Below are 117257 nucleotides of genomic sequence, written 5' to 3' on the forward strand. Positions count from 1 at the left end.
TGACATGACATCACAGTAGGAAACCTCCCTTGTAGGGGCCCCATGTCATTCGCGTAGCACTTGCGCTCTTCGAAAGTGAACGTTACTCCCAGCGTCAATACCAAAATATGTCAGCGAAGGAAAAAGGAGGAGGAGTTATCCCTTGGGAGCAGAAAAAAGTAGAGCAGAAAAGCTACTAATTAAGCAGATAACTGAATGCTGTTTAGTATAGCCATAATCGGTGAGATACTTTTATAACTCTTCAGCTAGCTAGCAACGGTGTCACTTTTTTTTTGTTAGTTAACCTAGCTAGCTAGCAGTAAAGGAAAGGAACACTCAATTAGCATTTTCTCATGTTTCTCAAATTTCAGGGAAAGTGATCTTGCCGCCTCTCAAACTGATGCTAGAGAGATGACAGAAAACAGAAAAGATAACAGAAAAAAAAGAGATTGACAGGACATTCCCTGAAAAAGACAGCGGAAAACAAACCGGCAGATCCAGTAGAAGAAACGCAATCCACTCCCGATGAGCAGTTTAAGAAAGGTTTTTTTCTCCCCCTAGTGGACACAGCCCTTAACAGCTTGAATGACAGATTTTCAAAACTGGAAGATGTTTATGGCCTTTATGGTTTTCTGTTCTCAAAAGAAAATATGTCAAACGCTATTCAGTTGCAAACTTGCAGACAACTGTAAGAACCTGGAAAAACCACTACATGATGTAGATTGTGAGGATTTGATTCTGGAGATCAGGGCTGCTTTCCATACCTTTCCTGAAAATGTATCTTCCTCCCCAAGAGAGATTCTTGATTACATTTACAAGGAACAGCTTCTGGATCTCTGTGGAAACCTCAGCATTGCCCTTTGTCTGCTATTAACTCTTCCAGTCACTGTTGCCTCTGGAGAGAGAAGCTTCTCAGCTTTAAAACTCGTAAAAATCTACCTCAGGTCAACCATGTCCCAGGAGAGACTTTCAGGACTGGCTCTTATTTCAATAGAGCGCAATGTGCGAAGGGCTTTGGATCTGGAAGACATAGTGACAGCCTTTGCACTAGCCAAGGCCCGTAAGCAGCATTTTTAGTCTCTTTATACTCAGCTCCTTAGAGGACAAAAATGCCGTTAAATGTCCCTATGAGGGTTAAAGGTGGTTGTTGAGCTTAGACTGTGGGATTATATATTTTGGAGATATATTTTGTCATATTTTGTTATATGTTTATATTGTTTTTATTTTAAGTTATTTACTGTGTTTTATTGTTCTATATGTGTATATTGTGCCAACTTATTTCTTATTTTCTTTTGATGTGAGTGGCAGCATTTGCACTAGCCTTATAATTTATATATTTATAGTGTGACAATGTTCTGGTTTTTATTGTTCTTTATATTTTGAAAGTTACATTATGTGCACATTTGGAATCAAAAAAAGTTTATATTTCGTATATTTTTTGTTGGTGTCAACTTATTTAAACTATAATGGACTGTAGCAGCAGGTATTACATTATTGGTTGCTACAGGCCCCAACACACCCTAGCACACCACTGTTGGTAGATAATTCCTTTCGTCTCGCATTTTCTTTCGAGGGGGCATGAATCATTCACACGGCAGTTGCAGTTGGGCGAGTCTGGTTATGATGAAGGTGTCATTGATTTGTTGATGATTCTTGTGTTGTGGGACGATATTATTTGTTGAATGTAAGGCATGCAGCTATAACTAATTTTGATAGTGTTCCTGTTGAATCTCTTCCTCAGTTGATGGTCCAGGGTAAAGCACTTATCCAAAAGTTCAAAAAACTGCTTACCAATGTTTGTGGCCATGGTATCACGTTTGTTGATTTGCTAGCAGTCAGTATTTAATGGTGGGGTTTTTTTTAGCTTAAACTTGTAGCCGCACTTTTGTAATGCATCTTGGTATGGGGGTGTAGCTTCATTGAAGATGGACTCATTAGAAGATAATTTTGAGAGTCTTCTGGGATGTTCTTCAAGATAGAGGGTGGGTGGTTGCTTTATCTTGCTTTAACATACTGCAGCGTGTTGTTGGGCTTAATGTACGGCTTGTATGTGCCATTCCTAAGGTCCATTGAGATGTCCAGAAAGTCCATTTGTTTTTTGTTTGCATCAATTGTGATTTTTAGCCCATTGTTTGAGAATGTTTTGCATATTGTTTTCTTAATTTGCTCAACCTCTCTTGGTGTTTTGCTACAAATTGCAAGCCCTATAGAGTCCAACATTGATGTCTAGGTCTTGTAATTGAGATAACAAATATAGTCCAATTATACATATATATATATATATATATATATATATATATATATATATATATATATATATCCTATCTCTCTCTCTCTCTCTCTCTCTCTCTCTCTCTCTCTCTCTCTCTCTATATATATATATATATATATATATATATATATATATATATATTAGAGGGACAGCTAAAGTTGGACGGTTTGGAGACAAAGCAAGAGAGGCAAGATTGAGATGGCTTGGACATATACACTCACTGGCCACTTTATTAGGTACACCTTGCTAGTACCGGGTTGGACCCCCTTTTGCCTTCAGAACTGCCTTAATCCTTCGTGGCATAGATTCAACAAGGTACTGGAAACATTCCTCAAAGAGTTTGGTCCATATTGACATGATAGCATCACGCAGTTGCTGCAGATTTGTTGGCTGCATATCCATGATGCGAATCTCCCGGTCCACCACATCTCAAAGGTGCTCTATTGGATTGAGATCTAGTGACTGTGGAGGCCATTTGAGTACATTGAACTCATTGTCATGTTCAAGAAACCAGTCTGAGATGATTCGAGCTTTATGACATGGCGCGTTATCCTGCTGGAAGTAGCCATCAGAAGATGGGAACACTGTGGTCATAAAGGGATGGACATGGTCAGCAACAATACTCAGGTAGGCTGCGGCGTTGACACGATGCTCAATTGGTACTAAGGGGCCCAAAGTGTGCCAAGAAAATATCCCCCACACCATTACACCACCACCACCAGCCTGAACCGTTGATACAAGGCAGGATGGATCCATGCTTCATGTTGCTGACGCCAAATTCTGACCCTACCATCCAAATGTCGCAGCAGAAATCGAGACTCATCAGACCAGGCAACGTTTTTCCAATCTTCTATTGTCCAATTTTGGTGAGCCTGTGCGAATTGTAGCCTCAGTTTCCTGTTCTTAGCTGACAGGAGTGGCACCCGGTGTGGTCTTCTGCTGCTGTAGCCCATCTGCCTCAAGGTTCGACGTGCTGTGCGTTCAGAGATGCTCTTCTGCATACCTCGGTTGTAATGAGTGGTTATTTGAGTTACTGTTGCCTTTCTATCAGCTCGAACCAGTCTGGCCATTCTCCTCTGACCTCTGGCATCAACAAGGCATTTTCACCCACAGAACTGCCGCTCACTGGATATTTTCTCTTTTTCGCACCATTCTCTGTAAACTCTAGAGATGGTTGTGCGTGAAAATCCCAGTAGATCAGCAGTTTCTGAAATACTCAGACCAGCCCGTCTGGCACCAACAACCATGCCACGTTCAAAGTCACTTAAATCACCTTTCTTCCCCATTCTGATGCTCGGTTTGAACTGCAGCAGATCGTCTTGACCATGTCTACATGCCTAAATGCATTGAGTTGCTGCCATGTGATTGGCTGATTAGAAATTAGCGTTAACAAGCAGTTGGACAGGTGTGCCTAATAAAGTGGCCGGTGAGTGTATGTGGAGGAGAGACTACATATACTGTATACTATACATACATTTAGGCAGTAATTTTACATATTGCTACAGACAATATACTTTATATATCACTACATATAGACAGTAGACTTTACATGTCTCTACATATAGATAGTATACTGTAAATATCACTACATATACACAGTAGTCTATATATATATATATACACTGAAGAAACTAGACTGTATATATCAGTACATATAGACACTATGTATTATAGTCTACTGACGCGAATGTGTTGTATACTACAGTACTGACACCTCCAAGGCCTCCACACCTCTTCATCCACTCCCTTTTTTTTAATCCTTTTTCTAAATGTGAGCGGGCGAACACGGCACCAGAAAAGCGAGTGCTTACAGTTAAAGCGCTCGATAATGCACTCGGCTCTGTCACTTCCACAAAACACACGCACACGCAAACATGCCCGCACGCACACACGCGTATCCACACACACACACACACACACACACACACACACACACACACACACACAAAGCTGTCACCTTTAGACTTTTGTTTGTGGACACCAAGGCTGCAACGTCTCAGAGGGCGGTAACTCATTTCAAGGCGTTCATCTTAGCCCTGACAGAGAAAGTCATACGTTATCCCCCCACCACCACCACCACACATAATCCTGGCCCGGCACCCGGAAGCTTTGCGTCAATCACCCCCCCCCCCTTCCCTGACCGCGGGCCGTCAGTTCCGTCACGTCCGGCCCAGCGGATGGTCTGTCAGCAGGCGGTCATCCGTTTGGATGCGTACCCTCTGTTATTACCCTCACGTCCCAGGCCCGGCTGAATTACAATTACACTGGCGGTGTGAAAGAGCAAGGGAACTGAAAGAGCTGAGCCCGAGTAACGAGCTCTGGGGTGTTTAATTAATGCCTCCATTTCCCTTGCGTTTATGTGGGGAGGGTGGCATTGATCGGAGGAGGTATCAGGCTGGAGGGATGCAAGCCGGCAGGTCCACGGGGAGGGAGAATAGGAAGCGAAACAGAGAGAGAATGTGTGTGTGTTTTCGCTTATCTGCACTCGTGCAGATCAGTTCTCCTCATAGGTGTGTTGTAATGGCACTATTTTATAAGAGCGCAGAGCGCATTGATATTGTAGCGAATTAGAGGGGCAGCCCAGGAACTGCCACAGCTGGGACGCGAACCCGTATCTCCTGCACCGCGGGCGACAACATTAACCAGTCGACTAAAGGGCCCGACCCGTTAGCCAAGGGCTAACGTGTCTACTTATTCATGTATGTTACATTACCCCCCTCTTTCGGGAAGCGCGTATCCCACTTCTGACACCAAAGTAGCGAATTAGGGGGGCAGCCCGGGAACCGCCACAGCCGGGATGCGAACCCGTATCTCCTGCACCGCGGGCGACAACGTTAACCAGTCGACTAAAGGGTCCAAGCCCCTACTTACTCATGTACGCTACAATATGTTGTGTGACGTTCCAAGTAAGGTGTTTCAGTCAAGGGAGGGGTAACAGTTTCTTATTCAGTTTGAAGCTCCATGTTGATGCGCCGGATTAGTCAATAAATTCTCCTCAGACAACGGATGTTTATTTGTGTTCGTAACACTACATGGTGTCAGAAGTTAAAAGACGATGGTGAAGTTTCCACCTCCTGAAAACTTGGATTTCTCTCGCCCACAACTTTGGCCAGAATGGCGCCAACAATTCCAACGCTACAGAATCGCAACGAAGTTGAACAAGAAGGAAGGGGAGGTACAGGTCTGTACACTGTGCTATTCTCTGGGGAAGGAATCTGAACAAGTTTTCAAGACCTTTAAGGGTGTCTCTCCGCCTGCCACCCAGTGACTGCTGGGATAGGCGCCAGCATCCCCGCAACCCTGAGAGCAGGATAAGCGGTTTGGATAATGGATGGATGGATGGATAGTTTTGCTGAAGGGGAGGATGAGGAAAATAATGAGACTGAGTTAGCCAGATTGGACAATTACTTTGTACCAAAAGTTAACGTCATCCACGAACGAGCCCGTTTTCACCAGCGACTTCAAAAGCCCGGTGTGAGCGCAGAGGGGTATATCAGAAGCCTGCACGAGCTGTCGGATACATGCTCCTTTGAACGAAAACGTCCTCGACCAGTTAGTAATTGGCATACTAGATAAAGAACTGTCTGAGAAGCTCCAGCTAACATCTGATTTAACTCTTGACAAAGCGGCAGAGTTAGTGTGGCAGTCCGAACAAGTTAAGAGACATGTCAGCGAGCAAGGAGCACATGCTAACAGTAGCACACAGCTCAACGAAGTTGCCAAGCGTGTGCAGCATGCAGCGAAGCCAGAGCGCAGCTATGTTCAGCGGAACTGGAGCGATGTGAAACCAGCACAACCCTGGAAAGGAAAAGGAAAGAAATGTTACAGATGCGGAAAACCACATGTAAAAAGAAACAGAGCCCTGCGAGGAATGCTTGATGCCACACCTGTAAAAAGGTGGGACACTTTGCTGCAGTGTGCCGTTCACACATCGTGAATGAGGTCAGTGCGCGGACAGACGGTGACCAGCAGAGCCAGGCTCCATTTCTCGGAGAAATAACTCAGGTGAATGATTCCAATGATGCATGGACAGTAAAACTGCCAATAAATGGTATCCTTGTGAACTTTAAAATTGATACAGGGGCAGATACAAGTGCTATATCAGAAAAGAATGTTAGCTTGATGGGAAATAAGCCAGTACTGAAGAAAGTTGGGGCAAAACTTGATAGTCTGAGCTGTTTAGGTTATTTAATAGCCAAAACCCAGAGAAACCAGAGACAATTCAGGTTCAAAGTAAATGTAATTCGTGGGGACGGCAGTCACCTCCTGGGGAGAAATGTAGCCGTGGCAATGGGCCAAGTTAGGTGCATTGAAGAAATAAAAAACTCAGAGCAAAGCAACATTTCCTGTCCAGCAGAAATAAGAGTTTTGAAGATAAAACCTATAAAAATAGCACTTAAGGAAGGCGCGGTCCCATACAGTGTTGACGGCTAGACATGTGTCAGTGCCCATGCTCTCTAAAGTAATAGAAGAACTAGATCGCATGGTAGCTAGTGGCATAATCACTGAAATTAAAGAGCCTACAGAGTGGTGTGCGTCAATGGAACCCGTACCAAAGAAAAATAAGGAACAGCCTAGAATATGCGTAGATTTGAAGAATCTAAACAAAGCAGTGAAGAGAGAGAAATATATGCTGCCTACGATAGATGATATTTTACCTAAGCTGGCTCATGCAAAAGTGTTTTCTCTGCTGGATGCAGCTAGTGGTTGCTAGCAGATACCATTAGACAAAGAGAGCGCTAAATTGACCACATTTATTACACCAGTTGGAAGATATTTTTTCAATAGACTTCCATTTGGGATCGCGAGTGCCCCGGAAATCTTCCAGCGGGAGATGACAGAGCTTTTAAAGTACCTAGAGGGTGTGGCCATATACATGGATGATATCTTGATCTACTCCCGAGACTGCCCAACAGCATGAGGTGAGGCTTCAGAACACCCTGGAAACATTGAGGAAAGCAGGGTTAAAGCTAAACCACGACAAGTGCTTGTTACGTCAGCGGCGGCTCAACTACTTGGGCCATTGCATCGACGAGCATGGACTCCTCCCAGATGACACCGAAGTCCAAGCCATCACTCAGCTACAACACAAAACAACGTACATGAGCTCAGAAGAATCATGGGCATGATTCACTACATAAGCAGGTAGCTCCCACACCTGTCTGACATCACAAAGCCCTTGACTGACCTGCTGAGACTGAAGTAATGTGGACTTGGGGTGCAGCGCAGGAGGAGGCCTTTAAGAAAGTAAAACGGCTCGTTACAGAGGCCCCTGTGTGAGCATTCTTTGTTGTTAAAAAAAACACTGTTTTCAGGGCTGATGCGAGTAGCTATGGGCTGGAGAGATTATTTTCTGTTACAGGTACCGGCTGGTACCCGTGGAGACAGAATATAATCTCTGTTTTAAACAGATAAAGGTAGAGAGACAGGAGAAGTTAGTGTTTGCATCAATCAGGCTGTTCTCTGTCTTTATTAAATATTTTTGTTTAATAATATAAACAACCGTTTATAATTATAATGGAACCAGCCTACTGATTTAAAACAACATCAAAACACAGTAATAGAAGAATTACAGGTACGTAACCACAGGCAAATACTTTAAATTCACATTCTCAGTTCAGACATAGTACCCCCATAAAATCACCCTTCTGAACGTGGCTATTGTGAATCGGTCAAGTGTAAATAAAGGTCACTGAACTGAATCTGATGACATGTAAGCTAATAAACATTCAAAAACTTCGTTTTTTTTATATTTACACATTATGTTTTCCAAGTGTATGTAACATAACTTATTTTCCACTGTTTTCTCAAAATAAAAGGTGTCAAGAAGCCATCAAAATAAAAGGAAATACAGACGGCGCGAGCGCCATTGTCTCGCTGGCCTACTGTCTTTCAGGCTAGCTTACATCCATATTGAACGGAGGGAAACGTCGATGTCTGCTACATCAGTAAACACTTATTTTTTTCCAACTCAATACGACATCAAATTCGAGATTAATACAGTTAAACATGTTAAATCTACATTTAGTGCACTGGATGAGAGTAATACACACTACTAACCTGTTTCAAACAGATAAAAGTAGAGAGGCAGGAGACGTTAGCGTTTGCGTCCATGAGGCTGTTCTCTGTCTGAAGAACGGAAGCCTGGCTGGCCCAACTTTACGAACTGGCACTCCCGTTTACTCAGAGCTCCCCCTTGTGGCGGACGTATGAAGAATAGTTTCACAGTTATACAGTGAATCCGGTGCACACAAACAAAAACACATTACTAATTTTAAACACAAAATGTGACCATACATTTGTGTGTGTCACATTCACACCGAGATCACCTGACAATATCACAAGAGCTAGTGTTGTACAACAACAGGATTGTGGTGCCCCAGAGCATGAGAACTGAGAAATTGGAACGTATACATGACGGCCACCAAGGTATTGTTAGTGCCGTGGGAGAGCAAAGTGTGTTGTATGGTGGCGAATAAGCAAAAATATTCAAGGAATAGTCAGCACTTGCAGAGAGTGCCAGGAGATTAAGCCGACTCAGAGGAGAGAACCTCTCATCTGTACACCACTTCTTAGCCACCCGTGGGAGAGGGTAGCAGCAGACATTTGCCAGTTAAACAAAAAGAACTATTTAGTAGTTGTGGTGTAGAGCCGAAGGAACGGAGAAGACCGTAGGTTCACACTTTAGCCGTGTAGGCAACTTTCTTTAATCCACGGTAAATCAGCGAGACAAACAAAACCCACAGCTCGACTGAGCGGAGGTGGCAAGAATAACCAGAAAACTGGCTGGACAACCATAACTTAACCCTGCGTTAACCTGCCAGGGCAACCATGACTTAACCCTTAGTTCCTGGGTTGAATTCTGTCCCCAATACGTGTCCACCACAGTGGACTATTTTTCAAGATACCGTAGCGAATTCAAGGGGGCAGCCGGAGCCCCGTCGCCGCAGCCGGGACGCAAACCCGTATCTCCCTCACCGCGGGCGACAACGTTAACCAGTCGACTAAAGTGTCAGTTAGCCAAGGGCTAACGTGTCTACTTATTCGTGTACTTGCACTACCCCCCTCCTTCGGGAAGCGCGCCCCGCGCATCAGCTTATCAGTTCCCTCACGCATCTGGGCGCACGCGCTTCCGATGACCTCACGGTCACACCATCCCACTTCTGACACCAATATAGCGAATTCAGGGGCAACCACAGGAACCGCCACAACCGGGACGCTATTCCGTACCTGCAGGGTACGACCCATTAGCCAAAGGCTACCAAGCCTACCCATCCGTGATCGTTACATTACCCCCCTCCTCCTTCGGGAAGCGCATCCGATGGAGGGAACCACCACAGCCGGGACGCGAACCTGTGTTCCCCACACCGCAAGCGACAACGTTAACCAGTCGACTAAAGGGTCCGACTCGTTAGCTAAGGGCTAACGTGTCTACTTATTCGTGTACGTTACACTACCCCCTCCCCGACTAACGATGTCTCCCGCGGTGCGGGAGATACGGGTTCGCGTCCTGGCTGCGGTGGTTCCTCTGGTTGCCCCCCGAATTCGCTACATTGGTCTCAGAAGTGGGATGCGCGCGGACACGCTTCCTGAAGGAGGGGGGTAGTGTAGCGTGCATGGATAAGTAGACACGTTAGCCGTTTGCTAACGGCTCGGACACTTTAGTCGAGTGGTTAACGTAGTCGCCCGCGGTGTAGGAGCCCCAGGTTCGCGTAGTGGCTGTGGCGATTCACGGGGACGCGAATCCCGAAGAAAGGGGGCAACGTAACGATCACGGATGAATAGGGTCGCTTAGGCCTTGGAAAACGGGTCAGACCCTTTAGTCGAGCGGTTAGCGATGTCTCCTACGGTGCGGAAGAAATGGGTTCGCGTCCTGGCAGCGGTGGTTTTTGTGGTTACCTCTCGAATTCGCTAAAATACGTAGAAATATCTGTCTTCACTAATGTGTCTGCACATATAACTATAGCTAGTCTGTAGAACATCTTTGCCAGGTTTTTTTTTGGAATGGAGGTTGGTTCCGTTTTGGAATTGAGGTTAGTGGTTATGGTTGGGGTTGGAGTACATGTTTGGGTTAGGATTAGGTCAAAGTTAGTGTAAGGGTTAAGGTTAGGGTTAAGGGCTAAGGAATGAATGTAGTCAATGGTGTATCTGATATACCCGTGCTGGCGTCGTTCCTACGACGTCATAATCAATCAGTCACCATCATTGCAACTGACCAATCGCATTGTCGTGCCTTTGTGACTCAGGGGGGAAAGGTTGTGGGAATAGGTTGTGGGTTAGTGCAGACTATCGGTTAAGGTTAGGGTAAGGTAAGTGTTAGGGTTGGGTTGAGGTTATGTTAGGTTAGGTTAGCTTTGGTATGTCTCTTTTTTTTTTTTTTTGGTCGCAAAGTCACATCAAAACAACGTGATTGGTCCGTTGCAATGATGGTCCTGGAGCAACACTAATTATGATGTCATGGGAACAACGCCAACATGGCGGTATCCCAGGTAGCATCCGGATGTGGGCCACTTCAGGTAATGATGCGGCACTGATGGCCTTCTTCTGGCCCTGACAAAATGGATGTGAGCCTGAAGTGGCCCACATGTATAATAGCAAATATGGCCCAAATATGCCAAGTCAAATGTGGGCCTTTTTCGGGACAGATGCGGTGCTCTCTGCAACATGTAATCTGGATGTGACCCTGAAGTGGCCCATGTGGTAAATGGTGAATATGACCCAAATATCACAAAACAAATATGGGCCACCTTTGGCAAATATGTGGCACATGCGGCATTGTTATGGCTTGGATCTGGCCCAGATCTGGCAATCAGGAGTGGACCGGCCAAGTGCCATCATTCCACGCAGGATGTGGGCTGGATGAACATGTCGGGTGTGGGACGGGTCCGGGCCACAGCAATTTTGCTATCTGGAATCAGATCGTGATTAGTCAAGGAGGGTCCTCACAGAGACACGCGTGTGTGTGTGTGTGTGAGTGAGAGAGATGCCGGCCTGACATAGTTCAGCCCTTTCCAGACTGTCAGAGGGCCTGCAGCTCTAAACTACGCACAAAACCAATCAAAAATGAATTTGTCGAGTCGAAGATTGCATTCCATGGATGCTGTATACGACACATCGGTGATACACAAAAGCATCATCGCTGCCTCGACACAACCCAATTTAACCTGACACGAAATAAAGAATTCACTTTTACAGTGGACGGGCAAACACACCACGCTAGACTGCAGAAGGAAGAAGACAAAGTGTCACCACAAGACAAATTTTACGTCTCCGTCCAGACAATACTGGTGCGTTAAGCACTAAAATAGCGAGGGAGCCGCAGAAATCTGAAACAACATCGTCCGCAATTCACTTTCCTGCGCCCTTAGGGACTTAGTCAACACATATTAAAGCACGCCGTGCAATAAAGTAAGCCGGGAGCCACACGGGAGTAAGTGGAGTGACCACGGCAGAGACCATCGCTCTTACTGCCATGTCTTTAGCCGTAGTCTCCCTGACTCTGTCTCTGTTTGCCTGGGAGGCCCGGCCTGGCCCCGCTGACAATAAAACAAACGGACAGGCCCCATTTATATAGTCAGGTGTCATGACAAGGGATAAACAGCCGACCGCTGCGGGGCCTCTTGAGGGACAGCCTGCATTAATAGTAGCGCTATCGCCCTCATCCTCAGCCCCACCATCATCATCATCATCACCATCGAGAGCATCTTCAGCGGTGTTGGCAGAGCCTCCTATAGTGCCGAGGCGACTGCCGGGGGACTGCCGAGTAGTAGTGACTCAGATTGGACAGGACTTAAGGGCCGAACTGTTTACTCGGCCAAGCCTTATTCATTCGTGTCACTGAATTAATCAGCTCAAAACCCCAAAAAAAAACTAGAAAATAAAAAAAAAACATTGGCGTGGAGGACGAGAGAGAGCGAGAGAGAGAGAGAGAGAGCAAACACACTCAAGTAGCGGAAGGAGGCCGCAGCTAATGCGGGGAGAATGACAACGCCGGGGCCGTCACTGCGACGGATGAAAAACAGCACCTCTCAAAACGAAGCGAGGGTATGGCTGGCTCTTACGCCGCCAAGGAAAAGCGGGGGGGGGGTTGTTGCGGTGAGCCACAAACGCAATTATCTTCACGCCAGCTTTGTTGTTTGTCAGAAGAACTGCGGCACATTTAGAGACTCGGGTGTGCTGATTATTCGACACCCGCCGAGCCTGCGGGGTGGACAAGAGGCAGCAAGCCGGGAGTCATTACCCTAGCCAAATAGACTTCTCATTTGTTTTTCTGTCGAGGCAAAGCATCCTGGGAATAAATCACAGGCCAACCTTCTGAATATTCTATCAGTCAGGGCACGTGCCTCAATTTGCGGGTGGTTCTCTCTCTCTCTCTCTCTCTCTGTGAGGATCGGCTCGCATAACGCCCTGTCCTCAAATCATATGAAATGACACATCATATGGGGGGATGTGAGCGAATCCGGACGCTTGTCAAGACACCCTCAGAACAGCGTAGTGATCTAATCTGGTGTCTGGGCGCCAGATCACACGTGGCCGCATGACAGATGGCATAACGTGGGCAAAAGGGGGTTATTCTCGGACGGTGTGAAAATCCGCCAAAAACCGCCAGCTGGTATTTTTCATCACACCCTGTTTCATTTAGGTTTCGTTAAAAAAAAAAAAGCCCTGTTTTTCTTCATTTTTGTAACGCCTGCCTCGGTGTCACCATCCTGCCCCCGGGTGTGGGGCAGAGAGAGAAAATATTGTGGAAAGCTAGTGTGCATAATAGCAGCCATTCTGACCACACCTGTTGACAACCCGCAATCTGTGTGCCAAAGGTATCCGATTAGTCCTACTGCCAGCACGCTGTCTGGCCTTCTGGTGCAACGCCAAGGTCACACGTTTAACAACAGGCTTGGAAAGATGGGTCAGTAGACGGGGGAACCACGGTTGCCCCACCCCCACCGCACCAGATGCTGAAGTTTTACATGTCCAATTCCGTAAAACAAAACTGTCAAATTTGGGTGTCACTCTGGGATTTGAGTGTGATTTAAACATTGAGACACGTATGGAATGGAGCCAAAATGGCATTTTAACACGTTCAGTGCCTCTTCAAGTTAAAGATGTTAAAGAAGTTAAAAGCGTTTCTCTCTCCCCCTGCAGGCATTGGGAAAACTCACGCATGCGTTCATCCCTAGCAGATTGGATTACTGCAGTGCACTGCTCTCTGCTCTTGGGCCCTCCCAAAAACTGCAGATGGTCCGCTACGACTCGAGTCTTAACTGGCACCAAAACACGAGGCTCAAATTACTTCTGTTCCTTGCACTAATTACATGTCAGATTTAGGATTTGTTTTGAGACTCTTTTTCCTTTTTCTTTTTTTTGACTTTTTCTCAAATCCTTTCGCATACTTGCTCCTGAAAACACCAATGAGATGCTATCAAAGTGTATTTCTTGTAGAGCTGTCAGCTCCGCAGACTCCCTTCACTGAAAGTCGGACCAAAATCAGTAATTTAACTTTTCATGTCTAAAACCCCTCAAGAAGGCATAATAAAACATGCAGGGAAATATTTTATCTTTCAGTGACTAATAAGGAGTGTTTTTTTAACCTTAATCCATAACTGTTCTCAAATGTGAGCGGTCTCACAAGTGTGGGTTAGCTGTAAAGGTGGGCGGGGTTTCATAATTTGAGGATTTGATCTGATTGGCCTGCTTGGTGGTTCACTCTTTCCGGGTTGGGGATGAGTTGTTGCCTCAAGTGGAGCCGTTCAAGTATCTTGGGGTGTTGTTCACGAGTGAGGGTAGGATGGAGCGGGAGACTGACAGGCGGATTGGTGCAGCATCAGCAGTAATGCGGACGGTGTACCAGACCGTTGTGGTGAAGAGGGAGCTGAGCCGGAAGGCAAAGCTCTCAATTTACCAGTCAATCTTCATTCCAACCCTCACCTATGGTCATGAGCTTTGGGTAGTGACCGAAAGGGTGAGATCGCGGATACAAGCGGCTGAAATGAGTTTCCTCCGTAGGGTGTCTGGGCTCAGCCTTAGAGATAGGGTGAGGAGCTCGGACATCCGGAGGGAGCTCGGAGTAGAGCCGCTGCTCCTTCGCATCGAAAGGAGCCGGTTGAGGTGGTTCGGGCATCTGATTAGGATGCCTCCTGGGCGCCTTCCTTTGGAGGGTTTCCGGGCACGTCCAACTGGGGGGAGACCCCGGGGTAGACCCGGAACTTGCTGGAGAGACTACATGTCCAATCTGGCCTGGAAACGTCTTGGGATCTCCCAGGAGGAGCTGGAGGGCGTTGCGTCTGGAGCGGAACGTCTGGAGTGCCCTACTTAGCCTGGTGCCACCGCGACCCTTCCCGGAGTAGTGACTGGCGATGAGATGAGATGAGAGGAGAGGAGAGGAGAGGAGAGGAGAGGAGAGGAGAGGAGAGGAGAGGAGAGGAGAGGAGAGGAGAGGAGAGGAGATGAGATGAGATCCGATTGGTTGTATACAAATAAGTGTCTGGTGACATAAAGAGTATCAGGAAAAAGGGATCGGCTGAAAGAAGTCGAACTTGGAGCTCTTTTAAAAAGAGAAAACTATACAGACTGAATTCTGCTACTAACCTTTTCGGCTTTGTTTTTACTGAGAGATCAAAGTGCATTTCGGCGCTATGGCAATTTATATCATTATTGTTTCTTGTTGTGACCGCAAACACCCAAAATACACCCACTTAGTCATTCACTCCTCCCTTATCTGAACCAGGGTGCTAAAATCAGACCCCGTTACTGCCCCCCAGACTCTCACCTGGATCGGTAATGTAATGTACTGCCCAGTAATGTACCCACACACTCATTATGTACAGACGCATACACACTTGCACTTGGCTCTCACCTATTCACCGTATATGCATTTTCTATGCATATTTTCTCACTCTATGCATATTTAATATTCTCTTGACCAGTTCTCACTTAGAGAGCATTGCATTGAGCCTTTACATGTGGAAGGTGCTGTTTAAGGTTTGGTTGATTGCTGATTGATCGAACTTCTTACCTAGAAAGGTAGCATGAGGATCCACTATCCGTAAAAAAAGACGACTTTGGCGTCCGGGTGGCTACCAACACGGGGGTCGCCGGTTCGAATCCCCGTGTGTTGCCTCTGGCTTGGTCGGGCGTCTCTAAAGACACAATTGGCCGTGTCTGCGGGTGGGAAGCCGGATGTGGGTGTGTGTCCTGGTCGTTGCACTAGCGCCTCCTCTGGTCGGTCGGGGTGCCTGTTCGGGGGGGAGGGGGAACTGGGGGGAATAGCGTGATCCTCCCACGCTCCATGTCCCCCTGGTGAAAGGCCTCACTGTCAGGTGAAAAGAAGCGGCTGGCGACTCCACGTGTATCGGAGGAGGCACGTGGCAGTTTGCAGCCCTCCCCGGATCGGCAGAGGGGGTGGAGCAGCTCGGAAGAATGGGGTAATTGGCCAAGTACAATTGGGGGGGGGTCCAGAAAAAAAGACGACTAACAACTTTTGCAGAGAGTTCAGAGATAAACTGTGATGAACAGATTGACTATACACCCTCCTGAGCACATGTGAAAAAGACCCAGCTTGAAACATCAGCTGTTCCCAGACAAAACATGTCTACCTTGGGAAAGCCACGTTATATGGGGTTCCAGCAGAGTATTTAGAGTTCACCCAGCTCCCAAACTACAGCAATGAGTGGAGCTCATTGTAGCTTGATGATAATAAAAAAATGTTTTTCAATTCTCCATACAAAATAATCTACACAGTAAACTTGGACGTTAAGGGGCATTATGGACCACAGGCTGTTGTCACGCCTTGGCCTGAATAAATCTAACTCTTGTCAGTGGACAAAGGCAGAGAAAATTACACCACTTATGAGTCATTTTGTCCCTGTAACGCATTTTGGGTATACTGACTCATGGCTTAAAAAAAAGGCTATATATTTATCATAAGCTGTGGGCCTATTCATAATCATGTTTCATTTTGACAAGTTCTGTTTGTCAGCCACGTTAGCAGCGCCGGCTTCTTAGTTAATACAAGAGATTGTGCGGCAAAACAAAACGTCACATTGAGGCTGTGCGTTTTCTCATGGCATCTACTCTGCTCCGTATAACCAGCCAGGTGCGGTCCTGCGGCTCTTCAAACAGTACCTTCGCAAGGCGTTTGGGATCCACAGCTGCAGCCGGGGAGGACTATTTTTAACAGCCTATCGCCCGCCTTCTCGCCTCGCGCTCAGACGCAAGCGCGTCTCCGTCGGACGCTTTAACGCCGCTGAAGAGCCGAGGCCTCTCTCCTCCCCGAGACCGAGAAAACGATTTGCATACTGAGACCCGTCCCCCGTGTATATGTAAATCACTGCTTTAACTCCTAAAGCGCGCCTCCGGAAAACCCTCGCTGCGCCTTATCGCCGCACCGTTCACCGGCGTTTGTCCCATATGACCAACGGACACATGCGGGTGCCCTTATCGACCGCGCGGGGCCTTCAATGACAACGCAATCCCGCCGCTTCATCTACCGGCAGACGCGCCGCAAGAAAAGGCCGGGCTCATTTCCCTTTATCCGGATCCCATTTCTATTCCATCTGCTAACTAGTCACCTGTGAAAGTAGTTTTTAACCATGGCTTGAAAGTGTAAAGCCTTTCGATGTCTACCCATCGCCTTTATTAGTGTTCGCTCCCAACCATAAAAACCACTGGAGAGAGGCGCGCGCGCGCGCACAGACACACGCACGCACTCCGCAGATCGTTACGTTGTAACGCATCACGTGGCACCAACATCCGCTGCTGAGAGAGCCAAGTGTGTGCAGGAGGAATTAAAAAAGAAATTTCCCCTTCCATTAAAAAAATAAAAATAAATATATATATGCGTTTTAACATGAATGGAGGAAACAACATTGCATATGAGAAGAAAATGCACCGTTACAGCGCCGGGGGAACAATTAACGATGCCGGTGCCATGCAATTAAATAGTGGTATTTGGACAGTGTTAGTTCACACTAATAAAGGCTGGACATATAGAGGAGACAAACGAGACTTAGCCTCTGCATCCTAACAGCTGGGGGAACAGGTGACTTGAATATAAACAACAAACCAGAGCAAAAGAACTACATCAAAGTGTGTTGAGGAAGTCAGAAAACCCATATGCATGTGGAAGTACACCCCGGTAATCTGATGTACAAGAATTAATATTAAGGCGAATTTGAGCATGCAAATAAAAAGACAGATAACATTCCTCTTGGAAAAAGAACATCAGGTTTTATTGAGGAGGAGGACACAGATTTTTCAGGTTATGAATCCAAGTGAAACGTATGTAGGCCAGACACCTCACTACTCCCACACTGCACTGAGGCATGTCTGAATCATCGGGCCCCTTACGTGAGTGAGACTGCACCCCCTCAAATCCACCTCTGTGTGGGGTATCCTGTGAAGCTTTCAACTGCTAACAGCTCAAATATGTAATGGTTACTGAGTGTGTATACATGTGTGTATATACATAAAAAAACATAATCAATCAGCCCCCTCCTACATGTCAGAATGTGTTTAATATTGACTAACAGAGGAACAACCTAGATCCCCTCATTTACCCAACCGCTCTACTTCCTGAGACTACACCTGATCCTTGTACTGCTGGTGCAGCATGAGCACATCCTCCTGGGATACCCTGGTCCAGCCCTGGCTGTGGACGTGGTACAAGTTGACCTGCCCTCCGCTGTAGGCGTCTCTGTAGGTGGCCTGGTAAATGGCACGGCGGCCTAGTTCACAGGCTTCCTCGACGGTCAGGTCGTGCCGCAGGCCACTGTCCATCACTCCGTAAGCGTACATGGAGCCAGAGCCCACAGCAAACAGGTCGCCGCACACTCTGTTCCCCTCTGAGTCCACGTAGTACAGTCCTGAGAGAGAGAGAGAGAGAGAGAGAGAGAGAGAGAGAGAGAGAGAGACAGTCCATTTTATTTGTATAGCCCATTACCACAAATTAGCATCAGTGGGCTTTAAATCAATACAACATCCTGTCATTAGACCCCCCTTAGAGAGAGAGACAGACAGACAGAGAGAGAGAAAGACAGACAGAGGGGCCAGGCAGTCAGGACCATATGGGTGTTGGGGGGGTGGGGGGAACAAAGTAGGAGGACATGTGTTTTGATGCAAAAGCTTTCTCTGTCCTCCTCACTCAGGTGTTGAGCTGCGTCAGGAAAATTGAGAGGGTACATTTAACACCCTGACTGTCATGCAAACACACACACACACACACACACACACACACACACACACACACACACACACACACACACACACACACACACACACACACACACACACACACACACATGGTGTGGCCTCCAGAGAGGTTATGAACAGCTGCATCCTGTCCAAGTGAAACAGGGCCAGCAGACATCAACAGCTGCCTCCGATCTGAGTAAACCGAGGCAGGCAGCAGAACCTGCTGATGAGGCGTGGGGCCACAGTACCATCCGCCCCAGGGCCCTGCCCCAGGCCTGATTGATCCCTGTGAACGCACCAAAAATTAACTATCGACCCATAATCTGAGGCTGTGCAGGTGACCCCACCTCACACTTTCAAAAGGAGGAGGATGGCAAACAAGGCAAGGCACTCTCAGTTGTTTGTCCATGACGGATGATTACAGACGCACATAAATATATCCCCCTTTGGCAGGAGCACATACACTCCCTCGCATCTACGTCAGCATTCCCCTCATCTCCGTGCGAACACAGATGCGACGTATGCAAACCACAAAAACAAACAAACAAACACACACGCAGAGTTTCGGTGCCCTGAGTATTGCAGATTCATGCGCGTTGCTCTGATGGACCTGTGAGAGACAGTTTGCTCTGAGCTGTGGTTAGACGGACACATGCATGACGCTTTGTTCCAGTCCGTGAACACACTCGTGAGGCCTTTTCACCGAGTGACACGGATCGGGTGAATGACACCAACTGGTGAGCTCGCCCACAGCCAATCCCACAGATGGCACACAAAAAAAAGGCTGCCTGCAAAAAACTGTGTTTTTATAACCGTGTTAACAGGCAAAACCAGTGGAAATGAGACCAAAATAGGAAAAGTACTTGGACAGTCAGTCCTGAGTGTGCACACAAAGATGGCAGATATTCACATCCCCTTTTCTCCAACCTAATTTATTTTTTCCTTTAAATCTAGATATTCTCACTTTGTACATCATTATTCAAACAGCTCCCCAACAAAAGCAACGACATGGTCTATTAGAGATAGAGGGGCACGCTTTCCTTTAAAAAGGTTGGTAGTAGCTCATAACCACTTTCAACTAGCAAATTGCAGCTTCCTCAGTCTGCGGCTCGCTCACCGTGATAATCAGTGGGTGCTTGCCGGCACATGGGGGTAATTTGCCGTTTTAAGGCCCGTCTATGCCTCTTGAAAATTGTCAGGGATTCGTTTAAAAAAAACATAATCAGCAGCGAAGACATAGCGAGAGAGAGTTTGCAAGTCCTTGTAATGAGTGGCATGGTTGAGAGAGGGGGGATAAGGACTCTCTAAAAAAAGGCCCGTGAATGAAGGCACGTCAGCACCAAACACACTTCCCAGAGCCAGTCCACAACAACACACCTGGGGCCTTTATGGGGCCCGATGGGGCACCGCTCGGCAGTCTATGCATCACAAACGGCAACGGGAGACATACACTGGAAAGAGAGCAGGATGTCGAGGGCTCACCAGACAGGAGGAAGACGAAATTCATGAGATGCACGTTTGAGCGCTGCCAAGACAACCAAGTATTCTGAGAGTGGTGGGCAAGAGATGCTTTCCATTTTATCAATCAAATGACAGGTGATTTTTCCTTTTTTTTTCTGCCCACCACATCATCCACACCAAGGTGTGCTGTATTGACAGCTTTCAGAGGTGGGTGAGAGGCAGGAGGTAAAGGCTGGCTGGACTCCAACAGGCAAGCTTCTCTTTTCTTTAATACAAGACTGGCCCCATCATGTGTGGAGAGAAGCGGTTGTCGAGGGGAAAGGAAACTAAATAAATAAATAAACATCACATCAAGATGCCTGCCTGCCTAGCTGGTGAACCTTTATTCCCTCACAGCGGAACAGCAGTAAATCTGTGGCTGTTGGCAGGGTTTTTCTTTGCTGTGGTCCAGTGTATCGGCGAGTCAACCAGCATAACACCCAACACCGCTCTACCTCTTTTGTATTGAAGCTGCCCTCTTTTTTGGGCCAGTGGTAATCACATCAGACCTCATCATAAACCTGTCTCTGCCACGAGCAGCAGGAGGCACTGTGCAGCAGGTGAAGAGCGCACAGCCCTCTCCCCCACAATCAACCTGCCAGGCAATAACCATGGCCTGATTAGCACCATAATATTGAACGTTATTGCATACAGAAATATTTTCAAGCTCCTCAACATTCTTTTTTTTTTCCAGTAGATTCATTGGTGATCCCCTTAAAGCTAGAGTGCGGGACTTTTACATATAAATGAATGTCCATGACATTCAAGCCCTTGGGAAAACGAGCTAACACAACGATGATTAAGCCTATCACCGCCAGGTAAATCTCTCTGTATTTCTCAGCATAACGACGTTTTAAATCTGGTGTCTGGAGGGGTGACATTCCCACGCTGCATTCCCACGCTGGTGCACTGGAAGTGATGCATAGCGATGCATTTTACGTCAACCTGCAATGATCGCTTTGCCAGAGCTGAACTTCCGTGTGACGAAAGCGTTCGCATGCCTCCGATTGGCTTGCCTTCAGCCTTCATGGCTTTCTGACAGAAAGCTTCCGTGCTTGGAAGCTATGGCGGAAAAACCTAAGAAACATCCAAGAAAAGTTTCTGATGCTCCAGAGAAAAAAGAAACTCGGCATTCAGGGGAAGGCTTAGTCAAAAAAAAAAGAAAGAAAAAAAAGAAAAAAAAGCGATCAACAGGGAGGACAAACACAGATAACCATAGGTGTAGCTCAGCGGTGGCTAACCATGTGCCATGGAGAGCCATGTGTACGCAGGTTTTCATTCCAGCCAGACTCCATACCAGGTGATTTCACTGATACATTCTTCCTCTTTTGTTGAATCGGTGAAATCACCTGGTGTGGAGTCCAGCTGGAATGAAAACCTGCGTACACGTGGCTCTCCATGGCACAGGGTTAGCCACCCCTGGTGTAGCTTTTTCATGTTGGAGAGAGCTGAAGGATGAGAAGTAATTACCCTCACTGCCAGAAGGGGTAGACAAAACTTAGGCACTGCAGGTTTAAATACTCCATCAGTGGAAAAAAAGCGCTCTTGACATATGAGCAGGATAATGAGCTTCCTTCCTAATCGCGATTGATTTCATTTACATGACATTTACCTCTCCATTCCATCAACGGCCTTTGTTTAAGCCAAGGTGGGCCTCCGCTCCTACTGAAATTATACAAGAATCATTATTTCTCCAATTGATTGCCCAGTATTTATTTACATTGGCTGGCATACTTGGGGCCGTCATTGCTCACACAGACCTCGCTGCTGTGTGGACAAAGCTGCCATCGATCACGGCGGGGGTACCACCATTATGCATGCGACCCAATTGTTCAGGGCTGAGACCCTGCGTCCATCACGGTGCCACTCTCTCGGCGGCCGGCGGCCCCAGTCTCATCGATTTCCCATTACTGTGTCATTGTGGCAGCCTCTTTAAGCACATCGCCTATAATGTACAGCCTCTCGCCACACCCCAACAAAATAAAAACAACAACAAAGCTCAGGGACACACACAAAGTTATGCTCGCGTGAAGAGTTTGCTGTGTGAGAGGCTGCAGTACCATCTAGTGGTATCATCTAGTACCAACTACTACAGGTCTGCTTATACTTGCCCGTGCTGGTGCATACAATGTGAGGGGGGAAATTCTGCTCTGAAAACAAGGATGGGGATATTTATAGCTGCCTGGAATGAAACAAAACATTATTTGATATGAAAACTAGCCAAATTAGAATAGTTGAATATCTCACATACTGACACAGGGGACACTAACACCAAATTTGGACCATAGAGTAAAAAACATGCTTGAGGATATGAACTAACAATTCCTGCTTATTTACAACTACAGGAATATCATTTCACCTCACAAATGAGCGAATGTTTTTTGGGTGATTGTTACCATTAGAAATTATCAGAATAATAAGATCTGTGCAGTTGAGAAGAAAAAATTACCCGTTTCCACCATTAACCGACAAAACATTTGCTCAAAGGATGAATGTGAATTAAAATTAATTGTGGAAGTTCATTTAAAGTTAATTTTGTTCATTTATCCATTAAGAAAAAATCTCACCTCCTTCAAAAGGAAGTCAGAGTGCCTTGTCAGCTATAAAGCCGAGTCACTGGAACTTGTAGGGAATCAGTTCAATCACTTCTACAGTGTGGATGCCTGTACAAAAGTCCTGCTCCCTGTACCACCTTGTGTTGACCATTATACTGTATGATTTAATTTTATGCTTCCCATAAAAGAAAAAAAGGGCAAAGTCAAGATCTAAGAAGGAGTGACTAATGTAAGATGCAGGCGATGTGCATAAATCAGACATTAGTTAAACGTTTGAAAATCAACCTTAGTGTTTTAAGCGAGATGAATGGGGTTTACCGTTTCAAATTACAAAAAAAATACAACAATCTAGGAAGTTGTTTACATCAGAATAGTCTAAATTGACTTTAACCACGGATGTAAAACTGAAATCTGAATCAGACTTGCACTATGGACTACTGCAAACTGCATAAGGCTTTATTTAGCTCCTGTGAAGGAATTCAGTTTAAGTTAGGTTAAGCTAGTTCTATAAACAAGGTATTATGATGGCTTGTAGAGTTTCTGGGTATAGTGGTTATGAACATTTGGATGGAATCATGAATTTCATACCTTGTAGACTTGATGCTGGTGCTTCCCATTATGTTTTTGGGGGAAGGGGGTAAAATTTTACTGAAAGGATGCATCTGCAATCATTCAGTAAAAAACAAATTACATATCTATGGTCAAATCCTTTCATTTGTTGACCACAATTTATATTGTTCAGCTGAATGAGGCAATCTTAACCTACCTGCCACTAAAGAAGGTTAAAGCTAGCCATTAAAAAAATGACTATACACTAATGGACCCTGGTCAAGATCAAATTACAAAAACTTAATGTTATTCATTGGGAAATTGATTTTTCTTATCACATAATAATAGGATGCAGTCAGGAAACACACAGGTCATACATAGAAAGGGAGGAAAGTGTATGGGTGGCATGTCTGGCTGCCTCATTTACCTGGGCCTCTCTTATCCCAGCCACACACCATTGTTCCCATGCTGAGCCCCATTCCCTTGTACTGGTACACCATGTTAGCCAGCAGTTTGGAGGCTGCTGCCACTGAAATGCGCTCCTTGTTGCGAAGCTCATAGATGCGACATTGGCGGGCCAACAAACGCTCCCAAAAGCTACAGTCTGCAGCTCCTCCAGCCATCGTGCCCAGCAAGTAGGGGTTGATCTCAATGACTTTCTTCACTGTCTGAGAGGCGATGTAGGAGCCGGCAGTGGCTCTGGAGTCGACAGCAACAATGACGCCATGGTCAAACTGGAAGAGAGAAGGGAATTGGGAAATAGAAAAATACAATTATTGAGATAGTTTCTTTTGAGTTCACAGAGAGGAAGTTTTACTTAACTTTTCCAGATCTAGATTTGTCAGCTAAGCACATTTGCAAATAGGTCTTCCGACCAACATGACAGTATGATGAAAATTGTAGAAGTGGCTTTGAGAGATGATGTTGGTAATACATTAATTACACCTTACCTGCCAAATTCAAAGCATAAAAACTCACATAAAGAGAAGTCAGATAGATGAATTAGGTTGCATAAGGCTAGTGCTTGGGCTGTCTTGAAGTTAACGGTTTAAAATGGAACAATTATAGATAGTTGTGGATTGGAACCACCTGCTATGAGATAGCAATTTGTTGTACTGGGCTGTCTGTGAGTATCCTAATGAAAAGCTAGATACGAATTTACATTTACTCGTTTGGTAGACACTTTTTACCCAAAGTGACTTACAAAAAAAAGAGTCAACAATTAGCAGATACATTTGAGTATTACCAAGTCCAGCTGGCATCACAGGGTGCTACACAGTAATCATAACGGTATTATATGTAGTAGCAGTAAATTTTGGCACATTGTAATCATATTATATTAGCAATACATGAAGTAGTAGTTGAAGCCTACATTTGCGATGTAGTGATCATAGTCAAGTGTTCGTGTCATGTCGAGAGCATTTGTGTAAGAGCACCTTAGATCATAAAGGGGTTAAAAAGCAAAGTACACATTAGATTCACATTGCCACATAATAGTATAACGGACATATCCCCGCTGTAAGAACATAAAATGTCAAGTGCACGTAGAAGGAGGGACAACGGTAGACACCGACAATAAGGGCGTTTAAGTAATTATGGGCGCAATAGCAATAGCCGACACCAATGGCAGTATTGGCAGATTCATGGCCCCGAAGAGGCAAGTTTTTAGTCCTTGACACAGCAAGTAACAGTTGATCAAATAACCAATTTAACAAATATGAAAGGTGATAATTTTCTGTTGTGTAATTACTCACTTTGAATGCTAAGGTTGTTGTTCCATGGAGAAATTCTATTTTCCTCTCGGGGCCTTCCTCGTCCACGGTAATTAGTGATGGCGTAACAGAAAAACTCAGGCCGTCTCCCGGTGTAGGTCCAATTCCCAGATCAGCCTCTCTGACACCACAACCAAAAGCAAAAGTTTTGCGAGTATCAAATGAAAAATCCGCAGAATCGCTGTGTAACACACTAGCGAGCGCCATCTTTGAAACGGTCTGATGAGTAAGCGACTTCCGCCGTTTGCTGCCACAAATGAGCTTGTCGTGATGAAAAAAAAGACAGCGCCCCCCAGCGTTACGGAAGACGATGATCGAGTAAAACAAAACCGACTTGGACTCCAGTTTGACTTCGTCCATTTTTTTCTAAAACCGAAATCCGTAATTTCCCTTATCTGTCCATTCCTCTCGCTGCGAGAACTACAAACAAGTTGTAGCAACCATTGTGGCTGGTGTGCCACCGCATGGCCACACGAGGGTGACAGTGTGCATCTCTTGTCCATGTACTGATCTGTCTATTGTCTCTGACATACCGCTGATTGCCACTTGTCTGTGAGTTTGTGTCTGATCTGGGTAGATTGTGGAACTGAATTGCCCTTCTGGGACAAATAAAGTTGTCTGAATCTGAATCTGAAGAGTCCTCGCCTTTGTAAAAATGACATCCTCGGACCAAAGCTAACACAGACAATCTAATGTATAATAAACTACATCAAACTATATGGGAACACTTTTCTGCTATAATATTGATTATATAATTAGCGGATTACCTTTCCAACAGGAACATCCCAACATCATCATGTTTCCAGTCTGATTCCTGTTTGAGTAGGAACGTGTTTGCAGCTGCACCGGTGTTTGTTCTAACCGGTCAAAATTGGAGAGTATTGGAGAGTATCTCCAACTGTGGTAAAGATGCCAGTTAGTATAAGGTTACCTGATTCCATGGTCCACATGGATAAATTAATGATTTATTTATGAAAATTTTGACAAAATCCCAGATTTCAGTATTATTCTTTACCCAAAACCACTTGGTTTACATTCAACAAATCACAAATAAAGGTTTTACTAAATCCACACCCTCCAATTCAAAGGAAATTGTGTATGTATGCATGCATGTATGTATGTATGTATGTATGTATGTATGTATGTATGTATGTGTATATATATATATATATATATATATATAAAGATATGTTATATTTTAATTATTTCTTTTTTAGTTTTCTCCTATTTTCATCATAATTTGGCACATACAATTCCCTGTTCTCCCAAGGTCACATCATTGCACAGTCCCTAATGGTTGGGGAGGGCAGAGAAATCCATATTTTCTGACATGTGAGTCACATAGCACAAGCATAGATCATGAAACATTAGCCCCCTGGGCATGGACACCTAAAAGTGCCCCCCCACACACACACACACCGCAGTACATGTTCACTCAATTAAAGCAAATAGCACAACAGCAAATTACACTTCTCTCAACCCGAAATGTGAGATCAGTTAAATCCACATTAACAAAGACATATCCTAAAATTTAAAAAAAAACTGTTATTGACACGAATGAATGAGTACTTCAGCTCTGCAGGTGCAAATGAAAAGTTAATAACATAACAGCGACTTCATGCAGAGGCTCTGGCTCACTGGGGCTGTGCCTGCAGTCAGCCCATACCGTGATTAATCCACGAGTGCAAGAAACTATGGAGAAGGTGATAATGGTAACTGGCAATCTTTCACTCGTCTTTCTTTCACTATCTTTGCTATCCTCTGCATTTCTCTGTGATATTCATCTTTGAGGTTCTCCCTCTTTCTGCGGGTCCATCCTTGGGCAGTAATATGGAAAAGGTCCACATTGTTTCCCGAGTATGCATCCCTGTGAGTGGCTCTGAACACAGCCTCTCTGGCCAAAGAGATGGCCTCCTCTTTACTCAGGCTCCACCTCAGCTCTGCATCCAGAATTGCATAAGCATAAGGAGACCCTGAGCCAACGGAAAAGACGTCTCCCTGCAACCGGGTGCCATCACTACACACATATATCAGCTTCGGACCACCCAAAGGGGAAGATGGGGAAGTAATATCAGTTACTCCTTGGTAGGCAACTGCAGCAAAGGAGGAATTGTCAGCTGTAAGTAACTTTACTGCTTGATTTGGTTCAACGTTAGTTGTGTTTGATGACTCCACCACCTGGTCTGCTTTCTGATCTTGTACTGCATCCCAACCACACAGCGTGAGAGCCACACACACATCTGTCCCTTTGAAAGGATGCAACATGAAGGAGAGGAGCTTGGCAGCGCCGCTTATGGACAGGCGGTGTTTATGGCGTAATTGGTAGAGTCGGATCTCTCTTGCCAAAAGACGCTCCCATAGCATGCAGTCTGCGCCACTGCCAGAGGAAGTGACGACTAAATGGGAGTGAATAGGAGTGATTTTACAGACAGCTGGACAGGCAACAAGCCCTCCGGCGCTGGCGCGGCTGTCTGCAGCTGCAATTACACCCCCTTGGAAGATGAACCCCAGGGTTGTGGTGCCATGAGACAGAGGGAAAGGTCTTTGGACCCTCGTTGATCCAGCGGATGGAGACAGAAGGGCTGAGGTTGGCAAAGTTGGCATAAAAAAGTGTAGTGGGACCCCACCGTCTCTCTCAGATAATGTTGACCTCCTCCATCTAACACTGTGGTGGTCAGTCATGTTGAAGGCCGAGCTGGTGTCTTCCGAAGGCAGGTAGAAGGAGGCAGCAGTTAGCCAGCTATGAGGCACACGAGTGTCCTTGAAAGTACAAATGTCTTCTAATGCCATAGTGGTGCAAAATACTGTTACTTGGATCACAAGACTAAATGTGCCACAAAGATAAACTGCATCCTCCAAGCATTTAGAATAGACACACAATAGATCATCTGAAAGGTGAGTAAAATAAAACCACGAGCATTGAAATCTCCAACAGTCTCTCGGAAGTTTCACTGAAGTCTTACACACAAAAACTTAACAGTGCCGCGTGTTCTCTGAAACCCTCAAATTGCAACCCCTTATATAGTCCTCCTAGACATCAGCACCACACATAGAGGCGTGCACACACAACGCATTTGTCCACATATGAGTGAAACTGATACTTGGAGAAGCCAAACAGTTCTGCCGGAACAGTTTGACAGCTGTAAGCGACGCATGTTTTGGTGAACGCATCAGTTTTACATTGATAGTTGGAAGAGCACATGTCAACCATTACCCGAATATTTCTGCTGCCCCCCCACCCTTCGGGTGTTCACGGTTAAGAAAAAAAAAGATTCAACTATATTTCTCAAGTCACATTATATCAAAATGGAGACAATATAGAAACTATATATAACTTTGTTAAAAGAAACACTCAATGATAGGGAAAGTGCGCAACAAATAAGAAGGAAAATAATCCAGTGAGTTTACTTGACTCGGCTTGGATTATCTATCTATCTATCTATCTATCTATCTATCTATCTATCTATCTATCTATCTATCTATCTATCTATCTATCTATCTATCTATCTATCTATCTATCTATCTATCTATAAAGCTATTTGTCAAGAACAGTACTCCACACCATAGCAAACCGGTAATTCTGAATTTTTCTGATGTAATTCTAATTCTTAATCACTTGTAAACTACCATTTAATGATATCTTCAGTGTTCTGCTTATGAATGTTTTGATTTGACTCTCTTTATGTAGCCTAAGCACCTTGAGCTGTATTTCAAAAGCATCATATAGTTTATCATTATCATTATTGGAGAGATTAGATCTCTCCATTCCATTCTTCCACGCAGGCTCACCACATTATTATTATTATTATTATTATTATAAGTAGTAGTAACAGTAGTGGTATAATTTATTTCTTTAAGTTATTTGTGGCGTAGGCGTGGCCCATTGTGCTTGAATAACTTCCATGGTTTGTCTTCTTGTAGCCGGCTACAGGTGAAAGTATCGTGATAAACGACGGGAGGTGCAACCAGATTACGTCCGACGCCATTTTGGGTCTAACTCTCAACCCCGGGAACGAGACGGTTCCCCGGCCGTCTCCCCGCCCGTCATTCACGGTTAAATCATGGCGTCCGCCAGCACAGGGAGCAGAGTGTCCTGCGGGAGAGATTTGAATTGTGTGCCGGAAGTCGCCGATACGTTAGCTGCGGTCGCTAAACTCGGGTGAGAAAAGTGCTGCAGTTTGTATATGAGGTTTTTTCCTCAGACCGTGTTTGGCCCGCTGTAGTTATCTCGACACGTGACGCTCGCTAGCCTAGCCGGTGAATTAACCATCACGTGCACCATCTCAATGATCTTAATTGGGATTTTTCAGACGTGACGTTGGCTCCGCCGTTTAGGTCTGCTCAATCAGTCTTTAAACTCTTACAAACTTGTTATTGTAGTCTGTCGTCTCTCTCTCTTCCTCAGATTCGACTTCCTGTGCATGCCTCTGTTCCACCCGCGGTTCAGGAGAGAGTTTGAGGTGGACCCTGCTAAGACCCGTCCCGGAGCCCAGACCCGCTCAGACCTGCTGCTCTGTGGGAGAGGTTCGTGTTCTGCATTCCGCAATATGTCGACAGACAGATGATTATGTACTGGTTCAAACCACTGGTATGCATATTGTCCCAGGAATCAACCGACACGCGTTTGGTCGAAAAAGCTGTCGCAATGTCTATTATTCATGTTTAGTCCATTATTATTATTATTACTACAAACGTGTTGGTACTTTGTGGACATCACCCCTGATTTGCAGTGTATAGTAACAAAATTGATTCCTTCTATTAAAGGGGTAGTAAACCCTTTTTTTAATTACACATGTTTTAAGCTGAAAACATGTTGATGTGAGCCTTGGGTGGCTGATGTTATTGCCGTTAGATTTATCAAAACACAGACACGAATTCATCACATCAGAATGTAAGTTCGCTTTCATACATACTTGCATACATACGTATATCTCCACACAGTTAGACACAGTTAGACAGGTGCTAATACATACTACATACAAATGTGCATGAAATGGACAAGGACAACTGGGGGAAATGCATGTTATAGTCAACCCCCTCTGAATTGCCAGTCTTGAGTATGGAGTCATCAAAGACATCAATACCCACGTGATGTAGGCGAAACACGTGGGGTCCAGCTTGTTGGACAAATAAAACATGAGGCGAGTAGAAAGACGAGACGCCACAGTGGTTGCCAACTAAACTCTGGGTAGACTTGTGAGAAGCTGGGGCGAGATGCTCTACTACAACACTGATACCTTCAGTCTAACCCACACCACCATCACTGTCCTCAACATCTACACCCCTTTATATCCTTTATACATAGAGACCACCATGACTGTCCTCTACATCTATACCCCTTTTTTATAAATGTCAGGAGACGGAGACAGGCTTCTTTCTCTTTAATCTTCCCTATGGGTCATTACTGTCACTAAATAAAAGCTTAAGAATAAGTGTCAAGTTGCTGTAGATTTGTATAGTTCTTATAAATATTGACAGCATGAATGTGGGTTGCTCTGGAGCAGTTTGATTTACAACTAAGTTAACCTTCTGCATGTAAAGTCTAAACTGACACATGTATTGAGCAGTTCTTTAACACATCCAGTGTCACCCACCACCCTTATGTTAAACATCTAATTCAGATTCACACATCCTACAAAGCACAGTAGTCTTCCAAGTTACTTTAGATGATCTGTGTTGGTAAATTTTCAGTCCCAGGCCTTTTTTTTTCGTGCCTTGCTTGTAGAAAACAAGACCACCAACAAAGACTTACTGATTCTTTTTTCTCTTTTTTTTGCTGTGATGCTACATGAGCAAAAGGTTGATTAATTGTGAAATGGCAGTGGATGACCCCCAACTGATAAAGCCATTGTGTCTTCCTCAGACTGGAATACTCTTATTGTTGGAAAGCTTTCACCATGGATCGAGGCAGACTCCGAAATCGAGACAGAACGGAGGAACTCAGAGGCTGTAAGCTGCATATTACTCTCACTCCCTTTCAGCCCCCCCCCCCCCCAATTTTTATTTCAGCTTTTATAGACTAGATTCAACTGATTTGTACAATGTCAGTAATTCTTCCATCTCTACTTTTCATCCATCTTAATGTTCTCCCCGTTATCCTTTTTTAATACCTTGTGTTGAATCGCAGGCTCTGGTGCAGGAGCTGAACTTCTCAGCCTACCTCGGTCTTCCTGCCCTCATGATCCCTCTTAAAGGCCCTAATTGCGCCAATCTGGCCCGTCTGCTGCTCAACCACATCCAGACCGGACATCACACTTCCAATGTAACAACCAAAGCACTCAACAAAACTCACATCTTAAATCGTGCCCCAACACATTGGCTGATTTGACAGTCATTGCAAGGTCGCAAACTCTTCAGCTCTCCGAAGACTACTTCAGTCATTATCTAACTGCTGTTTTATCTTTTTTTTTCTTTTTCTGTCCAGTTCTGGATACGCGTCCCACTGATGGCCCCGGAGGACATTCGAGAAGAACTCATAGAGAATGAGCCAAACCAATGCACTGATGATGCCAATGTTGATGAGAAGACCTGGGGCTGGTCAGTCTAATGCCAGTATACGTCATTATACTGGACACAGCGGAAGACTTCTGCTTAAAAAATGAAATCAATGTTGATATTGATTTCCCTCTTAAAACCCCCCCCCCCTTTTCTTTTTTTTTAATCCGTCTCCCTTCTCTTATCTCTTGTAGGTGGCACTCGTTCAGAACTCTCTGTGACTACAACAAGCGGGTTTGCCTTGGTGAGATATCGCACTGTGAAACACTCGCCTGGCCATTTTCCAAGAAACTTTCACAAATTGTGGTTGTTTTAATTCTGAAGAGTTCACTTTTGTATTCCCAAAGCTATCGAAGTGGGCGCAGACATGCCCTCAGACTCTGTGATTGACAAGTGGCTCGGTGAGCCAATAAAAGCAGCCATACTTCCCACCAGTATCTTCCTAACCAATAAGAAGGGCTTTCCTGTCCTGTCTAAACCACATCAGCGAATAATCTTCCGTCTCTTCAAGGTATAGCACGGCAAATCCAAGTCACATGATTTGACACAGCTAAATGCACAATGAGGGCTTTTTTTTTCCTTAGAAATGAAATGACCAATATATAAATGTCCTTTTCCAGCTGGAGTCCCAGTTCATCTTTACAGGCACCAGTCGCCACAGTGAAAAGGACTTCCGCTCTTATCTGCAGTACCTGGAATACCTCAACCAAAACCGGCCTGCGCCCAATTCTTATGAGCTCTTTGCTAAGGGCTATGAAGACTACCTGCAGTCCCCACTTCAGGTGTGTGTGTGTGTGTGTGTGTGTGTGTGTGTGTGTGTGTGTGTGTGTGTGTGTCTCAGCTCTATTTTTCTGTGTTACTGACTTTTCTCCCACTCCTCTTAGCCTCTCATGGACAACTTGGAGTCTCAGACTTATGAAGTGTTTGAGAAGGACCCTATTAAATACTCACAGTACCAACAGGTGAGATGGTCCGGTGTGAACTGACCAAAGCCATTGCTAAAACATATTTCAGAGCATTAGTAGAGACTCAATCTTAATCAGCTCCCATGTGTGTGGTGTGTCAGTGCATTGTGTGTATGGTTTTTTTTTTTGGGGGGGGGGTAGTGAAAATTACTGAAATATCCTTGAGCAAGTTTTTTTTTTTGGGGGGGGGGGGGTTGGGACTAGCCAGTTTATGATGGTGCCACAGAAGCCGGTAATTCTGCTCCTAAGAGGCTTAAGCTTTTTATTACTCTAAAAATTCCCTTAGAGGTTTAGCAAAGAATATCAGAAATATTACTTTGTAACAATGCTACTAATCTAACCTGACCATACTAGTCTTTATGCCACTTGATAGAAGCACTTGTACAAAGTACATTACATAACGGGTTTTTTTTTTAACTTGTGCTGCTGAGCTACATAGAACTTGGACCACATTGATTGTCATTGTTATCTGTATACAGGCCCTGCAGTATGTCTGTGTAAGATTTTGTTCTTACAGTGTTAACCAGACTGTCTTGTCTTGTGTCTGCAGGCCGTCTATAAGTGTCTACTAGACAGAGTTCCTGAGGAACAGAAGGACACTAACGTACAGTGAGTACCTCTGCTCAAGCGTCAGTGTTTGCACTTGATTTCTAAATGGCTTGTCTGTAGCAGGAAATAGTTTACTTTCAGATTCTGTTATAAATTGTTTTTATGCAATATTTTATATTGTTATACTGTGTGTAATGTATAATGAATGAGTTTGATTTACAGAACAGTTGATGTTTTTTTTCTTCATAATGATGCTTATCAAATACAGATTAAGGTAAATAATGTTGTCCTGTACCTATGCCACAGGGTGTTGATGGTGTTGGGGGCAGGTCGAGGTCCACTGGTTAATGGATCCCTGCGTGCTGCCAGGCAGGCAGATAGGAAGGTGAAGGTCTACGCTGTGGAGAAAAATCCTAATGCTGTTGTGACGTGAGTGGAGCATGGCTGTTTGCTCGTGCACACACTGGCATATCAATACACATTTTCCAGTTGGTGCCTTTTACATGTGATCTAACGCTAACCACTGGGCTTAGTGGCGCAGTGGTTAGCGCTGTTGCCTCACAGCAAGAAGGCGCTGGGTTTGAACCCCGGGGTTGTCCAACCTTGGGGGTCATCCCAGGTCGTCCTATGTGTAGAGTTTGCATGTTCTCCCCATGTCTGTGGTGGGTTTTCTCCGGTCGCTCAAGTTTCCCCCACCATCAGAAAGACATGCATGTTAGGGTTAATACTCCTGTCTGTGCCCCTGACTGAGGCATGGCAAGACGAACTGGAGTTGGTCCCTGGGCGCTGCACAGCGGCTTCCCACTGCCCCTAGCTACACAGCTGGGATGGGTTAAATGCAGAGCATGAATTTCCCCATGGGGATTAATAAAGTATATCAAAGTCAAATCAAAACATGTAGGGATTTGCGGGCAGCTACACACACAAAGTGTTGGTTATCTGGTCCTCCAAAGGGCTTTTTTTTTAAATTACCATATGTGTTTAAAAAAAAAAAACACCCCAAAGGAAACTAAAAAAATTAAACTCTGTTGCATAGATTTGTTGATTGCTGAGCACTCTGCATAATCTTTACTGGAGCACAGGAGGTGACGTAATTTATGTATTTACAGACTAATGTGCACGTTATATTTGTGGCTGTGGCTCAGGAAGTAGAGCAGGTCATCTGGTAACTGGAGTGTTGCCAGTTCAGTCCTCTGCTTCTCCTGGAAAAATGTGGAGGTGTCCCTGAGCAAGACACCCAACCTCTGAGTGCTTCTGACCTTGCATGTTTGACCCTGCTGTGTGTGTGTGTGTGTGTGTGTGTGTGTGTGTGTGTGTGTGTGTGTGTGTGTGTGTGTGTGTGTGTGTGTGTGTGTGTGTGTGTGGTCAATGTTTGAAATTGTGGCCAATTTGTTACAGGGATACTCAGTGATATTAAATGTTCACCTGCAATTTTCTGTAGTGGTCTGAGTAATATTTGCTGTTAAAGCGTACTGAAGTAGCATATCCCATGACATGGTTAAGTTACATTTAAGTAAAAAAAAAAAAAAACCTATAAATGCAGTTGCAAGAACAATACTTTTCACTCATATCTTCAAAGTTCAACATTGTTTTTGGTTTTTTTTTCACTTGCCCAATCAGGCAAGTGGGTCAGAAATCTACTTGCCCAAAGTCAATTTTTGCCCCTATACAATTTTTTAAAATTTATTAGCAGTTAACAAATAACAAGAAAGACTATAGTTAATTGTCATGTTAAATCTTTAAGTAAATGAAACATATGACCCTTCCCGCCCTGTCCATCCCTCTCCCCACAGACTGACTTATTAACTGTGAATGATTGAGCTTAATTGTGTGTGAGTGAATGAAAGAACAGGTTCTCATCTAAAAACCCAATGAAACCATACAAATACAAATCTTAATTACACTGACGTGCTCTCTGCCTTACTGACAGCCATCTTTGTACAACACACTCCGCATCGAAATCAACTGCTGGTCCCTCAATACTAATGTATAGCAGTTTCCACAATATTTCAACTGAAAAGTTGCCCGGCCAATCTGTTTTAATGCGCTTCATGGCACTTAAGCCACACTCACAGGCAACAGTGGATAGTGGGAGCACAAAGATCAACTCAACCATCATCAGCAGGTTGGGGAAGCGCTGCAGCCTATCAGGCTCTGTTTAAAAGTCTGCCCATACCTTGCTGTATTAGACATGGGGCAGCACTTTGATCACCACTTTTGTGCTTGGCCACTCCTGGTGCCTTGCCTGACCCCTGCTACAGCCCACCCTATCCAGTATGTCAGCAAAGTGGCCTGTGATAACACGGAGAAGGTCTGCGCCGTAATTGGCCAGGTCGGCCTCCTCTGCGGGCCACTCCCTCGGGTCCAACAACCTCACAGCTGCCTGAAGAATCTTGCCATGCTCCAGATCCTTGAAACAGCTCCTCATACTTCTGATGACTGCATCAAGGAGTTGGCTCTTCAATCTATCAACATATATCAAAAAAAATTCCGGTCTGTCACTCACAACACTTAAATCTAAATTCATTCAGACGCCTTTGTTTTTAAATCGTAGCCATACATTAATAGTACAGAAGTTGACCAGACCTAAGCCCCCCCCCCCTCTACACACATACACACACACTTCATAAACCTTACACTCACAATTCATTTTCTATGGACAAAATACAGAATCAACTTTTTCTGAGTTTTAATAATTTATGTGAGTACCATGTATATATGGTGTTGTTAACTGCCCATTACATTTTCATGGTTGTGATGTGGTCGAATGATAAGCTATTCATTACACCAGTTGTAAAATAATCAGTTTGATCATTAACAAATATTTTTCTGGAAAATACAAAATGCTAAACCCATAGAAAATGAACTGTGAGTGCAAGTGTAGTGAATTCAGGGGGCAGCCGGGAACCCCCGCAGCCGGGACGCGAACCCGGATCTCCTGCACCACGGACAACTAAAGGGTCTGACCCGTTAGCCAACGGGCTAGCGAGTCTAGTCATTCGTGATCGTTACACTACCCCCCCCCCCTGTTTCGACCAGCTCCCTCACGCCTCTGGGCGCACACGCTTCCAATGGCCTCACCATGCCACTTCTGACACCAACGTAGCGAATTCAGGGACAGCCGGAACCGAACCCGGATAGCTCGCACCACGGGCAACTGCGCTAGCCAGTCAACTTAAGGGTCCGACCCGTTAGCCAACGGGCTAGCGAGTCTAGTCATTCGTGATCGTTACACAAGGTTTGACTGACAGAATGATAAATAGTGTAACAGTAGGTAGATACTTGCTTTCGACAGGCCACGTCGGTGACCCAGGTCATCCTATTCTGCTGTTGAAGAGAATCACACAGGAGTACGCAGTGAACGGCTGTGTGTTTTTAACACATGATACGCTGTGGTGACCAGTTTAGCGATTACCTGACTTGCCTCAGCGTTCATGTTTTGTACAAGCACTGGCAAGGCCTCTTAGCTGCCATGCAGGCCAGGTGCTGTCGGCTCTTGTCATAGCACTCCGGCGATGTTTTTCGGGAACTTGGCGTGCCTTTGAAAAACGACCTCGTTTTAATCACCTTGCTCTCAATCTTCCAGCATACTGTGCAATACATAGTTGGAGTTTAGCCCACATCCTCTAATGCAGCGTTTCCCAACCCAGTCCTCAAGGAACCCCTGTCCTGCAGACTTTCATTGTAACCCTGCATAGGTAGCCCTGCTTGTACTTACTCAACCAATCATCTCATTGCACTTAATTATGCAAGGTGTGCAACAGCTGATTGGTTGAATAACTACAAACGGGTACCTATTCAGGGTTGCAAAGAAAATTTGCAGGATAGGTGTTCCTTGAGGACTGGGTTGGGAAACACTGCTCTAATGCAACCCAGCTAAACTCCAGTTTCCAGGATAATTGAAATACTCCCTTGCACTTCCGTTCATAAATTTTGTCTTTGTCCGCCGCCATTTACTGGTAAGTCTTCTTCTGGATTAATGGCGAATTGCAACCAGATGGAGCATTATCGCCACCTGCTGTTGCATTAAAGACTCCTTAATGTATAGCCTCTCCGCTGTCCAGTATCCCTGAGAAAGGCGAAGATACATCCAAGGACTTAATTTCCAGCGTTCCCGGCGAAAATTGATTTCAGGTCCATGTGCACAATTCCTTTTTTTCCCAACATAGCTTTCAGTATGATTCTCTCTCTTATATATGTTGGGCAAATAAAGAATACACGTTCCACTGACTCTGGTTGGTGGCAGACATCACAGTCCCAGTCTGATGTTTCCCGATGAGTTATAATGAAGAATTTAGTCTAGTATGCCCTAATCGTAAATCTGACAGCCACGCATCACATGACTAGCCTACTCAATTCTTGATTGGCCAATGGTGCAATATTCTCCGATGCGTGCGGGGAGGGGGGCTATACTGTGTGCCAATGAACGAGAACATAATTTATGATATAATGGTGATCGGAAAAAATTAAACATTTTTTATTTAGTTTAATTCTCGGCGCCTCCTGGCAAAAATGACAGTGTCCCTAAGCAAGACCCTGAACTCCTCAATGCTCCCAATGAGTACTTGTTATCTTGTATAGTTGACATGCCGTGTGTGTGTGTGTGTGTGTGTGTGAATTATTTAATTGTAAAGTGCTTTGCGTGGCTGTTGCAGCTAGAAAAGCGCTATATAAAATGCAACTTGACTGACTGATTGATTGATCTTTTTTTTTTAACCACTACTAGCCCAACGTTGCATTTTACTTGCCACAGGCAATCCTTATTGTTGAACCCTGAGGTGTTTGATTTGAAACAGAACTTAATTTAATTTTAATATAACTATCCTTAATTATCTGTTAACTCCCCCTCTTTCACCTGTTTCTAGCGACAGATGTCTCGTTCTCCTCTTTCGTCTGTTTCTAGTTGCAGATGTCTTGTTTTTCTAAGACTCACTCTGTAGTGACAGGCAAAGACACAAAGATTGGATTGCAGCTGCTGATGGGACCATGAATTGTGCATCACTTGCTACCGCTATCTGTCCCATCTCAAGGTCCAATTCACAAAAGATATTGCCTTAATGATATTACAGCGCAAACACACCCATGGGCGGCACGGTGGCACTGTGGTTAGCACTGTTGCCTCACAGCAAGAAGGTCCTGAGCTTGAACCCCAGGCTGTCCCAAGTCCTTTCTGTGTGGGGTTTACATGTTCTCCCGTGTCTGCGTGGGTTTCCTTTGGGCATGCTCCGGTTCCCTCCCACCATCAAAAAGACATGCATGTTAGGGTTAATACTCCTGTCTGTGCCCCTGAGCAAGGCAATGGAAAGAAGAACTGGAGTTGAGCCCCGGGCGCTGCAGCTGCCCGCTGCTCCAAATAATAGGATGGGTTAAAATGCAGAGAATAATTTCATTGTAAGAACACAGTGTCAAATAAAGTGGCTTTCATTCATTCATTCATTCATTCATTCATTCATTCATTCATAAAGTTTTTCAGCTGAGTGCAATTTGCCCTTGTTTTCCATCTGATTGCAATTATCCATGTGGCAAAGTATAAATGGTGGCTTTTGGCAGCGTGTTAGGGGTGCATTTCACCCTAAGCGGGTGCTTTGGGATTACACAGTTTCTTTTTGTCGTATTTGTGCAGCTTTAGCAGCCACAAAAGCCACACAACCCTTTTGTGAAATCGCCAGTGAGTGTTTTGTCAGAGCAGTTGTTATTTGGGGTGCTGTTTGGTTTCCCTGACGTGCAATTCATGGCAGTCCTCCCGACACTTAACAGCGTACACCATATTGCTCTGTTTGTGCCAGGGGACCCAATCCTTGGGGTGGACCAATTTCTGGCACTGCTGTTGTCCAGGGAACCAAACAGACTCTGGCAAAGCGGATGGCACCACACAAAAGAGCTACCTCATCAGGGCAGGACTCCGCAGTCTACACCCACCTACAGGCCAGCGGCCACTCTTTTAAGGATGAGGATGTGCACATCCTTGATAGGGAGAAACGCTGTTTTGAACGGGGAGTCAAAGAGGCCATCTATGTGAAGAGGGAATGACCATCCCTAAATTTTGGGGGGGGCAAGAGTACATCTGTCACCATCTTACAATGCTGTGATTGCACATATTCCCCAATCCTCCGAATCATACACGTGGCCATTGTAACTAATTGAGGGTCACAGCAATTTACATATTAAACTGATCGCTGGTTTCGGTTGTTATGCAACTGTGCTGTTGATAAGGTTGGGGATACCTGCAGTCAGCTGAGACTGACGAAGTCACTTAGATGAGTGATGAAACATTTCTTCCACTAAACTGTCCAGATGAACTGATTCAACTTTCTGGGGTCATTGTGATTTGGATTAAAACTGGTGAAGAGTAGAGTTCATCAGTGATTTCTCCTTTTTCAACCTCTTTTTCTGTGGAACTTTGAAATTATAGTTATTTGGTGATCACATAAATTGAGCAGGACTTTCACTGACGCAGGTTTTCACTATGTCACAGGTTGGAAAACTGGCGCTTCGAGGAGTGGGGTGATCAGGTCACGGTGGTGTCATGTGACATGCGGGATTGGGTGGCGCCAGAGAAGGCTGACATCATTGTCAGTGAGCTGCTTGGGTCTTTTGGAGACAATGAACTTTCCCCTGAGTGCTTAGACGGCGCGCAGCACTTTCTCAAAGGTGCGTGGGAGTTGTGTTCAAAGTGCTCTCTTGTGTTTGTTACTGATGTTTTTTGAAGAATCACAACACATGCATACACTAGCTGTGTAGTTTAACACACAACAAGCTAGGTGAAAATAAATCTTGTTATGCTCCATTATCTTCCATGCTTCTTTGCGTTTCACACCTACTTGACACAGGCTTTCTCTTTCCCTTTTATTTATTCTCAAATGTCCTTTTTGCAGATGATGGCGTGAGCATTCCCTGTTCCTACACATCTTTCCTTGCTCCCCTGTCCTCCTCAAAGCTTTACAACGAGGTGCGAGGATGTCGGGAACGTGACAAAGACCCCGAGTGCCATTTTGAGACGCCCTACGTAGTGCGCCTACACAACTTCCACCAGTTGGCAGAGCCCAAGGCATGCTTCACCTTCACTCACCCCACCACAGGTATACAAACAGTACATACCTATACAGATCTTAAAACTGCCTTACGATACATCTTGAGGTGATGCATGAAAGTTTTGCCCTTGTCATTGCAGATATGAACAATAACCGGTATCAGTGCCTAAGATTCTCAGTGGGTTGTAACTCAGTGCTCCATGGCTTTGCCGGCTATTTTGAGACCACGCTCTACAAAGATGTCACACTCAGTAAGTCTGCCAAAGAAAGGATTGATACTTGGATTGTATGTTACTGTTCATGTCTATAATCTTCATGTTTGTGTTGCATTGCAGGTATCAAGCCAGATACGCATTCTCCTGGAATGTTCTCCTGGTTCCCCATCCTGTTCCCCCTCAAAGTAAGTTCAACAATCATCACCCTTGAAAGGATGTGTTTATACTGGACTTTTTTTTAATTTAATTTAATTTTTTTGCACTTAAAAACCTAAAAACTAAATTCTGTTAGAATTGTTACTAAGTTTTGGGAAACACAAAATTGCATTCATTGATTTACCTGCTCTTCCCATCTGACAGCAACCCATCCCCCTTACGCGTAATGACGATGTCACGGTGCGGTTCTGGCGTTGCAACAATGGGAAGAAAGTGTGGTATGAGTGGGCTGTGACCGAGCCCTCCTGCTCAGCCATCCACAACTCAGCAGGACGCTCCTACACCATCGGCCTGTGATGATGCACATAGCAATACACCCACCCACACACTTACTCGCACACATTTCTACAGACTCTTAGTGGAAAATTTAAGTGGATGTTGTCTGGCTCATTTTTACAAATTGAGTTACCCTGGACTCTTGCTATGAGGCCTCAAGCCTCCACTGACTCTGAGTGGGAACCACCAAAGTGCGTTCTTTTGAATTTGTCATGTAGGCGTTAATTGGATAAACATGATTGGAGTCCAGTTGTGTGTGAATTTGACCAAGGAATTAAGTCCAGCAGATAAGAACTACCATTGGATTATCATTCATTAACAAAGTTAACTTTAATCAAATAAGTCAAAATGAGACTAGCTCATCAAGATTGGGTTTAATTGGTCACTGTCACTGTAAATGGATTGCCCCATCCCTGGTTCATCATGCTTTTTTTTAAGGGTATTTTGTTTTGGTTGGTTTTTTAGTTGTTTTTGGGTTTTTTTTTTTTACTGTTTTTCATCAGGCACTAACTACTGCAGCCACACACTCAAACAGGACCTCTGCTTTATTGAGCACACATTCCACATTCTCCAGTAAAACACTTTCCATCAAACATGATTGGGAAGGATGAAAGTTAGGCACGTCCAACCACGAACCTTGATTTTACTTTTGACTTTGCGTTCTGTTAGTCTGTTTCTCAATGTCTGAATCATGTCAATAAAGGAAAAAAACTGAAAGGTACCTATTACGTTCTGCCGTATTATTTAGGGGCCAATAGTGTTCTCTGGGTTTCTTTTGGATTGTCGTATTGATAAGATAACCTTTTTATTCATCCCCCTGGGGGAAATTCAGGCATAGATAGTCCAGCCATCCATTATCCAATCCGCTTATCCTGCTCTCAGGGTCGCGGGGATACTGGAGCCTATCCCAGCAGTCATTGGGCGGCAGGCGGGGAGACAGCCTGGACAGGCCGCCAGGCCATCACGCAGGGTCGACATACACATAGACACACACACACCTACGGGCAATTTAGTATGGCCGATTCACCTGACCTACATGTCTTTGGATTATGGGAGGAAACCGGAGCACCCGGAGGAAACCCACGCAGAGGACGACCCGGGACGACCCCCAAGGTTGGACTACCCTGGGGCTCGAACCCAGGACCTTCTTGCTGTGAGGCGATCGTGCTAACCACTGCGCTGGCGTGGATAGTTGTAAAGCAAAAAGAGTCATCAACATCACATCAACCATGGCCGACTGGAAAAACAACAATCGGTAAATTGGGCATACATATAATATAAGTAATAATAACTTTTATTTATATAGCACTTTTATAAAACAATGTTACAAAGTGCAGTAGATATGAGATATGGGCTGTAGATTGTCGGGGTAGGTATTGTATAAATATTGCTCAAAGGTTTGTAAGGTTTTTCAGAATGTCTGAGCAGTACTTCCAATTCCATCCATCCATTATCCAAACCGCTTATCAGGCTCGCGGGATGATGTAGCCTACTTCCAATTCCCTACCCTAAAATTGTTATTTAAGATGCAATTCGTGATTTACCCAGTAGATGTCCCCCAACAGACCTGGTCAAAAGTAAGCTAGATCAGCCGTTTCTCTGCAGACTGCATGTAGTCAACAACAAGAAAATAACTTGCATATATTTATAAAAGACTTGGTAGATAACTTGCAAGCCCAGGTATTTAGGTCTTAGTTTTTTCTCTCACAGCTCGAAAGACATTTCTTACAACAATGACCACAAGTCTTTCTGAATACAAAAAGAAATCACATTCACCAAATGCATGTTCAGACCCATTTCTAAATTGCAGTTACTATTCTTAATGGACATTTTCTGGCATTTCTGCAGCCTAACACACTGAACCTCCCAGGACATACGTTTCTAACAGGGATAGCAACCCTTATTGTGTTCATTCTCTAGAAAACTTTGCAAAGGGGAGAAAGCAATCATCACACTTGTATTATCAATACAACACATACGCCTCTAATAGCGGAAGATGACGCCCCACAAGTGTTTCTATGTATGGATGTGTGTGTGTGTGTGTGTGTGGGGGGGGCGGGGGGGGCGGGGCGGGGGTTAGTAGTAGCCTACATATAATGATGAGCCAAAACATTATGACCACCTACCTGATGCTATTCCTCCACATGCCGCCCCACCAAGGCATGGATCCCACAAGAACCCTGAAGGTGCCCTGTGGCAACAAAATATCAGCAGCAGATCCTTCAAGTCCAGTAAGTTGCAAGGTGGGACCTCCATGGATCGGACTTGTTGGTCCAGTACATCTTACAGATGCTTGATCAGATTGAGATCTGGAGAATTTGGAGGCCAGGGCAACAACACCTTAAACACTTCATCATGTTCCTCAAACCATTCTTGAACAATAGTTGTAATGTGGCAGGGTGCATTAGCCTGCTGAAAGAGGGCACTGCCATCAGGGAATGCTATTGCCATGACAGGGTCTACCTGGTCTGCAACGGTCTTTAGGTAGGTGGCGCATCTGCATGGGCTAGCAGTTAGCTTAGCCTGCCCCGCGTCCACATCCTGTCAGACTGCCCTTGGTGTTTCCTGTTACGGCACAGCTCCAGGCAGGGCCGTAGTCCTTGGGCCCACAGGATACAGCAGACCAAGCTTCCCAGCCGATCCAGTGCCAGCTCTCCCAGCCATCAAACGAAGACACAAACTTAGATGTAAACGTGGACAAGAACACTGCATGGACCGCACTGGGTTAGCTCGCCGCAAATGTAAGTTCGCGCAGCCATCTTCCCCTTCCCACACCAGTACAGGGTGAAGCTGCTGAAAACGTGAATTTGCGCCGCCATTTTCCCCACACCGGAAGTGGAAGTTATATATATATATATATATATATATATATATATATATATATATATATATATATATATGTGTGTGTGTGTGTGTGTGTGTGTGTATATATATATATATATAAATCTCCCTCTCACCCTTTTGGATGGTGTTTGTCTTCCTCAAGCTCAGGTCCGCTACCAGAGGCCTGGGAGTTTGAGGGTTCTGCACAGTATCTTAGCTGTTCTGAGGACTGCACTCCTCTGGACAGAGACCTCAGATGTTGTTCCTGGAATCTGCTGGAGCCACTCTCCCCATTTGGGGGTCACAGCCCCTAGTGCTCCTATCATCATTGGGACTATTGTGGACTTCCCCTTCCACATCCGATTTAGTTCTTCCCTCGGCCCTTGGTATTTCTCTAGCTTCTCATGTTCTTTCCTCTTGATGTTGCCATCACTCGGGATTGCTACATCGATAACTACTGCTGTCTTCTATTCCTTGTCGACCAACACAATGTCTGGTTGGTTAACCAGCACCTGCTTGTCAGTCTGGAACTTGAGGTCCCACAGGATCTTAGCGCTGCCATTCTCTACCATGTTTAGCGGTGTCTCCAATTTCGACTTGGGGACTTCCAGTCTGTACTCAAAGCTATCCCAGCCACTTGGTTATGCCTTTCAGTGTACACTTTCGCAGCTAGCATTTTATACACACTGCTTGTGTGTGAGAATGTTTATGAATCCACAGGTGTGGCAGCAATCACTTCAGGATGTTGGGTTAGGACACTATTTTGTCCAAAGGAGTTGAATCAAGTTGAATCAAGTGCAACTGGACTTTGGATAACCATGACCTGGATGAATGAGAACATTCACAGACACTATTTTGGTGTTCGGATGAGAGTGTGAAAAAAGGAGTAAAGAATCCAGGTCCAGAGTTTAGGCTCTTTATCTATCTCAAGGGGAGGTCGATACATAAAAAGGGGGGGGGGGTTATTACATGGACGCAAACGTTAAACTAAATGTCCATCGGATATCACCATAATCTGAGGTAAGTGAGCTCTTGCCGTCATCTGCATGTCTGACTAACTGTTGTGTTAGTGGGCACAGTTCACATGCACAGAGCATCATCAGGCAAGGGGATACGGGGAAAACACTCACAGAGGCATAGCCATTTTTACAACTGCCCCCAGATTTGGTGTGCAAATTTGACATCATGGAAACCTCCTCTATGTCCTGGTAGCATTCTGGGGTAGAGCAGGCACTCTGATGAGTCATGCTACTGGGCGAGTGTAGGTCCGGTCTTTCACTTTGATGACCACAGTCCTCACTCGGCCATCTGCCTCCAGGTATGATGGTCTTCACTGTTCCCACTTGCCAGAGAGCTCTTGGAGTCTGCTGATCGACAATGAGGACTACAGCTCTGACGATGATGTTGGTTTTCTCAGTATTCCATTTCTGCCATGCTTGCAAGGTGGGCAGGAAGTGCTGTAAGAAGTGCCTCAGAAATGATCAGCCAAGACTTGAGTATGTCTCTGTCTGCACCTCTTGCGACTGAGCAGTTTTGATTTGGGGTAGACCACTTTTGGTAGGGAGCAGTCTGGCCACCCCGTCAGCAAGGAGTTGGGTGTGACAGGATCCAGGTCTGCGATGTCAGTGGACACATAACCCAGAGGCCTGGAGTTGAAGATACTCTCTACTTCAATCAAGATGATCCTCAGCACCTCCTCCAACACAGTCTGAGCTCCTAATGTAGTTTGGAGGGCTGTCTTCACTGATTGAATGCTTCATGCAGTTCTCTACTTCCTCCTTTGAAGTTGGTGCCTTGATTGGATAAAAGCTTGAAGGGCTTTCCCCTATGAGTGATGAAGCGTCTGAGTGACATCAGAAAGGAATCAGCATCCATATTAACTAGCAGGTCTAGGTGGACTGCCCGATTTGTAAGACACTTGTACAGGATGCCCCACCTCTTCTCAGATCGTCGTCCCACTTTGACAGGCATAGGGCCAAAGCAGTCCATCCTGGTTGAATAGAAGGCAGGTCAGAAGAGTCTCAGGCTTGAAGGGGACAAATCTGCCATTCTTGGAACCTCAGGTTGGCCTTTCCACTTCCTGCACTCAGGACAGTTGTGTTGGTGCTTCCTCACTGCTTCTCTACCCTTGAATTTCCAGTACTTTCTGCGCAGCTCAGCAAAGACACGTTCAACTCCAGGGTGATGCAACTGGTTGTCACAGTGCTGGATTAGGAGCGTCATGACTGGGTGAGAGGGGGCTAGAAGTACTGGGCGCAGAACTTCCTGGCTCAAATTGTTACACCTGCAGAGTCTTCCTCCTACTTGGATCAGGTCAGAAGACTCATCATACTCAGGAGGAAGGGTAAGTAATCTGCTACTGGCTGGGATAGCCTTTGCTGATTTGATTAGCACGTACTCCTCAAGAAAGCTCTGAACATGTGTCAGGAAGGCCAACTCTGCTCTACGGAAGTCATCAGCAATGGGTGAGCAGTGCTTTCGCCCGTCCCGTGCAGAGACTGTGTGGTAACTTTCAGGAGTTCCTGATATGTGCTGAACTGTTGGACGTTAGGTATTGCCAGGCTGGTTGACTCTGTCAGCAGGCCACAAAATGCTGTCTTCCTCAGCTTCTGTTCCACTTCTGTAGGTTTTCCAGCTGGTGCCTTTGGCCAGTGACTCATCAGCTGTTTCGTGCGCGATGCACTGATGCGCGACGCACGAAACAGGCCTGTACTGCACTGCATTAAAACTTTTTTGGTAACGCTTTAGTATGGGGAACATAAAAAAAACTTAATTACTAGTGAATTAGTAATGATCAAGATGTCACTTTAGTATGGGGAACATATTCTAAGTAACAAAAACTCAATTTACAGTAATTTAACACTATTAACACTTGTAGTTTTGTGTTTTGTTTTGTAAGAACAGACCATATTCATTAAGTGTTAGTAAGGGAGAATAACTCTTTTTGTGGTACTACCACCTTATAAAGTCCATACTAAGCAAAGCATATTGAGATGGTACTACTAATAAGCAATAATTCTGAGGTTATAGAGGGAAATCTCATAGTTAATGGCTTACTGGTTGCATAATAAGGCCATGCAGAATAAGGCATCAATGAGTACGTAATAATGACCAATTAAGAGCCAATATGTTGCTAATTTGCATGCTAATAAGCACCTAATTAATGGTGACTACGTTCCCCATACTAAAGTGTTACCCTTTTTTTCCCTGTAGCTGTGTTGATATTCCGCTCCTCATTAGTCGAGCACTTATAACACCATTGACGGTTTCGTAAAAAACGCTATACACACACATATATATAGCGTGTGTGTATATACACTACCGTTCAAAAGTTTGGGATCACCCAAACAATTTCGTGTTTTCCATGAAAAGTCACACTTATTCACCACCATATGTTGTGAAATGAATAGAAAATAGAGTCAAGACATTGACAAGGTTAGAAATAATGATTTGTATTTGAAATAAGATTTTTTTTACATCAAACTTTGCTTTCGTCAAAGAATCCTCCATTTGCAGCAATTACAGCATTGCAGACCTTTGGCATTCTAGCTGTTAATTTGTTGAGGGAATCTGGAGAAATTGCACCCCACGCTTCCAGAAGCAGCTCCCACAAGTTGGATTGGTTGGATGGGCACTTCTTTGAGCAGATTGAGTTTCTGGAGCATCACTTTTGTGGGGTCAATTAAACGCTCAAAATGGCCAGAAAAAGAGAACTTTCATCTGAAACTCGACAGTCTATTCTTGTTCTTAGAAATGAAGGCTATTCCATGCGAGAAATTGCTAAGAAATTGAAGATTTCCTACACCGGTGTGTACTACTCCCTTCAGAGGACAGCACAAACAGGCTCTAACAGGTACTATTTAATGAAGATGCCAGTTGGGGACCTGTGAGGCGTCTGTTTCTCAAACTAGAGACTCTAATGTACTTATCTTCTTGCTCAGTTGTGCAACGCGGCCTCCCACTTCTTTTTCTACTCTGGTTAGAGCCTGTTTGTGCTGTCCTCTGAAGGGAGTAGTACACACCGGTGTAGGAAATCTTCAATTTCTTAGCAATTTCTCGCATGGAATAGCCTTCATTTCTAAGAACAAGAATAGACTGTCGAGTTTCAGATGAAAGTTCTCTTTTTCTGGCCATTTTGAGCGTTTAATTGACCCCACAAATGTGATGCTCCAGAAACTCAATCTGCTCAAAGAAGTGCCCATCCAACCAATCCAACTTGTGGGAGCTGCTTCTGGAAGCGTGGGGTGCAATTTCTCCAGATTACCTCAACAAATTAACAGCTAGAATGCCAAAGGTCTGCAATGCTGTAATTGCTGCAAATGGAGGATTCTTTGACGAAAGCAAAGTTTGATGTAAAAAAAATCTTATTTCAAATACAAATCATTATTTCTAACCTTGTCAATGTCTTGACTCTATTTTCTATTCATTTCACAACATATGGTGGTGAATAAGTGTGACTTTTCATGGAAAACACAAAATTGTTTGGGTGATCCCAAACTTTTGAACGGTAGTGTATAACGTATATATTGTAGCAAATTCGGGAGGCAATCACAGGAACTGCCGCAGGCGGTACGCGAACCCGTATTGTCTACACCGCTGGAGACATCGCTGACCGCCCGACTAAAGGGTCAGATCTGTTAGCCAGCGACCAACGTGTCTACTTATCCATGCACGTTACACTACCCCCCTTCTTCGGGAAGTGCGTCCCCGCGCTTAAGCATATCAGCTCCTTCACACCTCTGGGCGCATACGATTCCGATGGCCTTACTGTCGCTCCATCCCACTTCTGACACCAATGTAACGAATTCGGGGGCAACTACAGGAACTGCCGCGGCCGGGACGCGAACCCGTGGTTTGCCACACCGCAAGCGACCACGTTAACCAGGTTAAGGACCAACGTGTCTACTTATCCATGCACGTTACTATATGTATATATATGTACATATGTGTATATATGTGTATATATATAAACTACTAATAAGACACGTTAGTCCCTAGCTAACGGGTCTGACCCTTTAGCCGAGCAGTTAGTGATGTCGCCTTGTGGTGCAGTACACCTCGTATCGAATCCCGCACCGGGCAAGAAAATAACCGGTTACGTTGGTGGCAGCGGTGGGATCCGGAAGTGTGCAGAGCCTCAGAAGTCTCTTCGGAGCGCGGGAATAACAAAGCGCGAGGGCGCGCTTCCGGGGAGGGTGACGACTGTAAAGTACTACTAAGACACGTTAGTCCCTAGCTAACGGGTCTGACCCTTTAGCCGAGCGGTTAGTGATGTCGTCTTGTGGAACAGTACACCTCGTATCGACTCCCGCACCGGGCAAGAAAATAACCGGTTTTATATATATATATATATATAGAGAGAGAGAGAGAGAGAGAGAGAGAGAGAGAGAGAGAGAGAGCGCGGGAGCAGTGCAATTGGCTTTGCATTAAGAGCACAAATAGGAAGGTAATGATAGAGGAAAACAGAACGAAAAATAAATTAATAAAACTAAGAGAAGATATAAAAGAACAGTGAAATAGAATGGCACGATAAAATTACAAAATTGATTAAAACCATTTTAGTAAGGCCTTGATCAACGGCAGATCAAGACTTAATAAACAAAAGGAGGCGTTTCCCGCAATGAAAACACAATTAAAAAGATGTCTTGTGAGTAAACAGCAAGTATGTTTTTAAACTAAAACGTTAATTGGAATTTTTGCTGTATAGTTTATACATACATATATATACATACATATATATATATATAGTTTTTTTTAAAAAAATTTTGGTCTGATTTATTTCTTAGTCTTGACTGAAAGACACCGCGAACGGCACGCTGAGCGGAAGTGGGCAGCGCAAGAGGGAGGAGGGAGGGGCGATTACGGCCACGCTGATTGGTTATAAATAACAAGCTTTGATGTCATTCACCGAGGCTGCCAGAAGCGCCTTTGTCATCCTGCTGATTTTTTGTAGTCGACTGAAGCGATAACAGACATGCTGTCGGAAATACAATAGGGAACAATCTGGTGAAATTATTTCTCAAGTTGCTGCGAGGGGAAGAGGTGAGTAATTCACGCTTTTAATTTACACAACGAAGTGAAAGAGTCTGCATCTAAAAGCGCCTTTGGGAAGTTAATTGCAAATGTACCTACTGGGTTGCGTTAAGTACTATTGTCCACCCATCCACTTAACTTCTGAACCAATGGCACCGTCCATTGGCAGGCTCATCTTTTTCTTTCCCCCCAGTTTTCCCAGCTTTGTCTCAACCCGTAACGCGTCGATTTTACGGTCACAGCACTTGGGATTTCAACCCAGTTGTCACTCCTTGTAAAGTTTCTTTATGTGGACGCAGTAAGGAGGGTCGTAACGTTGCATCCTTTGAATTATTGATGTTGAAGTGGAGGGTTTCTATTTATAGCACCACCACTCTGTCTCTGTCAGCATAGGAGGGGAAACCATTTGCCACCGGTATTTTCATCATTCAAGAATACTCCGCTTTTACATGCAGAATGTAGTCCACAGGACAATGCAGTGGTTGCAAATAGGTCTGTTGATTTTGCTATTTTGAAACGCGTCCGTCAATCGAGCAACACCCTCCGGCATGCTGTGTCAGATTTGATGAATATTAAAAAAAAAAAAAGAAAAGAAAGGAAGAAAGGCTTTGCAGCGGCTGGAAGTTGCATTGACTCGCACCTTCACGTACGAACTCGTTGGCAAGTGTAAAAAGGGTGGAGAGGGGTTGCACGCTGCTCCTGTCACGCACACAGGTGGGGGGAAAGACAGAGGCGTTAGAAGAATGGCGGAGGGTCCGAGGAAGAGGAGCTGCAGCAGAGGCGGACACTCCGAAAACGGGGAGTCCGAGAAAGGAGGTGCAAGCCCCGGGGTGGCTCTGAAGAAAGAGATCGGCCTGGTCAGCGCTTGTGGCATTATTGTGGGTAAGTCCGTCCACGCCTCAAGTAAATTTATTGAAATTTGCCAGTGGGGGGGGGGTGTAATGGGGGGTTGTATTGTTTTATTTCTTTATTTATCGTGATTTTCATCATGTATTGCATTGTGATTTTACTGTGCCTTCTATAATGTAGGCCTATGTCATCTCTTAAATCTACCTGTCCAAAGAATACAGATGGAAATTGGCTTTTGGCCTAATCTAGTACCCAAGCATCGCTTCCTTTTGGGTTTAATGACGTCTTTCAGTTTAATGCAGGTGTTCATGGCTTATTGACATTTTTAAATAGAAAAACATGAATTGCAGATTTTCTTTTCGTCATGTGAGTAAGGAATTTGGTATAGGCATGTGGAAACTTAATTTTACATGTTTTTTTGTGATTGCTATAGCCATCCTCCCTGCACCGGCAACAACATGCGTCATGCAGCTACACGTGCGGTGACATATTTATGGATGCAGGGATTGGTTAATTGTTGTCAAACCTCAGTTTCTGCCTTGCCTCCCACGCAGGCACAGAAAGTCGATAAAAAAGTAATCCCGCTAATGCTTGGCCACCAGTGTCGTGTGTGTGCAATTTTCATTACCATGAGCAGCATGAATGGATGGGAGTATAGTGATCGCATTATTTCACAACAGAGAGCCGAGACCCACTTCCTCCGAATGTTCCAGATCCTCCCCTTTCAGTTCCACTGGATAATGACTTTCAGTCTGCACCATGCAAATGAATGATGGTCTAATGTAGATCATCATTTACAGGATGATGTAGGTTGTGCATCTTCTGCATTATGGGTACATTAGGCGTGTGGAAGACTTAAAATTCACCTATACCACCTTTCAGACTGTTTGTTTTGCCATCTCACAAAGCCTGATCATCTGAAGTCCAAATGCCGAGAGCCTGTTCTGACTCATAAAGGATTCATACTTTTACTATACTTGATAAGATTTAAGATTTTATTACTTGTTTTTAAGTCTTTAAATGGGCTGGCACAATCTTATTTATGTGAGCTAATACATCATCATACACCAGTCAGAGCACTCAGGTCAACAAACCAGATGCTCTTACATGTCCCCAGATCCAGGCTTCAGAATAGAGGTGTCAGAGCCTTTGCAGTGGCTGCCCAAGATCTCTGGAACAATCTACCAGAACACATAAGATCTGCTCAGACCCTAGAGACTTTTAAATCTTTATAAAGACCTACCTCTTCTCGCTGGCATTCACTTCAAGTTGAGCTTGACACCATGATTTTATTGTGTAAATATACTTTTACTCTTGTGTTTTATTGTTTATATTTTATATTCTTTATTTTATTATGTCTTCTTTACATAATATTTTTATATTCATATGTGTCACTTCTTTTATATTGTATTTTAAGATTGTGCAGCACTTTGGTTCAACTGTGGTTGTTTTTAATGTGCTATATAAATAAACTTGACTTGACTTGATACTACTACTTATGATTATCCCTCCCCATAATCAGGGAAGAGGCGGTAATGAATTTATTTCCCAAGTTTAAGGTCATGAAAAACTGCTGCTAGCAATGTACTACCACACCAAATGGTAGAAGAAAACCGTTTTTATTCGGAGTTGGTCCCCAGGCAGAGACCTCGTGCTCCAGTGACAGGAAATGTTCCCTTTGCTACAGTTTATTTTTCTGGTCTGCCTGTTTCACTACCCAACTTGGTTTTCTGGGTTTTTTTTCCCCATGCTGTTGTTTTTTCTGCAACGTTACCCTTACAATTTGGAAGGCTAACAGCTTACTGTTTTCGCTTTTTTTTTTTTTTTTTTGGGGTGGGGGCTTTGATGCATTCTTCATGAGTCCATAACTGCAATCTGTCTTCCAGCATCAGTCCCTAAACGAAAATTTGTGTGGTAACCCACTCTGTGTCTCTTCGGACTTGTTTTTACTCTCAGGCAACATCATCGGATCGGGGATCTTTGTGAGTCCTAAGGGAGTCCTGGAGAATGCTAGCTCGGTGGGTCTGGCCCTCATTGTTTGGGTGGCCACAGGAGTCATCACCGCCATCGGCGCTCTGTGTTATGCAGAGCTGGGCGTGACCATCCCAAAGTCTGGGGGAGATTACTCCTATGTTAAGGACATCTTTGGAGGGCTTGCTGGGTGAGAGAGGAAAATACAGATCTTATCAGGAGACGTGTTATTGATCATCATGCAATTACATGGGGCAGAAACATCGGGCCAAATGATTTAATGAAGGAACGGGGTTGATTCAGGGTTTTAGAAAAGGTTTCTGGTATAATGCCACATTAACCCTCCGTTCACCCTTAGAAATCATTGCAGCTCTATTCCATTGCCTACCAACACGGGGCCCGCCGGTTTGAATCCCTGTGTTACCTCTGGCTTGGTCAGACCTGCAGACACAACTGGCCATGTCTGCGGGTGGGAAGTCAGATGTGGGTATGTGTCCTGGTCGCTGCACTAGCGCCTCCTCTGGTGGGTCAGAGTGCCGTTTTTTGGGGGGGGGGACTGGGGGGGAATAGCATGATCCTCCCACACGCTACGTCCCCCTGGTGAAACTCCTCACTGTCAGGTGAAACTCCTCACTGTCAGGTGAAAAGAAGCGGCCCGTGACTCCACATGTATCGGAGGAGGCATGTGGTAGTCTGCAGCCCTCCCTGGATCGGCAGAGGGGGTGGAGCAGCAACCGGGATGGCTCGGAATAGTTGGGTAACTGGCCGAGTACAATTGGGGAGAAAAAGGGGGGAATAAAAAAAAAAAAAAAGAAAGAAATTGCAGCAAGTATCTACGAGACCACTAAATGGTTGGAGTTTACAGTTCTTACAGTAAACACACACACCTTTTTCTATCTTTGTGAGGACCCACGTTGACAACATCATTCCCTAACCCTTAACCATCAGAACTGTATGCCTAACCTTAACCCTTGTTCTAACCTAACCTTAACCTAATTCTAATTTTAACCCTAAACCCAAGTCCTAGCCCTAAATAGACCCTTGAAGAAGTGAGAATCAGCCAAAATGTCTTCACTTTGCAAACATGACCCCACTCTGATGGTTTACAAACTCAAAATAGACCACACAAAAACAGAAGTACAAGAACAGACATACACACACACACACACACACACAGTTTAACACTCTTCCTACTCCCAGCCATGTACCCCTTGTGCCAGCATATCTTTATATTGTCATTGTGTACTTCCATCCATGCAGGGTTGTCATTGACCCAGTTATCCATCCCTGGTCACATTCAAAACAATAAACCCCGAAACAATAAACACAGAGTAACGAAACAGGACAATGTAGTAAATTGGAATGATAACTTGGCAATTAGTTCCTCTTTGTTTCCTATCACATATTTAATTTTAATTTTAATGAGTCTTTACTGAGTCTGTGTGTGTGTGTGTGTGTGTGTGTGTGTGTGTGTGTGTGTGTGTGTGTGTGTGTGTGTGTGTGTTTGTGTGTGGTGTTAAGCATATGCCTCCATTTTAATAAAAAAAATAATTTTACCCCAGGTTCCTGCGTCTGTGGATCGCGGTGTTGGTGATTTACCCCACCAACCAGGCTGTGATCGCCCTCACCTTCTCTAACTACATCCTGCAGCCCCTCTTCCCCTCCTGCCTCCCGCCAGAGAGCGCCCTGCGCCTGCTGGCCGCCGTCTGCCTGCGTGAGTTAAAAAAAAAGAACAATTGGTCGATATTTGGAAAATGAACACAAGTGCTGTGAGTCTCCCTCTACGGACTGACTTACCAACAGGGGGATCAGGGGGATTTTTATTGATTTTCTTTTTAAATGAGTTTATTGGAAGCCATCACATTTTGCATTGTAGTGACTGATGTTGAACATCTCTCTAACCGACCTGAGCTGAGACAGCTATTTGGATAGCAAAACTCCAAGTCATCATCGTGTTATTTTATAAACAGTCTTTTTGTTTTTGTACACACACACACACACACACACACACACACACACACACACACACACACACACACACACACACACACACACACACACACACACACACACACACACACACACAAGCTTTTGGCGTCATGGAAGTGTGACAGTCCCTTCAGGTTCTGGTGAATCTGTATTGACATTCCTGTGGTGTGTCAGGACATCAGGGCATTTGAATGCTGCATGGAAACTAGCCTGACCTACCTATCTGTCGATAGGATGGGATTTAAAAAAAATTTTTTTTTGAAGTTTAGGCATTCTCCAAGACTATTGAGTTATTTACCCGGTTGATATGAAGAGCAACTTGCAGCACAAGAAAAATACAGTTGTATGATGGGTAAATAAAGCAAAACTTGTGATCCATTTTGAAAGGTAGAATATGCCCATGTTAACGCAAGACACCTGGAGTGAATAAGGATTTTTCCCCTTTAATCCAGGTATAATGAAATTTAATGTTGTCAGAAAGGTCACTAATTCGGGCATCCGGGTAGCGTGGCGGTCTATTCCGTTGTCTACCAACATGGGGATCGTCGGTTTGAATCCCCGTGTTACCTTCGGCTTAGTCGGGCATCCCTACAGACACCGCTGGCCGTATCTGCAGGTGGGAAGCCGGATGTGGGTGTGTGTCGTGGTCGCTGCACTAGCGCCCCCTCTGGTGGGTCAGGGCGCCTGTTCGGGGGGGGGGGAACTGGGGGGAATAGCGTGATCCATGCACTATGTCCCCCCCGGTGAAACTCCTCACTGTCAGGTGAAAAGAAGCAGCTGGGGACTCCACATGTATCGGAGGAGGCACGTGGTAGTCTGCAGCCCTCCCCGGATCGGCAGAGGGGGTGGAGCAGCGACCAGGACGGCTGGGAAGAGTGGGGTGATTGGCCAAGTGCAATTGGGGAGAAAAAAGGGGGGTGTCACAGATTCATTACCTATTTGGACTGGACTTTTATACTGGCAGGTGTAAAAGTGTCAAAACACTTTTTTTTTAGTTTTTGATGATTGTTTGGGGTATTTTATGAAACAAAACTTGTAGATGCAAAATACTGTGATACGCCAGCATTGACCTAACGGGCCGAAATCCCCATTTTCCCTTGAGATATCTCGCCTTCAGTATTTCACCGAAGTACTTTAGTGTCTTGAGCACAGTTTGAAGTTGAGACAACCAACTATTTGAATACTGTTGTTGTTGGTGTGATTGTTGTGGTTGTTGTTAACTGACTTCCTCTCTTCTGGCCCTCAGTGTTGTTGACATGGGTGAACTGCTACAGCGTGCGCTGGGCCACCCGGGTCCAGGACATTTTCACCGCCGGCAAGCTTCTGGCCTTGGGCCTCATCATAGTCATGGGCCTGGTGCAGATCTGCAAAGGTAGACTGAATGGCTGCTCAGCCATTTTTCTCCCTAAACTCTTCTCTTCCTCCATACAAACTGTTTTGGTCTCTGTCGCTCCCCATGTCTAGGTCTCTATTCCCGCCTCCATCTCTTGGACACTATTTGCACCTGGTATTTATGCGAAATCTGTTTTGGGATTTGCTTTCTGTACAAAAAGACTTGACAATGTGGGTGTCCTGGTAGCGTGGCGGTCTATTCCATTGGCTACCAACACATGGATCGTCGGTTCAAATCCCCGCGTTACCTCCGGCTTGGTTGGGCATCACTACAGACACAATTGTCCATGTCTACAGGTGGGAAGCTGGATGTGGGTATGTGTACTGGTCGCTGCACTAGTGCCTCCTCTGGTTGGCCGGGGCACCCGTTCAGGTGGGAGGGGGAACTGGGGGGAATATCGTGATCCTCCCACGCACTATGCCCCCCTGGCGAAACTCACTGTCAGGTGAAAAGAAGCTGCTACATGTATCAGAGCAGGCATGTGGCAATCGGGAGCCCTGCCCAGATTGGTAGAGGGGTGGAGCAAGACCGGGACGACTCAGAAGAGTGGGGTAATTGGCCAAGTACAACTGTGGAGAAAAGGGGAGCAAAAATCCCCCCAAAAAAGGTGTACATGCAGTGCTTGGGTAAGTGAGGAAGTTATTCATCCAAGCATGCAGTAGTTTAATAATGTAGTGCAGCTCGTTATGGAGGTTTGCCATTTACTCAGACTCTCTAAAGTCTGGCTCGAGTCAGATCACTACAGTTAAAGGATGAGTTGACTTGACGAAGTTCGTTTCTTCCTGTCTTTGTATGTCATGGTCTTTGAACAGACTTCCTACTTTCCCATTTACTTGTCATTTTTCTTTTTTCTTTTTTGATTTTATTTTTCTTCCTCCCTTTTTCCCTCCAATTTTACCTGGCCGATCACCCCACTCTCTGAGCCGTCCCGGTTGCTGCTCCACCCCCTCTGCTGATCCGAGGAGGGCTGTCACCAGCCGCTTCTTTTCACCTGACAGTGAGGAGTTTCGCCAGGGGGACGTAGTGTGTGGGAGGATCATGCTGCCCCCCCCGAACAGGCATCCTGTCCGACCAGAGGAGGCGCTAGTGCAGCGACCAGGACACATACCCACATCTGGCCTCCCACCCGCAGACACGGCCAATTGGGTCTGTAGGGATGCCCAACCAAGCCGTAGGTAATACGGGGATTCGAACCGGCGATCCCCATGTTGCTAGGTAACGGAATAGACCACTACACTACCCGGACGCCCTACTTGTCATCTTTGCATCGTGCGTGTGGGTGTTTCCCATTACAATGCAGACAACAGGAACTCGTATAGATAGGCCTTCCAGGTGTGCTCTTAAAGGCCATGATTTTATTGTCCATTATCCAGATAAATGAATCTAGGTCGCCAGTTAAAACCAAGTGTAAATGGGGTTTTGAGCTCTTCCTCATGTGGTTGGCGTCACTTTCCATCTGAACATCCGTTGAGCTCACCTATGAAACCTTTTCAGCAGCTCCATCTTATAACATGAGTCCAAACAGAAGGAGAATGACTTAACAGCCACCACAATTTGGTCCCTTTTTGGCTTTCATGGGATTTCAGTGATCCAACGTGAAAGGGGGATTAGAGTGCCTCATTGCTCTTCATCCCACTTGGTAATCCCCGGTCACACCGCGTACACCCACACAGCCCCGCTGGGCGAACCAGGCCATCACTCATTCATGACCCTACTATCTCATGGCCTACTTTGTGCTACAAAGGCGATAAGTAGTGAAATTCAAGTTGCTTATTACCTAATGGCATGATGTTTAAAATGAATCGTGTATTTATTGATGTCTTTGAGTTCGTTTGTTTTTTGTTTTTTTTACCTTTTTCTCCCCAATTGTATTCGGCCAATTACTCAATTTTTCTGAGCCATCCCGGTCGCTGCTCCACCCCCCTCTGCTGATCCGAGGAGGGCTGCAGACTACCACATGCCTCCTCCGATACATGTGGAGTCACCAGCCGCTTCTTTTCACCTGACAGTGAGGAGTTTCACCAGGGGGACGTAGCACGTGGGAGGATCACGCTATTCCCCCCCAGTTCCCCCTCCCCCCTGAACAAACGCCCTGAACCACCAGAGCAGGCGCTAGTGCAGCGACCAGGATACATACCCGCATCCGGCTTCCCACCCGCAGACACAGCCAATTGTGTCTGTAGAGATGCCCGACCAAGCCGGAGATGACACTGGGATTCGAACCGGTGATCCCCATGTTGGTAGGCAACGGAATAGACCGCTACACTACCCGGATGTGCTTTGTTCGTTTGTTTTTAAAGTTTGCTGTGCAAAGCTACAAATGTAATGAAAATGTCTTGAAAATGGAATGTGACCCGCATCATTAATGAGCACCATTGTTCTGCATTGATATTTGCAGGTAGTGTTGGGCAATGTAAAAGATGCTATCATCATGATAATCATAGGAAATGTTATGGCATATCGGTATATTGTAATGTTTGCTTTCATATGCAAAATTACCTTGTTTAAGAGTCCAAGTAAGGTTGAACACATCCAACTGTTCTGTAATTAAAATTATAATATCCAACCAAAACTAGTTTTCAAATAATACTCCCTCAAACATCCATCCATCGTCAAAACCACTTATCCTGCTCTCAGGGTCGTGGGGTGCTGGAGCCTATCCCAGGAGTCATTGGGCGGCAGGCGGGGAGACACCCTGGACAGGCCGCCAGGCCATCACAGGCTCCTTCAAACATTTCACACCTAATTTTGTGAGACATTTTAGGTAACAGATTCTTATCATTAATTTAGACAACAAAATTGTGTTTCATGATGTGAGGCTATCCAAATTTCATCCCTATACTAAACCAGTAAAAGGTGAGGAATACAAAGTTAAATTACCTGGCCCTTTCTGCTGGTCGATGGCTAAAACATATCTTGTGTCGCCCCCTGCTGTTATTTTTTATTTTTTTTGTATGTCTGTATAAATATCAACATGCACTGAGGTGGTGGTAGTGGCTGTGGACTTGTTGGTTTCTGTAACGCCCAGTCTCTGTGTTTGACTCACAGGTCACTATTATTGGCTGGAGCCAGAGCACGCCTTCGAGACCTTTCGTGACTATGATGTCGGCCTGATCGCTTTGTCATTCTTGCAAGGCTCCTTTGCTTATGGAGGCTGGAACTTCCTCAACTATGTGACGGAGGAGCTGGTCGACCCGTACAGGTGACAACAAACCCGCTACGTCTTCAACTGCATTCAGAGAAACGTTTTCATGAAAGATTTTTGTGCGTGCCACCAAATCTAAGTTGTCGTTTATGAAATGTATGTGTATCATAATCCAAATTGCATTCCAACGGCAGTGTTATTGGTTTTGTTTTTGACTCTAGCAACAATTCAAGATTCTCTTAAAGGACTTTATACCAATAAGGCCCCTTGTGTTTTATTTTAAGGGCAAACAAGGCCCTATTGAGTCAAATGTTCTTTTGGGGGTTTTTCCCCCCTTTTTCTCCCCAATTGTATCTGGCCAATTACCCCGCTCTTCCGAGCCGTCCCGGTCGCTGTTCCACCCCCTCTGCAGATCCGGGGAGGGCTGCAGACTACCACATGCCTCCTCCGATACATGTGGAGTTGCCAGCCACTTCCTTTCACCTGACAGTGAGGGGTTTTGCCAGGGGGGACATAGCACATGGGAGAATCACGCTATTCCCCCCAGCCCCCCCCCCACCCGAACAGGCGCCCTGACCGACCAGAGGAGGCGCTAGTGCAGCAACCAGGACACATATCCACATCCGGCTTCCCACCCGCAGACACGGCCAATTGTGTCTGCAGGGATGCCCGACCAAGCCGGAGGTAACGAGGGGATTCAATCTGCTGATCCCTGTGTTGGCAGGCAACGGAATAGACCGCTACACTACCTGGATGTCCCAAATGTTCTTTTTCAAATTGAGAAAGGGTGGGCTCCACAGCGGACAGTCCTGTCTCCCTTCCTTTTCACCCTCCACCCCCTGGACTTCAACTACCACACAGAGTCCTGCCATCTTCAGAAGTTCTCTGATGACTCTGCTGTAGTCGGATGCATCAGTAGGGGTGAGGAGGCTGAGTACAGGGCTGTGGTGGGAAACTTTGTCAGATGGTGTGATCCATATGCAGCGCCACCTGACTAAGACAAAGGAGCTGGTTGTTGATCTGAGGAGGGACATGACACCAGTGACCCCTGTCTCCATCCAGGGGGTCAGTGTGGACACAGTGGAATACCACAAGTACCTGGACGTGTATATAGACAATAAACTGGACTGGGCTAAGAACACTGATGCCCTCTACAAGAAGGGACAGAGACATCTCTACTTTTTGAGGAGGCTGAGGTCCTTCAAAATCTGCCAGACAATGCTCAGGATGAGTCTGTGGTGGCGAGTGCTCTCCTGTTTGCTGTTGTGTGTTGGGGCAGCAGGTTGAGGGTAGCAGATGCGAACGGTCTCAATAAACTGATCCGCAAGGCCAGTGACATTGTGGGGGTGGAGCTGGACTCTCTGGCAGCGATTTCTGAGAGGAGGATGCTGTTGAAGTTATCTGCCATTGTGGACAATGTCTCCCACCCACTCCATGACGTGCTGGTTGGTCACAGGAGTACTTTTAGTGATAGACGCATTCTGCCAAAATGCACTACAGAGTGCCACAGGAGGTCATTCCTGCCTGTGGCCATCAAACTTTACAATTCCACCCTCAGAGTGTCAGACACTGAGTCAATAGTCATTAGACTGGCCCTTCAACTTATTTTACCCTGTCGAGTGTTTGTTTGTTTGTGCTGTTTGTTTCACGCTGCAATAATACAGTGTAGATAGGGTGTTATATGCTGGGGCACGGCTCACATCCATCCATTATGGGTCGCAGGATGCTGGAGCCTATCCCAGCAGTCAGTGGGTGGCAAGCAGGGAGACACCCTGGACAGGCCACCAGTCCATCACAGCCCCAACGTATTCTATTTATTTCAATTTATTTCTATTTTTTTGTGATCTTGTATCTTGTTAGTTTTTCTTTACTAGAAAATAGTAATACGACCCAGTTTCCGCTCGGGGATGAATAAAGTATTTCTGATTCTGAATTGACTCAAAGATTAAAAAATAGATGTTATTTCTGCTGTTAAATGACACTGAAATCCTATAGCTTCAAAAGAGATGAAGAAAAAACAAATGCACTAACTCAAAAGGCACGTGTGACTAAAACAACTGGAGAAGATGACTGTTAAACACTGCCATGTCATTGTGCTAACATACGTTTCGTTTTGGGGTTGTTTTTTTTCCCCCTTCCTCTCTCTAGAAATCTGCCCCTCGCAATCTTTATCTCCATACCTCTGGTCACGTTCGTCTACGTCTTCGCCAACGTGGCCTATGTCACCGCCATGAGCCCCCAGGAGCTGCTGGCCTCCAATGCTGTGGCGGTGGTGAGCACACAAACACACTCACCCCTACTGGTGCATGGTTTGCATGCACGTGGAGATCGCATGTAGTTGGTAGCCTATCTGTGTTTGAGTTTGTGTGCAAATCGTCGTAGTTAAAAGGTTTCACGGCCGCTCAGAGCAACCGTATGGTGCGGATGCGTACTTGTCATTGTAGCATAATGCATTGTGTGTGGTGTCCTATTTTTATTTAACCTGTTTTTAGATTAGCTGCTGCTGTGTTTAGTGTGTTTGAACCGTTTGCCTTTCTCTCTCTCTCTCTCTCTTTCTTTCTCTCCATCTTTTTCTACTCCTAACGCTCTCTGCCAGACATTTGGAGAGAAGTTGCTAGGAGTAATGTCATGGATCATGCCCATCTCTGTGGCCCTCTCCACCTTCGGGGGGGTCAATGGCTCCCTCTTCACCTCCTCGCGGTCAGTTTGTCCCCCCCCCCCCCCCCCGGTTGCTCTCCTCCTTTCTTCCCATCTTTCCCTCTGTTTGCTGTTTCTCGTGTGCCGAATTTGTCGGCTGTTTGGCATTTCCTATTTGTGCATTTTGACAGCTCTAGATAAATGAAGGGTGCACCCATAAGGTAAGTGGGGTAGTAATCAAGATAAATACAAGCTATCTGGGATACACAATCTGCAAACATCTTTTTTTATTTGCCAGCCTGTCACGATGTCAGCAATGTCGACTTTTGCTTATTTGGCTGTCTTAACCATCCGACTGCGAAATGGTAACTTGGTAATGCTGTCTGACAGGTATTTAGACATTGGTTGCATTGCTAGCATGTTGTACCTGGGTGGTCTGTGTTTATCTCACTGAGTCTGTGTCAGTTTAAATGAGCCGACTGGAGGGAGATTATAGAATTCACCAACTATCCTTTATCCTCTTTTCACCTGGACTGGTGCCCAGTAGGATCAATTAAAGCTACACGATGCAGTTTTTTGTTCTTAATAGTCTATACAGAATAAGTTGTGGTTCTGCTAATAGAGCCTCAACTGGTCTTGCATGAGCAGTCTTCTCACTTATCACGTTTGTCTGTTCTCACCAGTCAGAAAACAATGATGGCTCTATGTGCCCTGATCGCTGCACTAGCGCCTCCTCTGGGGGGGAATAGCGTGATCCTCCCACGCGCTATGTCCCCCTGGTGAAACTCCTCACTGTCAGGTGAAAAGAAGCGGCTGGCAACTCCACATGTATCGGAGGAGGCATGTGGTAGTCTGCAGCCCTCCCCGGATCGGCAGAGGGGGTGGAGCAGCGACTGGGATGGCATGGAAAATAGGATAATTGTCCAGATACAATTGGGGAGAAAAAAGGGGAAAAATCCCCCCCCCCAAAAAAGAGACTAATGATGGCTCTCGCACAAGAAGGGAGGAGAAGTGTTATTGTGTCTGCAGTAGTTTTGAATGGGTTAATGCATGATGGTAGACAAAAAAAAAAGGTTTTTTTATTACTATATGCCACTGCAGCCTCACAATATATATTGAAAGCATCAAGGAAGTACTGCTCGCAGCCAATAAGCTCTGCCAGTGTGCCAAACTTGCATCATGTAGCTTTAAATTGTGTCAACAGATGTAGATGTTAACGACCATCATTCAGGACTGGGATAAAGTTGTCTTCCTTCCTCCCTCTCTCAGACTGTTCTTTGCTGGAGCAAGAGAAGGCCATCTTCCACGTCTTCTGGCGATGATCCATACCAGTCGCTGCACCCCAATACCAGCCCTGCTGTTCACTGTGAGTCCCCTCATAGCCAAGCATGGACACACAAATGATATGAACTCTATCTTCCATTGTTTGAGAGCGAAAAAAAAAAGAAATCGTTGACCCAACCTCTTACTGTTTAGTGTATCTCCACATTGCTGATGCTGTGCACCAGTGACATCTACACCCTCATCAACTATGTGGGCTTCATCAACTACCTCTTCTATGGTGTCACTGTCGCGGGTCAAATCGTCCTGCGCATTAAGCAGCCTGATCTGTATCGACCTATTAAGGTAAAAACACCACAATCCACTTTTTAATGAGCATTATCCAATGTTATTGTCACAAAACAAGGTTCATCACAATTTAAATACCTTTTCTGTGAGGAAAACACATTTTCTCTTTATTCTCTGTGTGGAGTTACTTCTCTAAATTTGGTTCACGGCAATGAATGAGTTTTAGAAAAGCTATTACACGTGTAAAAGGCTCCTGAAATAAGATTTTATTCATTAAAATCATGTTATACTCACACTTGAAATAAATTTCGGAAATTCAGCTCCGAACACAAGTGAACTGGACCCAGAGACCCTTGGAGTGTATTGTTTGCTGACTTAGGAGAGTAAAAGATATGTTCAAGGAAGATATTTCAGGGATGTCTTGTCTCAGGGTGAGACTGTGGGCAGACAACAGCCAGCTGACATTTTTCATTTTCAGCATTACCCATCTTTGATAGATCATCAGTCAGATCTAACTGATATATGGTTTCCACACTCTTTCCCTTCATTTTTAGGTCAGCCTGAGGTAGCTATAAACTCAACAGGGGAGTGACTGTTGACATGTGATGCTCTTTTTGATTCTTTGACCACAGTGTGTGTTGTTGGGCTAAATAATTACCATGTCCTTTACCTGTTCTATTTCTGAATCTCTCAGCCATCAGTGAGGTTCACTACCTGATTTGAAATTGGTTTTATTTATGAGTTACCATGTGAGACATTGAAAGCTGATGAAAAGGCTTTGTCAGATTCAATAAAATATGCTGGTCAAATATTTCACAACGCGGCACAGTGGCGCAGTGGTTAGCGCGGTCGCCTCACAGTGAGAAGGTCCTGGGTTCGAGCCCCGGGGTAGCCCAACCTTTGGGGTCGTCCTGGGTCATCCTCTGTGTGGCGTTTGCATGTTCTGCCCGTGTCTGCGTGGGTTTCCTCCTGGTGCTCCGATTTCCTCCCACAGTCCAAAGACATGCAGGTCTGGTGAATCGTCCATACTAAATTGTCCCTAGGTGTGATTGTGTGAGTCGGCCCTGTGATGGCCTGGCGGCCTGCCCAGAGTGTCTCCCCGCCTGCTGCCCAATGGCTGCTGAGTTGGGCTCCAGCATCCCCGCAACCCTGAGGAGGATAAGCGGTTTGGATAATGGATGGATGGAAATCCAAGACAAAACTTAAAGCGTCCAATTTAATATAAACCACAAGGTTATTTCTGAAATTTTCTGCACAATAATGACAAATATTACACTGACTGTTAGACTGTTTGTTTTTCATTTATTTTGTTGTTTCATTATCGCCTCTGTTATTGTTACCCCCATGTCATTCTTGTGGATTTTTCTACCTTTTTTTTCTTTTCTTGTTTTTGCATCAATTCAAGCATGTAATTTTAGATGTTAATGAAAACAGATTTGTCTTCTGGAGAGGGGTGGTGGTGGCGGGCCAGTTTATTAAAAATATATAAATAAATCATACCGAAACCAATGTATAACTTGATAGTTGAGGATGTGCTTGTGAAGAGGAAATCTGAAACATCTGAAAGCCTTATTTAATTTAATTTCTTATTTCTTTCATTCACTGTTGAACATGTTCTGGTTTACTGCACCATGTCAGTTGTATTGAAGTGAATGACTGCCGGCTCTGCTGTCCTTCAGGTGAGCCTGGTCTGGCCCGTCATCTACCTGCTGTTCTGGGCCTTCCTGCTCATCTTCTCCCTCTACTCAGAGCCTGTGGTCTGCGGCGTCGGTCTCGCCATCATGATGACCGGCGTCCCCGTCTACTTCCTGGGCATCTCTTGGGAAAAGAAACCAAAGTGCTTTGACATTGCCATCGGTAAGGAAAATTACCTGAGTATGTATGGGAGCTCTCTGTGTCTGTACTGTGGAGGCCATGGCAACTTCTACCATACCATCCACCAGGAGGGTAGTTAAGCTACTGTACTAGGTATAGATGGTTAAGCAGGACCAGGAAAGAGAATTGAATTTAAAAGAATTTATACAGCCAAGTTCACCATATATCTATACACTGAGCCAAAACATTATGACCACCTGTCTAATATGTTGTTAGTCTTCCATGTGCCATCCACTGAGGCATGGACTCTGTAAGATCCCTGAAGGTGTCCTGTGGTGTCTGGCACCAAAACATTAGCAGCAGATCCTTCAGGTTCTGTAAGTTGCGAGGTGGAGCAGCCGTGGATCAGACTTGTCAGTCAAGTACATCCCACAGATGATCAATGGGATTGAAATCTCGAGAATTTGGAGGCCAGGGCAACACCTTGAACACTTCATCATGTTCCTCAAACCATTCCCGAACAATGTGTGCAGTGTGGCAGGGGTCATTATCCTGCTGAAAGAGGTCACTGCCATTAGGGAGTACTGTTGCCATGAAGGGGTGTACCTGGTCTGCAACGATGTTTAGGTAGGTGGCACATGTCAAATTGACATCCACATGAATGGCCAGACCCAGGATTTCCCAGCAGAACTTTGCCTAGAGCGTCACACTGCCTCCACTGGCTTGTCATCTTCCCACAGTGCAACCTGGTGCCATCACTTCCCCAGGTAAACGGTGCACAGATACACGACCATCCATGTAATCTAAAAGAAAATGGGAGTCATCAGACCAGGCAACTTTCTTCCACTGCTCCAAGGTCCAGTTCCAACACTCGTGTGCCCATTGTAGGTGCTTTCCACGGTGGACAGGGGTCATCATACACAGCTTTATGTGTCCACTAAACCAATTTCCACTCTCCCCTCCAGTACCCTCACTGCTTGTCTCCCATGATATCCAGATATGGATGACAAACAATTTGAAATTCAACAGTAGTGAAACCGAGCTACTCCTCATTATTGGCATTAAATCTACACTCTCAACAACTAATATTTGCTCACTCTCCATTGCTGGAGCCACCATATCTGTCTCCACTCAGGTTAAGAGCCTTGGTGTTATCCTTGATAATACCCTTTCCTTTTCTAGTTATATAAACAATGTCTTTCGGATTGCCTTTTTCCATCCATGAAACATCTCCAGACTATGCCGTACTTTTAACACAACAATCCACGGAAGTCTTAGTCAGTGATTTGGTCACATCACCCATTGACTATTGCAATGCGATCCTGGAAGGCATCCCCAACAAACTTATTCACCGACTTCAACTCATCCAGAATTCTGCAGCACGGATTATTACACATTCAGAGTCCACTGACCATGTCGCTTCCTTGCTGATTCAATTACACTGGCTCCCTGTGTCACAGCAGATTAACTTTAAATTGTATTATTAACATTCAAAGCTCTTCATAACCTATCCCCTGTTTATCTCACAGACCTCCTTCAGACTTCACACTCCATATCGCTCCCTGCGGTCTTCACCAACAGGTCTATTGGCACTACCAGCCATCAACCTCAGCACGATGGGTGCCAGGGCTTTCTCCTATGCTCCACCCAAACTCTGGAACTCCATTCCCTGTCACATCTCCTTACTGGACATAATTACAGAATTCAAAACTGTTCTTAAAGCCCACCTTTTTAAACTAGCATACTCACCTTAGCAGCATTAACAGCATTGAACTCATCGTTTTTAACTCCTGCTGATGTATGCTCTATTGTTTATTGTGTGTTTTATTGTTTATTCCACTTTTTTTTTTACTGCTTTTTTTATTGCATTTGATGTAAGGTGACCATGGGTGTCATGAAAGGTGCCTTTAGATAAAATGATTTTCATTATTTTTTCTCTTCAATAGCACCCGGCCAAGTACCCCGCTCTTCCGAGCCATCCCAGTCGCTGCTCCACCCCCTCTGCCAATCTGGGGAGGGCTGCAGACTACCACATGCCTCCTCCGATACATGTGGAGTATCCAGCCGCTTCTTTTCACCTGACAACGAGGAGTTTCGCCAGGGGAACATAGTGTGTGGGAGGATCACGCTATTCCCCCCAGTTCCCCCTCCCCCCAAACAGGCGCCCCGACTGACCAGAGGAGGCACTAGTGCAGCGATCAGGACACATACCCACATCCAGCTTCCCACCCACAGATATGGCCAATTGTGTCTGTAGTGACGCCTGACCAAGCCATAGGTAACACGGGGATTCGAACCACCGATCCCTATATTGGTAGACAATGGAATAGACCGCTACCCTACTCGGATGCCCTACTTTTATTATTTATTATTTATTATCATGGGCACTCTGACCAGTCTGTGGCTACGCAGCCCCATATGCAGCAGGGTGCAATGCACTGTGTGATGTGACGCATTCCTTCCATAACCATCATTAAAATGTTCTGTGACTTGTGTCACAGTAGACCTTCTGTTGGTTTGGACCACATGGGATAGCCTTCATTGCTCTTTAGCGTCAATGAGCCTTGGGCACCCAACACCCTGTTGCCGGTTTGTGGTTTGTCCCTTCTCGGCCACTGTCGGTAGGTACTCACCCCCCGCTGACCGGGAGCACCCCACAATGCTTGCCTATCAGAGATGATCAACGTTATTTGGTTCACCTGTCAGTGATCATAATTTTGTGGCTCATCAGTGTAAACGAGTACCATGTGAGGCTGGTGGTATGACCCATGTGACCTGCTAAGGATGCAGAGAAGATGATGATGATCTTGCCTTTGTAGATTGTGGAAAAGACTGAGATTTAACGGAAGTCACTTTACAATCAACAGTCACTTAATAATTTTTAAGTGAGCATGCACGATATTGAAAAAAATTCCAGTAACTGATTATATCCATGGCCATTTTGTCCAAGGAGATGTGGATATATTTTGTTTGATTGCAATACCAAGAAAAGCTCCCCTCTATGCTGACTATTTTCTTGAGTGGAAAAAAAAATTATTATAAATAACCTAACGGCCAAAATGTCTTTATAGGCTGTAGTGAGAACTGTCTTTCCATCCATGCCATTTGTCGCCGTCAGCACATACGATCAATGCATCATCATATCAGACATAATTTTGGTGTCTCTCCCAGTACTGATGACCTATTTCTCAGCAATTATTGTCCGATACGGATATTCTGGGTGATATATATCATGCATCCCTGTTTTTAAGCGTTTTTCTCTCACGTGCAGGTAAGATTACGCATCTGTGCCAGAAGTTCTGTGTCGTCGTTTACCCGGTCATGGAGGAGAGTCTGGAGTCTCACAGACCTGAAAGCAAAGGGGAGGAGGAAAACACTCCAGAAACATCTGACTGAACATTTTCACAAAGAGAGATGGGTGTTTGTTCACACCCTTTTGGGAATTTGAAGAAGAAGAAGAAAAAGCTTGGAGAAGACTCGGAAAGATGGACAGCGACACATCCACCCAACGTAAACAATTTAAGGAACAACGTTTTGCAGCACTGGATTTTCTTTGTCTTGAGACGTCCCTTTGACTAACTAGCCTTAATCCTGAACACCACTGCCTCAGTCTTATTCTGCCTGGTAACAGCCCAGGTATGAGATGCAATATCACTTCAGTTTGAACAGAAATAAAATGACTCAGTCATTTTTTTTGTATTGACTTCGTCACATGTTATTGTTTGTTACGGTTTACGTCTGGGTAATTGGCAAAATATTTTAACATTCAAGCGATGTATTGTAATAACGTATAGTGTCATTCCTAAATGCTTTATTTGTTTTATCATTCAGTGGATTCATCAAAAATTGTAATTTAACTCAAATGTCATATGTAAATTATGTGTCAAAATCTTTTCTTTTTTTGTATACATGACAAAAGCCCAAATAGGCTTTTGAAAGCAAATCGTGTGTTCTCAATATTGTTATGCCATTACAATTGCACTAGCCAACAAGAAAGCCTTCTGATTTTATTAACAAACCTCTCCCTCTGCAAAATCATTAACCTGACCGTCACATTAAATGCTACACAACTGTGGGTTAAATGAGCAATTTCCACAATCTAATCCCAGACAGGCCATCTGTACACCACGTTACAGATTTGTTTCTTTCTGCAGGTGCACTTATCGTGTTTTAATGCTCATATGATACGTCAAAGCAATACTATATTCTTCCACAATATATAGACTGTAGAAAAGGCTGAATTCTCCAAACGGTATTTTTGTGCTTCAGCTGAACTGTAAATTCAGTGCAAGTCTGAAGAGCCAAGAGGGAATTGTGATTAAGTAAAAGTAACACAAATGAGTATCAAACACAATAGAGTAAGAATAAATGCTTAATATGTAAGAACTTGAATGGCACTTGTGATGCCAATTAAGTGATGGTAGTTAAGTGACAAAAAAAGAGTGCATTGAAGGATAATAATGAAGTCAGTAAAAATATAATGGTGTCCTTGTTGAAGCAAGCACACTATGAAGTAGGCAAAGAAAAGCTACAGAATACATCACTAAAACTACTGCACAATAAGACACAAATAGAGGTCATGCACACTCTCTCACCCCTGTGATTGCAGTAAGAAAATGGGATCAAGCTTACATTGGGAGCAGTCAAGTTATTTATAGAGCACGTTTAAAAACGACCAAAGTGCTGTACAACATAAGACAGTGGATATATGGAACAGAGCAAAGTAACAGGGACAAGACTAACTATGACAAAGAGCACCTCAGCTAGCCTTAATATGAGGGAGTTTTTCCTCCACAGTCAAATGGAAGCAGATGTCGGTTGTCTCTTGCTGCATATTGCACCTGCTCGTCATGCATATTTTATATCCACCAGTTGGGACACCTGACGTACAGTTTACGGGAGGGGGGCGGAGTCACGCACGGTGTGAGTTCAGATTCCGGAAGTTATGGGATAGTATTAGCGTCAGTCAGCCCGTAGTCTGCATACATTGGGGCTTCCCTTCAACAAATTACTGCCACATATCTATCTGGAGGTCGTTTGAAATCTGTCGATTTGGATATTGGAAAAGTCGCTGAACAACGAGCTGGTACGTTTTGTTTTGTACTCAGAGCGTTTTGTCAACGTAAAGAAAAAAAAACGGAAGCTATGCCAGCCAAAAGCGTCTGGCTATGCTAGCCAGCTAGCTAGCTAATGTCTTCAGCCACATCAGGCTTGGCAGCATCTGTCAGGGTGTGTAGTGAGTTTGACTTTTTGCCACGTTAGTCTTTTTTTAAAAACCAGATCCTTATGAATGAATAACGCCAATAACTAACAAATCTGTTTCCAAAATAATAATTGTCTGCTTAGTTTAAAACGGGATATATTAAAGGTCATGTTAAATGAACTGGTTTTAAGACAGCTCAGCACATTAACAAATCCATCTCGTGTGCTGTTCCCTGAAACACGATTTCAAAATGTTAATTAAAAAATTAAATATTTTGAGGTTTAATTGTGAAATACACAATGACTGTACAGCACAGTAATAGCAGCTTGGTTGCTTGCAATGACATTTTCTGTTATGAACACACTAAGGTAAAACAGAAATAAAGAATAAAGAACAGAAATAAAGAATAAAGAACAGCAATGTCAAACAAAAGGGAAGGAATTATATATAAATTGAGATGCAGTCGGAATATTAAAGTACTCTTATCAATAATAATGAGTATAATCATATGAAGACATAAGATTTAAAAAAATCAACAAACTAGAAAGAGGCTGTGAGAGCAAATATGACAAATATTTTTTGCTGTATTTTTAATTTTGCTGTGTCCTTTGTCACCTTTTTTATTGCTGCATGCTATGTTGTTTTATTGTATCTCCTTCTTCCTCGCATACACATACACATACATACACATACACACACACACACACACACACACACACACACATGCAGAGCCATGTCTCCAACAGTGCGTCTTCAGGAGATGATTCGTGTGATCAGGTCAGCGAGGACACAGGGTGAGGAGCGGGGTGTCATCCAGAGAGAGTGTGCTGCCATTCGGGCACAGTTTAGACAAGCCGATAATGGGGGTCGCTCTCACAACCTGGCCAAGCTGCTCTATGTGCACATGCTGGGCTACCCGGCTCACTTTGGTCAGGTCAGTGGATTTCGCCTATGCATATCACATGGTCATTAACACCTGTCACAGCATTTACGTACTTCATTAGCTCAATCCATTTGGCTTAATGGGGAAGATACTGTCTGTTTAAAGAGAGATTGTCCTTCTAAACCAAGAGATCTGGGTTCCAACTTTGTGTTGCTAAGCAGCCTTCCTGCCACAGTGTCCTTGACCAGCACCCTCATTTGCTACCAGCTCTGGTCGTCCTGTTATATTTTTCTGATCAAGCAAAAAGAGGATAATCACATGGAGATTATTAAAGTTCAAAGTGTGAGCGGGCGTCCAGGTAGCGTAGCGGTCTATTCCATTGCCTAACAACACGGAGATCACCGATTCGAATCCCCATGTAACCTCTGGCTTGGTCGGCCGTCTACAGACACAATTGGCCGTGTCTGCGCCTGCGGGTGGGAAGCTGGATGTGGGTATGTGTCCTGGTCGCTGCACTAGCGCCTCCTCTGGTCGGTCAGGGCACCTGTTCAGGGGGGAGGGGGAACTGGGGGGAATAGTGTGATCCCCCCACGCGCTACATCCTCCTTGTGAAACTCCTCACTGTCAGGTAAAAGAAGCGGCTGGCGACTCCACATGTATTGGATGAGGCATGTGATAGTCTGCAGCCCTCCCCAGATCAGCTGAGGGGGTGGCGCAGCGACCGGTGGGCTCAGAAGAGTGGGATAATTGGCCAGGTACAATTGGGGAGAAAAAGGGGGGGAAATCCAAAAAAAAAAGTTTGGAGTGTGATTACTGTTATTAATACATGATTTTAGATCTGGTTTTATGTATTTTTTCCTGATTCAACGGTCGTATGCAATAACTTTGTTTTGCTTAACATTTAGAGTTGTTCTTGATTCCAGATGGAGTGTGTTCGACTTATAGCCAGCCCTCGCTACAGTGAGAAGCGTGTGGGTTACCTGGGCGCTATGATGCTGCTGGATGAGAAGCAAGATGCCAGCCTGCTCATCACCAACTCCATAAAAAAGTAAGGACTGTCTCAACCTCCCAGAGAGAGCCAGCAATCTCAACCAGATAGATATCTGAGCGAGTAGGAGGAACTCTTTCACATTCAACGCTCTTTATGGCTGAGAGTCACTGATTAACACATCTTCAAATCACACAGGGGAGAACTAATCAGCTGGTGTAATGCTGATTTGGAAAGAAAACTTGGATACACATGGTCCTCCTTGGAATATGGTTAGAAATCACTGCTTTAGACCGTCTGTCAAAATTCCTAGACATCGACATAATTCTGAGATGTTTATGTGGAATAAAGTATATGGATATTCTGGCAGACAAGAGATGGAAAGAGACTGGATAATAGAAGATAATAGATTCAGGGTATTTTAGACAGTGGACATACAGCGGGATATGCCAACATGGTTTCCGTAAAATAAACTATGCTTTTATTTCTTGTCATCACTGAATATATGCAGCATTTCCTGCAAGTGCCTTTTTATATTTGTGGGATTGTTTGTGTGTGTTTCAGTGACCTGTCTCACAGTAGCCAGTATGTGCGGTCCCTGGCCCTGTGCACACTGGCCTGCATGGGCTCAGCTGAAATGTGCAGGGACCTGGCACCTGAGATTGAACGGCTACTCCATGCATCCGTCTCCTACATCAAGAAGAAGGTCTGGATTACTTAAGCTGTGTTTTTGTTTACATTCTGGCATTTCACAGGTAACGGTATCGTCTCATTGGCATAATTAACTAATCACAGTAGGAAATATTTTCCTGTCTCAATGCCAAAAGACAGTTATTAGAATGGTTGTTTCAAACTGTGACATGCAAAAACATACACACGAATTTGTCTTGAATATAGGGAATACACAGTGAGACAGGTTGACGGACAGGTTGATGGACAAGATCAGGCAGGAGTCTCCATGGACGATGATGTTCGCGAATGACATTGTGATCTGTAGCGAGAGTAGGATGCAGGTTGAGGAGAGCCTTGAGAGGTGGAGGTATGCACTGGAGAGGAGGAATGAAAGTCAGCAGGAGCAAGACGGAATACCTATGCATGAATGAGAGGGAGGATACTGGAATGGTCACGACGCAAGGATTGGAGGTGACGAAGGCATATGAGTTTAAATACTTGGGGTCAACTGTCCAAAGTAATCGGGAGTGTAGGAGAAAGGTGAAGAAGAGAGTGCAGGCAGGGTGGAGTGGGTGGAGAAGAGTGTCAGGAGTGATTTGTGACAGAAGGGTACCAGCAAGAGTTAAAGGGAAGGTTTATAAGATGGTTGTGAGACCAGCTATGTTATATGGTTTGGAGACAGTGGCACTGATGAAAAGACAGGAGGCGGAGCTGGAGGTGGCAGAGTTGAAGATGCTAAGATTTTCATTCGGGATGAGGAAGAAAGACAGAATTAGGAATGATTATATTAGAGGGACCACTCAAGTTAGACGGTTTGGAGACAAAGCAAGAAAGGCAAGATTGAGATGGCTTGGACATGTGTGGAGGAGAGATGCTGGGTATATTGGGAGAAGGATGCTGAATATGGAGTTGCCAGGGAAGAGGAAAAGAGGAAGGCCAAAAAGGAGGCTTATGGATGTGGTGAGGGAAGACATCAGGTGGCTGGTGTGACAGAGGAAGATGCAGAAGATAGGAAGAAATGGAAATGGATGATTTGCTGTGGCGACCCCTAACGGGAGCAGCCAAAGGTAGTGGTGGTAGATAGGGAATACATAGTGAGAAAAACATGTGGACTTGTGGGTCCAGTCTAACTTATACTACCTTAGACATCAGAATGAAATAGTATAACTAAGTAGCCTATCTAGATTATTATTCCCGCGACCCTGTGTAGGATAAGCTGTTTGGATAATGGATGGATGGATAGATTGTTATTATTATTATTATTGTTGTAATTAGATTATTATTTTCTGTATTGTTGGCCTAAGGTTCTTTGAAGCAGCAAGATGGGCTAGAGTTGTAATGATGTAATACTGTTAATGTCCCCTTTTGCCCACTCTAAGGCCGCTCTGTGTGCCGTTCACATTGTGAGAAAAGTGCCAGAACTGGGAGAGCTCTTCACCCCTACCGCTCGTTCACTGCTATCAGAGAAGAACCACGGTAAGTGGGTACACTCTTATATTGTGTATCAGTGTTATGTTTTACTATTTATGTTCATGATAATAAGTGTTGTCATCTGAAATTGGCCATTGGTTTTGGTTCCATTCATCTGAAGGTGTGTTGCATGGGGCTGTGATTCTGATCACTGAACTGTGTGAGCAAAGTCCAGAGACACTGGGGCGCTTCCGAAAGGTAAAGTGAACCAAGAAGGCCTTTCACACACAACACAAACAAGGTTTTGATCTGATGTATCAAATCAGTGTAATTATATATGATTGTGTGTGTGTGTGTGTGTTTTCCCGTGTCCCAGGCAGTGCCAGAGCTGGTTCAGATGTTGAGAGGATTGGTGATGTCAGGGTACTCCCCAGAGCACAACGTGGCAGGAATCAGTGACCCCTTCCTACAGGTTAGCCTGGCCTCCACACTTCTAACACAGGGGTCCCCAACCTTATTTTGCACAGCAGACCGGTTTAATATTCACAATATTCTTGTAGACCGACCAACGGGGGGTGTTAATCACGATCAGAACGTAGGTTAGGTTTATAAGTCAATAGCATCATAACATTTACGTAACGTTTCGATATTAAACACACATCGCATATTTTCACATAAAAACATTGCAACTCACCAGTATCACTGAATCAGTGGGCACCATGGGCTTGTTTCCCTGCAAGAAGGCAAGTCATGACATGTGAGTCATTGGTCATAATAAAGCCATATTTAGGTACGACTCATCATATTTCCTTTTGAAAGAAGCTTTTTTTTCAGTCTAGGCCTCTGCTATCTCATCATCGTTAGACCTTTTATAGACCTCTACCTCTTCTGAAGAAACTCTCAAGTGACATTTGTTTTTTACTCATGGTAGCTAGCTAGTTGCAACACACACATCAAGAAGGTAAGTAGGTGATAACTGACTGATGACCTTGCGTGTGTTGCATTACTCAAGTTCAGCATCTGTATCCTCATCCTGTTGTGGGTGTGACCGGGACTGGTGAGGAAGGGTGCAACACAGACAGACCATGCCGTGTTCAATGTAATTGCCGCACAAATAGCCTATAATGCTGTATCAGAATCAGAAGCACTTTGTCATTACATTTCATGCACTTGTGCACATGAAATTAAACAAAACATTGTTTCCCCCAGCCCGCAACACAAAGACAAAAACACATCCAAGAAGAACTACAAGGACACATATATCCAACCTAACACATACTATATCTAAACTAAACACACAAAAAAAAAACACTGTCCAGGAGAACGAACACCAGTCGGGATGACTGTCGGAACTGCCGGTCTGCATGAGCTAGCAGTTAGCTTAGCCCATGCAGACCGGCAGTTCTGACCTCATCCTATAATAATAATGATATATATAATAAACATATAAACATAATATATGTTTATTTTTCAGAGTTTTTTTTTAAATATTTTATTCATTTTGTAGAATCATCATTTTCTCGTGGCCTGGTAGCAAATGCTTTGCAGCCCAGTGCCGGTCCATGGCCCAGTGGTTGTGGACCGCTGTTCTAACATACCAAATATCTATATCTCTATCCCTCTGTCTTTATCTGTCTCTTTCTTTCGCTCTCGTGGTTGTTAACTCAGACTACGTAAATAACCAGTGTGCTGTCATACTCGGACTCTCTCTGCTGCTCAACCCCCTTCTCTCTCTCCATCCTCAGGTGCGCATTTTGAGGTTGCTGAGAATCCTTGGCCGCAATAATGATGCGGCCAGCGATGCGATGAATGACGTACTTGCCCAGGTCAACATTCTCTTAACACATCTAAATTAGCTGAAGAAAACCCTTTTTAATAGCCTCTGCCTTGTAATAACCTTATTTGTTGTATCTAATGTTAGTGCATCCCTAGATAACACCTGGCTCAAATAAAAGCATTGCGTGTTCTTGTATAATTGTTTTCATGACGTGTGTGTGTATGTGTATGTCTTATGGTGCAGGTTGCTACCAACACAGACAGCAGTAAGACTGCGGGCAGCGCCGTGCTTTATGAGACCGTTCTGACTGTGATGGACATCAACTCGGAGAGCGGCCTCAGGGTGAGAAATAAACATTACCTGGTGGGCGTCCGGGTAGCATGGCAGTCTATTCTGTTGCCTACCAACACAGGGCTCACCGTTTCTAATTCCCGTGTTACCTCCGGCTTGGTTGGTCATCCCTGCAGACACAATTAGCTGTGTCTGCAGGTGGGAAGCCGGATGTGGGTATGTGTCCTGGTCACTGCACTAGCACCTGCTCTGATCGGTCGGGGCGCCTGTTCGGGGGGGGAGGGGGAACTGGGGAGAATAGCATGATCCTCCCTCATGCTACGTCCCCCTGGTGAAACTCCTCACTGTCAGGTGAAAAGAAGCAGCTGGCGACTCCACATGTATTGGAGGAGGCGTGCAGTAGTCTGCAGACCTCCCCGGATCCACACGGGGTGGAGCAGCGACCGGGACAGCTCAGAAGAGTAGGGTAATTTGCCGGGTACAATTGGGGAGAAAAAGTGGGGGGTGACATCACCTGATACCCACGGTATCCACATAGTGGTTGTTGTGTATTTCAATCAGTAAGTCACTATAGACTGCTTGATTGAGATTTCCAGTTGTTTGGCCCAGTATTTAGCTGCTGTTCCAAATGTAGCTTCAATGTAAATTACTAACCCCCGCTGCTTTGTTTTTGTGGAGCAATGGTAAGTAAATCATTGTATTTTAGAAAAAAGGAAATCCTTGGTGGGTTGACGTTTGCGTGTGACTAACCTCTGTCCTTTGGGATGTGGTTTGTAGATCCTGGCCGTCAACATCCTGGGAAGATTTCTACTCAACAATGACAGGAACATTCGGTTCGTACCACTTTTTTCCTTCATTGTTGCTCGTTATTTCTCAAGGTCATTGTACCGTTTCTGTTCCACAAGGCGATTGGCTAAACTCTGTAACTGTTCACGAGCCAAGTTTCCTAGCTAATCGTTTTTCCCAGAACCCATTTTAGAGTCACATCAGAGGGTTGCTATATGCAACTGATGATCCTTTAATTACAGGCTGCTTTGCTCATTTTTTCATCAGGCAGTTTTGAGGCAAATGAAGGCTGTTTGGTTTGTCTCTCCAGACAGGCTTTTCAGGTTCAAACCACAGTCCCCTTGATGGTGGCAAGGCTTTGCCACAGTGATACGACTAGTTTATGCCCCAAGAGTCCAATTCTGCCTAGCCTGCTTTGACTAGTTAACATCTTTCCCATGAATACAGACATAGCTAGTCATGTTTATGAGCTGCGGTTCTCAGGAAGTCTAACGGTTTGGCTATTTAGAAATTACAGTTATGTAGAACTATAAGAAAACTTGAATATTTGCTCATTTAAAAAAAAAATCCCTGATTTGTTTTCTAGATCCTGCTTTTGAGCTACAGACTTAAAATGTCACAGAAATATATCGGGCATCTGGGTAGAATAGTGGTCTATTCTGTTGCCTACCAACACGGGGATCGCCGGTTCGAATCCCCGTGTTACCTCCGGCTTGGTCGGGCGTCCCTACAGACACAATTGACCGTGTCTGCAGGTGGAAGCCGGATGTGGGTATGTGTCCTGGTTGCTGCACTAGTGCCTCCCCTGGTCAGTCAGGGCGCCTGTTTGGGGGGGAGGGGGAACTGGGGAGAATAGCGTGATCCTCCCACGCGCTACATCCCCCTGGTGAAACTCCTCACTGTCAGGTGAAAAGAAGTGGCTGGCGACTCCACATGTATCGGAGGAGGCATGTGGTAGTCTGCAGCCCTCCCGGGATTGGCAGAGGGGGTGGAGCAGCAACCAGGACAGCTCAGAAGAGTGGGGTAATTGGCCAGATACAATTGAGGTGGGAAAAAAAATCTCACAGAAATGGACTTGCAATTAAGAAAGGAGCAATAAACAAGCTATCACTGAATTCTACTCTGCCGGTGCTTCATCGCACCACAGTATGATAGACCCAAAATGAATGTGCTTTTCTTTTTTTTTTTTTTTTGTCATATCTGTTGTCAGGTATATTGCTATGACCTCCCTTCAAAAGATTGTTTCAACAGACCACAATGCCGTGCAGCGTCACAGGGGCACCATAGTGGACTGCCTCAAAGACCAGGATGCTTCTGTCAAACGGTAACAGGGTTCTTTCTAGTAAAGCATACCCATCACACCACTGATACGCAAGACTTGATGTTGTAACACCATACTTTTCATATATGTGCTTAAATACGTGTTTTGATTGAACGGTCACTGTGATGACTTTTCATCATCATTTGCCTGATAGGAGGACTGAGTTACTGCTGGCCTGGGATCAGTTCACTTTTCAAATCAGTGAAGTTGATGTTCTTTCAGCTTGAAAATCTTTGAATACATAAGTAATTTATACAGCCACATTATGTTTTGAGCATTTAGCTAACAAACTTATCCGGAGCAGTGCCAACTTACTGTGTGTTACAGGGTAATGTAAAGATAAAGAAGATAAGTGATTTTCTTTTCCCTCGCTGTTAAAGAGCTCTAGCATGTTAAGGGCTCAGTGCCTTGCTAAAGGACACTTCAACAGGCCAGCTCCTCCTATTTTGAAGGCTGGTCTCCCCACTCACATCACAAGTCTGTCCAAAGAAACATACGTAGGACAAGTGTTCTCTCTCTCTCTCTCTCTCTCTCTCTCTCTCTCTCTCTCTCTCTCGTTCTGTCATTTCTAGTTCCACTTTAGTTTGAAATCAACTGTGAATGGAAAGTGAAATGATTCCAGCCCTGATTAAGCATGTGCTACATCCTCAGGCCAATACGTTAATGATTGATAAATGTAATCTGTGCTCGACTGTCCAGCCGTGCATTGGAGCTGTCCCTGGCCCTGGTGTCAGCCATCAACATCCGCTCTATGATGAAGGAGCTGCTCCTCTTCCTCTCCTCCTGCCCGCCTGAGCTCAAGGCTCAAACAGCTTGCGGCATATTCAATGCCGCTGAGAGGTAAAGGCCAAACACACATAAGAGTAGGTATGGCTATGCATGAACACTGCACACTTATCAATGTGTGCAAGTACACACACATTCATGCTCGGGTTGGGTGATCGTTTCTGTTTTCATATCGTCCAATCGTGGCTACTCCAGATCACCAAAAGGCAACCCAATTGTCAGGGGGGCGGCGGGATTAGGAGGGTGTGTGTGTAGGGGGGGCAGGGGGTTTACATCACAGCATAGCAGTAAAATGCCAGCATGGACGTCATAGCATCTGACGCAGCTTTGAAATAATCGATTTGTAATTGCTTGCTTTCTGCAAGCAATATGGTTAAAGTTACATGAATAAAAATTTATAAAAGATTGTGAACATTTTATTTAAAATATTTAAACATTAAAAAAAAATCTATTTAATAGCAATGTCAAACAATGGCTCTTTTTTAAAAGTCTGTGTGTCTGTGCTTGGTGTGACAATATCACAGCATCATGTTCCATTTAACATTATCTCTAATATCCATCCATTATCCAAGCCGCTTATCCCAATCGGGGTCACAGGATGCTGGATCCTATCCCAGCAGTCATTGGGTGGCAGGCAGGGAGACACATATCCATAAAGTTAACTACTCTTATGGAGTGCAAAGTTTTGATGAGCAGCCATGTGGAGAACGGAGATGTGGGGTGTCAGATCCATGGAACAAAAGACAGCAAACTGGTTTGTTTTGGGGGTTTTTTTGTTGCCATTTTCCACCTTTTATTAGATAGTGACAGTAGAGAGAGAGAGAGGGGAAAGGCAGGGAAGAGAGGGGATGACGTGCAGCAAAAGGCCCAAGCTGGATTTGAACTCGGGCTGCTGCGGTAAGGACTCAACCGTATGTGGTACCACTCTACCAAGTGAGCCACTGGGGCGCCCCCAGCAAACTGGTTTGTAATTAAGGAAATCAAAATTCACTCGTCAACTCATGCTGATTAGGGCTCAGTAGGCGAACATGCCGCTCCACCAGAAACATCTCTAAAGGGGCGTCCGGGTAGCATAGCAGTCTATTCCGTTGCCTACCAGCACGGGGATCACCGTGATCAGCGTGATCCTCCCACACTCTATGTCCCCCTGGCGAAACTCCTCACTGTCAGGTGAAAAGAAGTGGCTGGTGACTCCACATGTACTGGAGGAGGCATGTGGTAGTCTGCAGCCCTCCCCGGATCAGCAGAGGGGGGTGGAGCAGCGACCAGGATGACTCAGGGAACGGGGTGATTGGCCAGGTACAATTTGGGAGAAAAAGGGAGAAAAAAAATCTCTAAATGCACAGTTGGGTGCACATTCTAGAGATGATCTTTATAGCATCTTAGTTCTGATAGTAAGTTAGTTAAAATTGCTTTAATATTGTTGGAGGAAAAACCAATTTTCAATTATCCCTTCAGTTGAAAATATACGATCCGCTTGCCAATCGGTACAAGCATGATTCATGCACATATGACTTCATCACGCACACTTTTTTTTTTGTGTGTGTGTGTCTATGTGTGTGTGTGCCTAGGAGTCTTACTCTGTGTCTGTCTCCATCCTTACTTATGTCCCTTTCTGTTTCAGTAGTACTGCAGTTATGAAAAGCTTTCCTTGTTTCTTTATGCAGTACTGTATGACGTTCCAGCATTTAGATGAGCAGGGAAGAGTGGGACGTAATGGTGTGTATGCATGTGTCCAAGCCCTGAGCACCACTGAGTGTGTGTGTGTCTGTGTGTGTCTGTGTGTGTGTCTCTGTCTCTGTCAGGTATGCTCCCTCCCAGCGCTGGCACATTGACACCATCCTGCATGTCCTCACCACGGTAAATACAGACTGCCACTGTGCCTGCCTCCCTTTAAATGGATGGGCTTTGTACTCACAGTCACCCGTTTGACTTGTCCTGCGCTATCTATGACTCTGATGTTGATGTTCCTAGTTATGATGAACCCTTTCTTCTGGAGTACTGTTTTGCCCTTTGCATCATTCTCAGTGTTCATTTTTCCTTCTATATAACGGATTACTTGACAAGGAAATGGTTGGCATAGCGGCTAATCCTTTTCTTAATTCTCTTAAAGGAATAAATCAGTGTAGTGAAAGGTTAAGGGTGGGGGATTTATGAAAAAAATAATTCTTAATCCACATCTAGTACATTGTCTTTACAATTCCCAATACCTGCTACATTCTAACCTAGTTTAATGCCATTGTATTCAGACCCACATACTTTCCCTGCGTGTGTGTGCGCGCGCGTGTGTGTGTGTATACACGTACTTGTGTGTGTGTGTACTCGCGTGTGTAACTGTCGCTCCCTCTCTGTCAGGCAGGGGGTGACGTGAGAGACGAGACGGTGCCCAACCTGATCCAGCTCATCACCACCACCTCCGAACTGCACTGTTACACAGTCCACAAGCTCTACAGGGCTCTTGTTACCGATATCTCCCAGGTGTGTGTGTGTGTGTTTGTTTGTTTGTTCCCTGTTCAGAAGTGAAGCATGTCTCAGTTTTATTGTTATGTGCACACCCATGTTGAGAAATTGAAATATTTTCTTGGTGTGTTTGTGCAGCAGTCCCTGGTGCAGGTGGCCTGCTGGTGTATAGGGGAGTATGGAGACCTGCTACTTCGGGGAGAGTGTGAGGAGACCGAGCCTGTTCAGGTACACGGAATCAAACAAAGGTTGAGTTAGGGGACGGGAAACAGGATGCGATCTATACCACAGCTTTTAGTGGAGCTTACTTTTTAGTCACTTTTTGGGTGGCATGTGTGAGAGGAGTTATTATGGTGTAAAAGTAATGGATCGATATTCTTTATCTACTTATAATTTACAATGTTGCATTGGAAGTCAATCTCTAATTTTAGTCTGAGATAATACTATCCATTTCAGCTGAGCAGTGACTTTGAGAGTCAGCATTGTGACATGAGACAGTTTTCTCCACAGAAAGTTGAATCAATTCAGCTGGACACAATGTGTATTAGGAGAAATGTTTCATCAGCCATCTAGGTGACCTCTTCAGTCTCAACTGACTGCAGGTATCCAAACCCTTATAAACAATACAGTTGCATAACGACCAAACCAACAATCGGTTTCATATGCAAATTGCTTTGACCATTAACAAGAGCAACAATGGTCATGTGTACTGTTCACAGAGGGTTGGGGAATAGTTGCAATCACAGCATTGTAAGATGGCGACAGATGTACTCTTAGCCCCCCCTTGGTTCAGGGATGGTCATTCCCTCTTCACACAGATGGCCTCTTTGACTCCCCGTTCAAACCAGCGTTCCTCCCTATTAAGGATGTGCACATCCTCATCCTTGAAAGAGTGGCCACTGGCCTGTAGATGGGTGTAGAATGTGGAGTCCTGGTCTGATGCGTTAGCTCTTCGGTGTTGTGCCATCCTCTTCACCAGCGTTTGATTGGTTTCCCCGATGTACAAGTCATGGCAATCTTCCCGGCACTTAACAGCATGCATTATGTTGGTCTGTTTGTGCCGGTGGACCCGATCCTTGGGGTGGACCAATTTCTAGCACACTTGGTGGTCCAATTTCTGGTCCACCAGAAATGGTTAATGGTCACTGCAATTTGCATATGAAACCGGTCATTGTTTCGGCCGTTATGCAGCCGTGCTGTTTATAAGGGTGGGGATACCTGCAGTCAGTTGAGACTGAAGAGGTCACTTAGATGAGTGATGAAACATATCTCCCAATAAATGTTGTGTCCAGATGAACTGATTCAGCTTTCTGTCATTTCCCTACCTGAATTATTGAACATGCATCAAGACTTTTCTCCACCATCCTACTGTACCAGGTCACTGAGGACGATGTCTTGGACGCCCTGGAAGCGGTGCTACAGTCCCACATGTCGTCCCCGGCAACCAGAGGCTTCGCTCTCACAGCCATCATGAAACTAAGCACGCGCATCACTGACAATGTGAAGTAAGTAGTAGAGATACAGAGTCATTTCTTTTATTTTCTTGCAGTCATGGAAGGAACAAGGTTTTAATCTCACTGACAACTCTTAGCCAACATCAAATCTATATGCTTATCTGGTAGCTGGAACGGCTCCCTCACCTGGAGACGGGCCACTTTAAAAGAGATTTGTTCCTTCTGCCATTGAAGTTCTGAACTCACTGAACCTCTAAACTTTTGTGTTAACGTATTGTTGTCTCCCTGTTCTCTATGTATGTTGTATGGTATGTATAGTATATGTACATGTATTTACTGTGAGGCTTTGTTAAGAAGGTGAAAACAAATATCCTCTTCTAGGTCAATAAAGTATATATATATCTAATCTATCGTTGTAGTTTTTGTGCTTAATTTTTTTTAAACTGTCTATGTATAGATGGCTGAAAAATTCCACAACTAATATCAAAATAACCCTGCCTTCCTTCCCGAAACCCCAATGCGATAATTCTCCAACTTTCTCTCTCTCTCTCTCGTTGCCTCTGTCAGCCGGATCAGAAGCATCGTCAGCATCTATGGAAGTTGCATAGACTTGGAACTCCAACAGAGGGCAGTTGAGTACAACGCTCTGTTCAAAAAATATGACCACATGAGGTATGCTGTATTACGTACTGATGGAAAGCATAATTGTGTTGATTGTGTACACACAATCATAGCTTATTGAGTTATAGGGGTGTTTTTCCTCTTAAGATGATATGAAATTATGATTGTTTTACATGTACTGGTATATATTTGCATGGCTACAGCTGTCAGTAGCATTACAGCTGATTATGAAATTTGTTTCTCTCTTGGGAGCTGCACTCTGCCAACATTAAGCTGAGAGACCTCTTGCTTCTCCTCCCAGGGCAGCAGTGCTGGAGAGGATGCCTGTGATTGACAAGAGCTCCCTGGACCATACCAACGGAAAAGCATCAGGGGGGACTGTCAATGACATGGAGCCAACCAAACTCAAGCAGGGAGAGCCAGTGTTGGCACAACAGCCTGCTAACCAGGTAAAGGATAATGCTGCTTTAAACCGATAAATGCAACATCACACTAACTTACTAAGACTCCCCTAATAACTCAAATGGTGAAACTCTCACACACACACACTTGTCTTTGGTTTGCTGAAGGTGTGTGATCTTTTGGATTTGCTGAGTGGCTCTGAAGAGCCGCTCCAGCCCAGCCCAGCCCAGGGTCCGACAGTAGCCTGCCCACCCACAAACACAGCCAGCACGACCGGTGGAGACCTCCTAGATCTGCTAGGGGGCCTGGAGCTCACACCCTTGACACCCTTAACACCCGGTCAGTTACCCAGATAGACACATGCACACATAGCAGTAGAAAAAAGAGACTTAAATGACTGAAGAGTTGGAAAAGAAAGAAAGGATGATAAAGCAAATGTGGAAGGGTAAACAAGTGAAAAGAGTCAGGGGAGCAAGCAGAGTAAGATCAACAAGGAGAGAAAAATTAGGAGAAATATTGAAGTTGGGCTGACAGAATGAAGCAATAAAGGCGTTTCCAATATACTTTCTCAACATTGTTATACTTACACTTTTACTTTCTGTTGAGCCGACACTGTGTGTGTGCGCACGTGTTTGTGATTGTGTGCCATAGTGCCCACTGTGACAGTGTATGAGAAGAACGGCGTGACTGTGAAGCTCCATTGTGACAGACAGACAGATGTGGGATTAACGGCCACACTTACAGCCTCCAACACCAGCGACTCTGATATCAGCAGCTTCACCCTCCAGGCAGCAGTCCCCAAGGTAATCCATGATTGACAACACTTTTTAACTGAATCCTCTTAAAAATGTCCCATGCAGGTTCTTACATCGCTTTACTGAATGCCACATTTTGCGAACCAACTCCACTGGAAGCTGGTTTGTGGAGTCTAATGTGATCTGTACACCTCTGCCACCTCACTGCATGAATTCAATGATATTTCTGTCTTTTGCAATCGAGATGTGAAGTCAGAAAAAAAACCTATAAAAATATTTTTTTCTTCAGAGCTATTCATGGTCAGTTGTGACCAGTTTACATGATGGCAAAAGAATTCATGACTGGCTGCCTATTTTCACACCCATGCACACATCGGCCAATCACTGCAGAAAGTGGGCGCAGACTTCAGCATGTCAGTGTCAGAAAGTTAAACATTTTCAGACGCTACGCTCTACAATTATCCACTACTACTACTTTCGGCTGTTCCCGTTAGGGGTCGCCACAGCGGATCATCTGTTTCCATCTCTTCATGTCCTCTGCATCTTACTCTGTCACGCCACCTACCTGCATGTCCTCCCTCACCACATCCATAAACCTCCTCTTTGGTGTTCCTCTTGCCTGGCAGCTCCATCTTCAGCATCCTTCTCCCAATATACCCAGCATGTCTCCTCCACACATGTCCAAACCATCTCAAACCTTCCTCTCTTGCTTTGTCTCCAAACATTAACGAGTTTAATCGCTTGGGTTCAACTATTCAAAGTAACAGGGAGTGCAGAAGAGAGGTGAAGAAGAGAGTGCAGGCAGGGTGGAGTGGGTGGAGAAGAGTGTCAGGAGTGATTTGTGACAGAAGGGTACCAGCAGGAGTTAAAGGGAAGGTTCAGAAGATGGTTGTGAGACCAGCTATGTTACATGGTTGGGGACAGGGGCACTGATGAAAAGACAGGAGGCAGAGCTGGAGGTGGCAGAGTTGAACATGCTGAGATTTTCACAGGGAGTGACGAAGAAGGACAGGATTAGGAACGAGTATATTAGAGGGACCGCTCGGGTTGGACGGTTTGGAGACAAAGCAAGAGAGGCAAGATTGAGATGGCTTGGACATGTGTGGAGGAGAGATGCTGGTTATATTGGGAGAAGGATGCTGAATATGGAGCTGCCGGAGAAGAGGAAAAGAGGAATGCCAAAGAGGAGGTTTATGGATGTGGTGAGAGGACATGCAGGTAGCTGGCCTGACAAGAGGAAGATGCAGAGGACAGGAAAAAATGAAAAAGCATGATCCGCTGTGGCGACCCCTAACGGGAGCAGCCAAAAGTAGTAGATTGCTGTCTGCTCTACAATTATGAACCTGGGAAAAGGAGCTTTTCTGACTTTCCCAGTAGAATTTGGTTTGATGTTTGCAACTCACCTCAGCAGACCAATGTAATTCTCTATAGAAAGGTGCAGTCAACTTCTTGGTGATTCTGCACTTTAAATAAAATTGATTGATTGGTATGTTTTAAGGCAGCAAATTACACTGAATGTGTGTATGGTGGTTGTGGAGTTTCGTCTGACTGTTAATCTTCTTTCCCCCTCAGAGTGTCCAGTTACAGATGAAGGCCCCCTCAGGGGACTTTCTCCCAGCGCGAGGCACAGCAAACGTGACACAGACAGTGCTCCTCAACAACCCAAACAATGTACATATGGAATATGCACAGACGCATGCATACCCATAAATATATGCATGCATATATTTTTTTCCTGTCAAATTGGAATTGGGGGGCTAACATATGCCAGATGCAATATACACTTATTTACCATAAAACCTGCTTCACTCCCCAGGTGAACCTGAAGATGAGACTCCGTCTGTCCTACACCAGCCAGGCGTCGGTGTTTCAGGATACGGTGCAGGTCGATTCCTTCTCCAGCCCTGCCGACCAGTGATGCCTGTCAATAAGTGAAATAAGCCTCAAGACAAAAGTCAAGAGTCTGCGGATACATTTTAAGGCATTACCCATCATTTGGGGAAGGCTTCCTCCTGTCAGCCTCTTTGCACTACAACCTTATGTTTTCATCGCTCCAGGCGATGCCTTTCAAATCACTCTATTTGGTCATATTTGTTATATGGCTGCTGAGCACTGCTCTTTTAAAAAACTGATCACCAACGGACTTGCCTCTCAATATCATTAGTAGCCCCCCCCCCCCACTCTGAAACTCAAGTACAAATACGGCATGACCTGATGTGGTACAAACTCTGGTGTTTAATTCAGGTTGTCATCTACTGTCCTATGTACAAGTCAGCGATCTGCAGCTATCATATTGAAATACTGTTGTTTTCTTTCAGGGAATTTTGCAATCAGACCCTTCCATCAAAATATTGCCCAGTAGGCAGTAGAAAACAAATATTATTTTTCCATTGTCATTAGTTTTTTATTGCTGTTTTTACTTGATGAATGACCTTTCACCCATCATGTGGCTCATTACTATGATCAGTATAAGCCACATGAACAACTCTCGGAACACTACTTCATGCACACTACCTGCATTCCTATTTTTCCAGATGTCCCTCCTGAAGGTGTCACCTTCACCTTCTCTGTATAAAATTGCCTGTCCTGACCTCATACTAATGAATCTGTCAGAGAACATGAGATTTAACAGTGCAGAATTTTAAACAGGACTCATGCCCCCTTCAGCAGTCTGCTGTTGGTCCTCTCTCCTCCCTACCTCTTTCCCTGTGCCTTTTTTCCTTCAAACACCCGAGGTATTCCCTTATAACAACGTTTATTTATTGAATGAAAGGTTTTACCTTTGAACGATGTCTAGATATTTTACTTCAACATGGCTGACAAGTTGCTTGTCCTGACCTGTTATCTTCCTGTGCATTATGTATAGTGTTCCTTAATTGGTTTATTGATTGAAATTTTCAGTTTTTCTGATCCTCTATTTGATCCAAGGAGGCATAATTGGTATAAATAATGCACTGACCACAAAACATTTAAGCTTTTAAGTACTAAGCACAACATGAATAAGGGTCTGGGTCTTTGACATGACAATTATGCAACCCTTTGTGACATGTTGACCAAATGACATCCATACACACCTGGATAAGTATTCTGTAAAACATATGTACAATGAAAATGCACCTCCATAAGAAGGCAGTCTATTACCTTAGCAATGAACGGACATGTTAGATGACAGGGTCATCCTAACTGACACCTATGAAAAGTCATTCTATCAATGTTTGTCAGGTTCTCTCAATTTATGTCAATGCAAATCTATAGAAATAAGATTTCTACTGTTACTAGTGAGAATCTGAAAGACTGAAGAGTTTAATTTGAGTGTTGCCTTTGAATCCACCATCTTGTGACATTTCCTAATAAAATGGGATTTCCAAAATTGTCTGCAGTGACCTGCCTAACCAGCAGTGATCAATGCGTGTATTCCATGACAACGGTTTGTCAGCTTCACCATTTATTCACAAGTAAAATCATCAGAGTTCTTAAACTTGCTCTCTTGTATTGAGCCCAGTTCTACTGGTGATACCAAAAAGCATAAATGGGGTTTAAAAAAATATAGTCTTTCTGTTGGTGTGTACTGATTTCTTGGCTTAAGAGCATAGTATTTCAGATCTTGGTGCAGTAACACAGTGGGACACTGACAGACACCCCAAAAGAGTTAACGAGACTGGCTGAAAGATCATGACATCGGTGACTAGGAGGTTAGGCATGTGCTGGGACTGTGGAGGAACAGCCCTCCTCTTAGTGCCAGGACAAGATGCAGCACTGAACCACCCTGAATCTTGTAGTCTGCCGCTGTCTTTTCATCGTTCCTAAGATGAATCAAAAACACGAGAAGGGAGAAAATAGTTCACGGATATGTTATGGAGTTGATCATTTATATTTGTAAGTACCGCAGGACAGTATAGTTCAGCGCAGAGTAACCCACATCTGTTTTCCACTATATATTAGCCTTTGTTGCTGAGGTGGGATTCCTTCCTTCTCTTCTACCCTTTCTTTGATTCGCTCCACCTTGATCCAACAACGTGCGGCAGGTGAGAGGAGGACGAGTAGGCAGAGACAAAACAGAAAATGTACAACACATCAGCTGATCACATCCACTGTTAACTGCATTCGATAAACTGGACGACTACACTTGTGTCATGCCATCACCTTGTCTGTAGGCTCTATGTCGATCTCTATTTCTTTCCCGGTGAGAGTCTGCAACAAAACATGTTCACACGGTGACATCTCTCTGAAACTACACATTCTCTGCGTTTCAATTTTCTGCCAGGATTTATAACCAGAAGGGCTGGCACTAGTGACTTATTATACACACCCACGTTTGCACAGAGTCCTCAAACTATTTAAACGCGTTAAATGAATTCGCCCTCTGACCTCCGGATTAATTTGCCTACCGGTTGTGCGAGTGTAACTAGCACGACCCATAGGGACTAACCCGGGACAGCAGTCGCAGGCTAACGTAACTGAAACGTTCACACGCGCTGAGCGCTCGTCTGAAAAAGCACGGCTCACGTTACCTTCACTTTTATCAGCATGTTGCACAAAGCATGCGATTCAAAACAAGAGACGACGTTTTGTGTGATACACGCTTGTTTAAACGGATTGGATCAACAATCCGCTCTCGTACATCCGGCTCGATTTATTTTCCTGTGTCACACGCTAATCATTCCGTCCGGACGGGGGGGGGGTGTTCCGATGAATAACTTAATGAACATGCCGCCAGCCCACAACTGCACATTTTAACATTTAACCCAAGTGAAGCGCTTTGGGTGTCAAGATAAAGCGCTATATGAATGTAATTCATTATTATTATTATATGTTTAGAGTTTTAACAGTAAATCAGTTCCCAATTTCTATCATAAAATACAGATCGTGCTGGGCCGGACTTTAACACACGTGTTCCTCATTCTGTTAATTGGCTCGGCGATGTATTTAACGGGTCAGACGCACAATGTTGTTACTCGTCCAGTCATGATGGCCAGTCTGTGCTTGCGTGTGGTGCTCTTTGCTGTCGTTGCAGCGGTTGCTGTTAATGCAGGTACGCATGTCAGACATGCGACGTGGATATGTCTAATTTATTTAATTTGTTTTCGTGCAGGTAATGTTAAGAAACTAAAATTGTGCACTTGTTTGTAGATATCAGCGTGGACTGTCTGAAAAAGTCTGTTAAAATCACGTGGAAGATACCGCCTCAGTTGGTGCCGCACGCTGCGCGTCTCTTCCTTGGGAACTGCATGGCATCTCACTTTTATGTCCTCGCTTCTGGAGAGGGAGTTGCCACCTTCGACTATAATCTCAACGACTGCAGATTCAAAAGGGAGGTAATGTTAAAACTCTTGATAAAGGTGTATTTTTGTTTTTTTGCCACCGTGATATGTCATAATCCTCTCCCGTAGCTGAAAGGAAAGGGCCTCGTGTACCGAAATGAGTTGACCTACAGGCCACATGCCAAGTCGAAACCCGCGGACTTCACCTATCCCATTGAGTGTGGTTACAAAAGGTAAATCTTCGTTTTGAAACGACAAGTTTTCTGAAACATGAGGCTCCAAATGTAATTTAAAATGTCATTTTTAGGCCTGATAAATGGTTCCCTGAATTCTTGACCCCTGGGTTTGGTGTTGTTGAAGGACATGGCAAGCTGGTCTTCCACATGGCTCTTCTCAATGGTAACTTCTTGCCATATTCGCAGAAAACAAGCCGTGATGATTTCTCGTGTACAGCTTCTGAACGATGCTCTTTTATTTAGAGGCTTTATCTGGTATGGCAAAAACGAATATCATCCCACTGGGCTCACTCATCCCGATATGGGCAGCAGTGGATCAGAAGTCTCATCAACCATTGGCACTGTTCATGGAGGAATGTGTTGTAGCCACCACACCAGAGCTGTACACAGACAGCCCACGTGAAACCATTATCACCAATAAGGGGTAAGTCACTGTTACAGGTTAGTCTTTGCACTGACTGTTCCCTTTGTAAGTGGTGTCCAGGCATCATAAGGGAACCAGAAGTTACCTTCCCCCCCCCCCTCCCCAGCTGTCTTGAATATGGTAAAACGAGCAACTCCAGGTTTGTGAATCGGTACCATTCCTCTGCACTCATCCTGCTCCTGCAGTCCTTCAGGTTTGGTCTTGGAAAGGAGGTGAGTGGTTAAAATGGATGTCATGTAATATGTACAACTGGTCAGATTGTGACTCCTATTTTCTTTGCATCCACAGGTGTATGTCCACTGCAAACTGTCTGTATGGTATCCTGATGCTCTAAATGAAAACAAGAAAACATGCAATTATGTTAAAGAAACTGGAAGGTAATGGTTTTCTTGGTCTTTCATTTCTTTTAGTACTTCAGGCTGTAAATTTAACTTTTTTTTTTCTTTTCAGTTGGGAACTCCTAGAGGACCCACTTCAGAGCAACCTTTGTACATGCTGTGACTCAATTTGCAAGGCCCGGCCCAAAAGAGCACTGGAGTCTGGTATATAAGATGTTTACAAATGTTAGACCATCTTGAGATTGATGGATAGATGAACTGAAATGTCCTCTCTAAGATTCCCAGGGCCTGGTCCAGAACTCTGTGCTGGGGCCATTGATCATCGTGGACTATTCTGACACCAAGACCCACAACACGACTGCCAACTCTTCCACTGCAGTGCAAGGTTGGTGTTAAAGCATCAAATCCATGATGCACAATACTGGACTTGAACCTCCCATCGCAGAGGGGTTTCCTCTTGCTGGATGTCGTGTGGATAATGAACTTTTATATAAATGGGTTTTGCTAGTTATTAAATTTGAAATTCTAATTTTGTTCTTCATCTGTAGAAGTCCTGCCCCAAGCCTGATGCAGGAAGCTCGGTGGATGACCTAAAGGGACGACCTGACTTCTGATGTCAAACTGACTTCTGCTTTTGAAAATAAAGTTTAAAATGAACGTGTCTCCTTGACTAATGAAACTGGATGGGTTTTAAAGGGATATGGAAGGTTTTCTATGGAAAAGTACTTCAGAGGATGCACTTTAGTAGGGGTCCCCATGTGCCACATGCATGTATGTAGGTTTTCATTCAACCATCACAGTTGACCAATTCCACTCATTGACACTTGATATGAATTGGCTGGTGATGGGTTAAGATATCTGGATGCTTCCTTATATACCAAACTGCACCCACAAACCCATTGTAATGGCTATATGCACCTTGAGCATGCACTGAGTGGTCGGGAGACTATGAAAGCGCTATAAAACATGCAGTCCATCTTAAGAACTGGATAAACACTTTGAAACAAAAGGGTGTTTGTGCCCTGGGTGAGTTCCTGAGTTTAAGTAGAACTTCTTTTACTATTTCGCTGATTGCAAACAAAGCTTCTGAGGCGGGGAATGCAAAATGTTTGATAAATTACACCACTTGAAGTTTTCATACTAGTACATCCGCTCATTTAGCAGATGCCTTTAAACTGAAACAAGTGGATATTTAGTCGTTGGCAGATCAATTTGTTTACAGCAGTCGGCACTAAATGGTAAGATCATAGCCAAGAATGCTAACCACATCCAGTTTGAGTGATGGGAGACTCAAAGTAAATGGACAAAATCATAAATCGAGATGTGTAATCAAGTGTAATATATGCGGCCAAAGTTGGTGCCCTGTTTTCCAGGCTGTTGGCTTGGATTTATTTTTGGTTACTGGTACTTTCCTGTGCCATTTGTTTTAATTGAGACTCTTAAGCAATTTTAAATAAACCATCATTGCAAATATACAAGTAAAAAATCTAGATATTTGATTTATTTTAGATTTTTATATATATATAGTAACGTGCATGGATAAGTAGACACCTTGGCCCTTGGTTAACAGGTCGGACCCTTTAGTCGACTGGTTAATGTTGTCGCTTGCGGAGTAGGAGATATGGGTTCGCGTCCCGGCTGTGGCGGTCCCGGGCTGCCCCCTTAATTCGGTACTATATAAATATATATGTTATTAATCTCAGTGGGGAAGTCGCTCTGCGTTTAACCCATCCTAGCGCTGTAGCTAGAAGCAGTGGACAGCCACTGTGCAGCACCCAGGGACCAACTCTAGTTATTTCTTCCTATCGCCCCAGTCAGGGGCACAGACAGGAGTATTAACCCTAACATGCATGTTATATAGATCTCAACATATTCCGCTCATTAGTTGAGCACTCACAACACCATTGACGGTTTCGGGGGGGAAAAAACATATGTATATATATATATATATATATATATATATATATATATATATATATATATATATATATATATATGTAACTGGATATTTTCTTGCCCGGTGCGGGATTCGATGCGAGTTGTATTGCACCACAAGGCGGCAGCACTAACCGCTCGGCTAAAGGGTCAGACCCTTTTGCTAGGGACTAACGTACTTTATTAGTAGTTTACATATATATATATATATATATATATCATGATTTAACTCTTAATGTTAAGGTTAATTATATCAGTTTGGACAGATCAACCTTTACATTATTGAAGCTCGATCTAAATCATGTAAATTTGATAGCAGTAGGAGGATTTTTGAGCTCATTACAAACAGGGCAGCCATATTTGCACCTGACGCGCTTGAGACTGACCAGCTGAAAGCGATTCAGACTGATTGACGACCTCTTTGTCAGTGGGGATAAAACACAGTTGCCTGTACAGTTCAGTGTTCAGTCGTGATGGCGGCCCTTTGGCAAAGTGCAGTTCTGGTGAGCCTGGTAACTGCCCTGGTTGTAGATGCAGGTAATGTTGCTATCACAAAAATATGTGAAGTTGAAGATACTGAGGTTTTGCTAAATATAAGTTGTATTTGTTTATAAGTGGCTGTTTGATGTTCTGTCTTCCTCAGAAGTGAAGCTGGACTGCAGGCCTGATTTTGTCACAGTAGTTTGGACAACTGCTCGAGCCAGAGTCGATCTTTCACTTGTTCGACTGGGTACCTGTTCTCCAACCAGTGTATCAACAAGGGAGGTTGTCTTCAGTGTTGAATTCAGTGATTGTGACTTCAGGAGAATTGTAAGTAGTTTGCTTGTTTTTGGCAACTTGGGTACTTCTCTAGCTGGCTTATGTGTGGATTCCCCCCCCCTTGCCCTAAGGTGACTGGAGACCAGCTGGTGTACACCAATGACCTAACCTACATGCCTACCACTGATGCTCACAAATGGGCATTTTCTCATCCAGTTGTCTGTGTTTATGAGAGGTTTGTCTAAACTTTAATTGAATGGCTCCACAACTTCCCTATGGTAGTTTTGGTTGCTCTGACTAAAGTGTGTCTATTTGTTGTGTAGGCCTAAAGACTGGTACCCTCCTCTGTATGCTCCAGTGCTGTTTCATACATATGGTGTAGGAGCTCCCTCATTCTACATGGGACTAATGAATGGTGAGTCTCCATTAAAGCTAATAGTTGTGTACCCCCCCCCCCCCCAATTCTCAACTTTTGGTTTGCTTTTTAGATGACTTCTCAGGCCCAGCTTCTTCCACTGCCTTTCCTCTGGGTTCCTTTATCCCAGTTTTGGCTGGTGTGGTGCAAATGTCCCATCAGCCATTGCTGCTGTTACTTGAGGAATGTGTGGCTGCTGCAACACCACAACTGCACCCAGAGAGCAATCTTTATCCCATAATCACCAACAAGGGGTATGCATGGCAAGATGAGACCAGAAGTGGTTAACTTTTTTTTTCTTTTTCTAAATGAGTTTTCATTCCACTTTCAGGTGTCTTGTGGATAGTAAGGTGACTCATTCCAAGTTTGAGCCAAGACACAGCCCATCAGAGCTTTGGCTATCTCTTCAAGCTTTCAAGTTTGCTGTTGGAGAAGAGGTAATGTGATGGCTAATCTTATGTGTTTGACTTTTTCTCCTGCCTTATTGAAATCAGAAGTCATGCCCCCCCCCCCCATTTACTTCCCAAAGGTTTTCATCCACTGCAAGCTTGTAGCCTGGGACCCTAATGGCCTTGACAGCACCAAGAAGGCCTGCCACTATGTGAAGGAGCATGGGTAAAATGATCTTGTCAAACATATTGGACTATATTAGAAATGATGTGGCACTTAAAATGGCTTTTTGCTCACAGCTGGGAGCTTCTGGATGACCCTTCATACAGCCATTTGTGTAGCTGTTGTGACTCGAGCTGCAAGTCCAGACACAAGAGGAGCACTGGAACAGGTACCTCAGCACACAATTCTAGTTTGCAGACTGTTTACTATGTAGCTTTAAATTGCTACATTTGATGCTGACAACCACTGACTGTCTTGCATTGTACCTAGTCATTTTTCTCTTCTTTCTCAGGCCATCTTGGAATGACACACAATGCTGTCCTTGGCCCACTTAAGATCACTGACCTACAGTTTTCAAAATGACCTAATGGAAAGCAAGAAACAACTTTGCACTTCCACACATCGAACATTTCCCAAAACCAGTTTGAAGAAGGCTGGCTTTTATCTTGGGGCCCCTGTGCAACCTCCAATCTACCAGTTGTCAGTGTGACCAGTGATGCAATGATTTTTGACTTGTTAGTGGTCATTAAAAGACTTTTTGGAAATTATTTTGCTCGGAAACTTATTAACCCTTTCGAAATGAATTGGGTGGTCACGGTACTTGGTTTCAACACTAATGGGGGCCGACTGATCAGTGGTGGGCTTCTTCCAACTGTATTTGGGAAGCATGGGACACTTTTTGGGAGACAGGAGAATTGCTTGTTGTTTGAAGGGTTTCCACTGAAATTAAGCAATACTCAAGTTGGTGCTCTTGACATTGTAGGGCCATATACCACTGCTATAGCTGCCGGAGCATGTACCCTGGCTCTGCCAAATGATGGAAACTAGAAGCGGGCTTGTACTTGGATGGGCGACCTCCCGGGGAAACCGAGTTGCTGCCGGAAGTGGTATGGAGGGGGCAGTCTTCCCTCAAGTCCAAAAAAAATCAATGCCCTAGTGCAGAGACGGGGACACTGCTGTAGGAGATGCCGTCGTTCAGATGAGACGAGAGGTCGACTCTGGTCATTAAAGATCCCATGGCACTCAACGCAAAGAGAGGGGGTTCCCCGATGTCCTGGCGAAATTCCCAACCTGACCACCCCCCCCCCATTGGCTCAATGATTCCTTCCCCTCCACCTCAAATTGATGCGTGGTGAGCGTTCTGGCGCAAAATGGCTGCCGTGCACCGCACGTTGGTGGTGGTTGAAGTGTCACCCCCCCCCCCTCCGATGTGAAGCGCTCCAGGTGTCTATAGAAAGGCGCTATATAAATTTAGTTATTGTGCACAAAAACTAATTTTGCATGGAAAAACTCTAGTACAGCAACAAATATGATGGCAAAATAATTGAGTCCATTGGGAACTCTAACTTAAATTAGTCTTACTGCTTTTTGTCCACCACAGAAAAATCAATTACCCCCATTTTGTTCAGGAAATCCCTTTTCTAGTTTTTATTTCAGCAATTTATTCGTTCCGTTGTCTTTTATCATTACCTTCTTCCAATCTGTGCACTTTAGCATTACGTTGTAATCTAACGTATAGCTGTTTTTTTTTTTTTACATTGATTGGTTGGTCTGGCTAGTAAATGCGCATGTGACAAATTCGCGCTTACGGAAAGATCTTACTAACGACGTCACGCACCGCCGAGTTTTCCCGCCGTGCGAACGTAAGCTTTAACAAGGTAAGACTAAACGGTTTAATATACGTTTTAATGGCCGGCACGATAACACAATTTTGTGGTTGCTTTTCTACCTTGTATTTGCTTACATCAAAACCGCGTTAATCCCCCCCCCCCCCATGTCGCCGACTGCCGTTAGCAACAGAGGTGGCTGACTATTAGCATACCGGAGCTAACAGGAGGCCTATCTGCCCCGCAGCAGTAATTTGCAGTGGGTGGGGGTGGGGTATGGAGAGAGAGAGAGAGATCAAGTGTTTCCGAAACTGACGGCTGCAATCATTAGCAAGGGCCACTGCCTTCGGACCGACCAATAGAGAGAGAGCGATGTGTGTGGACGAGTGTTTGTTGGGGGTGGAGGGGGGTCATCGGGCTCTTGTGTGTTTTGAGGGGTTATTTTGCTCTTAGTTTATGACTCATTCAGCCCTTGCTACTTGCTTCGTGAATTTCAACAGCGGTTCTTCACGATAGTGTGTATTCATCCGCGAACTAATGCATCCGCCGCTACATAACTGATTGCCGACGGTAACGCAGGCTCAATTCAAACTGTCCGTCCGTCCATTATCCAAACCGCTTACCCTACTCAGGGTCGCGGCGATGCTGTAGCCTGTCCCAGCAGTCATTGGGCGGCAGGCGGGAAGACACCCTGGACAGGCCGCCAGTCTATCACAGGGCCGACACGCACACCTTAGGGACAGTTTAGTACGGCCAATTTACCGCGCATGTTTTTGCATTATGGGAGGAAACCCACACAGACATGGGGAGAACATTCAAACTCCACACAGAGGACGACCCGGAACGACCCCCCCCCTTCCCCAAGGATGGACTACCCTGGGGCCCGAACCTGTCCGGATGCCCCGAGATTTTAACCACGGCCCTGTGATGGTCTGGCGGCCTGTCCAGGGTGTCTCTCCGCCTGCTGCCCAATGACTGCTGGGATCCCAGATAGCATCCGGATGTGGGCCACTTCAGGCAATGATGCGGCCCTAATGGCCGCCTCCTGCCCCTGACAAAATCATTATGAGCCAATAGCAAATATGGACCAAATATGCCAAATCATCAAATGTGGGCCTTTTTTGGCAAAGATGCGGTGCTCTCAGCAACATGTAATCTGCATGTGACCCTGAAGTGGACCGTGTGGTAAATGGTAAATATGGCCCACAAAACAAACATGGGCTACCTTTGGCAACTATGCGGCACATGCGGCATTGCTACGGCTTGGTTCTGGCCCAGATCTGGCAAACAGGAGCGGACCGCCGAAGTGCCATCATTCCATGTGGTATGTAGGCCAAATGAAGTGTTGGGTGTGGGATGGGTCCGGGCCAAAGCAATTTTGCTTTCTGGGATAGGCTCCAGCATCCCCGCAACCCTGGGTAAGGATAAGTGGTTTGGATAATGAATGAATTTGACTAAATGGGTGTGAGTGGGATGACTGTAAACTGTGACAACTTTGCACAATGATGCTTATGGTCATTGCAAACCATTCTAAAGCCCCACTGCAACGAAATGCTTATCAGAACCGATCCTGAAACCTTATCCAAAATAAACGGACAGAATATTTTTTAACAATACCATATTTTTCTTTGTATTAATGCTGGTGTCTAATATTATTTATTATTTGTCTATTTAGCTGAAGAGGGTATTCTTTCTGATTCCAAGCAGAGGCAAGAGCTTGAAATGGACTGGTTCCATTGCAATCACTGCTTCAGAAGAAAAGGTCAAAACTTTTCAGTGTCGAGCTGTGGCCATATCTTCTGTGAGGGATGCATCAAACCAAGTATGAGTCGTATTTTTATCTTCGTCTCATTGCTATGACAATTTCCTTTTCCTCCCAATCTCCTACGATCAAAGAAAATTGAATCAGTTCATCTGGACACAACGTTTGAGAGAGAAATGTGTCATCACTCATCTATGTGACCTGTTCAGTCTCAGCTGACGATGAGTGATGAAACGTTTCTCTCCCAATAAAGGTTGTGTCCAGATGAACTGATTCAACTTTCTTTGATTTTTTTTTTACCTGGATTATTGAACATGCATAAAGACAATCTCCTGCTATATTTTTACTTTTTAACAATCCACCATCTTTAATCAGACAGTGTCAGAAAACACTTCAAAAATGTTTACCCATTATTTTTACCCTTTTCTCCAGAACATTGTAGCATATGTGGATCGAGCTGCAGTTATTTGCCCATCACAGATCAGGTTGGTCCATCTGTCCTATATACATTGGAACTTGTGGTGCTGGATTGAAAATAATGTTCTCTAAAATTTTGTTTTCTAGATGAAGCCTGAGGAGAAGATGTTTTTCAGGGACCCCGTGGAGCTCATTCAGTCACGCTTGGAGCATATAAAAAAGGTAGCGCTTCTGCCATCAAGCTTTTTGCCTCAGTCATTTCAATATATTCTGCACAACTAATTGACACTAAGGAGAAAATGCAGAGCAACTGATTAATCAGCTGACCAAAATAAGATACAGAAGTACTTTTATATTGTCATGAACTGGCTCAAAACCATGACAAATATGAGCAAGACACAATGAAGTGTTAACCACTTTTATTTGAGGAAATAAGCTGCAGAGATTATCCAGAAAAATACCCAAACGAGAACATGTCTGGTCCATCAGTGAAATCAGAATGTTTGTTGGATGTTGCATGAGTGATAATGCATGTATTGTGTGCAAAAATCAAAAGAAAAAAGGAAGTTAAAATAAACTAAAGACAACAACCTTATTCTGAGGAAGGAAAAGAGAGTGTGTGAGATAGAGCGAAAGCAAGAGACGTGTGTACAGTAGAGATGTTAACGATAAAATAAGAGTAATACTAAAATAATACTAATACTATACAAGCGGGGTGTAACTAGACAGAAGATGCTGTCATATATTTGAACAAAACACCATCCGGAAATCTTAGGGAAGTGCATGAATGGGAAATTCCAGCAATATTGTGGAACGTATGTGTGAAAGGGTCTATAGAATAAAAACGGAGAGATAAGCAGGGCTGAGGAGAAGAGGGTCGTGACAGTAACACCATGTTACAGATGTATTTGGGGTGCCTTGATTCATTATCTGTGAGGTAAACCTGGTTTCTTACAGACCCTTTTTTTTAATATTTGCTGAATATGCTTTTAACAACGAGGCCTTCACTGCCCACAGATTGCACTTTTTCAGCACACACAGAAAGCGAGAATCACCGCCTACTTTAAACACAAATCTGTGGAGCTAGAAATGCGTCTGAAAGAGGTCACCAACGAAAGTTACAGGTGATAACTTGACACTCATTTTGTCTTCTACCCCATGTGCACTTTACTTTTTACCATGCTGCAAAATTGTTGTCTTTTCTTTTTTTTTTGTGGTTTATGTTAGGGAAATTTCCAAGCTGAGAAGAGAAAATGCCAAGTTGAAAAGGCCTCTTTCTCAGACAGGGGTGAGTGTCACAAGAGGGTGATAACAGCAAAAGGTTGTTACTATCTGAAATGTTGATATTCAGGTAATAAATCTGATTTGATCTGCTGACCTCTGACCACAGATTTCACCAGGACAGTGTCAGTCAAATAGGTAAAAGCCAAGTTACAATTTACTGTTATCCTGTTTCATTACCACCTGATCAGCATTAACATTGTTAAACCTAACAGAGTGGTTATTTTGTAATAATTTTGCTCCTATAAAGTACTCCGAGGTTGACCTTTCCAGTTGCTTTAACATCTCCAGGTAAGCTTATTGTTAAATACAGATTTGTTGTGGGTAGATCATTTTTTAAGCAAACATTTTTTTGCTGACATCATAGAGAAGTCAATTTCCTTTGCAAATTTACTCCTAACATGTCATGCATATTTTCATTCACCAGTCAGCATTTGCTCAGCAACTAAAAGGTATGTTTTTGCAGTTTGCGGTTGTGTTCAAATGGATTTTGTTCCTTTTCTGCACATCACAAATTTACCTGTGGTCAGAAATGGATCTCTTAACAAATAGGTCTGACCCGGTGCCTTGTGGAATATCTCACTCTTACATTTAAACATGGTGTCAGTCACCCAGGTTCATCTGAATCCCAGGGAAGGGCCAGAGACCGATGGATGAGACTTTCACTGACAGTAAGCCTCCTAGTTACATCGACTCCATCTTGTCTGTGAATGTTCTCATTCATCCAGGTAATGGTCGTTATCGGAGCTATTGATATGCATGGCTCTCCTGTGCTCCGATGTCACGTACAACATTGCCAAACATATAGCCAACATCTTGACCCCTTTAGTGGGCAAAACACCTCACCATATCCAAAACTCCATTGACTTCGTGGACAAGGTCCAAGGCGTAAAACTGGAACCGGATGAAACCATGGCATCCTATGACGTGACCTCGTTATTCACCTGCATCCCAACCATGGAGGCTTTGGAAACTGTGAGGCAACGTTTGCTACGGGACGACACCCTCCACAATAGGACCAACCTCAGCCCAGACCAGATTTGCCAACTACTGGACTTTTGCCTGAACACTACATATTTCCAATTTAGGGGCCAGTTTCACAGACAGAAACACGGCTGTGCAATGGGCTCACCAGTATCGCCCATTGTGGCCAACTTCTATATGGAAAAGGTAGAACACAGGGCCCTGAACTCCTTCAGAGGAACACCTCCGAGCCACTGGTTCAGATATGTGGACGACACATGGGTCAAAATCCAAACACAAGAGGTGCAAGCGTTTACCAAACACATCAACTCAGTGGACAAGAACATTAAGTTCACAAGGGAAGACGTAAAGAACAACAGTTTGCCCTTCTTGGACTGTGACGTCCACATTGGGGAAGACAGGAGCCTCCACATTGGGATTTACAGGAAACCTACACACACAGACCAATATCTACTTTTCGACTCACACCACCCTCTGGAACACAAACTGAGTGTCATCAGAACTTTGCAACAGAGAGCTGACAATGTGCCCAGCAGCTTTAAAAACCTGCAGCTACCCCAGTTGGACCTTTGTGAAAACTGCAACACGTTGCAAAAAGACCAACCAGGTGATCGACGAGGAGAAAAGGAACAGAAGGAATAGCACAGTCATCCCGTATGTTTCTGGGGTCGCCGAGAAACTCAGGAGAATTTTCAACAAACACCGCATCCCGGTATACTTCAAACCCAGCAACACACTCCGACAAAGACTGGTTCATCCCAAAGACCGTGTACCACACACCAAAAAAAGCAATCTGGTGTATGCTGTACAATGCAATGAGGATTGCACTGACCTATACATAGGAGAAACCAAACAACCACTACACAAACGGCACTACACAAACGGATGGCCCAACACAGAAGGCCAAACTCCTCAGGACAAGACTCAGCAGTCTATCTACACCTAAAGGAGAAGACACACTCCTTCGAGGACAGCAATGTACACATTTTGGACAGAGAAGATAATGGTTTGAAAGAGGGGTGAAGGAAGCCATCTATGCGAAACTGGAAAAACCATCCCTCAACAGAGGAGGAGGTCTGCGACACCACCTATCTCCCACTTACAATGCCGTCCTTTCAACTCTACCCAGGAGACTCAAGAAGCCTAGCCTCCAAGAACAACAGTCGGTCACTAACGGCTCCAACGACTCTCATGACCACTGAATAATGAAGTTGAAACTAACACCCCAACGACCGTCGCTGCTAAAACAAATGCAAATCAATAGCTCTGATGGCGAGAGGCGCGGCTGGACATCGGAGCACAGGAGAGCCATGCATATCAATAGCTCCGATAACGACGGGCGCGGCCAAACATCGGTACACAAAAGAGCCACTCATATCTATGGCTCTGTTAGCGACGGGCGTTGGTAAACATCGGGACACAAAGAGCCATGGACATGTATAGCTCTGACGACTCCAAGAGGATAAATTCTGAGTCTCATCACCAGCCAGTCAGACTAGCTTCGTCTAGTCAGAAAGGCACGAACTGAGGAAGCCTCTTTGGATGAGAGGCGAAACGTCTTCACGGATATATACCAAGTTCAGTTGCACTTGATTCAACTCCTTTGGATCGACTCCATCATTTTGCTCTCCAAAAGGAGATATTCACCATTAGAATAAAAGTAACATCCAAACCTGGTGAATAATTGATAGTGTATAAACTGCCACTGCCATTGCTCCCTCCAGGTTGGGGATGAGTTGTTGCCTCAAGTGAAGGAGTTCAAGTATCTCGGGGTCTTGTTCACAGGTGAAGGTAGGATGGAGCAGGAGATTGACAGGCGGATTGGTGCAGCATCAGTAGTGCGGATGTTGTCCCGGACCGTTGTGGCGAAAAGGGAGCTGAGCCGGAAAGCAAAGCTCTCAATTTATCAGTCAATCTTCGCTCCAACCCTCACCTATGGTCATGAGCTTTGGGTAGTGACTGAAAGGGTGAGATCGCAGATACAAGCAGCTGAAATGAGTTTCCCCTGTAGGGTGTCTGGGCTCAGCCTTAGGGTGAGGAGCTCGGACATCCAGAGGGAGCACGGAGTAGAGCCGCTGCTCCTTCGTATCGAAAGGCGCTAGTTGAGGTGGTTCGGACATCTGATTAGGAGGCCTCCTGGGCGCCTTCCTTTGGAGGTTTGCTGGGCACAGCCAACTGGGAGGAGACCCTGGGTTAGACTCAGACTGGAGGGACTATATATCCAATCTGGCCTGGGAACACCTTGGGGTCCCTCAGGAGGAGCTGGAGGGCATTACTGGGGAGAGGGACATCTGGAGTGCCCTACTTAGCTTGCTGCCACCGCGACCCGACCCCAGAGAAGCGGCTGAAGATGAGTGAATGAATGAATAAACTGCCATTTTCATTATTAACTCTCACTGCCTTGTTGACAGTTATTACACTTTCAAAATTTGTATCAAGTACGTGTGGATATTGACAAATTTCACATTACAAGTCTAGAAAAAACATCTGGTTTTTAAACTGCAATCCTTAAGATTTACATACAAACAAATGTCCCCTTATGATCTTTCAGTTGCTTCAAGTCTTCACTATAGCAGCCAGATTCGCAAGAATAGGGCAGATAGCAGTGACATTAGCAAGTTCATTGTGGATTACAGGCTGATATGGGAGGATCACCCTTCAAGAAGACTTTCCAACACATCAGTAGCTAAACTCGGGTTCAGTTTTGTGTTTTTGTTTGTCGGTGGGGAGGATGCTGAAATGGCACAACAGGTGACTCTGTCTTTTCATTTGAAGTGGCTCTCTGGACCACAGCAATTACCACACATCACCATAGTAACAAAACGAAGAGCTTCAGGATTGTAGCTTTAACTATATTGACTTAGTAATGACACCAATTTCTGCCTTCTGTCTGCTCACCTCAGCCAACCCCCAGATCGGCCTCCTCTATGTCTAACCTCGGTCTCCATGAACAACCAGTCAGTGAGTATACACTTAGTAAAGTTGCAGTAAATAATTAAAAGTAATCTGTGGAGATAATCAGCTCTAAGAAATTAACCCATTACCTCGTTTTTAAAAAGGAACACCTACAACCATTAACTACCCAACAAGGTAAGAAATACTTTCTTTGGTAGAGAAGCAGAAGTACTTTTTTATGATAGACGAGTCTGTCATTTGCGCTAAATATTGATGGAATAATTCTTGTTTGCTTTGATTGCTAAGTAAGTCATTTCCCTCGTTTTCAGGACTAAGGATGGGACCCCGGGCGCCTCCCAATTCCCGTTGAGTGGATCATCACTACAGTTTCACAGGTCTTGAAGAAATGGCCACTAACAAATTCATTGTCATTGACCTTACAAATATTAGAGGATTAAGCTGAAGTAGACCCTTGACTTTGTTTTTTTTTTTACAGTTGATTTTGGAGTTCTTACACTATTGTTGGGCATAGGTGTTTTATTTTCTTTTGCTGGTAAATACGTGTATGTTTTCCCATCATCTGTTAAGGGGGAAAAAAAGTTGTGCAACTAGAGTAAGGCCATGGATGTTCAGCTTCTGTTCATACTTTAAAACCTACATGGCATTTTAGATGTTACTGTTGAGTAATTTGACAGCAAGTGTTTGGAGAAATTGTTATAAAATAACTTTCAAATTAATCAGTTGAGAAAACAAACTTGCTGGTTTCCAGTGACACAAATGTGCAAATCAAATGAATCATTTAATCTTTCAGTTTATTTAAATAAAAAAGTTCACAACTACTTGAGATCCGCAATATTAGAAAAGGAATTACAATGATTTGCCCCCACCTTTTCATGGTTAACAGTTACAAATATCATTGTAGAAATAATTTTATTTAATACTTGCACTGGCATAACTATGCATTTGTACTTAAAATTCATATTCTGCATTGACAGATGTATCAATATTGCTTTGGAATATTTGATTAAAGTTATTTGCTTTTACTTGTTCAAACCGTTCGGCTTCTTACTTATCGAGATTACTTGACTCCTGTTGGCAGAACCCTTTTCCTTAGTACAGCTTGGACCAAAGAAATCCTTTCAGCTCTCTCAGATTTACAGTGACTTTAAGTCACGGCAAAGACACAAAAATACTGATATGGATTCTGTCAGAGTGCAAATCCCAATTAAGAATGGCAAGTCGTGCTAACTGTACAAACATTTTTGTACTGTGAACTGGTATAGGTCAGTGCAAACTACATTTGAATTTAGGCACAGCCTATTAAAAAATGCAGGAATACTTTATAGAAATATGCTTGCAATAACGAGTTAAAATGAGACCCCATAGAATTTGCAGTTTGTACCGTGCCTTTTGAAAAGAACGCCATGTAAGGCTTAAATATTATAGGCAAAAATAACATAAAATTGGGAATTAATGTTTATCGAAACTAAATGTATTTAATGAGCATATGTCTGCAGGCTCTAACGTCCAAGTGCAACATCCCATTTGTAAGTAAAGATGTCCAGTGTGCTTTCCATGAAAATGAATAATTAGGCTATAAAAAGGAATGATTACACACAGTGATCAGTCAATAACTTCAACAAAGTCATCTTTTTCCCAGAGCAGTTCCTTGTCTGCCAAAATTCTGAGCTACATGGAAGTACCAAAAGTACAACCAATATAATTTTTTTTTTTTTTTTTTACTATTAATCCCCGTGGGGCAATTCCTCCTCTGCATTTAACCCATCCTAGCTGTGTAGCTAGGAGCAGTGGGCAGCCACCGTGCAGCACCCGGGGACCAGCTCCAGTTTGTCTTGCCATGCCTTGGTCAGGGGCATAACTATTAACCCTAACATGCATGTCTTTTTGATGGTGGGGGAAACCGGAGCACCCGGAGAAAACCCACCGCAGACACGGGGAGAACATGCAAACTCCACACAGGACGACCTGGGATGACCCCCAAGGTTGGACAACCCCGGGTTTCGAACCCAGGACCTTCTTGCTGTGAGGCGACAGCGCTAACCACTGGGCCACCGTGTCGCCCAAATTACACCGCTAAAAAAACATACTATAAAATCTTTAGTAACAGTAAATAATCCAAAGAGAAACAATGCTCCTAAAAATATGAACCAGTGTATGAAGTACTGTCTTATTTACAACAATTTCGTAGACAACAAAAGAAATAATACATTATAAGCAGGTAATGCAGCATTTAGTAAGAAGAGCCTCAGTTTTGGACCTGTACTGGGAAGACTGGATGTTACACTTATGCTCTAATTAAAGCAATGCTAAGCAACTTCATATCTAAATAAAGGGAAAAGAGGAACATCCGACCAGCTTTCAGAAAGATTCCCCGAGTTTGGTTCCAGTGTCTTTCTATTCATTTTTTTTTTTTAACTCAGTCAATAATGTTAGGCTCTTGGTCAAGTACTCCAGTCTCCTGAGATGCAAACCAATCCCGTACTTGCTGGTAGCTCATTCTTGACTTCTTGCATAAGGAGTCAAGGTCTTTTTCATTTAATATCCCTGTCAAACGGTGATATGCCTCAAGTGGCTGAATATTGGGGGAATCTAAACAGGTACTTGCTCCACTGGATCGAGATTTTCGTTTGCGGCTACCTCCACCCTGAGGGGTTGTACTCGAGCCACTTCCATTTGTTTCACCTCCGTTACTTTGCTGCATGGAGGGGTCGGCCAAGAACTGTTTACAGACCCCTTGCACCCAGCGCAGCTGCCCGTTTTTAACAGCATACCGTGTATCCCCAAACCACTGAATAACATCTGCCCGGGGTAAGCCTGTAAGCTTAACCAGCTCTGTGTAATCTTCACTCTTTGGCCACTGGCAGCGTACAAAGTGTTGCTTTAGCACATCCAGTTGTTCCTTGGTCTTACGTGGCCGTCCAGCGGGTGTAAGGACAGTAGGGGTGGACGAGGAAGCACCAGAGAAATGCACGACTGTTTGAGAGGAGCTGGCTTTGGCAGAGCTGGCTGATTTCTTCATGCTGCTGATGCCATTTGAGTGTCGTTTGCTCAGTGAGGTTGTTGGTGGGGGCGGGGTGCCAGAGGAGGAAGAGCACGGAGAAGGTTTGGGTAAACTCAATGGCTGCTGTAGAATATCTGGGTCAATCTTGCTGTCCTTAGTCAACTGCAAGGGTTTTTCTTCACTTTGTTCTTCATCTTTCACACGGTGTCCGTTTTCACCCGAAATGTCCAGCACACCCTCACACCCTTCTGCCTCTGCAACTCTATCTCCAAATGCCTCTAGACTGTTTGACAGGAAAGTCTGGAAGAAATGTGAGTCTTTAATCCCACTGCTACGGGGTCCCTCGTGCACCTTCACCCCATTTTGATGCTGACGAACCTTTTGTGCGACAAGCGATAGAGGCTGTATTTGCTGAGGATCATCATTTAGTGTAGCCACAGTAGAACTGGGATATACCTGGGTTGCTCCAAAGGCTCCCCGGCCCACCCTGAGCTGGTAACGGCTGTCACTGAACCATTTACGGATATCATTTCGGCTCAGTCCCGTCTCTTCTTGCAGACGTCGGAGTTCAGCCTCTGCGGGCCAGTTTTCCCTCAGAAAGCTGCTGCGGAGGACAGCCAGCTGGGCTTTGGACTTTTTGTAGCGGCCATGACGACGTTGCTGCAAATCTGAGGGGACAACAGAGACGTCTGTTGCAATAGTTGCAGGCATGTCTGCAGGTGGGCGGTAGTAGTAGGAGTCTTGAGGGGGAGGGAGAGAAGAACTGAAACATGGAACAGCAGGTCTGGCTGGTCTGTAAGACTCTGGTGATTCGGTTGTCGGTTTCTTCTTTGAGGAGACCAAGGTGGAGAAAGAGCCCTCTATTCGATCGTTGTCCTTGTCCTTCATTATCACCTCTTCGCCGCTTTTCCTCTTGGTCTTTATCTTTGTTTCCTCCTTTGTTTCAGTGTAGTTACCACACAGCTCAGGTACTGACAGCTTCCTCCGAGTCTCCTCTATCTCCTCTGAGGCCCAGCTGATGCCATATTTAATTCTCTGCACCATAAACCACACTTTGACTTTGTCCAGGGGCAAACCACACACCCGTGCCAGTGCATTTACTTCACGAGATGTAGGGTATGGAAACAGATTGAAGGCTTGGACTAGCTCTGGGATAGTGTCAAGTTCACGAGTCTGATCGGCCTGTGTCCACACTAGTTTTAGTCCCTCTGACACAAGAGGTAGACACACGACAGAATTGTTGTTGGTGCTGAAGCTAGCCCCGCTGCCTGTGTTCCCGTCAGATCCGCTGATAGGTTGGTGCACATCCTTTGCGGTGCTATGGATTGCATGCTTGTCTTCACACTCTATCTTTCTCCCTTCACCTTCAGGGGGCTTCTTCACCTCTACGTCTAATCCTGTTCGACCGTTACATTCACTGTATGCAGCCATCTGGGATACTGAATTGAGTGTCTTCTACCTAAAAGAGGGGGGGGGGGAAACGAATCAGCTGCAACTTCTTTTTACTTCTTTCAACCACCATGTTAGGGCTTGGCGATAATTCAGTATTATTGTTTATCATGTTTAAATCATATTGCACTGGTATGAAATTCAGCTATTGTCATGTGATACACAATTTTGTAGTCTGAATTAACGATAGAGTATCAATAACCTAGAATTTATACCAAATGGTCTGAAATAGTTGAGAATTAAAAAAAAACTGTTTGATATGATTCTTAACATTACCAAACAAATCAATGTGATGAACCCCGGATTCTTAAATAGCATGGTGTATTTGCCATCTTCCTGATTTCCTCTATTTTTGCATATGTCACATTTAATTGTTTCAGATCTTCATACAAAATATAAGATGAAGTGAACTTGAGGAAACACAAAATTCAGTTTTTAAATGAAAATTTTAATTAAGGAAAAGTTATCCAACACCAACTAACCTGTGTGAAAAATTGCCCACTTAGTTACTCAATCAACCAATTAACCAAATGTAATTGATCAGTGGATTCAATTAGTGCAGATACATCCAGGTTTGATTACTGTCAGCCCTGTTGAATCTAAACATGATTTATAAAGAACCTTACCATCAATATGAAGTAGGCTACAAGGGCTCAACAAGCAGCACACTATGAAATCAAATGACAAATGACATCAAAAGAAATTCCGGAAGAGATGAGGGAAAAAAAAGTTGAGATACATCAATCTGGAAAGGGTTACAAAGCAATTTCTAAGGCTCTGAGACTCCAGCAAACCACACTGAGAGCCATTGTCTCCAAATGGAGAAAACTTGGAACAGTGGTGAATCTTCCCAGGAGCGGCCAGCCAACCAAAATTCCTCCAAGGGCGCAGCAACAACTCATTCAAGAAGTCACCAAAAACAAAAACAAAAAAACAGGACAACATCTACGTAAAGAACTGCAGGCCTGGTCAGATTTTGGAGTGCCCAGGTCAAAGCCCTGACTTGAACCTCATTGAGATGCGTTGGCAGGACCTTAAACAAGCAGTTCATGCTCGAAAACCCCCCCAACATTGCTGAATTACAGCAATTCTGCAAAGAAGAGTGGGCCAAAATTTCTCCACAGCAGTGTGAAAGACTGATCTCCAATTATAGGAACTGTTTGGTTGCAATTGTTGCTGCTAAAGGTGGCACAACCACAGTTACTAAGTTCAGGGGGCAATTACTTTTTCACATGGGTGATATGGGTGTTGGATAACTTTTCTCCTTCAATACATGAAATGATCATTTAAAAACTGTATTTTGTATTTACTCCAGTTGTCCTTGTCTTATATTACATTTTGTATGAAGATCTGAAACCATTCAGTGTGACAAATATGCAAAAATAGCGGAGATCAGGGAGGGTGAACACTTTTTCACGACACTGTCAGGAGATACAGTGTAGTATATATTTCACGACACTGTCAGTAGATATTGTGGAATATCTATATTGACTTAAAATTCCTTAAGATTATCGAGATAAGCTTTTCTCTGTCAAGTCAAGTCAATTTTACTTGTATAGCCAAATATCAAAAATTACAAATTTGCCTCAAGGGGCTTTTTAGCAACACAACATCCTGTCCTTCGACTCTTGCATTGGATAAGGAACAACTAACTAAAAAAAAAACCTTTAACAGGGGGGAAAAATAGGAAGAAACCTCATGTCACCCATCACTACTATGCCTTGTTCAACATTCACTGGTTCAGTGTAAGCTACACACTTGTTTTGAGAAGGGTGTGGGGCAGTAAAATTAAAACAAGTTAACCAGGACTGTACGTGGCGTTTCAGAACTTTCTATTCTTAAAGTTAGTTATCTGACAGCTGTCTCCCCCTCCTCCTCCTTTGCGGCCCTCACTCTGAATCTCCCAATGAAACAAGTCGTATACTCGGTGTCCAGATTGAGCACCCCTCCCCCCTGGAACCAAAGTGTGGTGACTGACTTTTGTTTTGTGGGAGTGGGGTTGGTCAAAGGGTGGGAGCATTGGGGGGGGGGGGGGGGGCTAAGAAATCCATCAGTCTACTTTCTCACCCTTTCCCAGTCCTGGCTTTGTTCCTCTTGAGGCTCTCAGTCCTATAAGATTCAAGTGTAACCTCTTCAAACTAAAACAGATGAAACATCCGTGGAAAAAGACAGTCAGTACACATTGATGACAAGTAAACAAGAAATAATCACAGTAAGACTAAAACCCCTTTATAAATGTGGAATATGGATAAATTGTTGATCAAGACCAAATATTTTTTTGAAGTGAACCCACTTTAAGACAAAATGTTTTCCAATTTATGTGTAACCCAACAGGTATAGTAATGACATTAAAAAATAGCTCAAAATGTCTATTTATTTATAAATAACTGCAACAAAACACATTTCCTATATGGTTGTTTATGCCCAAAGTGGTCCACAGCAAATTACACTAATTAGGTGTCAGGTTATTGCTGATGAGACAATCCCATTAAACATTTTCTCCTTCAAATTGGTTGTTTTTTGTTTTTGTTTTGATAACTGGAAATTGATAAACCTGCACTTTAAATTAACAATGAATGAATACTGTTGACCATTACTATTCAGTCTTACGATTGAGCCAACTGTGCCACACAAAACTATAGTGTGACATATTGAGCCACTAGCCAAGCACGATAAACAAGCTCATTTGTAATTCATTTAGGCTAGACTGGACGGCAACAGGGGGAAATGATGAGCACCTTCCCCGACACCGGGCTCAGATTTGGTGAGTTAATATGGGTCTGAAGTGTACGGATAGTTTATGCCGCAAGAATGGCATCAAACTTGTATTTCTTCGCCCGTGACGCGCAACTGTCTGGCTCCTTTGTGGCGCATTAACTAATATGTGGAAACTGCACAGGCGCACTTGGTCGTCGGGCACGCTTGAGTGAAACATAAAAATAAAACTTACCAAAACGCCGAAACACCTTCTGTTTTCGAAACGCGTGTGTAAAGAATATCCCGACTGTTCTTTGCCGCCGATCCTTCTGGTTAAAGCTTAAGTTTGGGGGATACGGAGGAAACAATACCGTCCGTTTGACCCTTGCCTTTTTCTATAAAAAAAGCCCTCGGTGGGATTATGTTTTGGAAATAGAAAGACGCCAAACACAACGGAACTTTGTCACCTTTTAACACCAGTTGCGACACGGAATAGTTCTTCTTACAGGAGAAATCCAGGGCGAAATTTGTGATTTATTAATACGAGGTCTGAACTTAAATCGCCGTTTACTTTCAGTGCCCTCGGTCCGATGTTGCTTTTGTTCTGAAACTGAGAAGTCTCTGTCCCGTCCGGCCAGCATAAAACGAGGAGGAGCTGAGTGAGGACCAGGAAACCCGCAGGCCCGCGTTTCGCCAAATTTCGCATCCGGCTGAAAATACGTTTCCCGTATAACCGTGGCGTCGCGTTCCCACTTAAATGTTACATTTTAAATGGTTTTATTTTATTTTTTGTTTTGCTGTGTTGAAATTATCCACACGACTGATAATCAAACAAGGCATCATACCGAAAAAAGGCAAATTGCAACTGGAAAGACGCTAATGCTTTGTGTGGTTCGTTATTTGTAAAACCCAGATTAAAAAAGATCAATTTAACAATCACCGTAGTGCTATTTTCTTATTTTCTTACGTGAAACATGAACGTAATAATTGAGGTTCGCTTTAAGTAGATGTATGTTTGTTCCCGCGAGTCCATATATATGAAGGGATACATATACTTATGGGGATACAAAGCTTAGTATCGCACAATCCCCGAAGTGACGTGTTCAGTGGGTGGGCCATCCCGTAAAGAGTAGGGCAGGGATTGGCGTATGAAGGTGCCTGTATAACGAATCTTTGGAATTGGATTTAGTCTAAATCTAAAAAAAAAAAAGAAAAGAAAAAGATAATGTGAATTGAAACGGCAGAGTGATTTTAGAGCTGCATCTAGGACTTAAAAGAAGAAAGTCTTTTTTTTTTTAAAGAAGGACTTCATCACTCGACTGCTTTGTGTCTGGACACGGTGAACATCGATTTGTCCGTGGTACAATCTTGTTTCTGACTACCGCGCCGCTTAATGATGCGTAATGTGTCTCATGTTACTGTGCACAATAGCTAGCACTATTATTGTTCATATCAATACCAAAGGATGATATATTTCTTTATCACTTTGGAAATGTGCGCAATAATCATACACCAATGACATCTATCTTCCGTACACCCGTTATTGTATATTTGTATTTTGTGTGTTTCTTTGTGGGGGGGGGGCACATACAATAGTGTGTTTACTATATTCCTTCACTATTCAACTTCTATTTGTGCTATAACCCAATTACTTTTGCTCTAAGCTTTCAATTTAATTTTCCCCTGGGATTAATAAAGTATAACTAGTATGGTTAATCTAGCTATCTATATCTATCTATCTATCCATCCGTCCGTCCGTCTGTCTGTAGTATCAAAAGATTTGCCTCCTTAAGGAAAAAAAGTTATCCAACATCAACCGACCCTGTCTCAAAAAAGTAACTGCCCTCTTAGTTATTAAATCAACTTTGATGAGTTGTCATGATGGGGATGAGTTTAAATACTTGGGGTACTCTATTCAAAGTAATGGTGAGTGCGGAAAAGAGGTGAAGAAGAGAGTGCAGGCAGGGCGGAGAAGAGTGTCAGGGGTGATTTGTGACAGAAGGGTACCAGCAAGAGTTAAAGGGAAGGTTTACAAGATGGTTGTGAGACCAGCTATGTTGTATGGTTTGGAGACGGTGGCACTAAGGAAAAGACAGGAGGTGGAGCTGGAGGTGGCAGAGTTGAAGATGCTAAGATTTTCATTGGGAGTGACAAAGAAGGACAGGATTAGGAATGAGTACATTAGATGGCCAGCTCAGGTTGGACGGTTTGGACATGTGTGGAGGAGAGATACTGGGGATATTGGGAGAGGGATGCTGAATATGGAGCTGCCAGGCAAGAGGAAAAGAGGAAGGCCAAAGAGGAGGTTTATGGATGTGGTGAGGGAAGACAAGCAGGTGGCTGACGTGACAGAGGAAGATGCAGAGGACAGGAAGAGATGGAAATAGATGATCTACTGTGGCGACCCCTAACAGGAGCAGCCAAAAAAAGTAGTAGTAGTAGTTATTCAATCAACCAATTAACCAAATTTGATTGATCATTGGATTTAATTAGAGCAGACAGATCCAGGCTTGATTACTGCCAACCCTGTTGAATCTAAACATCAGGAATCAGGAACACTTGTCATTTCACTTCATGGACTTGCGTACATGAAATAAAACAAAATATTGTTTCCCCCTGCCCACATCAGTGCAACACAAAGACAAAAACACATATCCAAAAACTACAAGAACACATATATCAAAACTAAACACAAATATCCAAACTAAGCAACAAAAAATTATTGTCCACGAGATGGAACACCAGCCAGGATGACTGTCGGGACTGCCGGTCTGCATGAGCTAGCAGTTAGCTTAGTTTGCCCCGCTTCTGCGTCCTGTCAGACCGCCCTCAGTGATTCCTCTTCGGGCACAGCTCTGGGCAGGGCCGCGGTCCCTGGGCCCACCAGACGCAGCAGACCAGGCTCCCACAGCCGATCCAACGCCAGCTCTCCCAGCCAGACACCTTCGACACACCTCCCCACACTCCTCCCAAGTCAAAGTCCTGACTTAAATCTCATCGAGATGCTGTGGCAGGACCTTAAACAAGCAGCTCATGCTCAAAAACTCACCAATGTTGCTGAATTACAGCAATTCTGCAAAGAAGAGTGGGCCAAAATTCCTCCAAAGCAGTGTGAAAGACTGATCTCCAGTTATAGGAAGTGTGTGGTTGCAGTTGTTGCTGCTAAAGGTGACAACCAGTTATGAAGTTCAGGGGGCCAATTACTTTTTCACATTGGTGATATGGGTGTTGGATAAGTTTTCCCCTTCAATAAATTAAATGACCATTTAGAAACTGTATTTTGTGTTTACCCGGGCTCTCCTTGTCTTATTACATTTTGTATGAAGATCTGAAACTATTCAGTATGATAAATGTGCAAAACTAGAGGAAATCAGGAAGGGTGAGCACTTTTTCTTGGCACTGTACATATCTATCTAATAGCCTTAGGGACCAAAAAAAAAAGAAAAAAAGAAAACAGAACATTTAAAATGTTCTTGTGGATGAAACACCAGTGTTTTTGGGATTTGGTTGTCCTTTCATAGAATTTTATTTACCTGAAAAAGAGTGACTTCCCACGCCTTTTTAAGTGGTGGTAATGCCCTTTAACCGAAGTGCAAGGCTTCGGCCCTTGAGACAACAATGATTCAGCCTTCTTTACGAGTTCCTCAAAAAAAAAAAAAAACCCAAAAAAGAAAATGGATCCATACAAGCTCTGGAGGCTTTTCCCCCCCTCCCTTCCCCCGCCTTTCCCCCCCCCCTTTTCTCCCCAGTTGTATCTGGCCAATTACCCCACTCTTCCAAGCTGTCCCTGTAGCTGCTCCACCCCCTCTGCCGATCCGGGAAGGGCTGCAAACTGCCACATGCCTCCTCCGATACATGTGGAGTCACCAGCCACTTCTTTTCACCCGACAGTGAGGAGTTTCACCAGGGGGACGTAGTGTGTGGGAGAATCACGCTATTCCCCCCAGTCCCCCCCCAAACAGGCGCCCCCACCGACCAGAGGAGGCACCAATGCAGCCACCAGGACACAAACCCACATCCGGCTCCCCACCCGCAGACACGGCCAACTGTGTCTGTATGGACGACAGACAAAGCCGGAGGTAACAACGGGGATTCGAACTGGCGAACCTCGTGTTGGTAGGCAATGAAATAGACCGCCACACCACCTGGACGCCACTGAGGCTTCTTTTTTCTTCTGTAGTTAGGCCTGAGGTCTAACCTCCTTGTACAGACTAATAAGGTAAGGTAGAATATAATACGTTTATATATCTTCTTTTTACGAAATAACTCCCGACATGTTTGGTACTATGGCATGTAGCTACATAACCTTTCAAAGGAAAAAAAAAAGACAGTACACTTGCATTTCTGGTCTCTCACTCTGATTAATAGACATTAATATATCAGGTTTAATGTCCAATGTTAACCCATCAGTTCAAACAGGTTTGTCATCAACTGATAAATGGAAATACAGAGTCACCGTCAACAATGTGAAAAGTAGATGATGAGGTGTATAGAATATGTTTATAGCAGAACTATTCAAACCATTTTACATACTCTGGGCATTGTCGGATATTGCTTTAGAAAATGCATTATATGGGAATATTTTAAATTCAGATTCTCTGGCTCAACCCACAGCTAACATCAATGTTAACATTTAAAAAAAAAACAAAAAAAAAACAGAAACCATTCATGCTTACTCAAATTACTAGCATTTGACAGATAGTCGTACATGTATATGTAAATATGTAATCAACATACGTTTTTCCGTACCTCATTTCATTTACTCGTTTGGCAGACACTTTTATCGGCAATTAGCCGATGAATTTGTGTGTCTCCTACTGTGTAGTAATACATATATGGCCAGGAAAGCATGTCGAAAGTAGGTAGTGTAATTGTGCTATGTAGCATTGAATTTCCATATTCAACGCTATATATAGCTATAGCATTGAATTTAATTTCCCTATTCAATGCTATATCATTCAAATTACTAATTAGCTGGACAAAGTCAAACGTCAGTATTACAGACAAAAGTGCATGCCATGTCAAGATACTGTAGTGCGAGTCTCATCAGGCAGATCATCAACATGGTCACCGACAATAGTGAAATGGGATTCAAATCACATCCCAGTTGGTTGAATCACTTCATCTGGACACAACGTTTCCTGAGAGAAACTTTTTATCACTCATCTGAATGACCTCTTCAGTCTAAACCAGCGGTGGCTAACCATGTGCCATGGAGAGCCGTGTGTATGCAGGTTTTCATCCCAACCTGACTCCACACCAGGTGATTTCACTGATACGTTCTCCCTCTTTGGTTGAAGGGTTGCTAATCAGTGAAATCACCTGGTCTGGAGTCCGGCTGGAATGAAAACCTGCATACACATGGCTCTCCATGGCACAAGGTAAGCCACCCCTGGCCTAAACTGACTGCAGGTATACCCACCCCTTATAAGCAATACAGTGGCATAACAACCGAAAACAATGATCAGGTTCATAATTATGCAAATACGGGTGTGACCATTAACTAGAGTTACAATGGCCATGTGTACTATTCACAGAGGGTTGGGGAATAGTTGCAATCACAGCATTGGAAGATGGTGACAGACATACTCTTAGCCCCCCCCCCCCCCAGTTCAGGGATGGTTGTTCCCGCTTCACATAGATGGCCTCTTTGACTCCCCATTCAAACCAGCATTCCTCCCTGTCAAGGATGTGCTCATCCTCATCCCTGAAAGAGTGGCCACTGGCCTGTAGATGGGTGTAGACTGTGTAGTCCTGGACTGACATGTTAGCTCTTCTGTGTTATACCATCCTCTTGGCCAACGTCTGTTTGGTTTCCCCGATGTGCAAGTCACGGCAAGCCTCCTGGCACTTAACAGCTTACACCATATTGCTCTTGTTTGTGCCGGGTGACTCGATCCTTGGGGCTGACCACTTTCTGACAGTGTTTCTCAGTTACTTTCAAACCCCAAAACACACCGTCCCAGAAATTGGCCAGTGGCCACTCTTTCAAGGATGAGGTTGTGCACATCCATTAGTCATACATCTGTCACCATCTTCCAATGCTGTGATTGCAACCATTCCCCAATCCTCTGTGAATAGTACACATGGCCATTGAAACTCTAGTTAATGGTCACGACCATATCTGCATATGAAACCGATCATTGGTTTCGGTCGTTATGCCACTGTGTTGTTTATAAGGGTGGTGATACCTGCAGTTAGTTTAGACTGAAGAGGTCACTAAGATGAGTGATGAAACCTTTCTCTCAATAAACGTTGTATCCAGATGAACTGATTCAACTTTGTGATTTTCTTACAGGTATTGAGCATGCATCAAGACAGATTCAAATTACTAGTTAGAAAGTTACTGTATAATTTACTGTATAATATATTTACTTTTTCAAATCTAGACTATGTGTTAGTAAACACATATTTTAAATACTATCTGCTTAGTGTCTGGGTCCCTATTCCCAAATTTCAGATAGCTTATCAGGATGTCCCATTTCACATATCTCCAGTATGTCTTATATGACTGTACTTGTATTTTAACTGATTCGTGAATAAACGGAAACTGAACTAACTGGACTGA

At 44.4% G+C, this 117257-nt stretch overlaps 10 protein-coding genes across 12 annotated transcripts; 6 read left to right on the plus strand and 4 right to left on the minus strand.

Moving 5' to 3' along the window:
* Positions 1-17454: 17454 nt before the first annotated feature.
* On the minus strand, positions 17455-25042 carry psmb5 (proteasome 20S subunit beta 5). Its single transcript, XM_056292954.1, has 3 exons — positions 24798-25042; positions 23471-23777; positions 17455-18111 (listed from the first exon to the last, which is right to left on the minus strand). Exons 1-3 carry the CDS (start codon positions 25020-25022, stop codon positions 17828-17830), a joined length of 816 nt encoding a protein of 271 aa, XP_056148929.1. The 5' UTR covers positions 25023-25042; the 3' UTR covers positions 17455-17827.
* A 1465-nt stretch (positions 25043-26507) lies between these two features.
* Positions 26508-27605, minus strand: psmb11a (proteasome 20S subunit beta 11a). Its single transcript, XM_056293873.1, has one exon. It carries the CDS (start codon positions 27603-27605, stop codon positions 26508-26510), a length of 1098 nt encoding a protein of 365 aa, XP_056149848.1.
* Positions 27606-28828: 1223 nt separating this feature from the next.
* prmt5 (protein arginine methyltransferase 5) lies at positions 28829-41275 on the plus strand. The gene is made up of 16 exons (XM_056292887.1): positions 28829-28974; positions 29221-29339; positions 30679-30764; positions 30943-31077; positions 31240-31352; positions 31505-31554; positions 31658-31821; positions 31931-32092; positions 32195-32272; positions 32826-32884; positions 33131-33253; positions 39300-39475; positions 39700-39903; positions 39996-40106; positions 40191-40255; positions 40431-41275. Exons 1-16 carry the CDS (start codon positions 28877-28879, stop codon positions 40581-40583), a joined length of 1896 nt encoding a protein of 631 aa, XP_056148862.1. The 5' UTR covers positions 28829-28876; the 3' UTR covers positions 40584-41275.
* Positions 41276-50161: 8886 nt separating this feature from the next.
* Positions 50162-68198, plus strand: slc7a8b (solute carrier family 7 member 8b). The gene is made up of 11 exons (XM_056292609.1): positions 50162-50300; positions 52224-52428; positions 53801-53952; positions 55474-55599; positions 58669-58822; positions 60914-61037; positions 61362-61465; positions 62672-62768; positions 62879-63028; positions 64651-64828; positions 68058-68198. Exons 1-11 carry the CDS (start codon positions 50162-50164, stop codon positions 68180-68182), a joined length of 1554 nt encoding a protein of 517 aa, XP_056148584.1. The 3' UTR covers positions 68183-68198.
* Positions 68199-69772: 1574 nt separating this feature from the next.
* Positions 69773-86962, plus strand: ap1g2 (adaptor related protein complex 1 subunit gamma 2). The gene is made up of 22 exons (XM_056293587.1): positions 69773-69872; positions 70719-70923; positions 71796-71920; positions 72425-72566; positions 73912-74008; positions 74124-74200; positions 74319-74414; positions 75688-75768; positions 75963-76061; positions 76788-76843; positions 78007-78120; positions 78817-78957; positions 80709-80763; positions 81259-81381; positions 81502-81591; positions 82741-82868; positions 83385-83489; positions 83740-83887; positions 84008-84179; positions 84492-84643; positions 86168-86266; positions 86412-86962. The coding sequence occupies exons 2-22, from the start codon at positions 70723-70725 to the stop codon at positions 86511-86513; spliced, it is 2403 nt and encodes an 800-aa protein (XP_056149562.1). The 5' UTR covers positions 69773-69872; positions 70719-70722; the 3' UTR covers positions 86514-86962.
* Positions 86963-88023: 1061 nt separating this feature from the next.
* nedd8l (NEDD8 ubiquitin like modifier, like) lies at positions 88024-89231 on the minus strand. The gene is made up of 4 exons (XM_056293592.1): positions 89107-89231; positions 88739-88786; positions 88515-88597; positions 88024-88398 (listed from the first exon to the last, which is right to left on the minus strand). Exons 1-4 carry the CDS (start codon positions 89122-89124, stop codon positions 88281-88283), a joined length of 267 nt encoding a protein of 88 aa, XP_056149567.1. The 5' UTR covers positions 89125-89231; the 3' UTR covers positions 88024-88280.
* Positions 89232-89474: 243 nt separating this feature from the next.
* On the plus strand, positions 89475-91499 carry zp3f.2 (zona pellucida glycoprotein 3f, tandem duplicate 2). Its single transcript, XM_056293591.1, has 10 exons — positions 89475-89627; positions 89726-89910; positions 89986-90089; positions 90164-90255; positions 90336-90516; positions 90623-90728; positions 90805-90893; positions 90967-91058; positions 91132-91239; positions 91403-91499. Exons 1-10 carry the CDS (start codon positions 89516-89518, stop codon positions 91420-91422), a joined length of 1089 nt encoding a protein of 362 aa, XP_056149566.1. The 5' UTR covers positions 89475-89515; the 3' UTR covers positions 91423-91499.
* Positions 91500-93259: 1760 nt separating this feature from the next.
* Positions 93260-94938, plus strand: LOC130124416 (zona pellucida sperm-binding protein 3-like). Its single transcript, XM_056293874.1, has 9 exons — positions 93260-93326; positions 93433-93599; positions 93680-93783; positions 93872-93963; positions 94037-94217; positions 94295-94400; positions 94493-94578; positions 94653-94744; positions 94868-94938. The coding sequence occupies exons 1-9, from the start codon at positions 93263-93265 to the stop codon at positions 94936-94938; spliced, it is 963 nt and encodes a 320-aa protein (XP_056149849.1). The 5' UTR covers positions 93260-93262.
* A 216-nt stretch (positions 94939-95154) lies between these two features.
* LOC130124417 (RING finger protein 212B-like) lies at positions 95155-99654 on the plus strand. Its single transcript, XM_056293875.1, has 5 exons — positions 95155-95212; positions 97858-98004; positions 98377-98429; positions 98509-98583; positions 99379-99654. The coding sequence occupies exons 1-5, from the start codon at positions 95155-95157 to the stop codon at positions 99487-99489; spliced, it is 444 nt and encodes a 147-aa protein (XP_056149850.1). The 3' UTR covers positions 99490-99654.
* Positions 99655-104325: 4671 nt separating this feature from the next.
* Positions 104326-111288, minus strand: homeza (homeobox and leucine zipper encoding a). Of its 3 annotated transcripts, none has more exons than XM_056293589.1 (3): positions 110943-111288; positions 110060-110130; positions 104326-107998 (listed from the first exon to the last, which is right to left on the minus strand). In XM_056293589.1, the coding sequence occupies exon 3, from the start codon at positions 107972-107974 to the stop codon at positions 105959-105961; it is 2016 nt and encodes a 671-aa protein (XP_056149564.1). In that variant the 5' UTR covers positions 107975-107998; positions 110060-110130; positions 110943-111288; the 3' UTR covers positions 104326-105958. The 3 variants fall into 3 exon arrangements, with proteins under 3 accessions (XP_056149564.1, XP_056149563.1, XP_056149565.1); XM_056293588.1 differs by having other exon boundaries at positions 104326-108002; XM_056293590.1 differs by having other exon boundaries at positions 104326-108002; positions 111157-111275.
* Between the last annotated feature and the right edge of the window lie 5969 nt (positions 111289-117257).

The sequence above is a fragment of the Lampris incognitus genome, chromosome 14, assembly GCF_029633865.1.
Source record: "Lampris incognitus isolate fLamInc1 chromosome 14, fLamInc1.hap2, whole genome shotgun sequence".
NCBI lineage: Eukaryota > Metazoa > Chordata > Actinopteri > Lampriformes > Lampridae > Lampris > Lampris incognitus.

Excerpts from the sequence above, each read along its gene's own strand:
- psmb5 (XM_056292954.1), bottom strand. The coding sequence starts at position 25,022 with ATGGCGCTCGCTAGTGTGTTACACAGCGATTCTGCGGATTTTTCATTT. Across the intron at positions 23,778-24,797 it reads CAACAACCTTAGCATTCAAA|TTTGACCATGGCGTCATTGT; the intron begins GTGAGTAATTAC and ends TCTCTCTTCCAG. Across the intron at positions 18,112-23,470 it reads CTGGGATAAGAGAGGCCCAG|GACTGTACTACGTGGACTCA; the intron begins GTAAATGAGGCA and ends TCTCTCTCTCAG.
- psmb11a (XM_056293873.1), bottom strand. The coding sequence starts at position 27,605 with ATGGCATTAGAAGACATTTGTACTTTCAAGGACACTCGTGTGCCTCAT.
- prmt5 (XM_056292887.1), top strand. The coding sequence starts at position 28,877 with ATGGCGTCCGCCAGCACAGGGAGCAGAGTGTCCTGCGGGAGAGATTTG. Across the intron at positions 30,765-30,942 it reads AACGGAGGAACTCAGAGGCT|GCTCTGGTGCAGGAGCTGAA; the intron begins GTAAGCTGCATA and ends GTTGAATCGCAG. Across the intron at positions 32,093-32,194 it reads ACCTGCAGTCCCCACTTCAG|CCTCTCATGGACAACTTGGA; the intron begins GTGTGTGTGTGT and ends CACTCCTCTTAG.
- slc7a8b (XM_056292609.1), top strand. The coding sequence starts at position 50,162 with ATGGCGGAGGGTCCGAGGAAGAGGAGCTGCAGCAGAGGCGGACACTCC. Across the intron at positions 55,600-58,668 it reads CCTGGTGCAGATCTGCAAAG|GTCACTATTATTGGCTGGAG; the intron begins GTAGACTGAATG and ends TTTGACTCACAG. Across the intron at positions 62,769-62,878 it reads TACCAGCCCTGCTGTTCACT|TGTATCTCCACATTGCTGAT; the intron begins GTGAGTCCCCTC and ends CTTACTGTTTAG.
- ap1g2 (XM_056293587.1), top strand. The coding sequence starts at position 70,723 with ATGTCTCCAACAGTGCGTCTTCAGGAGATGATTCGTGTGATCAGGTCA. Across the intron at positions 76,844-78,006 it reads AACAATGACAGGAACATTCG|GTATATTGCTATGACCTCCC; the intron begins GTTCGTACCACT and ends ATCTGTTGTCAG. Across the intron at positions 83,490-83,739 it reads AAAAAATATGACCACATGAG|GGCAGCAGTGCTGGAGAGGA; the intron begins GTATGCTGTATT and ends TTCTCCTCCCAG.
- nedd8l (XM_056293592.1), bottom strand. Across the intron at positions 88,598-88,738 it reads ACATAGAGCCTACAGACAAG|GTGGAGCGAATCAAAGAAAG; the intron begins GTGATGGCATGA and ends TGTTGGATCAAG. Across the intron at positions 88,399-88,514 it reads ATATATAGTGGAAAACAGAT|GAACGATGAAAAGACAGCGG; the intron begins GTGGGTTACTCT and ends GATTCATCTTAG.
- zp3f.2 (XM_056293591.1), top strand. The coding sequence starts at position 89,516 with ATGTATTTAACGGGTCAGACGCACAATGTTGTTACTCGTCCAGTCATG. Across the intron at positions 89,911-89,985 it reads ACTGCAGATTCAAAAGGGAG|CTGAAAGGAAAGGGCCTCGT; the intron begins GTAATGTTAAAA and ends CCTCTCCCGTAG. Across the intron at positions 90,256-90,335 it reads CCACATGGCTCTTCTCAATG|AGGCTTTATCTGGTATGGCA; the intron begins GTAACTTCTTGC and ends TCTTTTATTTAG.
- LOC130124416 (XM_056293874.1), top strand. The coding sequence starts at position 93,263 with ATGGCGGCCCTTTGGCAAAGTGCAGTTCTGGTGAGCCTGGTAACTGCC. Across the intron at positions 93,600-93,679 it reads ATTGTGACTTCAGGAGAATT|GTGACTGGAGACCAGCTGGT; the intron begins GTAAGTAGTTTG and ends CCTTGCCCTAAG. Across the intron at positions 93,964-94,036 it reads CTACATGGGACTAATGAATG|ATGACTTCTCAGGCCCAGCT; the intron begins GTGAGTCTCCAT and ends TTTGCTTTTTAG.
- LOC130124417 (XM_056293875.1), top strand. The coding sequence starts at position 95,155 with ATGAATTGGGTGGTCACGGTACTTGGTTTCAACACTAATGGGGGCCGA. Across the intron at positions 98,430-98,508 it reads ATTTGCCCATCACAGATCAG|ATGAAGCCTGAGGAGAAGAT; the intron begins GTTGGTCCATCT and ends TTTGTTTTCTAG. Across the intron at positions 98,584-99,378 it reads GCTTGGAGCATATAAAAAAG|ATTGCACTTTTTCAGCACAC; the intron begins GTAGCGCTTCTG and ends CACTGCCCACAG.
- homeza (XM_056293589.1), bottom strand. The coding sequence starts at position 107,974 with ATGGCTGCATACAGTGAATGTAACGGTCGAACAGGATTAGACGTAGAG.